Source organism: Camellia sinensis, chromosome 1 (assembly GCF_055761805.1).
Source record: "Camellia sinensis isolate YWXY chromosome 1, ASM5576180v1, whole genome shotgun sequence".
In the NCBI taxonomy this organism is placed as follows: Eukaryota; Viridiplantae; Streptophyta; class Magnoliopsida; order Ericales; family Theaceae; genus Camellia; species Camellia sinensis.
The window spans coordinates 153,966,999-154,111,177 of NC_138961.1; positions in this window are offsets into that span (position 1 = coordinate 153,966,999).

The window sequence follows — 144,179 nt, forward strand, 5'->3', positions numbered from 1 at the left end:
AATAAATGAAATAAAATAAAAAATAAGCAAAGTTGTCCTAATAATAAGGGCACTCTTTATACTTATATTATGACGACACCAATTTTATTTTGTTTTGTGGGTGATAGTTGCCAGGAAAGTTACGTTTTGCTGATGAAAATTGTGACACTAATTACTTTGTTTGGTTCTGGTTTTTAGAAAATTCTATCTTTTCATTTTTCGTATTTTAATTTTCAATGAATTTTTAAAAATATTTTAAGCATTTTTTTTAAAATTTTTGGACACACATAACATAAATACACTTAAAAAAATATAATATTTGTGAAAAAAAATCTTTAAAAAATAAACTAAATACAAAAAAATACAAAAAAAATATATGAAAATTCAGTACATTTTTCATATTTTTTGTGTATTTATTAATTTTTTAAAATATTTTTTTCACAAATATTTTACTATTTAAATACATCTAAGTAAGATGCATCTAAAAAAGTAAAAAAATTGCTTAAAAATTTAAAAATATTCACTAAAAACAAAAAAAATACGAAAAACAAAAAGCTCAATTTTAAAAAAATTGAATTCAGAAAATTAAAACCAAAATACTGAATGTTTTTGTTATTAACAATTGTGTTCAAATAGACATTGGGGTTTGGTTTAATGGTCTATTAGTCACACTTTTAAGTGTAGTGAGAGGGAGGTCAGGGTTCGAACTTATCAAACAATGCTGAATCTTTTCAGTTTGTAATCTAATTATACTAACATATTAACACTATCTTTGTAAATAATAATAATAATAATAATAAATAATGATTGTGTTCAAATGTATTTTCCTCATAATCGTGTATAATAATCTTCTTTTCGTTTTCATCCAACCTCATCTTTATCATTTTAAATATTTTTGTAAATATTTTTCTGTTATCATCCTTCACCTCTGAAAACTGTACTCAAATTGGAGTTTATAATAGATGGGTTATTTTAGAATACACAATTCTTTTTAGATTAGTGGGAGGAGAATACAACCAAAAGTCTTACCATCCAAGAGGTCGCATGTTCAAATCACATGAAAGCCAAGCATACTAAATCTTGACGTCACTAAAAGTTTGTCTAGTCGTTAACTTCAGGGTCCCAAGATTAGTTGAGATATGTGAAAGTTGACCCGGACATCCAACTATCAAAAAATAAACAAATAAAATAAAATAAATCACTTTAAATTATAATTAAAAAAAAATAATTGTTCACAACCAAACTTCACTTAGAGCATAACCACAATAGGTTAACATTTAGTCATAACTAAGTGTTATAACCAAACACTACTTAAGGCTCATAACAAAAAAGTCATAACCAAATCATAACTAACACCATAAAAAGAGTGATGTGTATTATAAAAAAATAAAAATAATAAAAAAAGGGCATGTGTTATAGAATTTATTGTTTAGAAAACAACAGAAGAGACGAAAAAAGAAAAAAATAAAAAATAAATTACGATATAGAATATAACGGTGTGTATAAACGCAATGGTATTGAGAAATTCTCAATTTTGATTATGACAAAAAATGTATTTAGTTATATTTCAAATTCAATTATGATACTTTGTGGTATGAATATCACAAAATATCATAACTTACCTATAATATACATTTTTCTGAATGGTGTGTATTGTTGCATTACCCATGACAATAATAAGAAAGAAATAAACAATTAAATAATGACTAAGGAGTGAATAATCAATCTTTAACTATGGAAAAATTTATTACCTTACCTCTTAGTTGAGAATGTATGGAAATGGACAACTGAATTAGCTCAGTTACGTACAGTAATTATAAGATGCTATGAAAAACTTTGTCCCACCCTAAGAATAAAATTTTCTGTTGGAAAGCAACTTTAGATAGAATTTTAACAAGGGAATGGATTTTTTATTTTTATTTTTTTTATACAAAAGTACGAGACTTAATACATTGCACATCTGATAATAAGTCATTTAATAAAGTATATCGGAATACAAAACAAATCCTAGGTTACTAATGAATTGGAGAATCATTTCCTTTGATTCAATATTATTATGCGTTTTTTGTGGTGTTTCAAAGGAATCATCCACTCACTTATTATTATTATTATTATTTTTATCCAAAAAAGAAAGAAATATGTGAGTTTTCTGCACCCAGAGTCTTCTTGGAAGGTTTGGTGTCATTTGATGGAATGGTGGGAACTCTGTTGGGTATGCCCAAGTAATTTATTCACCTTGTTAAATAAGTGGTTGTTAATACAAATCATAATAACATTAGATTTACTAAATTTTCTTAAAAAAAATCAAGAAAATAATGTAATTTGAAAAAATAAACAAATAAACAAATTCTAAAGGCATAAACATTATTTTGAAGTTTAAATTGAAGTGATGTTATTTGTGCTTGGCAGCGATCCAATAATTGTAGGTTATTGCTAATCCAATTTGCTATTAATTTATTTTTTAATACAACCATTTAAACATTAATTATTATTATTTTTTTTAATTCAGCAATGGTCTCAACCATTTAAAGAAAGAAGAAGGTACCACCACGTCCATACATGTCTGTGGACTAAATAATCTCACATATACAAAATGAAATAAAGACTTTCAGAATTAGTTATCCAAATCAAAAATAATCAAATGCGACATTATTTTATTTCAAAATTTTTTAATTCTAATCTCTTTTATTAGTTTAGTATTAAATTCAAAGAAATGTGGAACAAAAATGAGAAAAATATTACATTTTTGCCCCATAAAAGTGTTGAAGTCAATTTTTGTTAGCAAATTTAACATTAGACTAGCATAATGGTCTGTTAGTAATGGGCGTCCATGTGGCATGACCATTAAAATTTGATTTTGAATCCTTATCCAAATAGGTTTTGATTTTGAAATCAAACCTATTTAGGATAACCACTCTTGAAACAGACGTTATCAGTTTGAACTGATATAGATAGATATAATATATATTAGATATTATCTGTATCTTAACTGATATGAATAGATATTATAATATATTAAATATTTGTTATATGGTTATGGGTAATCCAAGAGAAACAACGTTGAGTCTGTTTCAACCCATATTCTGACTCTCTCCCAAGAAACAACGATCAAAGTCATTTTGCACTGTGGTTTGTGTGGGTGATATTCACCATTGTAATATCACCCCACTGCTGGGATTGATTGATCTGATTCTGGAAGCACGTGATTTATCCACGAGGTTCTATCATCAAAAGGTATGATATGATTATTTTATCCGCTGCATAATTGTTTGTTTTTATTTACATTGGTATCAGAGCCATTGATGGATATTTTCGTGCTTTCTTTTATCATATGTATATTTATAAAAGATAGTGAGATCCAAAATATTTCATTTTTATGATCATTAATGTCATTTTTTAGAGCATAAATGATTTTATTTTGGAAAAAGGAGTCCGGCAGTACAAAAATCGGAACTGTCAGTACCCTGGAAGGCGGCGCGTGGCATTCACGCGCCACCACGCCGGAGCCACGCGCGCCCACGCGCGCCCACGCGCCTACACGCGCCGGATGCCATGCTGACTCGCCTGCACGCGCTATCACGCGCGCGTCGGCGGTGCTGTCCACGCACGCGCGCCGTCCGCGCCCGCACGCGCGCCGCGTGCTGGAGCCGCGTGCCGAGCAGAGGCTGAGCCGCGCGCCGAGCCGAGGCTGAGCCGCGCGCCGAGCCGAGGCTGAGCCGCGCGCCGAGCCGATCCTTGAGCCGACTTGCGCTGAGCGGCGCCGAGCCGAGCCGAGCCGTTTTTCCGCGCTGGCTTGGCTCTAAGGCTCTGTTTGTTTGTTTTTTAATTCTGAATTGCGTTAATTGGCCATAATTTATTCGTTATAGCTTTGTTTTAAGCATGGTTGGTACCCTTAGACTCAGAATTAATTTTTCTATATTATGTAAAATTTTGAAAATTTTACGAAAATATGTACTATTTTTCCTGTGTTAATAATGCATTTTTTTTTTTGCTTTAAAATGCATCTGGTGTTGCATGATTAATTTTCTGGGGTTGAAATTTTTATTGTGGACTTCTGAAATGTTTTAATATCTACTGGTAATATTGTCTCATTTTATCAGTTTCTGGATTTTTTATTTCTAATTTTATGTGTATTTATTAGTCATTTAAAATTCCAGAATATTTCAGAAAAATTTCAGAATATTTCAGAACAATGTACATTTTAATTATGGCATAATCTGAATATTGTTTCTGTTTTACTAGTTTCTGGTTTTTTTATTTCTAATTTTATGTGTGTTTAATTAGTTATTTAAAATTCCAGAAAATACCAGAAAATTCCAGAAAATTTCAGGATGATGTACTTTCTGTTATGGCATAATCTGAATATTGAATACAGCATATTTTTTTTGGGTTTGTAATATGTTGTAATTAGAAGAGCATGATTATTTATTTATTTATTAGAATTCCATTATTAAATACATATAGCATGAGTTATTTGTAGATTTACATTAAAATGCTATTATATGGAATTTATCATGCTTTGTATATGCCATAGTCAGTGGGAGGTTATTCGGTTGAGAGAAATCTTTGTAGATTAACTCCCGAAAACCAATATTTTGCGCATAAATTAAACTAAATTTTGGATAATTGTCACTTGTGGCGCAAGAGATGATTACGAGCATAGCGGATTTTCGATCTTGCGACTTGTGTAATATTGTCACTATTTAATTTAGATTTTTGCGGCAAAATTATATTATGCTAATCAAATTAATCCCAATGCGAATTTCTCTCTAAATTGATTTAGCTTATGGAAGTTAATTTGGTTGACCTAAACTTAGTAGAGATGTTCAAATGTGAACAAACTAATCCCATTCTTTAGATGAGAAAAAGTCTTGGAGACTTTAGGTCAAACCTTAATTGAGCAAAAGTAAGGAAACATGACTCAAAGTCGCCGTGTTTTTGTTGCCTTGTTTGGCACAATAAAAACTAATGTGTGCGCTATAGTTAGCGGCACGCTACATAGTTTTGGTTGGCGAGTTTTGGAGTTATGAAGTTAGTAAGCCCTCAATAGATCTGTATATGATCTTGACTAATGAGCTGCGCGGATTGACTTTGTAATTTGACTTGTAAATAATGTTACATCATTGGATGAAGTAACATTCAAGAGTCACGTCATCCGAGAAATGCGAGCTTAAATAAATTAGTCATTAAGTGTAAGACGAGTAGCCAGTACGAGCAGTGTTTTGCTCTCTACCCAATTATTGGGAGTGGATTGAGCGAAATTTCATGCACTATAATAGTGTGCGTTGAAATATCACGTGAAGTTAAAAGATTAGCGCTTAGAAGCTGCAAAATCTATTAACACTGAGTGAAAAGATTAGCGCTTAGTGGCTGCAAAATCTATTAGCATTGCCAACTTGTCTAAGTGTGGACACTTACTGTTTCCACACTTCAGTGTGAAACATAGATGAGGTGCTTCTTTGTGTGATTCCTTTACTAGGCTAACGTTTTGAATAACATTTACCACTAAGCGCAAACGTTGCAGCATAGTAATGAAAAGGTTAAGGCTGACAAGGTTGTTATGACTCTAAGAATTTAACGCATCGCTTGTAAGAGCATTGTGTTGAATTAGACTCTTTAGCCTAATTCGCGCTTAAGTTACTTCAGGAGCTATCATAGTTGATAGCTTATTCTCTCCTTCTTGTGGATAGTAGAATTAATTGCAAGTAACTATGAAGCGAGAAATAGAGATGGCAACAGGAGTATCGTCATCTTTCAACTAGATGTATTAAAGTGTATGGAGAGCAAAATTGGCAACAGGAGTATCGTCATCTTTCAACTAGATGTATTAAAGTGTATGGAGAATAAAATTGACTTGAAGGTGCAGGGGATTAGCACTTACTAGTTAAATTTGCGACTTAGGCGCAGTTGATATCTCCATGGCATCCTTTTTATGATCTAGTGAATATGACTTAGTCGTGAGTCATTACCTTGTTGGGCCTAAACCTTTAAAACTTGTCTTCGAGAACTCACACATTAAGATGATTGGAATTAGTTTATGACATTGGTCATGAACCAGTGGCTTATTATACTTAATCACATTAATGAGATGATGACACGATGGTTTGAGTAGGCCTTCTCGGGCCCACTCGCTTATGACATCCTGCTCTCATGTGAATGTGTAACTTTGTTCGCAATGGGTGCGCACAAGTAAGTAGGAAAGCCGCAGAAGGTCATTTGTTTTGGCGCATTTAGTCCACTATGATATTTTGTGACTAGATATGTGTGAGGGTATGATAGCTAAGCCTCAATCTCGACACATTTATAGATTACGATACGCATCTGAGTCAAGACTATTTGATCTCCCATAAGTCAAAAAAATTTTGAGATGATTTTTGACATTGCACATATAAGGTCGAGATCAATTAGATAAGAGTTTTTTTTGTGCTTTTAGTTTTGACCAAGGTGGCGAGTATCTATTTGAGTTATTTTTTCAGAAAAACTCTGTGAAGAGAGATGGATGCTTAGAACATTGATTATTCCTAGTACTCAACAACACACTGGTGTAGTAGAGATAAGGAATTAAATATTGTTAATGTTAGGTAGATAATGGCGCAAAATGTTTCCCAATTGGGAATTGCACTAGTTTGTTGCCTATATCCCTAACTAAGTGCCCTCCATATCAGATTTTACACTCCATTTTTGAGTAATGGGTTAGCAGAGAGCCATCTATGGGCGATCTGTAACCATTAAGCAGCTTATCTTTATTCTACTTCTCATAAGATTGCGAAGTTAAGACCTAGGGTTCTATAGCGCATTATTGTATGCTGTCTTGTAAACACAAAGGGTCGTGTGGCGCATTATTGTATGCGGTCATGCAAACCCTCCGGGTCATGTGCATATAGGTAAGCAGCTTTGTGGTAGTGTAACTAAGTCACATAAAGTTTTATTAGTAAAGGTGACGTGAATAGAGTTTTTGGAACTCTATAAGATGGAGAATTCCAAGCATAGCGCTCTATGTAGCCTAGTTGAGAATGGAAAGAAATTTCCAATATCCTAGGGACAGTGGGAGCGATGTGTCTACTAATGGATTACTCCATTAGAGCAGAATACTCTACATTCTTAGTTGCGTGGTAGCAAATGTGAAAATTTTCCACGTCATCACTGGGTGATTGAGAGGGAAACATTCATGATTGCTCCGCAAGATGATAAAGAGCCTAGGATAATGCCTAAGGCTCTAGTCCCCTATTTTTTGAAAGTGGATCAATGTTGCGCAGTTTAAGACAAAGTCTTTGAGGATTAACCAATTTTTATAATTTGGTTGACTTTCCATTATGACGCAAAACTGTTATAAAGTTATGCGTAATTTGGATAGTCATTTTTGAGGCATAAGGCTCGCTAGATACCGAATGGTCGCACCATTGAGGAAAGTGTTGACCATGAGAAGACTTCCTCTTGGGGAGTGAGGTTATTTTGACTTAGGCTATGATTGACATAAGTTCGGAACATTGATTTGTGGACATTGTGACCCGTTTTTTCATTAGAGAATTGGATAAGTAGATCCGTAAGGATTTACCTTCTGCTTTTATGGTGAAAAGTTAGGAGCGCAAAAAGGTTGCTGGTTCCAATAATTCTTTTACAGCCTAAAGCAGTTATCCAAACAGTGGTTCTTAGATTTCGTCAAGCCATGATAGGGCAACGATGATCGATGAAGACCACTGAGGCATGATCAATGGTCCAAAAGAAGTTTTTCCTTACTTAGTCATTATGAGCCAGGAATTTATAAGGTAGTCGCCATCTAGGGTGGGCAGTCCTCTATTTTAGATATGATGGACATGGGTGATGTAATTTATATGCTCGGATGTACGATCCTTAGGGATTGTTTTAGGAAAATTCTCGGTTTGTCTTCGATGACTTACATAGAGAATATCCTAGAATGATTCTAGATGCAAAATTGCAAATCCATTGACTTACCTATCGGTAAAAGCCAGAGCCTTAGCTATTGAGTGAATCCTCGGATTGTCTTTGGGAGGACCTATATTCCTTGATTTTCTTTGTAATGGGAGCCTAAAGTACGCTATGTGGGCGTATTCGGCATGATAAGTGTTATCTTTGGTAAATGGTCAACTGAGTTGTTTAGACATTGACCTTGCTCATTAGACTGTGGATAAAATGCTTTATTAGAAGCATTTTAATTTGCTTCTTGTAAAATTCAATGCGCTAGTTGGGCGCATCTGCGCTAGTTGGGCGCATTAAGAATAAACGCAAATTGGTCACCAAAAAAAAAACATCTTTAGAGAGGTTATTGCGCAAGAGGTAGTGATCTTAAATCATTTCATGTGAGGCGCACATGGTGGATTCTGTTGTATATACTTATCGCAAGAGGTGCTGATAAGGCTTATGTTTGGAATCCATAATTGCGCAAGCTGTGGTCAATTTTTTTTTTAAAAAATCGATCACTTATTTTGAGATGATGGGATGTTGACACTATTATGGTTTGTGTCATAATGATTAGCAAATGATGATGTCAGCAGGCAAGATTGGCTCACTCACACGAGCAATCGCCCTTGGCGCTTGGGAGCGAGCAAGGATGAGACTGGTGGTTTATGTTTATTCGGAGCCAAGAGAGGCTTAAATCATCCACTATGTATGTCGCCTTGGTTATAACCAAGATGAGGTCGTGTTAAGGACCAAACATGGATGTTAGTACCCACTTTCCATGTTGTGCCTGTTATGATTAGCCAGATGCGAGATCTCATTTGGCGCCTAGAAGGCGAGCAAATAGAGAATTCGGGTTAGACGCTAGAAAGCGACTAGACTAATATCTGTACGGTGTATCGAGTATGACGTCACTCTTTATGGAAGAGTTACTCCACCGTAGCATGTATTCATACTATATGTGCTTGGCGACCGAGTAATGAGGTGAGAGAATGGATCCCTGCTTCCTCACCGTGTGAGTCTTACGTGTCATTATTGATATGACTTTCATTTATGTACCCTTTTGTGACTTTTGACTATGTCATAAGGTAAGGGGTTGATGTTCTGCTACTTTGGTATGTTGCCTGCGGTCATGCATGATTCGGCCTTAAGGGACATCACTGGGAAAGCGGTCAATTCTAAACTAAATGGCATGAGTGCAAAGGGAAGATCATCTAGTATTACACCACTGTTGTATATTCACTGCCGGCAACTCATATCGCTCTGTATGAGAGACGAATTGAGTGTGAATATATTGCAAGAATTGAGAGGGTCAAACATGCTCTTTTTGAGGGATTAGAGATGTTTTTGGACCGGTGTAATTAGATGGGTCTGGGGTATATGAGACACTATTTCTTTTCTTTTTGGGTTGATGTCTCTATGCTGGCTCATTTTGAGTTTCTAGTATAGAGCTCCCACATGCAGGTGTTCTCAGCAGTCGCACGGTGCAGTGGCTAGTATGAGATTGTTCGTTTTTGGGGAGATTGAGATAGAGAAGTGGCAGTGTCATGCCAACTCATGTGCGAGTGGGAGATGTTAGTAATGGGCGTTCATGTGGCATGACCATTAAAATTTGATTTTGAATCCTTATCCAAATAGGTTTTGATTTTGAAATCAAACCTATTTAGGATAACCACTCTTGAAACAGACGTTATCAGTTTGAACTGATATAGATAGATATAATATATATTAGATATTATCTGTATCTTAACTGATATGGATAGATATTATAATATATTAAATATTTGTTATATGGTTATGGGTAATCCAAGAGAAACAACGTTGAGTCTGTTTCAACCCATATTCTGACTCTCTCCTAAGAAACAACGATCAAAGTCATTTTGCACTGTGGTTTGTGTGGGTGATATTCACCATTGTAATATCACCCCACTGCTGGGATTGATTGATCTGATTCTGGAAGCACGTGATTTATCCACGAGGTTCTATCATCAAAAGGTATGATATGATTATTTTATCCGCTGCATAATTGTTTGTTTTTATTTACATGGTCAAATTTTAATTTGTTTGAAAATATAAGGGATTAATTGTTATGATTCGAAAAAAATAAAAAAGGATCAAACTGAAATTCAGTGTAAAAATATTGGGAAACAAAGTCCAATTTATCTTCTCCTTTATTTGATACATTAACGGCGAGAGCAGTCAAATATGTGAGCTCTAGTGCAATTTAACCTTTCTCGAATGTTCACTTTAATTGTTTTGATTTTAGGCCAAACTAACATCACAAGTCTGTATCTATGCTACCTAACGGTTTTCCTCATGACATTTGCAACACCTTGTGCCCTCTAAGAAGACAAACGAAATTATTTAATTAGTATAATTAATTAACGGCACAAAACATCCAAGCATTTTTGCTTTGTTTTGTTTTGTTTTATTATTTTTATTTTATTTTTTAACTAGGAAATCATAATGTGTTTTAAACACAATAATCAGGTTAAAAATGATGGAAAAAACAATGAGAAAATTATTTAAAAAATTAAATTAAATTGATAATTACATTCATATGATTTCATCATATATGTTTTTCAAAACATGAACGACAAGTATAATTTAAAAATAATAATAATAAATTTTTAAGACAAATCATGTGATTATTATTATCGGATTATTTTGATTTATTTATAAATGGCCTACAAAACGAACATCTCACATCAGAGTAGGATCTAAGATAGGTCTCTATGTTCAGAATAACACTTTTCAATCAAAATGGTAAGTTAATTATTTGATTTTGACATAATTAAACTGTGTTCTCAAAACTATGTTCTCTTGAAATATATATTTCATAATAGTTTGACTAAGACATACAATTGGAAAAATGAGGGTAGTTAAGTAAAATTACGGACAATTATGTCATTTGACAGTAACACGAAGGCAACATTTATAAGTATTAGGTACTTGTAAGATAAATCATTTAAGAATGATAAAATAATTTCACCCCTTCCATTAACATTGATAAAGTTGTCATTATTATAAGAGACTAATGTAATTTTATTAAAATTATGGAACTTGCCACAATTTTTCATTATTGGATCAATATAAGTTACCCTAACCCTAATTCAAAAGAGATGGGTGGTGTTTCAATAACTTTTGTGGCTTTGTAGGGAGAAAAAACCTTTCTAAATCCTTGGATTAAAATATGTAAACAAAAGTCTAAACCTTAATTTATTATTTCCTTTCTTTTATTTTATTGTTTTCAAATCGTAGATTACCATTAAAAAAAGAGCATAAATATCATAAAAGCGTAAGCAATTTGGTAGTCAATCACCTGTATTATCCATCCTTTTAAGATGTAGAGAGAGGTTTGAATCCCTAGGCTTTGTCGTGTTCCGTCGGCGGATGCCCTTCGTTTCTTAAGCTTTTTTTTTTTTTCAACAATATGATTTTATAGTTAAAAAAGTTAAAAAATTAAAATAATTAAAAAATATAATAAATTATATAAAAATAAATTATATATATCAGTTATTCATATTTTGTGATACAACTAAAAATGGTAAATTATCAATAAGTTTTAATAATTGAATTTAATTTGCATAAAGTCTTTTTGAAAATAAGTCATACTAATATTATCGTCAAAAATAATTTTGTGTGACAATTTTTTTTTACATATATCACTAAAAATTGACAATTAGTGATTTTTTTATTGTCATGTTTTTTTAAATTGTCACTAAAACTTACAAATAGTGATATTTTTCTGTAACAAAAATTTCAAATTGTAATTGAAATTTAAAAATTAGTGACTTTTTGTGACAATTTTTTTAAACTGTCGCTAAAACTTATAATTAGTGACATTTTTGTGACAACATTTTTCAAACTGTCGCTGAAAATCAACATGTAGACAAGATGAGTATTACTGAGAAGAGAATGTTAATGGGATGTGTGAGAAGACTAGAAAAGATAGAGTTAGAAATGAATCTATTTGTGAATGAGTAGGAGTAGCACTGATAGAAAGTAAGCTGGAGAGAATAAATTGAAATGGTTTGGTCATATAAAACGGAAACCAACAGAAGTAGTAGTGATGATATGCTATATAGTGACAGTAGATAGAAATGTTAGGGAAAGGAACAGACATAAATTAACATTGACTAAATAAATATATAAATCTTCTTATTTTGATTAACCAGATGACCTATAATAACATCGAATGAAAAAGAATAATTCATGTAATCAATCCCATTAGATTAAAGGTTTGATTTAGTTTAATATTCAACTGAGTTTAACTATACATATATGCAAGTCTATCCAACTCAAGTAATAATCACATCAAGGCAATAAAGGAGCCCATAAAAATGCAAAAAAAAAAATAAACCACGGAAGAAAGATACCTAATAATTATGAAATAATCAATTTTCACATTTAACAAGATTAACCTTTGGTCTCTCAATTGAAAGGTATACAGGTTTTGAAAGAAAAAAAAAAAAAAAAAAAAAAAAAAAAAGCTATACAGGTGACCGGTTGGGTTGAGTTAATTTTAGTTATTTTATTTTATTTTTTATTTTTTTATATGTCACATCAATTTATAATAAAAAATTAAAATTTTGTGTAGGATTTTCCTGTTTACAATAATTGTAGTTATAATAAGTCATGTTAATCCACCAAGAAATAAGTCATGTCAACATAACTCATAGTGGGAAACAGAGAGGCTACAAAAGTTGAAACTTCTTTCTAAATTCTAAGTCCCAAGGTTGTTTGTTGAGTGGGTCTCATTCTTGTTTACAAGAGTTGTATGTTTATTGGGATTTTTATTTTACTTTGAGAATTCTTTATATTGATTATAGGGACAAGTTCAGAAAAATAATAACAATATAAAATAATTAAAAAGTAATAAAAATATAAGACTTATTTACATAATCAAATACAAAAATTGTTTGTATTTTTATCATTTTGTAATTATTTTGTGATGCTACTATTTCTCCGCAATTGTTCCTTGATTATATGTTGTATTTGACTTTAATCATTATAATTATATAATCCATTAAGTTTTATTATTATAATAATAAAAAATAAAAAAAAATAGAGAGATTGTCTGCCGAGAAAGACTTGACCAAAGGCTGCTGAAAACAAATTTCTCTCTGTTTGACCCTTGGGCCATCAGTAAGGACCAAAGGACAGGCTGCAAATCAAAATACATCTTTTCTCATATGAAATTTTTTGTGGAAAACATGTGATGTTTATGTAAAGGAAAAAAAATTGAGACTTAAAAAGTCTTTTTAATTACTTGTTAATAATATGATAAATTATGTATTAATTTTAATTTATCACATATTCAATTGTATAAGACTAACTCCCTTACAATATCATTATAAATTATAAATTATGAATTTTTAGTATTTCACTGGTCTAAATGAACCAAATGACCATCACTCTAAATATGAGTGTCATAAATTGAGTTGAAGTACTTGGCTTAGCTGTTTGGAGTTCAAGTTTCCAATGTTCTTTTAGATGAAAATCAATATAAAAAATCATCTTAATAATACAATTCATAGTCAAACTAGCCATTCACATAATTAATCTATAACTCATTAGGGTTTGATTATTTAAAACTCATTTTTTAAAGAAGAAAAAAATTTCTGAATAATACAACATATACTAAAGAAGCAATTTTTTTTTTGAAAGAGTGGAAGATCTTACCAAAGGCAAGACTTGACCTCAATAACTTTCTAATGAATTGTAAGAGTTTTAACTAAAAACATCTTAATAATACAAGATATAATAAAGAAGCAATTTTTATATTGAAAGAGTGGAAGATCTTGCCTAGGGCGAGACTTGACCTCAATAACCTTCTAATGAATTGTAAGAGTTTTAACCAAAAACATCTTAATAACACAAGATATAATAAAGAAGCAATTTTTATGTTGAAAGAGTGGAAGATCTTGCCTACGGCAAGACTTGACCTCAATAACCTTCTAATGAATTGTAGGAATTTTAACTGATTTAGTGTCAATGGGTACTAATTTATTTCTCATTTATCAAACAAGAAAAGTATCACTTTCACAAAGCAAATTAGTCTTACTTATCGAAAAAAACATGAGTACAATTGTCATTATGCTGACATGGTATTACAATCCAATGAAATACTATCATATGTGCTTGGTTTATGCACATGTGGTTTAACAAACCACCACATCCATGTCATGTAACTAACCACCACATCTATACAGTGGTGATGACTATGCACACATGCTAGCTTTTTATTGCTTTGTGATACCATATTAACATGTTGACGTGGTATTACCACTGCAATGAGGTGTTACTCCTAACTAACGGTTCGTTTAGGTTGGTTGATTTGGCAAGAAAAGAAATAAATGCATTTATTTTGTTTCATATCTCATGTTTTGATTAGTAATAAAGATAATAGAAATGGAGTGTTATGGGAACAAATTGAAAAAAGGAAAAAAGAACAAAAAACAAAAAAACTCATTTTTGTTATAAGTTTCATTTTGAATTTCTTTAAAAGTGGAGAGATTGAGAATGAATATACCAAATTACTATTTTTTATAATACAAAAACTTAATAAAAACATTGACACTCATAAAAAGTTATTTTGGTAATATGACATGAAAAAATTTATTTTCTTTTATTTTATAAATTTAACCAAATAATGTATGATATCTTCTTTCTTCTTCTTCTTCTTCTTCTTCTTCTTCTTCTTCTTTTCAAATAATGAGAGAAAATGCAATATTTTTTTTAACACCTTATATAATCATTTATTTTGTTCTCTCCTAAATTCCCAAAGAGAGTGTAGATGCTAGTTAAGTATCTTACAATACTTAAAGCCTTGACTCATTCAAATTTATGCACACACTTAAGTTGCATCATCAATTCGTTGGGCATACAAATTTTGAAGAGAGGTTACCATTCATTTTGTAAAAAGTGTTTTCTTGTTTGTTAAAACACAATACCAAAATGATAAGTCTCATTGTTTAAATCAATAAAATTAAAATTAAAACACGACATGTAAACCTACCAAAATTGGATTACATTACTAAGTAATGTTCTTAGAATTGACATGAAAAAAAAAAAAAAAGCACACATCACCATCACATGATACTAGTAGTTGACCTGTGCTAAGTATGAGATAAAATAATTTAGTACTTAAAATGTATAAACAGTTTAATACAATATGCTTGTTGATTTTATAAAACTTATCAAGAAAAAAAAAATATTATTATCAATTAACATCTACTTTTTCTACACAATCACTCAAAAACTTCTTAATTTGTGTTTGTATTTGGAATTTGTACAGAAAAAAATTGCACAAATCTATTTAAATTATCTTTTATACAAATAAATTTTTTTATGATAATTGCTTTCATACAAATTCAAAATTCAAAGTGATTTTTCTACTGAATCCATATCAATGAGTGTAATATGTGAAAAATCTAGAAATCCCCTAGATGTTGATTTGTGATTATGTATCAATTTTAAGCAGAATATAACAATCCCAATCAAATAATCAAGACAAAGAAATACAACAATTTTACGTGAAAAAAATCACAATTGGACACCTCCAACTGTGATAAAAAAACCACGGGCAACAGCCACAAAACAATCCACTAAGAAGATTTAAAGGAATTACACAGGTATACTCTCAATTACCTAGCGAATCCACGCCTAATTGAACCAACCTCTATGTGCCTCTTCCAACCCGTCTTCACCTCGGAATTGTCTTTACGATGAGCCACCCCGGAATCCACCAAAGCTTCAGGCTCGAATTCTTCAGAATCTACCGAAGAACAACTCTCTCTTTTGTATAGCAAACAAAACATTTGATGTACTCTCTTTAAACCATGAGTTGAATACTCAATAAAACATCAAAGAAAAACTCACAAAGTATCCCCAGATATAAACTCTAGAACCCAAAAAGAAGATATGGAGTAGTAATCCTAAAATCTGACCCAACACGCGAATTTATAGAATCTGTCCCGCGATCTCCGCTCGAGCGCCAAACAGCCCGCTCGAGCGGCTTCAGCAAAATATGCGCATGATATAACAGAGGTCCGCTCGAGCGCTAAAGAACCCGCTCGAGCACGAAATCACACTTTCTAGTATTTTTACAGACGGCCAAAACTTCTAGAACCAGGGATTCTCCGCTGGAGCGTGGTAATGTCCGCTCGAGCGGACAGGCAACAGTGCCATTACATATAAAAGATTAAAAAAATATCAAGTTCGTACACATAAAGAATCAATTTTGCACATTAATTCAAATTCTCATAGTTTTCTCTACTTTTTCCATCTAGTCCTCCTTCTTCTTCTTCTTCTTCTTCTTCTTCATAATACTTTTTACATAACCCTCGACTTCAACCTCTTGTGATGATAATACAACAGTGCCATTGCTCTTCTTTTTGTTCGAAATCTTTGAAAAAGAAAACACTATGAAAATGGAGAAATGATTGAATGATCTTTAAAAAGTGGTTCAATATTAACACAAAATAAACATATAAAACACACAATTGAAAAATGACAGAGAACAAAACGAAAAAAATCAACTTTTAATTTATCTATGAATTAATTAATGAAAACAAAAGTAAAAGACAATAAAACCTTTAGAATTTTAGGCCAAGTTTGGCATCCTCCAAAAAATCCAAAAAGTGAAAAAGTCACTATCCTATTTAAGTCACATCATCTTATTTAAGTCACATCATCTCTCTAACACATCACTTCAAACCCAACCCATATTTCATAAAAAGTCAAAAAATACACTTATTTAGTCTTTCCAAACTTGGCCTTAGTGACATAACAAGTCTTTATAAGTAAATTGTAGATGAACAAGTTTTGAACTTGGGTTTGTTTAGAAAGATATAAAGAAATATTCATGTTGTTGTAAAAGAGGGCATGCACAAGGGTTGTGAGTTTTTTTCCCCATCCTTTTTAGTTTCATTTTAGTGAGAATACTACATTTATTTTTGTTTGAAAATAGAGAATAATACCCTCTATTTCCCCTATCTTCGACTTCAACTTCTTCTAATGATAACTATAACACTGTTACTGCTCTTCTTTTTGTTCAAAATCTTTGAGGAAAAAAAAACATTATGAAAATGGAGAAGTGATTGAATGATCTTTAAAAAGTGATTCAATATTAATACAAAATAAAAATATAAAACACACAATTGAAAAATGTCATAGTAGAAAGAAAAAAAAAAATCAACTTTTAATTTATCTATGAATTAATTAATGAAAACAAAAGTAAAAGATAATAAAACATTTAGAATTTTAGTGACATATCATACCTCTATAAATGAACAGCTTTTGAGCTTGTGTTTGTTTAGAAAGATATAGATGGCGCAAGGCTATAGATAGTTTGGGTTGTTCACTTGGGGCCCAATCCATGGCAAAAGTCCAGTATGAGATTGCGTTGTTGGGCCACGAGTCCACGACTTGTGTTTGGATGAACCATTTTTTAACCAATAATAATCAAAGCTCAACCAGAAAGAATGATGCTGTAATCTGCCTTTCCCCTTTATTAACCCCAAACCACAGAGCTTATACCTAATACCCAGGGCAGGCCCTGAGTTTTTGGGGACGAAGTAATTTTCGGAGGCTTTTAAGATATTTGTAAAACAGAAAAAAAAAAAATCTTGTTTGGTTTAAAATTATCAAAAATAATTTTGAGCTTACGATTCGTATGTTTTTATATTTTTTGTATTTGGTAATTTTTTTTAAAAAAAAAGTCACATATATTATATTTTTTAAGTGTATCTAGATTAAATATATCTACAAAATAAATTTTTTTATTAAAAAAATTTATTAAAAAAACACACAATTGGGCGATGAAGAGAGAGTTAAAAAAAGAATATACCACACAGAATTGAACTAACGATTAATACATATACATGTGTTTTATATTTTATTTTTTAATTGGGCTAACAACTAACAATTAACAACTAACACTTACAAATATTTTTTAATTGGGCCTTTTATCAAGTAAACCAAACAGAATGTTTGAGACTCTTTAAACTGGCCTAAATGAATAAAACAGAATTGGGTTTATTTTGAGTTTTTAATATAGTACATGATTAATGAATTAGGCAGCTTTTTTTTGGTACCCTAGGCATAGGCCTTATTAGTCTTAGCTCAGGACCGACCGTGCTAATACCCTTATCATATATATATATATATATATATTAGTGGGTGTGTGCCCACTCGATGAATTTGCTATTAAATTTGTAAAATATAATGTATAATTTTGATTTAAAAATATATATATTGTATACTATTCAAGTGGTAAAAATGTTGCCCCCCTTCTGTAACTCCGGTTCTTAATAATATAAATCCTCCTTTTTATTGGGAAAAAAAATAGGAGTGTGACGCGCGTTTTGATTTATTCAAAGACTCTGTTAACAATAAGAAAGTTGGCTCTCAAATTCCTAAATCCTCACTAATATTTGAATTCGACTTTACTGGTGAGCTAAAATTGTTGAAAATGGCCACCCAACCATCTTCACATCATTTTGTCTCTGACATTTTGTTGTTGACGACCAGAACACTTTTTTTTTGCTGAAAACATTCACATCGACCTCGCCAATCACTCCATGTGGTTAAAAATGGGTGCCATACATAAGTCGATTTGAATCATTGTTTTGTATAATATTGAAATTTTAGTTATCAAATTTGCATTGGCTTATAAATACCGAATATGAAATATCGTATTATGAATGGTCATATGGCTTTAATTTTGAAAATCTCCAATTTTGGTTGCGAAAACATCAAACACCGTAGGTAGAATTTTGGTGGAGTGAACGTGTAGCTATGTGAAATACACAACATGTGTGTCTTGGTAAAATATTTTAGAGTGTTGATCTTCACATTGTATTAAGTATGATATCTGGCTTTTAATTATATTTTTTTTGTACAAATTCTCATTGTGTGTTAATCATGGTTTTTTAAATATTCACATTGTACATTATGATTTCATCACATGTTCACATCATGGAATCTGTGGACATTTTTCTCGTTATGGTCATGTGAATATCGTCATTGTTTTATTTATGTTTTTTTGAATGTTCATATTATGAAACTTGTTGACATTTTCCTCGTCATGGTATTTTGAACATTCATATTATGAGTTACTATTGTAAACATTCATATTATGAATATTGATGGTATTTTGAATGTGGACTATGTTAGCAATCACAACAGTAATTGAGAGAATGTAGACTTTTAATATCGAATTCGAATTTGAACAAATAAAAAGTTGAATGTGCGAAATCATCTCACATTGATAACTATAAGTTTAGTGTGAATGTTCACTCTGTCAAATTTATTTATTTTTTTATTTTACATAATTACATATTTAAATGAGATGTTGTTTGATAGATCTCGTTAAATATGTTTCAAAAATATTAGTTTTATTAAAAAAATATGTACAACAAAAATTATGAATTTTTACAGTTTACTATACCAAAAGTAAAAAATAATTCAAATTAGAGCATATCATAAGCACATATGAGGTTACTAAGATTTAAAAAATATTTATATGGATAAAATTATTTATAAAAGACCTCAAATATAATCATTGGGATTTGGTAAATCAACTCCAAATAATAAGATTTTTTGAAATATAAAAATATCTTATGTATTAATTAAGATATAAGCACATGAAAGAGGATATTTCATCAAATTTCTCTACTATTTATACCATATTTAGCATGACCAATGCAAGGCTGCCATGTGGCATCGACTTTTGGTAAGGAGAGGATAGATAAGATTTAATTCATAGAATATTCATATTATATGTCTTCTATATATTTGTTGGATTTATTAAAATAATTTCTCTCAAATATATATATATATTTAATATTTTTACAAATAATATTAATATAAAATATATATTTTAAATTATAAAAATATTTTTAAATAATTGCATTTTATTTATTTTTAAATTATAAAAACATTTATAAAATATTTGCGACATTATAATTCAATTTCGATTTAATTTGATGGTTGAACGGGTAATCCACCATTTCATTGCTTTTCCAATTCCACTGACCTAATTTTTATAATATTGCTCCGAAGTCCGAGCCGTTACCAGTAGATAAAGAGAAGGTCTAGTCGACGGCTAGTCCGTACGTGTAATTGCCAGACTGATGAAATGAGAAATTATTAAGATTGGTGGCAGATCGGATTTGTGTAGTTTGTGGTTCGATTTTAATTTGTTCATATTTATGTAGTTTTGAGAAAAAATTAATTTGTAATAGTTTGTAGTGTAGTTTATGATTTGTGTGGATATGATTCGCTAATGTGCGGGCGATTTGCGGTTTGGATTTTTTTTTTTCCTATTTTGTAAATATTTATTTTAGGTTATTTTCTCCTAATTTTCTAAAACTGAATAGGATCAAGGAACAAATTATACCATTTTCCCCAAAAATTTATTTTTCTCATAATTTTTCACTCTATTTATAAACAAAAGATGAGAAATTTCTCTTCATTTCTCACCAAACCACCACATCAAAACAGACTATACTAAAGTTTAATTTGAAGTCACTAAAAAATGTATTTAAACTTCTACATTACAAACCGATTTTAAATGAGCATACAAACATGAATCGAACTTGAATACCTTGTCTACTTCAAATCAACAAACAAAACTAAAAAATGCAAAAACAAAGGAAGCGGAAACACAGAGAGAGAGAGAGACAGAGAAAAATACCTGTAAGAACGGAGAGCGAGGATGAGAAAAGGTGGGATGATTTGGAAAGCCAAGGCCTTTTTTAGAAACTTCCATGCGATGGGTACATTGTTGTCCCAGAGACTACTCTACATAGTTAACACAACCATAAATGCATCATTTGCATAGAAAGAGAGAATTTAATAAGAGAAGAAGAGAGAGAAGGGGTGTTAATGGAGAGAGAGAGAGAGAGAGAGAAAGACAGACAGAGAGAGAGAGTAGCCAACAACCAACTACTGGCTCATACTTTTTTTAGAAAACTAGTTGTTACCAATTTGACGTGAACTTGCAAGTCAAAATGAGTGGATCTTGCGAAGGTCGAGAGTTGGCAGGGAGTTGAAATGATGTGAAACTTGATGTGAAGGTTGAGAGTTGAGATGGATCCTGTGTAGGTCGAGAGTTGCCAGAGACTTGGAAGATGAAACTCGCTGGTTCTGATCGCTATCGCCAGAGCAGATTTCTCAGATTAGGATTAGGGTTTGGTTTGTTTGGTAAAAACAAAAATATCTAGGATAGATCATAGATGAATGGTCTAGAGATATATATATATATATATATTTTAAGGGCGAGCGGGTTGTGGCGGGTGTGGTTTGAACTCGTAACTTGCCTGCAACCCGAAAACTTGCTATATTTCAAACCGCACCCTATTCTATTATATTTGCAAAACTGCCGATACGTGTGTGGGTCGAATCAGGTAAGGCAGATTATGCGGGTCGAATAACCCTATACCCAACCCTAGAAATTACCATTTAGTGTCAACTTCTAAAAATCATTACACATTGGTTAAAAAATGTATAATTTTAATTAGTAATATTTAAAATGTATATCACTTATTGATAATTATATTTTCTGATCCCCTTTGATATATTGTTTTCCCAAAAGAAAAAGGCTTGCCACATGTCTAACTCCATACACCCATTTGGTAAGATCACTTCTTTAATGTAATACTTTTCATCTTATAACATCTCCTATTAAATAAATAAATAAATAAATGTTTGGGAGCTCTTTTTTTGGAGACCCTCACAATTTCCTTTGGATTTCAATGATTGATATATGTGTGGGACGCACTCATGCATGTGTAGGGCTAAATAGATCCAAAATGACTAAATAGATTATAAGAAAAAAAATATGGGACTATATGGATCACAAATTAAAAAATATGAGACTTATTGGTTAATCTCCAAAAAAATAAGAAATAAAAAAAATAATAAAAATAAAAATTAGCAATTACCAAACAATTTGGCTATAAATAAGTGATACGAAATAGGTACCAACAATAAATTTTTATTTGTGAATGTGCCTTTACAGGATTTGGCCTGGCTTGGCTCATGGTGGGCCTCGCGGGCTCCCACCAAAATTTGGTTTGGGCCGGGCTGGCTCACGGGTTAGAAAATTAGGCCCAAGCCCAAGCCCAGGAGTATTCGAGCCTTGGGCAGGCCGGTGGGGCGAGCTATTGCCGGGCCTGGCCTTGGGTTTAGGCAGGCTTGAGCAATTTTTTTTTTTCGTACCAAAATTTTATTATTTTCTACTAAAAAAGACATTAGGCCTCGGGCGGGCCGGACAGGCAAGGGCTTGAGTGGACTTTAAGCGGGCCGATGGGCCAAGCCACGGGCCGGGCTAGCCTTAAAAATGATGGCCCAAGCCTAAGCCTAGGGTTTTGTACTGGGCTCGGGCCCGAGCTAGAGGCCATTTTTACACTCCTACCAATCCTTAAGAGTGATCACTTTGTTTGTCGAGTTGCACCATTTAATATATATTATATATTTTTATAATAAATGTCACATATTTTTTTTATAGAATAATAATAATTTATAATTAAAAAATGAAATTATATATTTTTGTGATAATATTATATATTTAGTGATTAAAAATATTTACATAAAAAATACATAACAATAAGTTTATAATATGACCCTTGCAAAAGAATACTATATCCCTATATATATATATACACTTTTAGTTCTAGATGTGGATGTATTATTATTGGAGAATTACAATTGAGGGCATAGGATAAAAAAATAAAATAAATAAATAAAATAATAATAATAATAATAATAATAATAATAATAATAATAATAATAATAATAATAATAATAATAATAATTTAGCAAAATATAGGAGTGCAATTGACAAATGGGCAACTGCAACTTTGAACTACACTCCTCTATATTTGTATAATTTTTAATTTATTTTCTTGGGATCTATTCCACTTAAATATAATTCCATCGACTATTATATTCCTCTAGCAAATCATTTATGTGTGGAGGTGAATATGGAATACTCTTTCAATCCAAGTAAGTCCTAGGGAAATCACTTCGGTTGCGACCTGAAATAAGAATAAAACTCCGGAAGGTGGTGTCAGAATTATCACTTCGACGGTCTAGTTAGTTTCAGTAGAATGTTTGATCTTTTTCTAATTTCTTGTGGTTTAAGGTTCTTTTTTCATACCTTCTTTTTGGCCTTTCTACCCATTTTATATTGTCGATTCTTCTTCATCTTTTCTCTACGTAGCTTAACCTTTTATCATTACTTTGTCAAGACCCATCTCCTTATAATATCTTCATTGAAAGATTTTATAACAAAAGACAATCCAGATTCATCTAACCTAGAGGAGCCGGCTTATCCGATACACTTGGCTCAATCTTATAGCTCAGATATCATCAATACGGCACTCTTCATACTTACCATGTGTACTCGGCAATGGTCCAACATCAGATTGGCGTGGGCTTTATTTGGCCCACAATTGCTCTCTGAGCATAGGGCCAACTCTTATGCCGAGTGGTCTTTGTGCTTGGTTCCTGTTGGCCTGACTTTGCACATATGTATTGCACTAGTCATAAATCATGCTTAAAAATGCGAACGCGTAGTGGACACGCTGTCTCACCTAACACAATGGATAGGACCCAATGGGGTATACGTAAAGCTTCCTGCCCCTTCTTTGTCTTCTGGCTCTATTTATCGCGATTTAAAAAATGCGCCGCATTTGCCTTGTCACCTCTGAAAAGACTTTATTTTCCCACCCTTTCAGTTTCTATCTATTACAACTACGACAACCCTCATTTGCTTAGACACTCATTGATTTTAATCTTGTAAGTCTTCTGAACCCTCATTTTCGTCTCTTTTGTACTTTTTCTAGTGAATTTTTTACTTTGCTCCACCACTGGTCCATCTTTTTTGCCTTTGGTGTCCTCCCATCCTTCAGCACCTCTATGGAAAATTATCTGAAAACTTTGCTTTCTGAGAGTAAAGTCGCCGCTTTTCGCCACCATTATTTCGTTCCTGATGACGTTCAAATAGAGCTCGTTGTAGACTCAGTGGTAGATATAGGGAGGACAGACACTAATACCATAGTGTTTCCATTGCTAGCTATTGCTGAAGGTAGAGTACGATTACCCCTGCATCCATTTCTTCGCAATATTCTTCGTTATTAGGGGTTGATTCCCTCACAACCAAATGTTAATTTTTACCGAATAATCATGGGTATCATAGCACTCAACCGCTTGCTGCGAATCAAGTTGGGTATCCCCGCCATTCAGCATTGCTATGCCTTTCCAAAATCATCCGGTCGGCAAGGACATTTTTTCCTTAGGGCCAAGGATATGGATCACCAACTGGTGACCGTGCTTGCCAGGTGAGCGAAAATTGGGAATTCGACGTAAAGGAGGACCGTTTTGACCTAATTCCAAGGCAAAAAGGAGAATCAGGTGGTCGAGTAGCTCAACAGTTGTTTTTAATTTTATTCGGATCTCAATGTATTAACAATTTGTGTCCTTGCAAGTAACGATCTATAAAGCCGATTGCCTCAGCAGACGAAGCTGTCTTGGCCCAAATGAAGACTGCTCTTGAATACACTGGTCTGGCGAATCTTGAAGGGCAAGGCCGTGTTGTACATATTCTCCTCAGATACAACCCATTTTATTCTACGTTTGTCGTTACTGATCATATTCCCATACTCGAAAGAGAACAGCAGGTGACGGCTTTAGTTTTTGAAAGTTTCGTCAATTTAAGGGACGTGGACACCATTGAAGTAGCAGATAATGAGAGTAGTGAAGCAACCACTGAAGCAGTTGATCAAGGTGCCGAGCAAGTGCAGTAGGGCATTGATTCGATTGCTAAGAGTGTTGAAAAAGAAGAATTCAATCCGGTACATTTAGATTTACAACCATCTCCTGCTTGAGCCTATTCAGTAGGCGCTCAAGAAGAGACTGATATATTTTTCGATCTGGGTGACTTAGCTGGGTCCAAGGCCGAAGTGATAGCAGGTGAATCCCTCTCGCTCGCCCAATTTGCTAAGAAAAGAATTATTAAAAAGATGGTAGCAAGGAGGAAGGCGGGAGCCACTAGATGCAATCAAGAGACTCCCTTGTCGGTGGCAACCTAGCCCGAAGAAATTATTATTCCTCCTGCTCTTATGGAGTTGGCACAACCAACTCCTGAGCCACTGATCAAAGAAACGGTGGCTGAGCAAAGGGGTAAGAAGCGCCACGCTGAGTCCACTTAGTCGATCGAGCGGCCGATTGAGAAAAGATCAAGGGTTTTCCCTACTTCGGATCTGGCGGTGCCATTTACAATACAACCCAAGATCAAAGGATCTCTCCTCGTTACGGGCTCATCAGAGGTGAAGGAGTGGGACAACCCTGATCTGTAACTAGCTAATATTCTGTGATTAGGAATGCCTAATAAGTAATTAAGATGAAATCATGTGTTAATTATGCATTTCATGTCTTATTTGTGATTATATCTATTTGACGTAGGAATATCTGCTTGAATTTTTGTTTCGATATGCGAATTGAAGGCCTTATCGGTATTTGAATAGGAAACTGCCTAGGTTTACGTACTATTTGGGATTTTTAAAATTTTTTGGTAAGTTTAATTAGAATTCGATTTGGAATCAAATATTTAGAATAAACTAATTAGACATAAGTAAGCTTGATTAACCTTAATTCAATATTAATTAAGTTAACTTAATCCAAGTTGTAAATATGTGCTATAAATTCTAGAACTCATTTTTCTTCATCATTTTGAGCCTCAAACTGTAGGAGAGGAAGATAGAGTGTTAGAAGAGTGAATTCAAGCTTAAAGGAGATAGAATGCTAGGTAATTGAGAGAATTATACAAGAAACTACAAGAATTCTAGAGAATTAAAAACTCTAGGTAAGTATTGAACTCTCACTCTATGAGATTAAGCTACTTTGCATGAGGATTTAGAAATTTAATACATGAATCAAGCTTAGAATGTAGAATGGAGATCAATCCATGAATGCATGTATATTTTATGGCATTTGAGGTTGTTTTCCAAAGAATTCTTGCAGGCTTGTCATGATCCTAACTTTGTTATAAAAATCCATCACGTGTTATACCATTTCATCCTAATTGTTCATAATTTAAAGAGTTTGAGCTCAAAACAATGCATTCATTTGTTATACATTAAGTTAGAGGTTTGGGTTTGAAGAATTCACTTGTTTTTGGGCTTTGATCTTGTGAATTGAACTCCATTTCATATTTTTCTACGAATTTCCAAGTGTTTTCTAAAGTTTTGGCCCAAAAGAATGGGTTTTGATGTGTTAAACTTGTGTTTGGAACCCTAAATGCAAATCGGGAAATTCCAAAATTCGTAGGGTTAACTCTTGCGATGGTTCCTTCGCTCGAGCATACTTTTCATGCTCTCAGTACTTTTGCAGAGTTTGACAGTTAGCTCGAGCGACCAAAAGACCGCTCGAGCGACCACCCTTTGTTTTGAACCTTGGCTCGAGCAACCAAAAGTTGGCTCAAGCATAAAATAAGAGCGTCCAGTACTTTTGTAGGCCAAGGTGTCTGCTCGAGCGACCAAAACTTCGCTCGAGCGTACTTTGTATGCTCTCAGTACTTTTGCAGAGTCTGACTGTTGGCTCAAGTGACCGAAAGACCACTCGAGCGACCACCTTTTGTTTTGAACCTTGGCTCGAGTGACCAAAAGTTGGCTCGAGCATAAAATGAGAGCATCCAATATTTTTGCAGACCAAGGTGTCCTCTCGAGCAACCAAAGCTTCGCTTGAGCGAACTGCCATGTTTTCTGAAATTTCGCAAAGTGTTTCAAAGTGCATTTTTACATCCTTATTGCATCTAAGGCATTCTTAGGCCATGATTTAGGCAACAATAATAAGCATAAGGGTTATAAACACACCTAGAAAGAAATGAAATAAGACAAGTGTTTATAGAGCATGTGTTTTAATTTGTATCTGTGATGTGCTTGTGTAGGTCACGCACTAATATTCGTCTGATCTGTCTAATTCGTCTATTCTACTCCGAGAGGTATCTGTGAGTAACAACCTTGTAAAGATATGTTTAATTATAAGTATTGTCTGGCGAATATGATAAATTTTATTTTTTAAAATGATATTTTTTGTATAGATGAATGATTGTCCAATCTTTGAAATGTACCGTGGCATCTTTAGCATCATGTGAATATGTTATCCATTATTTGTTACCTAGTACTAGGGATCTCTATGGGTTCGATTCATGGAACTATTTACGAAACCTGTATGGTTATCTGTTATGATTATACTGTACATAATCATCTGTCTGATATGAATATGGGTCATAATGACCATCTGCTCTGGATATAGGTCATTATGATCAATTTGATCTATTAGCGCTAATGGATGTACCACGTATTACTGTGTGCAAATCCGAATAAGTATACGAATCTACTTCTGATCTGAATTCTGATTTCTAAATCTGTTACGGACATCATTCATAAAACCTTTACTCTGTTGTTATTCACTAGGCTTTAGCTCATTATTTATATTATGTATGTAGGTGACCACGCGCATGACCAGGCTTGAGACTTCCAGTCTAGATCAATTCTGTCAACCAACCACTATGCCTCACGAGGAGATTCCAGATAAATGGTTGTGGTCAAGTTTTTGTGAACCAGTCTTGAGCCTTTATTTTCTTTTGTTTTGGTTTGAACAACTTTTGTGTGGTATGTAATAATGCTCAGTCCCTTTTGTTTATTTGTACTGGTGATGACATAATTATGACATCATAATATATGTAAATATAAAGTTAAAATTTATGTCCCATATAAGTCTGCACAACTCTATAGATATTATATTTTGATATTTGTTTTTACTAGCCCCTTATTTTGCTAATTTGTTCATAGGCTTTCGGTAATCTTAGGATTACTGGCCGATTACAATGCTAAACCTATAGGGGTGAGTTTGGGTCGTGACAAAGAGCTTGCCATTGGGCTAAGTGTGGCTCCAGCCATTACGCTGCCTTTGGACAAGGCAGCGTTCAGCACCGAGCTAGATGTCATGTCAATTGCTATGGCCACGCAATCGGTTATTCTAGTGAGCTTGATTTCGATAAACTTACAAGTCGGTAGACCCTCATTGTGTTCTTAACATAAACACTCTTTTGCAGGCAGCTGAGCGGATTGCAGAAATTGGTCGTTGCCACTATGACACTATTGAGCTAATCAACCAGCTTAAATGAAACGTAGTGGTTGAGCAACGTAAGGCAAAGTCGGCATATGCCGAATTAGTCGTGGTAACACAGAGGGCTGAAATTGAAGAAAAAAGAGTCGATAAAGAGTGTCTCTGCGGGCCAACACCAAAAGAAGAAAAGACGAAACACATTGACCTTCTTCGCCGTGTTGCCGAGGAAAGGGCAAAATTTTCAAATGACACTTTGAAAAAAGCAAAGGTAAACCTAGAAAAGTTTAGGGCCAAGCTTCTAAAGGCGAAGATGGTGGCAGAAGATGCACAATTGCCAGTGGCCAAGGCATTTGTAGATACGAAGTTGTCGGCTATGGAGAAGTATGCCGACAAGGCCTTGAAATTTGAGAATCAGGGCTTCAATAATGGTTGGCTCAAGGCATTGGTCGCTGCTTAAGTGACTTTGGACATGCTGATTCTGTTCAAGTAGGAAGACGTAAAGTCGGTAGAGTCAGACCTAGAGGAGTAGGTCTGTTGCTGAATAGTTTAAATGAGGTTTCAATTGTAATAATTTTTTTTTTTTAATTTCGTTTTGTTTTGTTTTTTGTTTTGTTTGTTTGTTGTTGTTGTGTGTGTTTTTTTTTTTTTTTTTTTTTTTTTTTTTTTTTTTGTGTAAGAATTGATGTATTAGGGACGTTTTCATATGTAAAGTGACCAATGCATATATCAAGTTAGTTTAGAAATGAAAACATTCTATTATGCATCAAAATTGCTTTTTGTGCTATTATAATTCAATTGTTACTAAATTGATTTCGCTTAATCGGCATAAATGTTTTGTTCATTTTGTTGTGTACATGTAATCAGTCGGCTAAACCATGTAATGTGCATTTGAGCTTTGTCCACTGAATATGTGCGCCCTTGTCGCATAGCCAATCAGATGTACAACCAAGAGGTGAGGTATATCCTGTGCCGACTAGATTTATATATTTGTCCTTGCCCTGGTTGGGAATGAAGGTAGATGAGATCGGCACAAAAGTGTCTTGTTGAATTACAAGCAGGGTAGTGTATGTGCTGAATAGATTCATATATTTGCCCTTGCCCCAGTTGGGGATGAAGGCATATGAGATCCGTACAAAGTATCCTGCCGAATTACAAGCGGGGCAGTGTATGTGCTGAATAGATTCATATTCCCGCCGATGGAGTGGTAAACGATCGATAGTGTGTGCTCTGTCTATTGAAGGGACAGCAGACACATGGAATCGTAGAAGTGGCATGAGGCGTAGTATTTCTATGGGTAATTTAAAGCTGTTTTGTTGGAATCATATATGCTTATAATTAGTATACTTGCTGCATAAGATTTACCATTCCAAAGTGATGGTTTGTGTTCTCTGCAGGAAAAGTCCACTTAGTGTGCTCGTTGCAAGAAGAGGCACCTCAGGTTTCATCACTGGTGAGGCGCAAAATGTAGTAGGAAGACTCACTTCCAGTGAAACTAAGCAGAGCTCGTATGTTAGGTAGAGTGTTTTTTAACAGCAGAGGGGAAGGAAGTCCTAGGGAAATCACTCCAGTTGCAAAATATGATTAAAATATATATATATATATATATATGGGAGTGTAGCTGACAAATGGGCAACTGCACCTTTGAATTGCACTCCAACGGTCGAGTTAGTTTCAGTAGAGGGGTTGGTATTTTTCTAATTTCTTATGGTCTAAGGTTCTTTTTTCATACCTTCTTTTTGGCCTTCCTTCCCTTTTTATATTGTTAATTCTTCTTGATCTTTTTTTCTACGTAGCTTAGCCTTTCATCATTACTTTGTCAGGGCCCATCTCCCTATAATATTTTTATTGAAAGATTTTATCAGAAAGTACAATCCTAATTTGTATAACCTGGAGGAGTCGACTTATTTGATATACTCGGCTCGATCTTATAGCTCAGATATCATCAATATGACACTCTTCATACTTGTTGTGTGTACTCGGCAATGGTCCAGTGTCTGATGGGCTTGAGCTTTATTCGGCCCATCTTAGATGGACTTGGGCTTTATTCGGCCCACAATTACTTGGCTCCCACAATTTATTATACTAGTCACATGATATTGCATTAGAATAAGAACATCCCCAACTCGTTTATTATATTAGTCATATGATATTGCACTCATTTATTATATTAGTCGCATGATGTAGACACCCTATTTTTGACTACCCTTAGGACTTGGGCGCCACCGATTGATCACCCAATGATGAATGTACATGCTTGTCCAAATGCTCGAATTCCTCATCTAGAAACCTCAGTTTTGAGCATCAAAAACCTACAAGTCTTGTGCCTTGTTTTTGGACCAAAACAACAGTTTTTCAAGCCAGACCATCCTAGTGACCTGCTGCCCACTTGTGTAAAATCTCAGATCTTTTGGCAGCTATGCTAGTTATCTATACAGATGCATGCACTGCACTAGCCGTGTCTGCATGGATATTTCTGAGATGGTTTGATATATTTCTATATATAGGGGACTCTCTCTCAAAAATTAAGGTCAGAAAAATTTGAGGAGCAAAAGTTTTGGAAAATATTTCTCTCTACATCTCTCTCTCTCTCTCTCTCTCTCTCTCTCTCTTATAACTTCAATACCCTTTGCCTAGGCACTCCAAATCAAACCTTGAGGGTTCTTGGCTGAGGTGTTTAAGCTTGCATTTTAAGCTCTTCAGGGTGTGAAACTAGTGGTTTGTGATTCAAAGGGTCATTCCTCTTCAAGAGGTATAACTCCAAATTTCTTTCCCTTATTCATTTAATTTCATTTATTGCTGTTTTTGTACTGTTTTTTATCTGTATTGGTGGGCTAAAACTTGTGGTTTGAGGCCATTAAGGATACAGGAGTGGACCACCCCTCTTTGACCCTTGCTTTCTGAGCCTTTGCCCTTGTGTTTCCCATATTGTCATCAACTTTTTTTGAGCTTTTTTCCACTAATTTTTAGAGGTTTTCAGAGGCTAAAAAAGTGGTTTTGAAGTCTCAAAAATGGAGGGGTTAGCCACCCTTCCTTATGCTTATTTACTAGCTTAATTTCTCCACTGTTGTAGCTAACTTTTTCATGCCTTTCCATATGAATTTTAGTGTTATTTTTGACTATTTTGGGACTGTTTTAGGCTGTTAGCTTCATTTGGGCTTTGTTTAGCATGCTTGTAGTGTAATAGTCCTCATAGGTTTGATGTTTTAGGCATTAGACACCAACCTATTTGAGTTGATAGCATTTATTTCAAGCTTTCCATACTTGTGTTCATCTCTAATCATCTCTATACTTCTCTCATTTATTGGCTTTTTCCTTTTCCTTGAGAGTCATTTGAAACCAATTGTTTGTTTAAGCTTGAGATCGAGATTGTTGCGCCTAATGGTTTAATCTCTTCGGAGCTTCATTACCAACGTCATGACATCTCTCTCATGAATGGAAATGTATTTAAAAGGGGTAATCAATGGAGTAAAACGGAGCAAGATAATAAAATGGTTTGGGTTCAATCAAACGTTAATTGAACCCGTTGAGTCTTGAAGCATTTCATACTAACTAGTGATGAAAATGGTTTAAGTTTCAACGTCAACCACTTCCCTTGATCAATGTCATGATAGGGAGGAGGTTCGTGAGTCTTTAAATTGTGTATTTATTGAAATTGTGTCCCTTGGTTCATAAGTCATCACATAATGAATTTGTGTCGATTGATGGCTTGTGAATCGAACCTACCACTCCTTTGAGCTGTTTGATGATAAGGAGGGGTATGGTGGACAAACATCCCCTGAGGATGCTCTGTTTGTGCTTTGTTTGTTGTTTGTTGCAACAGGAGAAACCTAACATTAGTGGCTGGCAGGCCACCTTTACTGGGCGGCAGGCCACTTTTAGTGGGCGGCCACCACTTCTTGCCTGCCGGCCACTTTTGTTTTTCAGCCAAGAAGTTTCCTTTTCCTGTAGAACCGAGCAGAGGCAGAGGTAAAAAAAAAAAAATAGTGCAATTACTTGACTGCAAAATAGAAGCATTTTGGCAGCCAAACGGAGGCATTTTCGGGTGTTGATCCGTGTTCATGCATGAGTCATCCCTAGCATTTTAGCACGAGACCCGTTACATTTGTTTTTAGTGGCATGTTGTTCTTAAAGTAGTGAACTTGTAATTAATTACTTAGTTAATTAGTTCCGTGATGGTTTAATTAGTTAATTTGTATTAATTAGTTAGAGTAACTAGTGATTTAATTTCGTGTTGTAATTATTTAATAGTTAGTTGAGTTCGGTGTTGTAATAATTAGGTAAGTAGCTTACCTAATTCATTTATTCGGACACTCCTACGCGAGGGCAAACAATGTAAAAATGTATATGTCTTCCAACCTCACGTCTTGTTCCTTTTTATTTACCCACTTATGATGGATAGTGTAGAACATCATATTTTGCTTAGCATTTCTCATGATTTGCATGCATTAGGCTCGGCGCATCATTCTAACAAAGCATTGTATTTATTACTTCTTTGAAAACATGCTTAAATCGCATGTTATCAAATTGATTCACATGCCATATTAGTAGCCGAGTCTATTAATTGCATCTTGTTTGTGTTGCACTAGTCATTTGCATAGTTAGGGGCATGCATGTTTTCTAACTCTTTTGTTTTTTTCGGCTAGCCATGGAGTACTAGGTGAGAATTTCTTGCTTTAGCATATCGCATGCGTGCGATTGTTGCTATGTCAAGCAGGATTACCGAGAGGCTAAGTGCTTAACTGATATATTTGTTCGAATGCCTGTGGATGAAGGCTAATTGCTTGAATTGGAATAAATTGAGTAATATACATATGAGATCACTTTTTCAAGTGCTACATATTCAAAACAATTTTCAAACAAACATAAAATCAAAGTGTTCCAATTTTTGCAAATTAGTCTATACTTGTGTGCGTCACATAGTAATGCTAGCATAATAACTGGAACGAGAGCATATAATGTAAATAAGAATCACATCATGATTAGTAGAGGCCGATCTTTGATCGGGCGAGTGGGGTGCTCAATTCATGACCTTCCCCTCTCGTACCGAAGTTCTCGAGTAGAGACACTTTGGTGATGACGGACACGAGGCCTTTGGCACGAGTCTTGGGTTTCCTAAATTTCTCAAAAATATTTAGGTGGTGACTCTATAATCTGGCAAAGCAGTCCATTTTTGGCATTTTTTTTATTCAAAATCGATTTTCCAAAAGATTTACCAGATTTGGACTCCTTTGTGTTTATCTATTTCACATTGCACTTGTGAGATTAGATTTAGAACCATGGGAGTCTGAACTGTAGGGCTATCATATCCGAAAGGAGCACGAAAAGTAAGCTATAGTTTCTGGTGACTCTGTTTGGGAATTTACAGAACTTGACTCGAACTTCATGATGTGAAATCTTATTTACACATATATGTTCTTTGCATTGTATTTGTATTGGTGCACTTAAGTCACTGTGTTTTCCATCTGTTATCTTGGATGGTTTGCCAGAGGCTTACCCGAAAGCTTGCCAAAAGGCTGACTGGTCATGGGCTTTGTCATGTTGGGAACACAACCCTTGGATCTGGACTACCGCTGTACTATTTAATCCTTCTTTCACTTCTCGATGTTAGGTGTGAGAGGTATATTAGGTAGTCTTGCCAAGGCACCCTTTTTGACCATTTGGCCTAGTTGCATATAGAAAAGCCATAGTGTGTGTTCCAAATTAGGACAGGATGCTCACCTGAATGCAGGATTGCTTGAAACTGCTTAATTGAAAATAGTGAATCCTAGTTCATGACAAAAACTAGGACAGGGTAACCCTATCCCCATCACAGGGGTGTTTTGGCTCTCTCTTAACTAGTATGTGCTTTATAGTGAAACTGTACGGGAATGTACATATCAGTGGTACAGTTGGTATTTGTTTTGAACAGAATTCAGTGTGGAGTATAGTCCTATAGCTTTGATCATGTCTAGCTTTGATCATGTCTGTGTTGATAACATCTTAGCTGTGGTGCTGTGTGGTTTTCTGATTGCTGCACTTTTGCTTTATTTCGTTTGCTAGATAGTTTAAAACCATAGTTTGAGAAAGTTCGGATGTCCCCCAGGTACTCTGGACCCAAGTCGGAAGAATTTGCAAGGCCGGGGATCTTGTTCGGGGACAACCCACGTTTACCTCACTACCACCAATTAAAGGGCGAAGGAGGATTAGACAGAATTCACTAGTCCAGTTCCTACATTAGTCACCCCTCAGCTCACCCGTGTCTAGTCTGGTTCAGGAACAGTCATCTACTTCCAGTCCAGCACAAGACTAGTTTGCTATTCCAATGGCACAATATCCCCCAGCCAGTATGGAGGAACTAATACATCATTTGCAACAGACAGTCAAGACACTACAGCATGACGCAGTCCATCAAGCCAAGGTTACGGCCCGTCAGGCTGAGGTTATAACTAGGCTACAACAACAATAATCGCAGCCAGCAGTGGCTTCTGCATCACATGTACCCATCGCAGCTATCCTTGTGCCTAGTGCCACTGCTAATACTACCAATGTTTAAGAAAACCAGGGCAATCCAACAGAGCCAATCCCAATACAAGCTTCCAAAGCACTAGTTTATCAAACTGAGGCACCGTTCGAATTCGAAGTCGATCCAACTGTGCTCAAAGTCAACAAATTGGAGAAGCTGTTCAGGAGAGCACAAGGGGTTAACTCCATCCCGGATATAGATGATGGATACACTGATTTTGCAGTTACATTGCCGGATCGGTTTAAGATGCCACACATTGATTGTTTTGACGGCTCCGGGGACCCAATAGTTTACTTGCGATTGTTTTATGATATCTTGTGGCTGATGGGCTTGACTAGTCCACAGAAGCTATCTCTCTTTGGTCGCACCATATCAGGTATAGTGGCCATTTGGTATGCTATGCTGGAAGATTCCGTCAAATACAATTGGGAAGAGATGGCTGAAGCCTTCATTGCTCAGTTTTCTTACAACACACAGATTGAGGTCACAACTCATGATCTCGAGGCAACACGACAAGAGCCGAAGGAAGGTTTCTCTGAGTTTGTGACAAGATGGAGGGCCAAAGCCTCGATGATGACCACTCGACCTTCAGAAAAGGATCAGATCAGAATAGTTTTCCGGAATCTACATGGCAAGTTGCTACAGAAGATGATTGTTCTACCTCTATTTACATTTATAGAGCTTCATGAAATGGGGGTTTAAATTGAGGATTCCATGAAACTGGGACTTATTGCTGAGGACAAGGAGCCAGCCAACATCCAATGCTGCCAGTGGTAGCACAGCTGTGAGGCCTTCGGACGTAAATGTTGTCACTACAACAAAAACCACCGATTCCTTTGCCAACATAGACCTAGAAACACCATCCAACCCTATCTGAACTCAGAGTAGGACTTTTAACTAGCTGTACATGACCCTATCTAAAGCCATGTAGGTGCTAGTCAAGAAAGGGCACCTAAAATCCTTGGAACCTCACCCATCGCCTCATCCTCTTCCACTCAAGCATAACCCCGCAAAATACTGTGCGTTTCACCAGCAGCACGGTCATGATACCGACCAGTGCTTTCGATTGCGTCATGAGATTTAGGATCTCATTGACAACAAGGTGATCGCTTCACCTCAGAAACCAAATGTAACCACAAATCCACTCCCAGCCCACAATCAAGTCCCCCACCTCAAAATCTTAACCTGATCCATACACTGGCCATCTCTTATGATCCAAGCATATACATTACCCCCTCTTACCTTCCAAAATTGGCGCTGTTCATTCCTGAGGGCACAGACCTGTGCATGATGGACACGTCTGACCTACAACCTGAGCTTTCTAGATCAGTGGTGACAACACCCATCGTAGAAGAGGTTCTGACTGCAGAAGAAGGTACTAGTTTGTTGCTGGAGTGTCTTGGGGACTTAGCTGAGAGGGTGTATGACCTGAGTTGCTATATTGTACCAACTAGTTAGTTGTGGACACCCCATTTTTGACCACACGTAAGGCTGGAGCGCTTTGCCTGATACACTCGATGATGAAAGTGGTGTTATGCGTGGTTCGAGATCTCAACGAAGGGGTCATGTTTAAGCTCCGAAACAATACCAAACCTCCCATATTCCCACTGATTTTACCCAAGAAATCCATTTTTACACATTGTGCCACCCTGTGCTGAGTCTGAAGAAGAAAAACAGGGGAACATATTGAGTGTCGGCCATGGCTATTGAAGGCCGGCTGTGCCGTAGTAGTGAGAAACACTGTTCTGGTTGGGAGCCTGCCAGCTGTCCATTTTTGAAGATATTTATGACCCCTCTTGCTCAAATTCTATTAAAATGACCATATATCTCTGTTTTGAGGGTTAAAGAATTTCTAAAAAGCCTCTACACCTTCTTTAGAGCTCCTTCTTCTTCTTATTCTTGTGCAAGCAACACTTTGAGCAAACCTATCACCTTGACTCTATATCCATACACTATATACACCTTCACACCTTAGCCTAGGAACCGTGGTTGAGCCTTGAACACCATAATTCAAGCTTGAGGGTGTGTTGGGACTTAGTTTGATTCATAAGCAAAAGCTCACTTCTTTGAGAGGTATAAGCTTGTCATCCTCTCTTTTACTTCTTGTTCTTTCATTTACTATTTGGTTCTTGTAGTTTTATGTTGTTTTGATTCTCTTCCAAGTGTTTAAGTTTGGGATTGGAGAGCTACCAAAAGGGTAGAGAGAGTTTACACTCTTTCTACACCTTTACCTATAGCTCAAACCCTTACTTTTACACTCTTTTTCTTTGCTTCCTAAACTGATTTTCAGAGTTAAAAAAGGGCCAAAAAACATGCATTGAAGTCTCAAAAGTGGAGGGGTTAGCCACCCCTCTTTGTTCTTGTTTACTAGCTTTGTTTTCTCTCTTTGTTGGTTAGATTTTTAGGCTCTTTTCATGCACATTGAGCCACTATTTTTCATCTTTTGAGGGCTATTTTAGGGCTATTCTAAGTTGCTTAAATAGTTCATGCCTTGATTAGCTTGATTGTTGTTTCATAAGTTTGCATAGATAGCTTGTTGCATATTGTTATAAGCTTTTCCTTGTCTAATTTCCATGTTTGAGAACCTCATTTTAATAATCAACTTGCCATTCATCTATTTCATTTGAGAACTATTTCAACCGGTTGACGGTTATTCAAAACATGAATCAGCGATTTATGCTTAATGGCTTAATCTTTACGGAGGTTCATTGCCAACAGTGTAGTCTCTTTTTCATGTTGAGAATCACCTCCCGTTTGACATATTTCTCACTTAGTGGACGTAATCTCTATTGGGTGTAACAATCATCTTGGACTTAATGGATTAAAGGATGGTAAAGACTAATAAATTGGCTTAAAATAAACCAAATCATATAAAGAAGATGAGTGATATTGCTTGGGGTTCGGCCGAACGTTATGCTGAGTCCGTTATGTCAAGGGTTGTCTTACATAAATTCATGATGTTTTGATAAATCTTGAAGCGTCTCTACCTCCCTCTTTGAGTTCACTCTATGATAGGAGGGAGGGGTGGTTATCGTTCCTTTCATTTATTGATTTTTGTCCAAATTGTACCCGAAATCATCAAGCAATCAACTTGCTCATTGATGGTTTTGGAAATGATTCCAACCTTCTCTTAAGGCTTTCCCATGACAGAGAAGTATGAGAGGAACAAACAGAGTCCAGAACACTCTGTCTGCATTGTTTTCACTTCAGAGCACAAAACGGAATTTTACATGAAATTAAGGCACAACCGGCCTTCTTTAAGCCCGGCCGGGCTTCATTGAGGGCCGACTAATCATCAATGTTTGGTCAGCAGTGTACTTTGCAGAAAACGGAGAGCAGTGGCTTAAGGTGAAATGGAGCAAGCCTAAGCAAACTAAGCTGTTCTTGGACACTATGCATGCAACCCTTACGCATCCTTGCTTACATCATTATTAGCGTTGTAATTAATTTATTATTATTGTTATAATTAGTCTTGTTAATTATTAGTATTGTAATTATCATTATTGTTTATTTGTAATTGTTATTAGCTAATTAACTTAGATAGTTAGTTTACTTCTCATGATTATCCTTGTTGTAATAGAGTCATTAGATAGTTAATTCTTTGCTCATTTATTCATTTGGTTTTGTAATAATTAGTTTAATTCAGACTTTTGGACTTGGATTCGCACCCTCTTGCACAAGGGTAATTACGTAATAAGTTGCATATCTTCCAACCCCACGTCTTTCTCCCTTTTACTTACTTGCTTAAGATGGTTAGTATAGGACATCATTTTTTAAATTAGCATTCTTATGCTTTGCATCCATTGTCTTGCATGCATCAAAGGTTCGGCTCATCATACTAACCCTTTATCAATGTTAAAATTCATTACTTGAATATGTGCTTTATCGCATGTCTTGAATGAAATCATATGATATACTTATAGCCGTGCCTATAAAATACATAATGCATGCATTGCAGTAGTCATATTACATTAATTAGGAACATGCATGTTTTTTTTTCTAATAAATTTGCTTTGTTTTGGTTTGGAGTACTAGGTGAGTAATTTTATGTTTTAGCATCTTGTGTTGAATGTTTATATACCATGTCAAAGTATACTTCCATGCGGCTAATTGCTTAAATGATATAACTATTTGAATGCCTGTGGATAAAGGCTAGTTGCTTAATTGGGATAATTTGATTAATGTCCATTTTAAAGACACTTCTACAAGTGGCAAATTCACAAAATTATTTCAAATAAAACATGAAATCAAGTGTTCCAATTTTTGCAAATTAGTCTATATTTGTGTGTGTGTTACATAGTAAAAATAGCTAATAATCAGAACAAGAGCATATAATGTAATAAAAATTACATCATGATTAGTAGAGGTCGATCTTTGATCGGGCGAGTGGGATGCTCAATTCATAACCTTCCCCTCTCGTACCAAAGTTTTCGAGCCGAGACACTTTAGTGATGATGGACTAATGGACTTTGGCATGAGTCTTGGGTTTCCTAAATTTCCCAAAAAATATTTAGGTTGCGACTCTAAAATCTAGCAAAGCAGTCCATTTTTAGCAATTGATTCAAACATCGATTTTCCAAATGAATTGCCAGATTTGGACTCTTTTGTGTTTTCACTATTTCACATTGCACTTGTGAAATCAGATTCAGAACCACGGGACTATTCGTCTTCCAAAAGGAGCATGAAAAGTCAAGCTACAGTTTCTAGCGACTCTGCTGGGGAATTAGAGAACTTGACTTGAAACTCATGATGTGAAATTTTATCTACACTTATATGTTCTTTGCATTGCATTTGCATGGTTACTTTAAGTCACTGTGTTTTCCATCTGATATTCCTAGACGGTTTGCCGGAGGCTTTCCCAAAAGGCTTGCCAAAAGGCTGACCGGTCATGGGCTTTGCTATGTTGGAAACACAATCCTTGGATCTGGATTACTGTTGTACCACTTGATCCACCTTTCACTTCTCGGTGTTAGGTGTGAGAGGTATATTAGGTAATCTTGCTGAGGTACCCTTTCGACCATTTGACCTAGTTGCATATATTGAAGCTATAGTGACTATTCCAACTTAGGACAGGATGCCACCCATTTACAAGATGTTGTGAAACTCGTTGTTTGAAATAGTGCAGCCTAGATCATGCCAAAAATGTAGGACAAGGTAACCCTACCCCCCCTCATAGGGGTGTTTTGGTTCTTTGTACTTGATATGTGCTTTTATAGTGAGAATGTACATAATGGTTCATATCAGTATGAGTTTGAGAACAGAGTTCAGTGGGGATTACAGTTCAGCTATGTGTTATGACTATTGAGAATCAAGGCCGAAGTGCTATCCGATTTTGATTGTGTTTTCCTTTCTTTCTTTTTACTAGGTAGTTTACCATCATAACTTCAGAAAGACCTGATATTCCCCAAGTTGTGTGGACTCATTTTGGCAAGCTTTGTAAAGCTCAAGACCTTGTTGGTTGTCAGCCCGTGTTAGTCTCGCTTCCGCCAGTCACTCAACGAAGAAGGAACAGACAGTCAGTAGCACCAGTACAAAACACTCTACAAACACCTATCCGTTCTCACTCAATTGATTCAATAGCATCTAGTTCACCCAGACCAGCAATGGCACATAATACAACATAGAACACGGAGGAATTTGCTGCCATGTTGATGACTTTCTAAAGAACCATGGACACTGTAAACCAGAGGATGAAATTATTGTCGATCTACGGTGTACATTTAGGGCATCGACATCAATCGTGCATCCGATTCCGGCTGCGTAGCCAAACCCAGATCTATCCCCACCAGCAGAAAATCTGCCAGTCCCGAATCCTCAGGACATGTTTCCCTCAGCTCCAGCTTATCGGCCTCCGGTTCAACCTTTTGTAGGAATTTTTCCTTTTGATATCAATGAAATTGATCCTACCTTAGTCAAGATTGCTAGATTGGAGAAAGCATTGAAGAAATCTCAAGGTTTTAACTCCATTCCAGATATCGAAGACGGGTACACTGAGGCTTCGGTCATATAACCGAAGAAATTTATGATGCCCCACATCGACAGATTCGATGGGAGTGGGGATCCGATTGTGCATGTTCAATTGTTTTCAGACGTATTGGGGTCCATGGGTTTGTCTTGGTCATAGAAGCTCTCTTGGTTTAGGAGAACCTTATCTGATGTGGCGGCCATTTGGTACTCTAAATTGGAGGACTCAACAAAGCGAAATTAAGAGGACTTATCTGACGTGTTTGTCAATTAGTATTCATATAACTCCCAGATATAGGTAACCATTAGTGAGCTAGATGCGACTAGATAGAACCTCAAAGAATCATTCATTGATTTTGTCATGAGGTGGAGAGCCAAGGCAACCCAAATGACAAATAGGCCTGCCAAAAGAGAACAAGTCCGACTAGAGGTCCAAAACCTTGAGCCAAACATGTTGCAGGGAATGATAGTGGCACCATTGTCCACATTTGTTTCCTTACATGAGCTGGGGGTCTAGATTGAGAGTGCATTAAAAAAGGGTATCATCCATAGAATAAGTGAACTCGCAAGAAGGCCATTCTCTCGGAATACCAATGCTAGTAGTAGCACTATTTCATGGCCTGCGGATGTCAGTACTGTTGTTTCAACGACGAAGATGGCTGATCCTTTTGCTATTGCCACAACCTCATAACCTTCACAAAATACCGGTCCACCACGGAATCGAAGAGTTTTTACTCCCCTCCATATGAGCCTAACCCATGCCCTCAAGCTATTAATGCAAAAGAGGCATCTTAAGCCTCTCGATCCTCGTCCACTTCTAGACCCATTGCCACCCAAGCAAGACTGTACCCAGCATTGTATCTTCCACCAACAACATGGCCATCCCACGGACAAGTGCTACCGTTTACGTCATGAGATCCAGGATCTCATTGACAACAAAGTCATTGCTCCACCCGCTAAACCAAACGTGACAAACAACCCACTTCCTACACATAACCAAGTCCCCCTGCCCAGAAACATTAAACCACATCCATACACTACCGCACACCTTCAATCCTAGCACATACATTACATCATCCCACCTACCAAAACCAGAGGTGGTCATTCCAGAAGGCACAAACATGTGCATGATGGATTTAACATCACAAACCCAATCCAGGCCCATGGCAGTAAAAATAGAGAAAGAGAAGAATGCACTGAAGACAATGCTTAGGTCTGCCTGCTCATCCTCCTCTTTTGGTAGCTGGTGTCCGAAAATGATCTCGAATCCCGGATACCTTGTTTTTGTTTCCCAATCATATCAAGACTCAGGGAATCCACAAAAGGGGAAGTCTTCCCCTTGGTAGAAAAAAGGTCCGTTCAAGGTTCCCTTTATTGGTTTATGGACTAACTTGTACTGTCTCCCAGTCCTTTTTGCTTTCAGCCTTTCTCTCAACTTCTGCCATTTCCTTTGCCAATCTACAGCGGTAGGTTTGTATCCTAGCCCAAAAGCGTAGCGATTATGACCCATCTTCCTAGCAATAGTACCTCTCTATTTGCCACTTTAGCCTAGTCCCGACACGGGCATATACCCCTGTTTGTTCGTTATATATACGGATTGTGCACTCACATAATCTCCATCGCCCTCTGCCATGATGGTTTGGACCAATCGGGCTTTTGCCAAAGAAAATCTAGAAAGGAACATGTCTGTTTCCCTATGTATGATTTCCAATAATGGTGCAGTGGTTCCTTGGGGAGGATGGATAGCAGAGTTACCGTACACAGTAGTAATCCCATATTTGAAGGGGTACTTTACTAACTGATGGACTGTCGATGATACAACCTTCATCTGATGTAGCTAGGGCCTTCCCAATAGTAGGTTAAATGTGGCCGGAACATCCATGACATGGAATTCCACCTTATGTTTGGACGGGTTGATTAGGATATGTGGATGTCATGGAATTCCATAACATTTAACCTAAGGTGGATGTCATCTTGAACATTCCCATAACATCCTAGGTCATATTGTCATAAGCCCGGATAGCTTGTGTCGTGGATGTAAAGTCAATCGGCCTCAAACCGATGGCATCGGCAGTTCTCACTGGACACACATTGATCGTTGATTTGGTATCTACTAACACCATCATAATTCACTTTTTTTGACTTTCTAGGGTTACATACAAGGGACGGCTGTGGTTGGCACCCTCGGGAGGCAATTCTTTATCTGTGAAGGATATTACTGGCATAACGTCTCCAGAGGTGACCAACAACACGAATTGGTCAGCGGTGGTGTCAATGTGCAGTTTGGCTCGGTGCATTGCTTCGAGCAGGGCTTGTCTATGCTTCCGAGATGCCATTATTAGTCCCTAGATGGATATGTCGGCTCGAATCTTCTTGAGCTATTTTAAGGCCATGTTTTCCTCACCATCCTTTTCGTTTTCTCTCTCAGCCTCCTTTCCAAAGGTCTCTAGTTGGTCTACCGCTGCGAGTTTAAAGTACCGACTGCACCGGGTCATATGATTGATCTCATCAGTATACCAAGTGTCATTCGGGGTATCAGCTTTCCAACCTTCATCAATGTATGCATGACTTAGGTCACTGTCTTCCCACCACTCTCTCAAAGTCAGGACCAAACTACCATTGGGTACTATCCGAAGCATATTAACATCATGCGCCCCATCATCATAACATTCTTCTCTCACCACAACTAGGGTTTTAACATCCTGGCACTTTCTGAGTTTCCTTAACATTCTCTTCCGATCATTGGGTTCCCATTCAATTTTCTTGGCATTTTGAACATCGCCGGTTGTGAACTCAGCCTTTTCTTTCTCCTTTCTCGCTTTTCTGTTCTAGAGCTATCTTCGCTTGGATCTCCTCTATCATTTCCCTTTCAAATTGTTCTAGTGCCTGTTCTTTCTCAGTCAAAGGTTCAGTTTTAGCTTTGCCACTAAAAGTAGTTTCCTCTTCTGTCCCAGTCTCTCATGTCTGTTCCTCTACATCAGACTCTTCATCACTCAACCATCCTCACTCAACCATCCATTGGCTTTTTCTGGTTGGCTCGGGTCTCACAATCCTATCTGCACACAACTTGTATCTTCTTCCTTAAAGAAGTAAAGATCCTCCAGATTCTCTTCCAATTCTGCCAGATCCTCTTCTAGGTTTGCTATGTCATTCAAGCCTTGCTTGGGCCACTCATTTTGATTCTATGCCATTTGGTCTTCCCCTATAGCATTAATGCTGAGAAAGTCCGGTAGTATGACCATTGGCTTCGGCTGATTGATGGCCACACTGTATAAACTGGGATCGTACATCTCTGTGAGCGAGACCCCTGTAGACGCGCCCCGAGGGCTTTATGCTGTGCTGCAGTTCGGACTCAAATGTCATGGTTCTTAATCTGTTCTCACAATGTGCAGTATGAGATTGATAAATCACCAGAGTCCAAATCTGGCAAATCGTTTTGGAAAACTGATTTTTGTAAAGAAGTGCCAAACATGGACTGCTTTGCCAGATACAGAGTTGCCACCTAAATATTTTATTTTGGAGAATTTAGGAAACCTTGACTCGTGCCTAAGGCCACGTGTCCGTCATCACGAAAGTTGTCTCGGCTCAGAAACTTGGGTACGAGAGGAGAAGGTCATGCAATGAGAACCCCCGCTCGCCAGATCAAAGATCGGCCTTTACTAACATGATATCTTGTTTTTGAAAACACATGCGTTCTTATTCCGGTTATTAGCCTAGAATTACTATGTGATGCGCACAACACACAAGTATAGACTAGATCGCCTAAGTTGGAACAAATCATCTCATGTTTGTTTGTTTGAAAATGGTTTGAAGGTGTTACTCGCAAGTAGGCTAAGATGTGAATTTTGCCACCCTCGAGTGGGCTTAGAAAACATGATTTTGCCACAATCAAGTGGGCTTAAAACTCGCCTTTTAATGAATTATTCCAATTCAAGTAATCTAACCATCACCCACAGGCATTCAGGCAGTTATATCATATAAGCAGTTAGCCTCATGGCAAGCATGCTGTCATGTTAACACTCACACTCATGCAAGATGCTAAAGCATAAAAGCTTACCTAGTACTCCGACCCAAAACAATAGCTAGTTAGTAATCAATGCATGATCCTAGCTATGTTAAGATGCCTAATGCAACACATGCAAAATGCAACTGGAAATAGGCTTGGCTATCTAAGATGGCATGTGAAATGCAACACTTGATACACGTATTTAACTTGAAATTGAAATACAATGCAGTTAGTATGATGCGCCGAGCTCGGTGCATGCAATACAGATGAATGGATGCAAACATGCGAGCATAAGTATGCTAATCAAAATATGACCTAGAACTAACCATCGTAAGCGGATAAGTAAAAGGGAGAAAGACGTGGGGTTGGAAGACATTCACACACTCACGCACACTTATTACAAAATTTGCCCTCTCGACGGAGGTTCCGAATAAATAATGCAAATCAACTGATTAATTAACTACCCTAGCTAATTAATTATTACATAATTCTTAACTAATTAAATAAATTAATTAAGCTATGAAGAATAGGAAAGCAGCCTCGGGAAGAGGGACGAATGCATGCTCGGTCGGCTTCGCTCAGAAATCCATTGCCATGCCTCATGTTGCCTCTGTTTGCACTGTTCTGTACCTTTGAGAACTGTGAAAATATCTGTGATGATCCTGAACCACTTCATGGATATTCTGAGAAGCCATCGGCCAAAGTATGAGGCCATCGGCCAAGGGAAAATGGTCATCCACCAGTTGTGAGTCCATCGGCCATAAATTTTTAGCCGATTGGCACTGAGGATAGCCGATCGGCCATCTCTTCCTGCAGGATACTCCTTTTGCTGCAGCAGAGGACAAACATAGGCATGACAATACATTTGCAAGACAATGTCTGCACCAACACCCTCCTTATCATGTCATGAGCTCAAGGGAGTGTAGTGCTCGACCCTCGGGCCATCAATCACGCATGTCGTTGCATGATGGCCAAAGGAGCCAAGTGTGCGATTCAATATGGAATGAATGCACAAAAACACATGAATGCCTAGAACTCTATCATGTTGGATCAAGAGTGTCGGCGACCGAGGATTGAGGCACGTTTCGTCACTTCAAGTAGGAACGTCCCTCGGTCCTCGTGTTTGGTTCGACACCCCAAACCAAACACAATGCAATGCAAGTATGCCAAGTACAATGCAACACGGGGACATTTATACAATGCAACAAGACTAATGGCATGCAAACAAACTCAATGCAATATGAGTATGCAAGCAAACATGCAAACAACCTAAGCATGCAACAAGTATGCATTAATGTCATGCAATGTAACTAATATGCAATAGACATGCGCCTTAAACATGCAAACATGTAATATGCTAAGCATGCACAATGCAGTGCAATCTAAGCATGCAAACATACAATGCAATAAGCACGCAACAACATGCAAACCACATACCCAATGGACTTATACCAAAGATGGACAGACCTCAGCCATGCCCAAAATCAGTGGCCATAAGTGCTAAAATGATGGTAAGAAGAGCATGAAAATGCAAGACAATCATGCATACCAATTGGCCCAAGCATTAAGGCATAAAGAGGACAACTCTTAAGCACACTTAAAGAGTAGCAAACATGGATATATGACAGCACCATAAGCTCTGTAATGATGTTAGGAATAATGCCAAATCACACATATAACACAAACAAAACATGCAAGAAGGCTCAAAGCTTGAAGCTAGCCAAGAGACTCAAACCATGACTATGTAAAGCAATCCCCAAAGGGCCAAGGGGAACCAAAACAGTCCCAAGGCTGGTCAAGATGAGACCAAAACCAATCTTAAACCTAGCCAGCACAAGCTAGAATACAACTCCAAAAGGCATGAGGCAAACAAGGCTACAATGGGGTGTTACACTACATCTAACAATACCAAACATGACATGATTTAAACAATGGAAAACAGAGTTATGGCATATCAAAATAAGTCCAAAAGCCGCTTAGATGGCATCCCACAGACCTAAGCATGGAGAGATACACAATGGTCCATTCATGAGGCATAAAACACCAACTCTTCAAAGCTTTGAAAGGATGGAAAATGCAAGTATATGAGCATGAAACATGGACTGAAATAACGTATTAGATGATGCCAAATCATGAAAAAAGGGTCCAAGTAGTGCATGCTAATGACTTGGACATTCAAAGCTAGTAAGCGAGGATGCATGGTAGCTTTACAAAACAATGCATATATGATCAAAACAACACCAAACAGAGCTTTAGCATGCTGAAATATGACCTAAAGTTCCTTTGAGTTGAGCCAAAATATGCAAGTATGATAGTCCAAATGTTAGATGCATGTTAAGGCAATAAAGGGGATTACAAGGCAAGTATATGGTGCATGCAAGAAGCCATTAAACCAACCTAGCACAGAGGTATATCATGACCAAATGACACCAAATACTTACTGAAATGAAGCCAAAACATGCTAAGTAAATAGGCTACCATTATGAGCCAATAACACAAGCATATGAGACACAAGAAGAGAGGGGTGTCCCTCTCATATACAAGACTCTAAAACTACCTTTCCACCACTGAAAATCCTCTGGATTTCAGTGGTAGAAAGGTCATGCAAAGGAAAGAACAAAGGCCAAAAGAGGTGGCTCAAAACAAGGCCAAAGAAGGGGTAAACAACCCCCAACCAAAAAGTGACCTTAAACAATCATCTTAAGCACACAAAAACAGAACTTTTTTCAGTTTATAGTTAAGCTTAAAACAATATGCAAATAGGTCTAAAGGCTTAAGCCAAAATGGGAAAACAAAAGGTAGTTTGCTCACCCTTGAAGAACACCTTCAAGAACACAACTCCAACAACTTCCTTAGATCAAAACTAGCCCAAGAACTCTGAAACCAACTTCCTAATGCCTCAGCAACCAAATGATGGTGTTCTACTAGGTGCTATAGTGCAAAAGTATGGACAAAATACACTTTTAAGGCACCAACACTCACACAAATATATAGAGAGAGGGATATATGAACTCTATATCTAATTTTTAGAACCTCTGGAAAGGGCGGGGAGGCTCCCTTCTTGTAGAAATCCAATTCTCAAGCTTGTTGAACAAGCTTGAGTCTTGGGGAAAATCCCTCCATATGGAGGATCAGAATTATGCATACCAACTGTCACAGCTGGCACAAAATATCTGCAAAAAGCAGATAGAAAGGGCTCGGCAAAAAAATATGGCCCATCGACCAACATAAGTGCCGATTGACCAAAAAAGGTGCCGATCGGCCAAAACTTTTGGCCGATGGCAAGAAAACAAGGCCGATGGCTTCAAGCCTTGGCCGATGGGTTCAGGGGATGGCAAACAAGCCACCCTCTTCTTTTAGAAGCAAAACCACATGTCCTTGGTCCACAATCAAGCACAGAACAGACAAGTTGAGAGATCCTAAGGCAAGGCACGCAGCCGAGACCTTCGGGAACTCAAAACGAACACGAACGTGGATGATCATCGAGTGTTCAAACGATGACGTCCAAGTCTTGAGGACGGTCAAAAATGGGGTGTCTACAGTTGCCCCTCTTTGACAAAACTCGAAAGTCATAAGATGACGGAAGTGAATGTCAAAGCCCGGAGATGACCCATTTTTGACAAGGCCGAAGACTCAGACAAGCATACAAGATAACAAAGAGAAGCGCCCGCAGGCAGGGGTAAGATGCAAATGACATGCAAGATGCCGATTATAACTTATGATCATGCAAAGGGCGCTGTAATGATGCATAACATGCAACAGTTTTAGGCAAGCAGATAAAAACCAAACTACATTATATGCAGAAAAGATGTAAGAGAGTTATTCAATATTCACTACGTCTAACACGGAGAATGTACAATACCTGTCCAATTCATCTGGTTGTGCCAGCATTAAATGAACCGTACATACAATATCGTGCCTGCAAAAGAAAGAAACTTAACAGGTACAATATCATTTGAAACATGCATAGCAATGTAAATGAAAAGTGCGTGACAACGCGAGTGGATGGGAGCATGACAATGCAACCTAAGTGTGACGCATAACAATGCGAAAGGGATGCAAGACAATGCAACCTAAGTGTGACGCATAACAATGCAGAAGGAATGCAAGACAATGCAACCTAAGGGTGACGCATAACAATGCGGAATGGATGCAAGACAATGCAACCTAAGTGTGACGCATAACAATGCGGAAGGGATGCAAGACAATGCAACCTAAGGGTGACACATAACAATGCGGAAGGGATGCAAGACAATGCAACCTAAGCGTGACGCATAACAATGCGGAAGGGATGCAAGACAATGCAACCTAAGTGTGACGGATAACAATGCGGAAGGGATGCAAAACAATGCAAGTGAAGTGTTCATGACAATGTAATGCACTAACAAGTGCAGGTAAGGTGTGCAAGATTGCGCGATGCAATGCACAAAACAGTGCGATGCGCAAGATAGCGTGAATGAAATGCAATGCACAAAACAGTACGATGAGGTGCGCAAAATAGCGCGAATGAAATGCAAAATGCAATGCACTAACAGGTGGATATAATGTGCGCAAAATAGCGTGATGCGCAAAATAACGCGAATGAAATGCAATGCACTAACAGGTGCATATGATGTGCGCAAGATAGTACGAGTGCAATGCAATGCACTAACAGGTGCATATGATGTGCGCAAGATAGCGCGATGCACAAAATAGTGCAAATGAAATGAAATGCAATGCACTAACAGGTGCATATGATGTGCGCAAAATAGCGTGATGCGCAAAATAGTGCAAATGAAATGCAATGCACTAACAGGTGCATACGATGTGCGCAAGATAGTGCGATGTGCAAAATAGCGCGAATGCAATGCAATGCACTAAAAGGTGCATATGACATGCGCAAAATAGCGTGAATGAAATGCAATGCACTGACAGGTGCGATGCAATGATAGTATAGTAGATACAAAAAAAGGGTGACATACTCCAACCATGCTGGAATCTTGAGAGGAGGAAAAACAAACAATCAGGCGCGTATACAACGCAACCTGAGTCAAAATCCAAACATGCTGAAATCGTGTGAGGAAAGGGACACTCAAACCACGCTGAAATCGTGAGAGGAGGTCCAAAACAACCCGCCTAAGCGCGCATACAATGCAACCTGAGATAAATTCAAAACACGCTGAAATCGTGTGAGGAATGGGACACTCAAACCACGTTGAAATTGTGAGAGGAGGTCCAAAAACAACCTGCCCAGGTGTGTTCAAAACACAATCTGAGATAAATTCCAAACACGTTGAAATCGTGTAAGGAAAGCGACACTCAAACCACGTTGAAATCGTAAGAGGAGGTCCAAAACAACCTGCCCAGGTGTGCTCAAAACACAACCTGAGATAAATTCCAAACACGTTGAAATCATGTGAGGAAAGAGAGGAGGGAGAAACATAGGGACACATCCCCCCTGTTTCGGAATGGTACAAGCATTAGAACGTATTCCCAAATGCTCTAAACCAAAAAATGAGAAACATAGGGACATATCCCAGTGTTTCGAAAAAAAAGGAGAAACATAGGGACATATCCCCGTGTTTTCTGAAGGAAAGAGAAACATAGGGATGTATCCCCGTGTTTCCCGAAGGAAAAGAAACATAGGGACATATCCCCGTGTTTCCCGAAGGAAGAGAAACATAGGGACATATCCCCGTGTTTCCCAAAGGAAAGAGAAACGTAGGGACGTATCCTCGTGTCTCCCGAAGGAAGAGAAACATACGGACATATCCCCGTGTTTCCCGAAGGAAAGAGAAACGTAGGGATGTATCTCCGTGTCTCCCGAAGGAAATAAAAACATAGGGACATATCCCCGTGTCTCCCAAAGGAAAAGGAAACATAGGGACAGATCCTTGTGTTTCCTGAAAAAAAGAAAGAGTGTGCAAAACAATGCACAGCTCTCAGCGTATCACACGCAAGAGAGGAAAGGGGCAATTTCTTAGCGTACCATATGCAAGAGAAGAAAGGTAAAACCTCTTAGCGTATCACACGCGAGAGAGGAAAGGAAGCATCTCTCAGCGTATCACACGCAAGAGAGAAAAGGGTAAATTTCTCAGCGTACCATATGCAAGAGAAGAAAGGTAAAACCTCTCAGCGTATCACACATGAGAGAGGAAAGGGAAAACCTCTCAGCGTATCACACACGAAAGAGGAAGGAAGCATCTCTCAGCGTATCACACGCAAGAGAGGAAAGGGTAAACCTCTCAGCGTATCACACGCGAGAGAAGAAAGGTATCCAAACGCGTGCCAAACGCGAGAGGAGGAAGGTATCAGTCAAACTGAACCGGAATTTCTCTGAATGAACAGTACATACAATACCGTACATAAATGAGAAAGAAATTAGATAGGTATAATACAACACAATGCATGATGTTTAAGGAATGCAATAAACAAACAAAGCGGCGCTTCTGCAAGCACCTCATGGGGTGAGTGGCAACAAACCGTTCTTTTCTGACAGGGGTCTCCACTTGTGTTCTTCGAACTCTCACCTTCAACTTGAAGTACAAAGGTGCTGAAATGCTGACAATGAGGAATACCTGCTGGGGAAACCATGGATGCCGCTTTTCTTCTTGATCATATTCATAACTTTCCCTATTCTTCAACGGGGTGGCAGGCTAGGTTGGTTCAGTATCCAGAATCGAGGGTGACACATAACAATGTGGAAGGGATGCAAGACAATGCAACCTAAGTGTGACGCATAAATGCGGAAGGGATACAAGACAATGCAACCTAAGTGTGACTGTAGACACGCCCGCGTGGGGCCCTCGCTACTACAGTTCGGACTCGATTTTGTGTCACGGTTCTTAATCTTGAACCAAAGAGTCCAAATCTGGCAAATCGTTTTGAGAAATAGATTTTTTTGAAAAGAAGTGCCAAACATGGGCTGCTTTTCCAAATACAGAGTCGCCACCTAAATATTTTAAAATGAGGAAATTTAGGAAACCCTGACTCGGTGCCGAAGGCCACATGTCCGTCATCACCGGAGTTGTCTCGGCTCGGGAGCTAGGGTACGATTGGGGAAGGTCAGCTATGAGCACCCCCTCTCGCCCAGTTCGAAGACCAGCCTCTACTAATCATGATATCCGTTTTTGAAAACTTTATGTATTCTTATTCCGGTTATTAGCCTAGAATTACTATGTTATGCGCATAGCAAACAAGTATAGACTAGATTGCCTAATTTGGAAACAAGCATTGCATATCCGTTTGTTTTGAAAAATGTTTTGGAATTTGCTACTCGTAAGTAGGCTAAAACACAGATTTTAATGAGTCTTTCCAACTCAAACAGCCTAACCTTCACCCACAGGCATTCAAACAATTTATCATATAAGCATTTAGCCGCATGGCAAGCATACTATCATGGCAACACTCACATGCATGCGGGATGCTAAAACATAAATACTTACATCGTACTCCGTGCCAAAACAATAAACTAGTTAGCAAACATGCGTGTCCTAGTTCATGTCAAGTTGACTAATGCCACACATGCAAGATGTAATTAGAGTAGGCTCGGCTAACCTAAATATGGCGTGTGAAATGCAACCAATTGATTCACGTATTCAATTTGGAATTGAAGTACAAATGCAGTTAGCATGATGTACCGAGCCTAATGCATGCAGTACAAATGCATGAATGCACGCATGCATTGCATAAGGTATGCTAACTTCAAAAATGCCCTAATCTACCATCATAAGCAGGTAAATAAAAGGGAAGAAAGAAGTGGGGATTGGAAGACACACACACACTCACCCACACTTATTACAGATTTGCCCTCATTCGGAGGACACAAATAAATATTACAGTCCAAATAATAAGCAAATAAAAATTATTACAGAATTTCTAATTTACTTAATGGGAAGAATGCAAAAAGAAAGGAAAGGGATGGCCGCAGCCTCTGCCTCGGGATGCGCGAATGATGCATGCTCGAAACCCGGCTCGCCTGAAAAACCCGTACCACATCACTGCCACCTCTGTTTATACTGCCCTGCTTCTCTGAAAATTTCCAAAGCCTTAGGACAGGTTCCTTGCATGCTGCAGAGTACCACCGGCTAAGGGGAATCCCCACCGGCAGTCCAGGATTTCCATCGGCTGTCCTTGGATTTATCGGCTGTTCAAAGATTGCCGGTCGGCACTTAATTCTTCCGGTCGGCAGAAGCTTCCTGCAGAAGACAGTTTTGACAGCAACAGAGAACATACAGTATACGGTATGGGATTTTCAGGCACATGTGAGCATGATCATGCTTCCCTTCATTCTTTGAACTCAGGGAAGCATGGCCCTCGATCCTCGAGCCATCAATGGTGCATGATAGCTCAAGGGATCAAATTTGCCACTTGATGTAAAGATGCATGCAATCACACAAATGAAGACCAAAGCCTTATCATGTCGGAATCAAAAGCCCCGGTGACCGAGAATCAAGGGACATTACATCACTTGAAGTATGAATGTTCCTTGGCCCTCACACTTGGTTTGACACCCCAAACCAAGTAATGCAATGCATGTTATGCAAACATGGTTCAAAATGCAACAATGACATGGAAATGCAAGGCATGACGAATGTTATGCAACTCGTATGGCAAGTATGCAATGCTAGGTATGCAAGACATAAACATAATGCAAACATGGACCGTTCGAGCAATGGGATCAACACATTACAAGGCTTAATGAAGCAATCAAGCAATGGACATGAGACAAGGATGCAAGAAGGCTTTGAACCATAAAGGGGCAGACCTTGATCCACCCCAAAACAGTGGCCAAAAAGTGTCCAAAAGGTGGACCAATGCTCATGCCAACAAGCAAACCAAAGGCCCTAAGGCTAAGGCACAAAAAGGGCCACTTCACTTCCAACAACAAGACCAATCATAGCATGATTTAGACAAGTAAGAAACAGAATTTTTACAGGAAAAAAAAGTCTCCAAATCCTCCTAATATGGCAGCTAAGGTGGCTCCAAAGGGGTGTATGCACCAAGGCTCATGTGTAGGCATAGAAAGGCGCACCTTTAAGGCATGAAAGAGGTCATGTATGCACACATACAAACATGATTCTTGGACTGAAATGTGGTCCTAAATGATGCCAAATCATGAGGATGGTCAAAACTATGCATGCTAGAGGTCAACACACTCAAAGCTTGCAAGCCAAAATGCATAGCAACCATAACAAACATGTCAAACATGACCAAATTGATAACCAACAGACTTTAAGCATGGAAAAACAATGCTAAAAACTTCTTAGTGCCGAACCAAAATCATGCTCAAATGATGTGTTACAACATGGCACTCTTTAAGCCAAATGATGGGATTTCAAAGCAAGTATGTTATTCATGTAAAAGGCCAATAAACCCAACATAGGGCAGAGGTATAACATGGTCCAAAACACCCAAAAAACCTCTGAAAAGCAGTCATAAACAACTGAGCATACGTGCTACCATATTAAGCCAAAAATGAGGACAAAAGAGAGACCAAGGGAGATGGGTGTCCCTCCCCTATGCAAGACTTCAAAATCCCTTCTTCACCACTGAAAATCCACTGGATTTCAGTGGTGAGAAGGCCAAGACACAAGAGTGACCAAAGCTTAACAAAGATGGTACAAAAAGGGGCCAAACAAGGCCTAATAAGGTGAGTTTGCACTCAAACCACAAAACAACCTTAATGAAAGTTCTAAAGCATGAAAATGTAAGCCTTTTTTATGTTATACACAAAAGCTAAATCAGCAAGCAAGATAGGTAAAAAACTATTGCAAGTTTGGGGAATCTAAAGTAAAGTGCTCACCCTTGAAGATCCCTTGAAGAACAAATGGTCCAGCCCTCTTCTTTTGATCAAAATCAGTCCCAAAACACAAGAATCAACCCCCCAAGTCCCTCAAACTCGGAGCAAGGTGTAATAGTGTGTGTAATGGTGCAAAAGTAAGGTAAAATCACACTTTTGGGCCAAGTAACACACACAAAGGAGGAGAGAGAGGGAGATATAGAGATAGGATGTATCTATATATAGAACCTCTGGTTTTTGCTTCCAAGTCTCTAACCTAGAGCCAAGAGGAGAGCCCTCCTCTTATAGAACTCCCTCTTGCAAAGCTTATACAACAAGCTTGGTTAGAGGGAGATCCCTCCATACACGTGTATGGAGGGAGGCAGAGTTGGTGCCAGCTATCACGACTGGCACAAAATATCTACATAAAGTAGATGAACAGTGGTCGGCTGCCCAAAAATGTCATTTTGACAAAATTTAGTGCCGACCGGCAGCAAAATGTGCCGACCGGCACCAAAATGTGTCGACCGGCATAAAAGATTGCCGATGGAAGCAAAAACCAGCCGGTGGCATCTAGCCACTGCCGGTGGTGTGTGGGGATGTCTCACAAGGCATTCCCTCCGCTTCCAAGGCAAAACACAAGTGTTTGGTGTGAAACCAGACACTAAACAGTCAAGTTCGGAGATCCTGAGGCAAGGCGCGCAGCCGAGACCTCCGGGAACTCCAAACGAACACAAACATGGATAATCACCGATTGTTCAAACGGTGACGTCCAAGTCTTGAGGATGGTCAAAAATGGGTTGTCTACAGTTGCCCCTCTTTGACAGAACTCGAAAGTCATAATAATGACGGGAGTGAATGTCAAAGCCCAGAGACGACCCAGTTTTGACAAGGCCGAAGACTCAGACAAACATGCAAGACAAACAAGGTATGCGCCCGAAGGCAGGGGCAAAAATGCAAGACAATGCACGAAGCCGAGCATAACTTAAGATCACGCAAAGAAAGCTGTAACGAAGCACATATGCGACAATTTTAAGCTAACAAACACCAAACTACACTACAATGCGGAAAGGATGTAAGAGAATTACGTAATTCTCGATACGTCTCACTCGGAGGATACAATACCTGTCCGGCTCGTCTGGTTGCACCAGCCTCAAATGAACCGTACATACAATATCGTGCCTGCAAAGAAAACAAACTTAACAGGTACAATATTGTTAACAAGATGCATAGTAGTGTACTCGAAATGCGTGACAACGCAAAGCAAGTGGGGAGCATAACAATGCTGTGAAGGTACAGATGTGTAAGTGGAACATGCGGTCTATGCCAGAAATGAAATTGATTATGAGCATGCGGTCTACGCAGGCAGTGAAATTGACAAGTATGCGGTCTACGCAGGCAAAACATGCGGTCTACGCAGGTAATGAATTTAACAATTATGCGGTCTACGCAAGCAATACATGCGGTCTACGCAGGTAATGAAATTGAACAATAATGCGGTCTACGCAATCAAAACATGCGGTCTACGCAGGTAATGAAATTAAACAATAATGCGGTCTACGCAATCAAAACATGCGGTCTACGCAGGTAATGAAATTAATATGCGGTCTACGCAATCAAAACATGCGGTCTACGCAGGTAATGAAATTAATATGCGGTCTACGCAATCAAAACATGCGGTCTACGCAGGTAATGAAATTAATATGCGGTCTACGCAATCAAAACATGCGGTCTACGCAGGTAATGAAATTAACATGCGGTCTACGCAGGTAATGAAATTAACATGCTTGAACATATGTGAGTGAGGACATATCATTCATAATGCATAGATGTAAAACACTGTAACTCAGCGCAATCGAAGCGATTTATGGGAATCCTCAAGACATGAAAAGGATACGGGAAGGAACATTCTTCGTACGTATCGAGCATCATTGGCAGAGGTCGTGGCCTGAGGTCAACTCGAAGGTCCACGTTTCAAAAGTGCGCTTCCCTGCATGGTCTCAAGTAACGAAGGTGCGAAACCATGTCGTCGACCCGAATCAAAGGCATGGAGGGCGCGTTGTCCGCAAAGGGAGTTTTGCTAGTATCTATTCCGACACTCGGCTACCCTGTCATTCTATGTTTTACTTTCCTTTTTACTAGTAGTTTAAGCACATTGCACTCCGTCGGGCAGGTTTTATTCTTTCTCAAAATTTACACACTTTTGGGAATCACGTGACGGGAATGAAACAACCATTTTGTTCAAAAGATGTTGCATTTGTAAACTTTCTATGCGTCGCATCGCAGGGTCTCACACCACAATATGAACGAAATTGAATTTATTTTCAACACTGAAAATTCGCATCGTAATAATCAGGTAGTCAACCGACTTACAACTCGATAAGCAAAACAAAGACATGATACAACCAAACAAGTGTGAGTACAGCTCGATAAACAAATCGAGAGCTCAGAGGGAGTGAAATACAACTCGATAAGCAAATGCACAATAACTTGGCAAGCAGACAGGTGTGACCCCGCAAGAATCGATCACCGGGGGGGAAATCGGAGGTGGTGGAGTTCCCCATTGCCTAGCAAAACAGCTCAGGAAACCAGGAGGAAGCCCACCGGCCAGGGTTAAATACCACCGGCTGCAAGGAATGGCCACCGGCCATAAAATTTCTCTGTCGGCAAAATATTATGGTCGGTCGGCAAAACGTTTGGCCGGCCGGCACTCAATGAGGGGATCACCAGAATGTTGACACTTGTCCTCCACTCAACCTTATCTCCTACAAAAGATCCCAGCTTCGTAGTTTTTCTCACTTTCACACTGATTTGCTCCAAATGGAAGAGTTTCTCGCTCAAAATCTCACAGCTTGGATTGCTAGCTTGGATGGCTCGGAAAAGTTGAATTTCTGGGGTTTCGGCATAAATGCACTATTCACTTTGGGTCGTACCCCGTTGCACCTCCCGTTTCTTCAAGCTACGACAAGGTTTTGGAATCTGGTGACACATGTCTTTAGCTTCGCCAGGCAAGAGATATGTCCTACCTTTGAAGATTTCTGAGCCTTAATGGAGTCCGAGCGCGACGAGGAGCTCCTGCCCCAACTTAATTTTGGCCATGCCCAATCCTTAGGGCGAATGTGTGGACTCAGCATGCATGACGCTCGGTCTCTGATTTGTGACGGGATGCTGGACATTCCGAGTTTGACCGATCGGTTTTCTGATGCTGGTGATCGCAATAACCATCACTGGCAAGGCTTCCGGCGACACGCCCTCTGTTTGTGCATGCTATCCCATTTTCTATTTGTCTCAGGCTCTGGAGGGGCTAGTGTCCGGCTGATTGAGGTTGCCCAAGGTTTGAAGGAGGGCAAGAGCTGCATTGCGATGACTCTGGCCGAGACGTTAATGGGCTTAGACGCCTTATACCGTCATAAGATGACCAGATTAGCAGGGAGTCCACTACTATTACAGGTAATATTTTCCCACCCAATCTTGCATTTATGTATTGCTCACATCACTCGGCCCTCAAGCTCGGTCTTTTCTCACAAAACCCTATTCTCACTTTTCTCTCCTCGTACATCTCTCTATTATTTATTCTCTCATTTTTCATCCCTCCCCCAGGTATGGTTGATGGACAAACTACAGGTTGTGGACTCTTGCCCAGCATATTCAGCTCGCGGCTACTTCTTCCGGCACCGTCTAGTCAATGCCTTGGATGAGGGATGGTGGTTCGCTTGGATGTGCTACTTGTCCTCAGACCGTATTGCTTGGCGGTGCCCTTGGCTGAACCTTCCGGCAATGAGTTACAATATGCCCCGGCAGACTGGGATTCAATTGGTTGGTCTCACTCACTGTGTATTCTACTTCCCATTTCGGATTCGACGCCAATTTGGCCATGATCAGACCTGCCCACCAGAGGGGATAGAGTATCCTGCTGCATTCCCAGCCCGAGGCGCACAGCTTGCTTGGCAGGCCACCGCGTGGAGGATGAGAGAACTCCTGGCCCCCGCTCTTACTTTCAGTTGCACTTTGTCTGACGAGTGCGTGGATTGGCTCAACGAAGAAGCTCAGATTGGGCCCAGCTTGGCATCAGAGGATTCGACCAGCTCTGGGAGGGGGTGCAGGAACACCTGACTTGACTATGCCCCAGATTTTTTGCTTTATTAGTACTTTCAAGTTTTCTTTATGAATGTAATAAAAAGCAACTTCAATTGTATGCAAGAGCAGGAGAACTCTGTTTTGAAATCAATGAAATTGAAGGTTGTGGTACTGAAAATTTTCCGCTTTTGGTCCAAAAATGGTCAAAGTTGTAAAAAGATTATTTGAACGAAATCGGCTTTATTAAAACTTCTCAAAAACATTTTTGATGTGGATCAGAACTGGACACGCCTGAGATCTGTCACTGAGATGCACAATCCCAGATCCCTGCAACTGAAAGTTGCCCCTAGTTTGAAGAGCACCGCAGCACTGCACAGCAACGGAAAGCTGCCCCTAGTCTGAAAAGCACTGCGTTGGAGATTCCAATGGATGCTGATAGACAAAGATGACTGAGATGATCAAATGGACAAAGTTGATCGGGGAAGTGTTATGGCTGAACTTCAGGATGAAGCTGCCTACGTATCCCAAAGATGGGAATCAAGCCTTACGTAGTTCAGGTTTAGGTTCACTCGAGTATTTTCACTCTCCTTTTGCGCTCTAACTTTTGCCAAGGCCGCCCTTTGCGGGTTTTCAGCCTTGCGAGCTCAGTTTTTATATTTTCTAATTTTTTGTGCTCTAACTTTTGTCTAGGTCGCCCTTTCGGGTTTTCGGCCTAGCGAGCCTCTCAAGGGTAATATTTCTTCAACTTGTCCATGTTGATCGGTTGGGAGAATTCCAAGCCATCTAAGTCCATCAGAACCACAGCTCCACCTAACCAGATAGCTTTGATGATGTAGGGGCCGATCCAATTGGGTCTGAACTTGCCCCTTGGGTCGTGGATGGGAATTCGGTTGTCCTTGAGCACCAAATCCCCTTCTTTTAGATTTCTGGACTTAACCATCTTGTTGAAAGCCTGGGCAATTCTCCGCTGATAACTTTGGACGTGATACAGTGCTTTCAGCCTTCTCTCGTCAAAGAGCATGAGTTCCTCGAACCTGCTCTGCTGCCAATCTGCCTCTGCTATCTTACACTCAGCCAATACCCGTAAAGACAGAACTTCAATTTCGATAGGGAGAACGGCCTCCATTCCATAAACTAACGAATACGGAGTCGCTCCGGTAAAAGTTCTAATTGAAGTCCTGTAGCCCCACAGAGCAAACGGCAACTTATCTGGCCAATCCCGGTAGGTTTCCACCATCTTCCGCAGTATGGGCTTGATGTTCTTGTTGGTGGCCTCAACTGCTCCATTGGTTTGCAGCCGGTATGTAGATGACTTGTGAAAAGCCACGTTATACTTCCCCAACAAGTCGACCACTTCTTTCTTAAAGTGGGATCCATTATCTGAAATAATCTCGTTTGGCACCCCGTAGCGACAGATGATGTTGTTTCTGATGAACTTTGTGACGTGCGACGCCTTCAACATCGCGTATGATTGGGCCTCGACCCACTTTGTGAAATAATCTATCACTGCCAGGATATACTCATGTCCATTCGACCCCTTCGGGGCAACAGCTCCGATCACATCAATTCCCCAAACGGAAAATGGCCATGGGGACGTCATGTTGTACAGCTTGGACGGTGGGATGTTCATACGGTTTGCATGGATCTGGCATTTGTGGCATCGCCGAACAAAGCCGATACAATCGTCCTCCATGGTTGAGCAGTAGTAACCCTGTCTGAGGATCTTTCTGGCCAGCATTACTCCATTCATGTGCGCACCGCACTCCCCTCCATGGATGGCCTCCATCAGGCGCTTCGACTCTTCAGCTTCTACACAGAGCTTATGCATTCCCAGATGACCCCTTTTGTACAGCTTACCCCCGCAGATGATGAACTAAACAACCATTCTTCTGATTGCCCTCTTATCCTTGGCATTTGCCCCTAGTGGATACGTCTCCTTTTCCAAGAAGTTCCAAATGTCGTAATACCAGGGGTTGCCGTCTTGAGCCTCATCTATGGCGGAAATTGATTCGTATGTTGGCGCAAACTTTTGATCAATAATGACCGGACGCATCCGGACTCCGGACGGGATGTCTATCATGGAAGATAGAGTTGCTAGTGAATCTGCGAACCTGTTGTTTTCTCTTACTAGGTGGGTGAAATTTAGCTTCTCAAATCGAGGAATTAACAAATCCAAGGTTTGATGGTAAATTATCATCCTTTCCTCTTTAACTTTCCAGTCTCCTCTTGCTTGAGATACAACAAGGTTCGAGTCCCCAATGACGTCTAACCGTCTTGCCCCTAGTTCTAGGGCTGCTTCTAGGCCAGCAATACATGCCTCATACTCTGCTTCATTGTTCGAGACTTTGAACCGGAGCTTGAATGCTAAAGGGATACGGGAATCGTCAGGCGCTATCAGCAACACCCCTATCCCATACCCATACTGGTTTGACGCTCCGTCAAAGTACATCATCCAAGTTTCATCTTCGATGTGCAGAATGGCTTCATCTGGGAATAGGTACTCAACCGCTTGATCCCCCTCAACCGGGTGATCGTCAAGGAACTCCGCTACTGCTCTTCCTTTCACTGACTTGCGTGTTACATACTTCAAATCAAATTCAGAAAGCAATAGCAGCCAACGAGCTAGCCTACCCGTAAGTGCTGGTTTCTCGAAAAGATATTTGATGGGATCCAAACGTGAAACCAACATTACAGAGTGAGCTAACAGGTAGTGCCGCAGCTTCCTGGTAGCCCATACCAAGGCCAAACAAGCCTTCTCCAGTGGTGTATAGCGGGTCTCGTAATCCAGCATCTTCTTGCTCAGATAGTAGATGGCCCTTTCCACTTTGTCCTCTGACTCTTGTGCGAGCATGCAGCCCATGGTAGTCTCAGTTACCGAAAGATACAATATCAACGGTCTCCCCGGCTCTAGTGGTGACAACACGGGCGGGTTCTGTAGATACTCTTTGATCTGTTCAAAAGCTGCTTGACATCGGCCGTCCCATTGGAACTTCTTTCCTTTCTTCAGGAGACCAAAAAATGGTTCACAAGTCAAGGTTAATTTAGAGATAAACCGTCTTATGAATTGCACTTTACCCAGAAAGCCTCGCACCTCCTTTTCAGTCCTTGGTGGTGGCATTTCTAAGATGGCCTTGATTTTGGAAGGGTCGACCTCGATGCCCCTTTGTGTAATTAGAAACCCTAGCATTTTTGCCGCCGTAACACCAAAAGTACACTTCTGGGGATTCAACCGCAGCCGAAACTCTCTGATCCTTTGAAAGAATTTTTGTAAGGCGGTGTAGTGGCCTTCTCTTTCTTTGGACTTGACAATCATGTCGTCCACATACACCTCGACCTCTTTATGGATCATATCATGCAATATTGTAGTTGCTGCCCGTTGATAAGTAGCTCCAACGTTTTTCAACCCAAATGGCATCACTCTATAACAATATGTACCCCACGGGGTAGTGAATGCAGTCTTCTCCCGGTCTTCGGGTGCCATTACTATCTAATTATAGCCTGAAAAGCCATCCATAAATGAAAGCAAGGCGTGTCCTGCCGTGAAATCTCCCAATTCATCAATGTGCGGCAAGGGAAAGTCGTCCTTCGGACTGGCCCTATTCAAATCTCTGAAGTCTACACAGACCCGAATTCTGCCATCCTTCTTCGGCACCGGAACAATGTTGGCCAACCAAGTCGGGTATTCGGATACCAGCAGGAAGCCCGCATCGATTTGCTTGGTGACCTCTTCCTTGATCTTAATGGCCCAATCAGGGCGGATCCTTCTGAGCTTTTGCTTGACAGGTCGGGCCTCGGGATCAAGAGGGATCCGGTGCTGTACAATCTCAGGATCGATTCCAAGCATGTCTTCGTAGGACCACGCGAAAACATCTTTGAAATCTTTTAATAAAGCGACTAAGCGCTCGCATTCCTCAGAAGACAACGTGGACCCGATCTGGACCAGCCGCGGGTCCTTCTCAGTACCGACATTCACAGTAGTGATTTCATCCATTAAGGGTTTAACAAATCTTTCCTGCTCTTGATCAATTAACCGTTGCAAAACCGGAGGAATTTCTTCCTCGTCGTTTTCATCAAAATTTTGAAAATCTTGATTTAAGCAATAAATCAAAGGCACAGAAAAATACTCAGAAACCACATCCACGTCGTTCTCATTAAACACTTCCAAGCCATCTGATTCTTCTGTTACAACAGACTCAAAAGAGAAAGAAAATGACGACCTAGATAGGACTGTGGCATCTGGGTTATCACCCCCAGGAATACCGGACTCAGACTTAGTCGAGCTGGAATCTGATTCCGACCCACAGGACTCGGTGGAATCAGATTCCGGCTCACTACCTGATCCGGTGCTGCTAGACAAGAATCCTTCTTCATATTGCCAGACGAGAGAGGGTGCGATGGATGCATCCAAAATAGTTGTTGGTAGGCTCGCAACCGTTTCGTTCCTGATCACACATACCGAGGAGCTATGCCCCAAGCACTTCTGTTCGATCGGAGGATCTGAAAGCAGACATGCCATCGCTACCCCTATTTCATTTTCAGCGTCCTCAGACTGCACTTCCTTACTTTGCTCAGCCTCAACCGATAGATTTGCCTCCCCTTTGACGTCGTCATTCTCAGGTAGCTACAGGTCAAAGAAGATCTCGAAACCTGGCACATGTTTCTTCTCCGCGTTCAGCCATGGCTCTGGGAAGCCACAAAATGGAAAGTCCTCCCCCTCCCGGACGAAGCGTCCGTTTAGGGTACCCCGAATGGGCCTATGCATCAACTCGAAAGGCTTCCCAGCCTTCTTTGCTCTGGCTCTTCCGGCCATTTCCTTTCCTTTCCTTATCCAGTCCTCTTTGGTGGGTAGATAACCCAACCCAAAGGTATGAGGGTTGTGCGGCACTTCGACCGATGTTGCGACGCCTTTCCGGCCGCTCTTGCCCAATCCCATCCCGGGGATATGTTGGAGCTTGTTCATGAGATAGACTGCCTGAGCACTGACATATACCCCTTCACTAGCAACCATAATGTCCTGAACAACCCGAGCCTCAGCCAAGGTAAAACCCGATATGAACACATCTTCCATACCGTGTTCAATTTCTAGAACAGGCGTGGATACTTCTGGCGGTGGATGAATCGATGAGTTTCCGAAGACGATGGCTACTCCCTTCCCATAGGGGTATTTCACCACTTGATGTAGGGTGGAGGAGACTGCCTTTGCCTGATGCAGCCACGACCGCCCTAGAAGCAGGTTGAAAGTTGCAGGAACCTCCAAGACATGGAAATCTATCCCATGCTGTCCCGACCCAACCTTTGTTTGAATCTCAACCGTTCCCATTACTTCTCGGCTTGTGTTGTCATACGCCCGAATCACTTGGGCCGTTGGCACAAAATCCGCGACTTTCAAACCGATCGCATAAGCTGTCCTTGCCGGGCAGACGTTGATGACGGACCCCGTGTCAACAAGCACCACGGGTATCCATTTATCCCTGCACTCCACAGAGATGTAGAGTGGCTTGTTATGGTTCGCACCCTCGGGTGGCAGTTCTTTGTCAGAAAAACTCAATGTCGGGGAACTTCCTCCCGAAAAGACTAAGCCCACCAGCTGTTCGGGCGTGGTGTCTATAGAAAGCTTGGCTTTGTCCATGGCTGTAAGGACAGCTTGTCTATGTACTCGAGAAGCCATAAGCAGTCCCCAGATGGAGATGTCTGCTTGTATCTTTTTCAATTGTCTCAATACGGCCTCATCCTTGAGTTACTTTTCCTTTTGCTTCTCTGCTTCCTTATCTTTTCCAGACGCCTCCGGTTGATCTACGTGTGGAGGCTTGAAGTACCGTCCACTCCTAGTCATGTGATTGATTTCGTCGATATACCAGGTATCATCTGGTTGGTTACCTTCCCAATCCTCGTCCGTGTGGGCAAGACATAGATCGTCGTCTTCCCATCACATGCCATCTGCAGCTGACAGGCACCTGTCTGGTTCTGGCATAACTGTCCCGATACTTGTAGTACTTTTTATCCCTATGCTCGCAGCATTCTCCATTTCCGTACTTGTGGCAGTCTCAACCCCCACGTGGGCTTTTTCCTTTCTGATCCTCTCAGAATCTTTAAATCTTTCCTGTTCTGACTGTGTCAATGCAGTAGATTGTTCAATGATTCCTGTACACAAAATGCTCCACTCCCGAGCGAAACTCTCGACACCGGCGCTCTCCGGCGATGTATTCTGTTCTTCGACCTTCCCGGCCGTCATTGACATTCCTGCTCCTGCCGGGCCTTGTTCTGACTGAAACTCTCCTACCACATCTGGCTGAATGTCCAACCATCCCGTGGCCTCTGTCGATTCTTCAAAATCGAACCAGTTGACGGCTGAGTCTTCTGGATCTTGGTTATCGTAAAACTGGAACTTGGCAAGATCCTCTTCCACAGTTGTCAAATCATCCGTTCCCTGTCCTGGACTGTTCCCTTGGATTGCACACAGCTCTCCTCCGGCTGGAAATTCGACATCTGGTCTATTCTGGCCCACTGGTGAAATGTAGTCACCCGGACTGTAAGCACTCCCAACATCACTCCCAGATTCCGCAGACTCTAGCTTGACAACCCCCTTTTCCTTCGGAGTCTTCTCCCTCCTGCTCTCGATGGTCACCACCACTGGCTTGGGTTGGGTTATGGAGACGTCCATCATGCACAAATCGGTGCAATCAGGAAGGGAAACCTCCGGCTTAGGCAGGTAGGAGGATGTGATATAGATACTAGGATCGTAGGATGCGACCCCAGTGTGGATGAAATTGATTCTTTTGGGTGGTGGAGCTTGGTTATGTGTGGGGAGAGGATTTGTAGTAACATTGGGTTTCTCAGGAGGTAAAATCACCCCATTATCAATGAGATTTTGGATCTCATGACGCAATCGAAAACACAGGTCGGTATCGTGACCGTGCTGCTGATGGAACGCACAATACTTGGCTGGATTGTGGGCAGCGGGAAGTCTTTCCGGTAAGGGCCGCGGCTCTAGAGGCTTCAGATGCCCTTTTCTGATCAAAACCCCCAAAGCTTTGGACAGGGGCATATAAAGTGGAGCGAAGGTTCTGGTATTTTTTGGAGGGTATTTGGCTGTTTGTGGGTTGCTTCCGGACGCACCGGAGAATGGTGTGGCTGCCATAGTTCTCGGGGAAGGGTTGGTGGTGACCATACTCACTTCGGAAGTCCTGGTGGTCGTAGCGCCACTCGGGCCTGCATTAGTATTACGATTGAAAGTTCTGCGGGGTTGCTCCCGGTCATTATCAATCAATCCTTGTCTTAAGGCATCCTCGATCTGCACCCCCATTTCATGCAGATCAGCAAAGGTGGGGAAGGGGATTACAATCATCTTTTGCATTAGCTTCGGCTAAAGATTGCGCACAATCATCCAAATCTGGTCTTTGTCCGTGGGTCTTAAGGTCATCATCGAAGCGTTAGCCCGCCATCTGGTTACGAATTTTGAGAAGCTCTCCTTGGTTTCTTGCCTCGTTGTCTCGAGATCCTGGGTCGTGATCTCGATTTGTGTGTTATACGAGTACTGCAGGATGAAGGCCTCAGCCATCTCGTCCCAACTTCTCTTGACATCATCCTCCAATTTGGCATACCATGCGGTCGCTACACCCGACAGGGTCCGGCCAAATAAAGACAGCTTCTGCAATCTAGTGAGGCCCATTGGCCTTAGGATGTCTGAAAATAGTCGCAGGTGTACCATGGGATCCTCAGATCCGTCAAAACGATCAATTTGTGGCATCTTAAACCGATCTGGCAGCGTCACGGCTGCGTCAATGTATCCGTCTCCAATGTCTGGAATGGACATCACACCTTGAGATTTCTTGAACAGCTTTTCAAGATTGTGCATTTTTAATGCCACGGGGTCTACCTTGGACTCAAAGGGAGAATCCGATAGATTGATAGGAGTGGGTGCCTTGGATTGTTGAGGCAGAATCGGGGGTGGAGCCGGCCCCGTTGGGATGTCTGTATCTTTTTGGACATTCCGGGCGTTTGGCGTCTCTTCGGGTATCGGAACCCTTAGTGGATGAGGGACTTGCTGTGAAGCTGACGCGCCAGTTTGCTGCTGCAGTCTCACAATTAACTCTGCTTGCTCACTCATAACTGTGGCTTGTTGTTTGGCGAATTCTGCCTGTCGGACAGCATCCTGCTGCATCATTTTCATGTTTTCTTGGAGTTGGCGCACCATCTCTTCTAGACTAGCCATGCTGCTCTGTTCTGACTGAATTGTTGATATATGTTCCCTTTCTGTGGGTGAAACAGGATCCTGATCCCTATTGTACACAGGTGAGGTAGACAAAGCCCTCTGCACTGACTGTTGAACCGATGCCCTCTGCCTAGTTGCCTTCCGTTTAGTAACCGGGGGTAGAGAGTGGTACACTGGTTGTCCTGCTATCAGATCCTCAGATCGATGGAGCCGACGACCTCTGATCCAGAGTGCTTGGGGAATATCTACCGGGTTGGAAGCAATGATGCTAAACTACCTAGCAAGAAGATAAATAAAGCAGTAAATAAACTAACAACCGGACAGCATAACGGTATAAAATACACACATACAATACACAGTTGGGTATCCATAATACATAGTCGGTAAACTGGACACGCTGTTCCTTGATACTGATCACTGTTCCCCAAATCTCTGTTCCCAAAACTGAACCTGATACCCGCGGATAACTGATTCTCATAAACTGATGCTGATACCCTCAGGCCTAATACTCAATCTTACAAACTGATATGCACGTTCCTGTAGAGCAACACTCTAAAAGCACATAGCAAGTAAAAAGAGCCAAAACACCCCTATGTTGGGGTAGGGTTTCCCTGTCCTATTTTGTCAGGAGCTAGGGTTTCACTATGCACGCAGTGGTTCTCAAATAACCTAACATCGGGTAAGCAGCCTGTCCTAATTTGGAATGGTCACTACGGATCCGAATATGCACTAGGTCGAATGGTCAAAAAGGGTGCCCCGGTAAACCGGGGTTTGTGTTCCCATGCTGTCAGAGCCCATAACTGGTCAGCCTTATGGTCATGCCTTGACAAGACAAGCCTCCGGCAAACCGTTCAGGAATGGCAGATGGCAAACACTGTGTTCCTAGGCGCACCAATGCAAATGCAATGCAAAGAGACACATAGATGAAGTCAAAATGGGATATCACGAGTTCGAGTCAAGCTCTCTAATTTCCCCAGCAGAGTCGCCAGAAACTGTAGAAGCGCCCGCGTGGGGCCCTCGCTACTACAGTTCGGACTCGATTTTGTGTCACGGTTCTTAATCTTGAACCAAAGAGTCCAAATCTGGCAAATCGTTTTGTGAAACAGATTTTTTTGAAAAGAAGTGCCAAACATAGGCTGCTTTGCCAGATACAGAGTCGCCACCTAAATATTTTAAAATGGGAAAATTTAGGAAACCCTGACTCGGTGCCGAAGGCCACATGTCCGTCATCACCGGAGTTGTCTCGGCTCGGGAGCTAGGGTACGATTGGGGAAGGTCAGCTATGAGCACCCCCTCTCGCCCAATCCGAAGACCGGCCTCTACTAATCATGATATCCGTTTTTGAAAACTTTATGTATTCTTATTTCGGTTATTAGCCTAGAATTACTTTGTTATGCGCATAGCAAACAAGTATAGACTAGATTGCCTAATTTGGAAACAAGCATTGCATATCCGTTTGTTTTGAAAAACGTTTTGGAATTTGCTACTCGTAAGTAGGCTAAAACACGAATTTTAATGAGTCTTTCCAACTCAAACAGCCTAACCTTCACCCACAGGTATTCAAACAATTTATCATATAAGCATTTAGCCACATGGCAAGCATACTGTCATGGCAACACTCACATGCATGCGGGATGCTAAAACATAAATACTTACATCGTACTCCGTGCCAAAATAATAAACTAGTTAGCAAACATGCGTGTCCTAGTTCATGTCAAGTTGACTAATGCCACACATGCAAGATGCAATTAGAGTAGGCTCGGCTAACCTAAATATGGCTTGTGAAATGCAACCAATTGATTCACGTATTCAATTTGGAATTGAAGTACAAATGCAGTTAGCATGATGTACCGAGCCTAATGCATGCAGTACAAATGCATGAATGCACGCATGCATTGCATAAGGTATGCTAACTTCAAAAATGCCCTAATCTACCATCATAAGCAGGTAAATAAAAGGGAAGAAAGAAGTGGGGATTGGAAGACACACACACACTCACCCACACTTATTACAGATTTGCCCTCGTTCGGAGGACACAAATAAATATTACAGTCCAAATAATAAGCAAATAAAAATTATTACAGAATTTCTAATTTACTTAATGGGAAGAATGCAAAAAGAAAGGAAAGGGATGGCCGCAGCCTCTGCCTCGGGATGCGCGAATGATGCATGCTCGAAACCCGGCTCGCCTGAAAAACCCGTACCACATCACTGCCACCTCTGTTTATACTGCCCTGCTTCTCTGAAAATTTCCAAAGCCTTAGGACAGGTTCCTTGCATGCTGCAGAGTACCACCGGCTAGGGGGAATCCCCACCGGCAGTCCAGGATTTCCATCGGCTGTCCTTGGATTTATCGGCTGTTCAAAGATTGCCGGTCGGCACTTAATTCTGCCGGTCGGCAGAAGCTTCCTGCAGAAGACAGTTTTGACAGCAACAGAGAACATACAGTATACGGTATGGGATTTTCAGGCACATGTGAGCATGATCATGCTTCCCCTCATGCTTTGAACTCAGGGAAGCATGGCCCTCGATCCTCGAGCCATCAATGGTGCATGATAGCTCAAGGGATCAAATTTGCCACTTGATGTAAAGATGCATGCAATCACACAAATGAAGACCAAAGCCTTATCATGTCGAAATCAAAAGCCCCGGTGACCGAGAATCAAGGGACATTACATCACTTGAAGTATAAATGTTCCTTGGCCCTCACACTTGGTTTGACACCCCAAACTAAGTAATGCAATGCATGTTATGCAAACATGGTTCAAAATGCAACAATGACATGGAAATGCAAGGCATGCCGAATGTTATGCAACTCGTATGGCAAGTATGCAATGCTAGGTATGCAAGACATAAACATAATGCAAAACATGGACCGTTCGAGCAATGGGATCAACACATTACAAGGCTTAATGAAGCAATCAAGCAATGGACATGAGACAAGCATGCAAGAAGGCTTTGAACCATAAAGGGGCAGACCTTGATCCACCCCAAAACAGTGGCCAAAAAGTGTCCAAAAGGTGGACCAATGCTCATGCCAACAAGCAAACCAAAGGCCCTAAGGCTAAGGCACAAAAAGGGCCACTTCACTTCCAACAACAAGACCAATCATAGCATGATTTAGACAAGTAAGAAACAGAATTTTTACAGGCAAAAAAAGTCTCCAAATCCTCATAATATGGCAGCTAAGGTGGCTCCAAAGGGGGGTATGCACCAAGGCTCATGTGTAGGCATAAAAAGGCGCACCTTTAAGGCATGAAAGAGGTCATGTATGCACACATACAAACATGATTCTTGGACTGAAATGTGGTCCTAAATGATGCCAAATCATGAGGATGGTCAAAACTATGCATGCTAGAGGTCAACATACTCAAAGCTTGCAAGCCAAAATGCATAGCAACCATAACAAACATGTCAAACATGACCAAATTGATAACCAACAGACTTTAAGCATAGAAAAACAATGCTAAAAACTTCTTAGTGCCGAACCAAAATCATGCTCAAATGATGTGTTACAACATGGCACTCTTTAAGCCAAATGATGGGATTTCAAAGCAAGTATGTTATTCATGTAAAAGGCCAATAAACCTAACATAGGACAGAGGTATAACATGATCCAAAACACCCAAAAAACCTCTGAAAAGCAGTCATAAACAACTGAGCATACGTGCTACCATATTAAGCCAAAAATGAGGACAAAAGAGGGACCAAAGGAGAGGGGTGTCCCTCCCCTATGCAAGACTTCAAAATCCCTTCTTCACCACTGAAAATCCACTGGATTTCAGTGGTGAGAAGGCCAAGACACAAGAGTGACCAAAGCTTAACAAAGATGGTACAAAAAGGGGCCAAACTAGGCTTAATAAGGTGAGTTTGCACTCAAACCACAAAACAACCTTAATGAAAGTTCTAAAGCATGAAAATGTAAGCCTTTTTTATGTTATACACAAAAGCTAAATCATCAAGCAAGATAGGTAAAAAACTATTGCAAGTTTGGGGAATCTAAAGTAAAGTGCTCACCCTTGAAGATCCCTTGAAGAACAAATGGTCCAGCCCTCTTCTTTTGATCAAAATTAGTCCCAAAACACAAGAATCAACCCCCCAAGTCCCTCAAATTCGGAGCAAGGTGTAATAGTGTGTGTAATGGTGCAAAAGTAAGGTAAAATCACACTTTTGGGCCAAGTAACACACACAAAGGAGGAGAGAGAGGGAGATATAGAGATAGGATGTATCTATATGTAGAACCTCTGGTTTTTGCTTCCAAGTCTCTAACCTAGAGCCAAGAGGAGAGCCCTCCTCTTATAGAACTCCCTCTTGCAAAGCTTATACAACAGGCTTGGTTAGAGGGAGATCCCTCCATACACGTGTATGGAGGGAGGCAGAGTTGGTGCCAGCTATCACAGCTGGCACAAAATATCTACATAAAGTAGATGAACAGTGGTCGGCTGCCCAAAAATGTCATTTTGACAAAATTTAGTGCCGACCGGCAGCAAAATGTGCCGACCGGCATAAAAGATTGCCGATGGAAGCAAAAACCAGCCGGTGGCATCTAGCCACTGCCGGTGGTGTGTGGGGATGTCTCACAAGGTATTCCCTCCCCTTCCAAGGCAAAACACAAGTGTTTGGTGTGAAACCAGACACTACACAGTCAAGTTCGGAGATCCTGAGGCAAGGCGCGCAGTCGAGACCTCCGGGAACTCCAAACAAACACAATCATGGATAATCATCGAGTGTTCAAACGGTGACGTCCAAGTCTTGAGGACGGTCAAAAATGGGGTGTCTACAGTGACGCATAACAATGTGGAACGGATGCAAGACAATGCAACCTAAGTGTGACGGAAAACAATGCGGAAGGGATGCAAAACAATGCAAGTGAAGTGTTCTTGACATTGTAATGCACTAACAAGTGCAGGTAAGGTGCGCAAGATTGCGCGATGCAATGCACAAAATAGTGCGATCCACAAGATAGCGTGAATGAAATGCAATGCACAAAACAGTATGATGAGGTGCACAAAATAGCGCGAATGAAATGCAATGCACTGAAAGGTGCATATGAGGTGCGCAAAATAGCGCGAATGAAATGCAAAATGCAATGCACTAGCAGGTGCATATGATCTGCGCAAAATAGCGCGAATGAAATGCAATGCACTAACAGGTGCATATGATGTACGCAAGATAGCGCGATGCGCAAGATAGTGCGAATGCAATGCAATGCACTAACAGATGCATATGATGTGCGCAAGATAGCGCGATGCACAAAATAGCACGAATGAAATGCAATGCACTCATAGGTGCATATGATGTGCGCAAAATAACGCAAATATCATGCAATGCACTAACAGGTGCATATGATGTGCGCAAGGTAGCGCGATGTGCAAAATAGCGCGAATGCAATGCAATGCACTAACAGGTGCATATGATGTGCGCAAAATAGCGCGAATGAAATGCAATGCACTGACAGGTGCGATGCAATGATAGTATAGTAGATACAAAAAAAGGGTGACATACTCCAACCATGCTGGAATCTTGAGAGGAGGAGAAACAAACAATCAGACGCGTGTACAACGCAACCTGAGTCAAAATCCAAACACGCTGAAATCGTGTAAGGAAAGGGACACTCAAACCACGCTGAAATCGTGAGAGGAGGCCCAAAACAACCCGCCCAAGCGCGCATACAATGCAACCTGAGATAAATTCAAAACACGCTGAAATCGTGTGAGGAATGGGACACTCAAACCACGTCGAAATCGTGAGAGGAGGTCCAAAAACAACCTGCCCAGGTGTGTTCAAAACATAACCTGAGATAAATTCCAAACACGTTGAAATTGTGTAAGGAAAGGGACACTCAAACCACGCTGAAATCGAAAGAGGAGGTCCAAAACAACCCGCCCAGGTGGGCTCAAAACACAACCTGAGATAAATTCCAAACACGTTGAAATCGTGTGAGGAAAGAGAGGAGGGAGAAACATAGGGACATATCCCCGCTGTTTCGGAATGGTACAAGCATTGGAACGTATTCCCAAATGCTCTAAACCAGAAAATGAGAAAATAGGGACATATCCTAGTGTTTCGAAAAAAAAGGAGAAACATAGGGACATATCCCCGTGTTTTCTGAAGGAAAGAGAAACATAGGGATGTATCCCTGTGTTTCCCGAAGGAAAAGAAACATAGGGACATATTCCCGTGTTTCCCGAAGGAAGAGAAACATAGGGACAAATCCTCGTGTTTCCCAAAGGAAAGAGAAACGTAGGGACGTATCCCCGTGTCTCCCGAAGGAAGAGAAACATAGGGACATATCCCCGTGTTTCCCGAAGTAAAGAGAAACGTAGGGACGTATCCCCGTGTCTCCCGAAGGAAATAGAAACATAGAGACATATCCCCGTGTCTCCCAAGGAAAAGGAAACATAGGGACAGATCCTCGTGTTTCCCGAAAAAAAGAAAGAGTGTGTAAAACAATGCACAGCTCTCAGCGTATCACACGCAAGAGAGGAAAGGGGCAATTTCTTAGCGTACCATACGCAAGAGAAGAAAGGTAAAACCTCTCAGCATATCACACGCGAGAGAGGAAAAGGAAAAGCTCTCAGCGTATCACACGCGAGAGAGGAAAGGAAGCATCTCTCAGCGTATCACACGCAAGAGAGAAAAGGGTAAATTTCTCAGCATACCATATGCAAGAGAAGAAAGGTAAAACCTCTCGGCGTATCACACATGAGAGAGGAAAGGGAAAACCTCACAGCCTATCACACACGAGAGAGGAAATGAAGCATCTCTCAGCGTATCACACGCAAAAGAGGCAAGGGTAAACCTCTCAGCGTATCACACGCGAGAGAGGAAAGGTAACCAAACGCGTGCCAAACGCGAGAGGAGGAAGGTATCAGTCAAACTGAACCGGAAATTCTCTAAATGAACAGTACATACAATACCATGCATAAATGAGAAAGAAATTAGATAGGTATAATACAACACAATGCATGATGTTTAAGGAATGCAATAAACAAACAAAGCGGCGCTTCTGCAAGCACCTCACGGGGTGAGTGGCAACAAACCGCTCTTCTCTGACGGGGGTCTCCACTTGTGTTCTTCGAACTCTCACCTTCAACTTGCAGTACAAAGGTGCTGAAATGCTGACAATGAGGAATATCTGCTGGGAAAACCATGGATGCCGCTTTTCTTCTTGATCATATTCATAACTTTCCCTATTCTTTAATGGGGTGGCAGGCTAGGTTTGTTCAGTATTCAGAATCGAGGGTGACACATAACAATGCGGAAGGGATGCAAGACAATGCAACCTAAGTGTGACGCATAAATGCGGAAGGGATACAGGACAATGCAACCTAACTGTGACGCATAACAATGTGGAACGGATGCAAGACAATGCAACCTAAGTGTGACGAATAACAATGCGGAAGGGATGCAAAACAATGCAAGTGAACTGCTCTTGACAATGTAATGCACTAACAAGTGCAGGTAAGGTGCGCAAGATTGCGCGATGCAATGCACAAAATTGTGCGATCCACAAGATAGCGTGAATGAAATGCAATGCACAAAACAGTATGATGAGGTGCGCAAAATAGCGCGAATGAAATGCAATGCACTGAAAGGCGCATAAGAGGTGCGCAAAATAGCGCGAATGAAATGCAAAATGCAATGCACTAGCAGGTGCATATGATCTGAGCAAAATAGCGCGAATGAAATGCAATGCACTAACAGGTGCATATGATGTACGCAAGATTGCGCGATGCGCAAGATAGTGCGAATGCAATGCAATGCACTAACAGGTGCATATGATGTGCGCAAGATAGCGTGATGCACGAAATAACACAAATGAAATACAATGCACTCATAGGTGCATATGATGTGCGCAAAATAGCGCAAATATCATGCAATGCACTAACAGGTGCATATGATGTGCGCAAGGTAGCGCGATGTGCAAAATAGTGCGAATGCAATGCAATGCACTAACAGGTGCATATGATGTGCGCAAAATAGCGCGAATGAAATGTAATGCACCGACAGGTGCGATGCAATGATAGTATAGTAGATACAAAAAAAGGGTGACATACTCCAACCACGCTGGAATCTTGAGAGGAGGAGAAACAAACAATCAGGCGCGTATACAACGCAACCTGAGTCAAAATCCAATCACGCTGAAATCGTGTGAGGAAAGGGACACTCAAACCACGCTGAAATCGTGAGAGGAGGTCCAAAACAACCCGCCCCAGCGCGCATACAATGCAACCTGAGATAAATTCAAAACACGCTGAAATCGTGTGAGGAATGGGACACTCAAACCACGTTGAAATCGTAAGAGGAGGTCCAAAAACAACCTGCCCAGGTGTGTTCAAAACACAACCTGAGATAAATTCCAAACACGTTGAAATCGTGTAAGGAAAGGGACACTCAAACCACGCTAAAATCGTAAGAGGAGGTCCAAAACAACTCGCCCAGGTGTGCTTAAAACACAACCTGAGATAAATTCCAAACACGTTGAAATCGTGTGAGGAAAGAGAGGAGGGAGAAACATAGGGACATATCCCCGCTGTTTCGGAATGGTACAAGCATTGGAACGTATTCCCAAATGCTCTAAACCTGAAAATGAGAAACATAGGGACATATCCCAGTGTTTCGAAAAAAAAGGAGAAACATAGGGACATATCCCCGTGTTTTCTGAAGGAAAGAGAAACATAGGGATGTATCCCCGTGTTTCCCGGAGGAAAAGAAACATAGGGACATATCCCCACGTTTCTCAAAGGAAGAGAAACATAGGGACATATCCCAGTGTTTCCCAAAGGAAAGAGAAATGTAGGGACGTATCCCCGTGTCTCCCGAAGGAAGAGAAACATAGGGACATATCCTCGTGTTTCCCGAAGGAAAGAGAAACGTAGGGACGTATCCCCGTGTCTACCGAAGGAAATAGAAACATAGGGACATATCCCCGTGTCTCCCAAAGGAAAAGGAAACATAGGGACAGATCCTCGTGTTTCCCAAAAAAAAGAAAGAGTGTGCAAAACAATGCACAGCTCTCAGCGTATCACACGCAAGAGAGGAAAGGGGTAATTTCTTAGCGTACCATACGCAAGAGAAGAAAGGTATAACCTCTCAGCGTATCACACGCGAGAGAGGAAAAGGAAAACCTCTCAGCGTATCACACGCGAGAGAGGAAATGAAGCATCTCTCGGCGTATCACACGCAAAAGAGAAAAGGGTAAATTTCTCAGCGTACCATATGCAAGAGAAGAAAGGTAAAACCTCTCAGCGTATCACACATGAGAGAGGAAAGGGAAAACCTCTCAGCCTATCACACACGAGAGAGGAAAGGAAGCATCTCTCAGCGTATCACACGCAAAAGAGGCAAGGGTAAACCTCTCAGCGTATCACACGCGAGAGAGGAAAGGTAACCAAACGCGTGCCAAACGCGAGAGGAGGAAGGTATCAGTCAAACTGAACCGGAAATTCTCTAAATGAACAGTACATACAATACCATGCATAAATGAGAAAGAAATTAGATAGGTATAATACAACACAATGCATGATGTTTAAGGAATGCAATAAACAAACAAAGCGGCGCTTCTGCAAGCACCTCACGGGGTGAGTGGCAACAAACCGCTCTTCTCTGACGGGGGTCTCCACTTGTGTTCTTCGAACTCTCACCTTCAACTTGCAGTACAAAGGTGCTGAAATGCTGACAATGAGGAATATCTGCTGGGAAAACCATGGATGCCGCTTTTCTTCTTGATCATATTCATAACTTTCCCTATTCTTTAATGGGGTGGCAGGCTAGGTTTGTTCAGTATTCAGAATCGAGGGTGACACATAACAATGCGGAAGGGATGCAAGACAATGCAACCTAAGTGTGACGCATAAATGCGGAAGGGATACAGGACAATGCAACCTAACTGTGACGCATAACAATGTGGAACGGATGCAAGACAATGCAACCTAAGTGTGACGAATAACAATGCGGAAGGGATGCAAAACAATGCAAGTGAACTGCTCTTGACAATGTAATGCACTAACAAGTGCAGGTAAGGTGCGCAAGATTGCGCGATGCAATGCACAAAATTGTGCGATCCACAAGATAGCGTGAATGAAATGCAATGCACAAAACAGTATGATGAGGTGCGCAAAATAGCGCGAATGAAATGCAATGCACTGAAAGGCGCATAAGAGGTGCGCAAAATAGCGCGAATGAAATGCAAAATGCAATGCACTAGCAGGTGCATATGATCTGAGCAAAATAGCGCGAATGAAATGCAATGCACTAACAGGTGCATATGATGTACGCAAGATTGCGCGATGCGCAAGATAGTGCGAATGCAATGCAATGCACTAACAGGTGCATATGATGTGCGCAAGATAGCGTGATGCACGAAATAACACAAATGAAATACAATGCACTCATAGGTGCATATGATGTGCGCAAAATAGCGCAAATATCATGCAATGCACTAACAGGTGCATATGATGTGCGCAAGGTAGCGCGATGTGCAAAATAGTGCGAATGCAATGCAATGCACTAACAGGTGCATATGATGTGCGCAAAATAGCGCGAATGAAATGTAATGCACCGACAGGTGCGATGCAATGATAGTATAGTAGATACAAAAAAAGGGTGACATACTAAAACCACGCTGGAATCTTGAGAGGAGGAGAAACAAACAATCAGGCGCGTATACAACGCAACCTGAGTCAAAATCCAATCACGCTGAAATCGTGTGAGGAAAGGGACACTCAAACCACGCTGAAATCGTGAGAGGAGGTCCAAAACAACCCGCCCCAGCGCGCATACAATGCAACCTGAGATAAATTCAAAACACGCTGAAATCGTGTGAGGAATGGGACACTCAAACCACGTTGAAATCGTAAGAGGAGGTCCAAAAACAACCTGGCCAGGTGTGTTCAAAACACAACCTGAGATAAATTCCAAACACGTTGAAATCGTGTAAGGAAAGGGACACTCAAACCACGCTAAAATCGTAAGAGGAGGTCCAAAACAACTCGCCCAGGTGTGCTTAAAACACAACCTGAGATAAATTCCAAACACGTTGAAATCGTGTGAGGAAAGAGAGGAGGGAGAAACATAGGGACATATCCCCGCTGTTTCGGAATGGTACAAGCATTGGAACGTATTCCCAAATGCTCTAAACCTGAAAATGAGAAACATAGGGACATATCCCAGTGTTTCGAAAAAAAAGGAGAAACATAGGGACATATCCCCGTGTTTTCTGAAGGAAAGAGAAACATAGGGATGTATCCCCGTGTTTCCCGGAGGAAAAGAAACATAGGGACATATCCCCACGTTTCTCAAAGGAAGAGAAACATAGGGACATATCCCAGTGTTTCCCAAAGGAAAGAGAAATGTAGGGACGTATCCCCGTGTCTCCCGAAGGAAGAGAAACATAGGGACATATCCTCGTGTTTCCCGAAGGAAAGAGAAACGTAGGGACGTATCCCCGTGTCTACCGAAGGAAATAGAAACATAGGGACATATCCCCGTGTCTCCCAAAGGAAAAGGAAACATAGGGACAGATCCTCGTGTTTCCCAAAAAAAAGAAAGAGTGTGCAAAACAATGCACAGCTCTCAGCGTATCACACGCAAGAGAGGAAAGGGGTAATTTCTTAGCGTACCATACGCAAGAGAAGAAAGGTATAACCTCTCAGCGTATCACACGCGAGAGAGGAAAAGGAAAACCTCTCAGCGTATCACACGCGAGAGAGGAAATGAAGCATCTCTCGGCGTATCACACGCAAAAGAGAAAAGGGTAAATTTCTCAGCGTACCATATGCAAGAGAAGAAAGGTAAAACCTCTCAGCGTATCACACATGAGAGAGGAAAGGGAAAACCTCTCAGCCTATCACACACGAGAGAGGAAAGGAAGCATCTCTCAGCGTATCACACGCAAAAGAGGAAAGGGTAAACCTCTCTGCGTATCACACGCGAGAGAGGAAAGGTATCCAAACGCGTGCCAAACCCAAGAGGAGGAAGGTATCAGTCAAACTGAACCGGAAATTCTCTGAATGAACAGTACATACAATACCGTGCATAAATGAGAAAGAAATTAGATAGGTATAATACAACACAATGCATGATGTTTAAGGAATGCAATAAACAAACAAAGCGGCGCTTCTGCAAGCACCTCACGGGGTGAGTGGCAACAAACCGCTCTTCTCTGACGGGGGTCTCCACTTGTGTTCTTCGAACTCTCACCTTCAACTTGCAGTACAAAGGTGCTAAAATGCTGACAATGAGGAATATCTGCTGGGGAAACCATGGATGCCGCTTTTCTTCTTGATCATATTCATAACTTTCCCTATTCTTCAACGGGGTGGCAGGCTAGGTTGGTTCAGTATTCAGAATCGAGGGTGACACATAACAATGCGGAAGGGATGCAAGACAATGCAACCTAAGTGTGACGCATAAATGCGGAAGGGATACAGGACAATGCAACCTAAGTGTAACGCATAACAATGTGGAACGGATGCAAGACAATGCAACCTAAGTGTGACGGATAACAAAGCGGAAGGGATGCAAAAGAATGCAAGTGAAGTGTTCTTGACAATGTAATGCACTAACAAGTGCAGGTAAGGTGCGAAAGATTGCGCGATGCAATGCACAAAATAGTGCGATCCACAAGATAGCGTGAATGAAATGCAATGCACAAAACAGTATGATGAGGTGTGCAAAATAGCGCGAATGAAATGCAATGCACTGAAAGGTGCATATGAGGTGCGCAAAATAGCGCGAATGAAATGCAAAATGCAATGCACTAGCAGGTGCATATGATCTGCGCAAAATAGCGCGAATGAAATGCAATGCACTAACAGGTGCATATGATGTACGCAAGATAGCGCGATGCGCAAGATAGTGCGAATGCAATGCAATGCACTAACAGGTGCATATGATGTGCGCAAGATAGTGCGATGCACAAAATAGCACGAATGAAATGCAATGCACTCATAGGTGCATATGATGTGCGCAAAATAGCGCAAATATCATGCAATGCACTAACAGGTGCATATGATGTGCGCAAGGTAGCGCGATGTGCAAAATAGCGCGAATGCAATGCAATGCACTAATAGGTGCATATGATGTGCGCAAAATAGCGCGAATGAAATGCAATGCACTGACCGGTGTGATGCAATGATAGTATAGTAGATACAAAAAAAGGGTGACATACTCCAACCATGCTGGAATCTTGAGAGCAGGAGAAACAAACAATCAGGCGCGTATACAACGCAACCTGAGTCAAAATCCAAACACGCTGAAATCGTGTGAGGAAAGGGACACTCAAACCACGCTGAAATCGTGAGAGGAGGTCCAAAACAACCCGCCCAAGCGCGCATACAATGCAACCTGAGATAAATTCAAAACATGCTGAAATCGTGTGAGGAATGGGACACTCAAACCACGTTGAAATCGTGAGTGGAGGTCCAAAAACAACCTGACCAGGTGTGTTCAAAGCACAACCTGAGATAAATTCCAAACACGTTGAAATCGTGTAAGGAAAGGGACACTCAAACCACGCTGAAATCGTAAGAGGAGGTCCAAAACAACCCGCCCAGGTCTGGTCAAAACACAACCTGAGATAAATTCCAGACACGTTGAAATCGTGTGAGGAAAGAGAGGAGGGAGAAACATAGGGACATATCCCCGCTGTTTCGGAATGGTACAAGCATTGGAACGTATTCCCAAATGCTCTAAACCAGAAAATGAGAAACATAGGGACATATCCCAGTGTTTCGAAAAAAAAGGAGAAACATAGGGACATATCCCCGTGTTTTCTGAAGGAAAGAGAAACATAAGGATGTATCCCCGTGATTCCCGAAGGAAAAGAAACATAGGGACATATCCCCGTGTTTCCCGAAGGAAGAGAAACATAGGGACATATCCCCGTGTTTCCCAATGGAAAGAGAAACGTAGGGACGTATCCCCGTGTCTCCCGAAGGAAGAGAAACATAGGGACATATCCCCGTGTTTCCCGAAGGAAAGAGAAACGTAGGGACGTATCCTCGTGTCTCCCGAAGGAAATAGAAACATAGGGACATATCCCCGTGTCTCCCAAAGGAAAAGGAAACATAGGGACAGATCCTCGTGTTTCTCGAAAAAAAGAAAGAGTGTGCAAAACAATGCACAGCTCTTAGCGTATCACACACAAGAGAGGAAAGGGGCCATTTCTTAGCGTACCATACGCAAGAGAAGAAAGGTAAAACCTCTCAGCGTATCACACGCAAGAGAGGAAAAGGAAAACCTCTCAGCGTATCACACGCGAGAGAGGAAAGGAAGCATCTCTCAGCGTATCACACGCAAGAGAGAAAAGGGTAAATTTCTCAGCGTACCATATGCAAGAGAAGAATGGTAAAACCTCTCAGCGTATCACACATGAGAGAGGAAAGGGAAAACCTCTCAGCCTATCACACACGAGAGAGGAAAGGAAGCATCTCTCAGTGTATCACACGCAAGAGAGGAAAGGGTAAACCTCTCAGCGTATCACACGCGAGAGAGGAAAGGTATCCAAACGCGTGCCAAACGCGAGAGGAGGAAGGTATCAGTCAAACTGAACCGGAATTTCTCTGAATGAACAGTACATACAATTCCGTGCATAAATGAGAAAGAAATTAGATAGGTATAATACAACACAATGCATGATGTTTAAGGAATGCAATAAACAAACAAAGCGGTGCTTCTTCAAGCACGTCACGGGGTGAGTGGCAACAAACCGCTCTTCTCTGATGGGGGTCTCCACTTGTGTTCTTCGAACTCTCACCTTCAACTTGCAGTACAAAGGTGCTGAAATGCTGACAATGAGGAATATCTGCTGGGGAAACCATGGATGCCGCTTTTCTTCTTGATCATATTAATAACTTTCCCTATTCTTCAACGGGGTGGCAGGCTAGGTTGGTTCAGTATTCAGAATCAAGGGTGACACATAACAATGCGGAAGGGATGCAAGACAATGCAACCTAAGTGTGACGCATAAATGCGGAAGGGATACAGGACAATGCAACCTAAGTGTGACGCATAACAATGTGGAACGGATGAAAGACAATGCAACCTAAGTGTGACGGATAACAATGCGGAAGGGATGCAAAACAATGCAAGTGAAGTGTTCTTGACAATGTAATGTACTAACAAGTGCAGGTAAGGTGCGCAAGATTGCGCGATGCAATGCACAAAATAGTGCGATCCACAAGATAGCGTGAATGAAATGCAATGCACAAAACAGTATGATGAGGTGTGCAAAATAGCGCGAATGAAATGCAATGCACTGAAAGGTGCATATGAGGTGCGCAAAATAGCGCGAATGAAATGCAAAATGCAATGCACTAGCAGGTGCATATGATCTGCGCAAAATAGCGCGAATGAAATGCAATGCACTAACAGGTGCATATGATGTACGCAAGATAGCGCGATGCGCAAGATAGCACGAATGCAATGCAATGCACTAACAAGTGCATATGATGTGCGCAAGATAGTGCGATGCACAAAATAGCACGAATGAAATGCAATGCACTCATAGGTGCATATGATGTGCGCAAAATAGCGCAAATATCATGCAATGCACTAACAGGTGCATATGATGTGCGCAAGGTAGCGCGATGTGCAAAATAGCACGAATGCAATGCAATGCACTAATAGGTGCATATGATGTGCGCAAAATAGCGCGAATGAAATGCAATGCACTAACAGGTGTGATGCAATGATAGTATAGTAGATACAAAAAAAGGGTGACATACTCCAACCATGCTGGAATCTTGAGAGCAGGAGAAACAAACAATCAGGCGCGTATACAACGCAACCTGAGTCAAAATCCAAACACGCTGAAATCGTGTGAGGAAAGGGACACTCAAACCACGCTGAAATCGTGAGAGGAGGTCCAAAACAACCCGCCCAAGCGCGCATACAATGCAACCTGAGATAAATTCAAAACACGCTGAAATCGTGTGAGGAATGGGACACTCAAACCACGTTGAAATCGTGAGAGGAGGTCCAAAAACAACCTGACCAGGTGTGTTCAAAACACAACCTGAGATAAATTCCAAACACGTTGAAATCGTGTAAGGAAAGGGACACTCAAACCACGCTGAAATCGTAAGAGGAGGTCCGAAACAACCCCCCCAGGTGTGGTCAAAACACAACCTGAGATAAATTCCAGACACGTTGAAATCGTGTGAGGAAAGAGAGGAGGGAGAAATATAGGGACGTATCCCCGCTGTTTCGGAACGGTACAAGCATTGGAACGTATTCCCAAATGCTCTAAACCAGAAAATGAGAAACATAGGGACATATCCCAGTGTTTCGAAAAAAAAGGAGAAACATAGGGACATATCCCCGTGTTTTCTGAAGGAAAGAGAAACATAGGGACGTATCCCCGTGTTTCCCGAAGGAAAAGAAACATAGGGAAATATCCCCGTGTTTCCCGAAGGAAGAGAAACATAGGGACATATCCCCGTGTTTCCCAAATGAAAGAGAAACGTAGGGACGTATCCCCGTGTCTCCCGAAGGAAGAGAAACATAGGGACATATCCCCGTGTTTCCCGAAGGAAAGAGAAACGTAGGGACGTATCCCTGTGTCTCCCGAAGGAAATAGAAACATAGGGACATATCCCCGTGTCTCCCAAAGGAAAAGGAAACATAGGGACAGATCCTCGTGTTTCCCGAAAAAAAGAAAGAGTGTGCAAAACAATGCACAGCTCTCAGCGCATCACACGCTAGAGAGGAAAGGGGCAATTTCTTAGTGTACCATACGCAAGAGAAGAAAGGTAAAACCTCTCAGCGTATCACACGCGAGAGAGGAAAAGGAAAACCTCTCAGCGTATCACACGCGAGAGAGGAAAGGAAGCATCTCTCAGCGTATCACACGCAAGAGAGAAAATGGTAAATTTCTCAGCGTACCATATGCAAGAGAAGAAAGGTAAAACCTCTCAGCGTATCACACATGAGAGAGGAAAGGGAAAACCTCTCAGCCTATCACACACGAGAGAGGAAAGGAAGCATCTCTCAGCGTATCACACGCAAGAGAGGAAAGGGTAAACCTCTCAGCGTATCACACGCGAGAGAGGAAAGGTATCCAAACGCGTTCCAAACGCGAGAGGAGGAAGGTATCTGTCAAACTGAACCGGAATTTCTCTGAATGAACAGTACATACATTACCGTGCATAAATGAGAAAGAAATTAGATAGGTATAATACAACACAATGCATGATGTTTAAGGAATGCAATAAACAAACAAAGCGGCGCTTCTGCAAGCACCTCACGGGGTGAGTGGCAACAAACCGCTCTTCTCTGACGGGGGTCTCCACTTGTGTTCTTCGAACTCTCACCTTCAACTTGCAGTACAAAGGTGCTGAAATGCTGACAATGAGGAATATCTGCTGGGGAAACCATGGATGCCGCTTTTCTTCTTGATCATATTCATAACTTTCCCTATTCTTCAACGGGGTGGCAGGCTAGGTTGGTTCAGTATTCAGAATCGAGGGTGACACATAACAATGCGGAAGGGATGCAAGACAATGTGACCTAAGTGTGACGCATAAATGCGGAAGGGATACAGGACAATGCAACCTAAGTGTGACGCATAACAATGTGGAATGGATGCAAGACAATGCAACCTAAGTGTGATGGATAACAATGCGGAAGGGATGCAAAACAATGCAAGTGAAGTGTTCTTGACAATGTAATGCACTAACAAGTGCAGGTAAGGTGCGCAAGATTGCGCGATGCAATGCACAAAATTGTGCGATCCACAAGATAGCGTGAATGAAATGCAATGCACAAAACAGTATGATGAGGTGCGCAAAATAGCGCGAATGAAATGCAATGCACTGAAAGGTGCATATGAGGTTCGCAAAATAGCGCGAATGAAATGCAAAATGCAATGCACTAGCAGGTGCATATGATCTGCGCAAAATAGCGTGAATGAAATGCAATGCACTAACGGGTGTGTAGACACCCCATTTTTGACCGACCTTAAGACTCAGACGTCACCGATTGAGCGCTTGGTGATGTTGCATAATGTGCTCGTTCAGAAGTTTCAGAGTCGCGGCCGTAAGCCCTGCCTCCGGACTTCCGAACCCTTTTCTGTGCCTTGTCTCGGTTTGCGAACCAGACTCGGTTTTCTCTGTTTCTTTTCCTGAAGGGAGGGAGAGGTCTCGTAGACCATCTCTCAATGTCCGTAGGCTACATTTGGTGGCCGTAGGCCATTTTGCCCATTTCGGAGTCCGGTTCCCGGTTTTCGGAGCCGTCAGGCCGTGTGCCTCAGTTCGGGACCGCTTAACCATCTCCTATTGCTCTGATTTTTGGCATACATCTTATTTCATCCATTTTGAGGGACACTGGGGGCTGAGAAACCCACTTCAAGGTCGAATACCATTTTCGGTGCTTAACAGCCCATTTCCGGGGCCCCGAACTGCGTGTTTTGGCTCCGGAACATTCGTTTTGTAACGGTTTTCACTCATTTTTGGCAGGTACCTCTGTTTTATCACAGGGAAGGTCACTGAAGGGTGGGAGGCCAGCAATTGTTGCAGCAACCAGTTATTTCTCTTCCGGAGCCTCCCGGCGCCCGTTTTTCGCACTTCCGGGCTAATGTTGAATACCTTAGAGCTAGTGTTGCCAACCTTCAACCACATATCTGTGATGTACACATCTGGGAGGCCACTAAAAGTTGGTGGCCGGCCATTAAGGTCACCTGACCCTTTTGACCCCTTTCTTCCGGGCTAATGTTGAACCCCTTGGACCTTTTTTCTTGAACTTTGAACCACATATCTGTGATGTACACACCTGAGAGGCCCCTAAAAGTTCATGGCCGGCCAGTAAGTCAACTTGACCCTTTTGACCCCCTCTTTCCGAGCCATTGTTGAACCCCTTGGGCCCACTTTCTTGGAATTTCAATTACATGGTTGTGTTGTACACACATTGGGCTACCTCCCCAATATCTGGCCGGCCAGAAAAGCTCCTTGACCCTTTTGACCCCTAGCCGGCCGGCTAGGGGGTGTGGCCGGCCGGCCACCTCCAGCAAAAGTGAGAGGCCGGCCGTGTTCTTCTCACTGTACCCTTTACAGCTGTGGGGCAATATCCCCCAGATATTTTCTGTATCCGGGGGATATTTTGGGAGAGAGTTATGCTCTCCAATTCACCCCCCTTTTACACCCCTTTCTTGACCTTATAACCAGCTGAGGGTCTTCTTCTTGAGGGTTAGAAAAATTCCTCTCCAAGCACAAACCCTAAACTCCATTGTCATCCTTCTCAATTCTCTAAAAAACCCTAACTTCTTAACCTTCATTCCTTCTACACCACCAAGCTCTACCACCACCATCTCATTTCCAGCAGCAAGGGAGGATTCTTGAAGGCTAAAGAAGCTGCAAATCAACCCAAGAAGCAACAAAAGCTTGGATCTTCAAGGGTAAGTTACACTTTGATCCTTTTGACCCTTTTCCTTGATCTATTTCTAAGCCTCATTTCTTTTTGGTTTCAAGCTTCGGCCCTAACTGAAAAGGGCCATAGTTTGAGCTCATCTTCACTTCTCATTAAGGGCTCAACCCTGTTTGAGCCCTCCATAATACACTTGCTTCATTGATCATCTTGTATGTCATAGTTTTGCATGCTATTTTTGACCCATGAGAAATTTATTTTCGAGCATGTTGTAAACTGATATGAGGCATATTTTGAGCCCCTCTTCAACATTGGAGAAGGGCTCAACATTGTTTGGTGTTTCCATATTTCACTTGTAGTTATATCCCCTATTTGGCCCCATTTTTGCATAAATTAGTAGCCCTCTTTGCTTCTGTTTTTGGACCTTGGTCCGAACTGAAAGTGGTCTTATTTTGGCCTATACTTCATGTTTCATTCACACTTTTTTTCTGTTTGGTGATTATTTTATATACTTCATGTTATAGCACCTTTTGAGCCTTGTTTTGCATCACATTTTTAGCATGTTTGTATACTGATTTGAGGTCTGCCATATACTGTAAATGTTCATATTTTTGGTTCATCTTCAGTGTTATAGAAGGAAATTTTTCAGTTTGAGTTTTGCTTATACCACTTGCTTCATTACCCCTCTTTTGGCCCCTATTCTTGCATGCTATTTTTGCCATACCTATACTTGCTGTTTGGCCATGTTCATAACTATGAAAGTGCATATTTTGGGACTTTCTAGCTTCTGTCTTTGCATTGCATATCCATATTGTGCATGTTTGGCATGGCTATAGGCCATTTCGGGTGCCTAATGTTGCATTTCGGGACAATTTCATGCATTTGGTATCATTTCGCTACATTTCGGGACTGTTTTTCCCCATATTTTGTTGCTGAAATTCTGTTAGTATGCTTGCACATCATTTTTGCCATGTTGCATGTCATTTCAGCACCGCCTCGGTTTGCGTGCCCGTGTGCACGCATTTCGAGGCACTCCATTTTTATCCGACGGCATCCGATGTGAGTGTGGCTGAGGCTCACTCATGTTGGTATAAGCCCATTTGTCATTTCCATGTCTTTTCAGCACCGCCTCGGTTTGCGTGCCCGTGTGCACGCATTTCGAGGCACTCCATTTTTATCCGACGGCATCCGATGTGAGTGTGGCTGAAACTCACTCATGTTGGTATAAGCCCATTTGTCATTTCCATGTCATTTCAGCACCGCCTCGGTTTGCGTGCCCGTGTGCACGCATTTCGAGGCACTCCATTTTTATCCGACGGCATCCGATGTGAGTGTGGCTGAGGCTCACTCATGTTGGTATAAGCCCATTTGTCATTTCCATGTCATTTCAGCACCGCCTCAGTTTGCGTGCCCGTGTGCATGCATTTCGAGGCACTCCATTTTTATCCGACGGCATCCGATGTGAGTGTGGCTGAGGCTCACTCATGTTGGTATAAGCCCATTTGTCATTTCCATGTCATTTCAGCACCGCCTCGGTTTGCGTGCCCGTGTGCACGCATTTCGAGGCACTCCATTTTTATCCGACGGCATCCGATGTGAGTGTGGCTGAGGCTCACTCATGTTGGTATAAGCCCATTTGTCATTTCCATGTCATTTCAGCACCGCCTCGGTTTGCGTGCCCGTGTGCACGCATTTCGAGGCACTCCATTTTTATCCGACGACATCCGATGTGAGTGTGGCTGAGGCTCACTCATGTTGGTATAAGCCCATTTGCCATTTCATATCATTTATCATCGCCTCGATTTGCGTGCCCGTGTGCACGCACTTCGAGGCATCTCATTTTCATTGCATTTATCATCGCCTCGATTTGCGTGCCGTGTGCACGCACTTCGAGGCATCTCATTTTCATTGCATTTATCATCGCCTCGATTTGCGCGCCCGTGTGCACGCACTTCGAGGCATCTCATTTTCATTGCATTTATCATCGCCTCGATTTGCGTGCCCGTGTGCACGCACTTCGAGGCATCTCATTTTCATTGCATTTATCATCGCCTTGGTTTGCGTGCCCGTGTGCACGTACTTCAAGGCATCTCATTTTCATTGTATCTGTCACCGCCTCGGTTTGCGTACCCGTGTGCACGCACTTCGAGGCATCTCATTTTTAGCATTCCGTCATTTTCTCGGTTTGCGTGCCCGTGTGCACGCATTTCGAGGCATCTCATTTCCATAGCATTCTGTATGTTAGGATTATATCTTAGTTACATATTGCATCATGTTCGGAATAGGAGTTAGCCCGGGCACGGGAAACGAGGTACATTTCGTACTCCGAGTGACGGAATGTGTCTCAATTCCCCAGTCACCGACACTCCGGATTATCCAAGATGGAGTTAGGTTTTAGTTGTAGTTTCATGTGCATTCATCCTATATTGAGTTGTGCATTTCGATTCCTCGGCCATCACGCCTCGGTATGCGCGATTGGTGGCACGAGGATCGAGACATGCATATATCTGTGCAAATACATTGCTATGCCCCTTTTCTGCTCTCTGTTGCAGCAAAACGAGGAATCAGCAATTTTTCGGGATTCGGCACGCATTTCAAGGATAATTGCTAAACAGAGGCTAATTGGGGCATTCCGGTGGATTTCCGCGCAAGACAACCCGGACATGCATCATCCATCAGAAGCAAGGCAGTCCCTGGCTTGCACGCCAGTTTTATTTGCTTTCTTAGTTAATTCATTAATTAATTAGAAATCTGTAATATTCTTTTATTCGGGACTGTAATATTTGGACTGTATATTTATTCGGACCCTCCGAGTGAGGGCATAACTGTAATAAGTGTGCGTGAGTGTGATGTATGCCTTCCAACCTCACGTCTTTCTCCCTTTTATTTATCCGCTTTTGATGGTTAGATTAGGGCATGTTTAAATTAGCATACAGTATGACAGCATGTTTGCATCATTCATCTGTATTGCATGCACCGGGCTCGGCGCATCATACTAACTGCATTGTACTTTCAATTTCAAAGTTGAATATATGGTAATTGTAGCATTTCATGCACCATCTTAGAATAGCCGAGCCCGCTATAAGTTGCATTTTGCATGTGTTGCATTAGGCATTTCTGTATACTTAGGATCATGCATGATTTCTAATATAGTTTCTGTTTTGGCTTGGAGTACCCGGTAAGTTTTATGCTTTAGCATCCTTGCATGCATGTGAGTGCTGCCATGAATAGCATGCTTACCATGAGGCTATGTGCTTATTTGATATAACTGCCTGAATGCCTGTGGGTGAAGGCTGAGTTACTTAAATTGGAATAAATCATCAAATGTTTTAAAGCCTACCTGCGGGTAGCAAACCATTTTCAAAAACAAGCATGAAATGTTTTGTTCCAATTCAGGCGATCCAGTCTATACTTGTATGCTGTGAGCATCACATAGTAACCTAGGCTAATAAACCGGAATAAGAATTCGCAATGTTTTCAAAAATTGATATCATGGTTAGTAGAGGCCGGTTTATGACCGGGCGAGCGGGGGTGCTCACGAAGTGACCTTCCCCAATCGTACCCAAGTTCCCGAGCCGAGGCAACTTTGGTGATGACGGACACGTGGCCTTTTGGCACCGAGTCAGGGTTTCCTAAATTTCCCAAAGTAAAATATTTAGGTGGCGACTCTGTATCTGGCAAAGCAGTCCATGTTTGGCACTTCTTTCAAAAAATCAGTTTTCCTAAAATGATTTGCCGGATTTGGACTCTTTGGTTCAGACTTAGAACCGTGACTGCGAAAGTCGAGTCCGAGCTGTAACGAGGTCCCCCCGCGGGCTTGTTACAGTTTCTGGCGACTCCGCTGGGGATTTAGAGAACTTGACTCGAACTCATGATATCTGTTTTTGACTACACTTGTGTGTTTCTTTGCATTGCATTTGCATTGGTGCGCCTAGGACACCGTGTTTGCCATCTGCTATTCCTGAACGGTTTGCCGGAGGCTTGTCTTGTCAAGGCATGACCATAAGGCTGACCGGTTGTGGGCTCTGCCAGTATGGGAACACAAACCCCGGTTTTACCGTGGCACCCTCTTTGACCATTCGACCTAGTACATATTCGGATCCATAGTGACTATTCCAAATTAGGACAGGTTGCTTACCCGTTTATAGGTTGTTTGAAACCGCTGTGTGCATAGTGAAACCCTAGCTCCTGACAAAATAGGACAGGGAAACCTTACCCCAACATAGGGGTGTTTTGGCTCTCGCTTATCTGTTATGTGCTTTAGAGTGCGTCTCTACAGGAACGCATGTATCAGTATATGAGTGTGGGCATCAGGCCTGCGGGTTTCAGTTCAAGTATTGGCAGTATCAGGCCTGCGGGCATCAGTTCAGTATGGACAGCATCAAGCCTGCGGGCATCAGTTCAGTACATGAGTATGGGTATCAAGCCTGCGGGCATCAGCCAGTATTTGAGGATTATTTATCTGCGGATATCAGATTCTGTTTTAGGGAACAGTGATACAGGGATGATAATCAGTGTTTGAGGACAGTGTATATTTCAGCTTATTGACTATGTGTTGTTATGCCCGACTGTGTGTCTTGCATATTACGTTAAGCTGTTATGCTGCCCGTTTATCTGTTTATTTATTTCCTTTTCGCTTTATTTATCTTTTGCTAGGATCAGTTTTAGCACGATTGCTTCCGACCCAACAGGCATTCCCCAAGCACCTTGGACACGAGGTCGTCGACTCCACCGATCTGAGGATCTAATAGACGGACAGCCAGTGTTCTATTCTCTACCCCCTGTTATCAGAAGGAAGCCGAAAAGGCGCAGTGTGTCAGAACAGAGGTTGTCAGGGCAGTGGGTTACTCCATCAGAAGACTATAGGACTGAGGTCTCAATTACTGCTGTAGAAATAGACATACCAGTTAGACAGATGGAGCAACAGAATACATCGGGGATAGAGGCTCTAATGCGCCAGATGCAGGAGAGCATGAAACAGATGCACGATGATGCCGCCTGTCAAGCAGAATTCTCCAAACAGCAGGCCACAGTCATGGCCCAACAGGCTGAGTTGATTACCAGATTGCAACAACAGAACACAGCGTCTGCTTCACAACAAATCCCTCCTCCGGCGGGGGTCCCATTACCCGAGAAGGCTCCTGCTATTCAGGACGTTCCTCCGAACACCCAAAATACTGTACCGACTGTCCAAAATTTACAAGAGGACACGAGTCTTCCAACGGGGCCAGCACCGCCCCCGATTCCACTACAACTGTCCAAGGTTCATACATCCAATCACCCGGACTCTCCATCTGAGGTCGAGGTTGATCATACGGCTCTGAAATTGAACAAATCGGAGAAACTCTTTAAGAAATCCCAAGGGGCTAAGGCTATGCCGGATATCGGAGATGGATATACCGAGGAGGCTGTGACACTCCCCGATAGGTTCAAAATGCCACAAATAGACCGTTTTGACGGGACTGGTGACCCCATGGTCCATATCCGACTGTTTGCGGATGTCTTGCGGCCAATGGGCCTAACACGACAACAGAAGCTCTCACTATTCGGCCGAACCCTGTCGGGTGTGGCCTCCCATTGGTACGCAAGATTATCGGATGAAGTGAAGAAGAATTGGGACGAGATGGCTGAGGCCTTTGTCACACAATATTCATACAACACTCAGATCGAGATCACAACCCGCGATCTTGAAACGACGAGGCAAGAGCCCAAGGAATCTTTCTCGGACTTTGTGATCCGATGGAGGGCAAAGGCGTCGACGATGACTTTAAGGCCCACTGACAGAGATCAAATTCGGATGATTGTGCGCAATCTCCACCCGAAGTTAATGCAAAGAATGATTGTGGTCCCCTTCCCTACTTTCGCAGATTTACATGATATGGGGGTGCAAATAGAAGATGCTATGAGGCAAGGACTGTTTGACCAGGACAGAGAACAACCGAGGAGGACTTTCAATCGCAATAACAATGCAGGCCCGAGCGGCGCTGCAAATACAAGAGCCTCGGAAGTTAGTATGGTCACCACCACTCCCCCTCCCCCTCCAAGACCTATGACTGCCACACCATTCTCCGGCGCGTCCGGAAGCAACTCACAAAACAGCCGATTCCAACCCCGAGGCCAAAGAACCTTTACTCCACTATATATGCCTCTGACCAAAGTTCTAGGAATACTGATCAGAAAGAATCATTTAAAACCCCTAGAACCAAAGCCATTACCAAATCCACTTCCCCCCTCATATGACCCGTCAAAATACTGTGCATACCACCAACAACACGGTCATGACACCGACCGTTGTTACAGACTGCGTCATGAGATCCAAGATCTTATTGACAAACAGGTAATCGCACCTCCCGACCAACCTAATGTTACGACCAACCCTCTCCCATCACATAACCAAGCTCCTCCTCCCAAAAGAATTAACTTTATCCAGACTGGGGTCGCATCTTACGATCCTAGCATCTACATTACCCCCACCCACCTACCCAAGCCGGAGGTGCTCCTCCCTGATTGCACTGACTTCTTGTGCATGGTGGACACCTCCAAAACCCGACCAGAACCGATGGTGGTGACCGTCGAAGGCAGGGCAGGGCAGATTTTGGGAGAGACCGAGTCTGTTGAATCTGGGACTGGGCAGAGTTTTGCTGAGGGAGCCTATGATCCAAGCAAGTACATCCTATCAACGAGCCGAATCGGGCTAAGTGTAGAATTGCCAGAGACAGGAGAACTATGCATGATCCGGGGGGATGGATCTGGGCTATGGACAGATGAGCCGACAACCGTAGAAGAGGACTTTGCTAACTTGCAATTTCTCGATGATCAGGAGCTGGAGGATGCGTCCATTAACTGGAATGATTATGAGGGATCAGAGGAGGCCACGGGATGGCTCGAAGATCAACCGGATGCAGTGGGGGAAGCTCAACCAAAACAGAGCCCGGCAGGGGCAGAAATATCAGTTGTGGCCGGAACGGCCGAAAATCAAGTTGTACCGCCGGAGAGCGCCGGTGTTAAGAATTCTGCTCAGGACATGGGCATTACGGATGTGGGAACTATTGAACGAACGGCTGTACTGACGCAGTTGGAACAAGGAAAGTTTGAGGAAACCGAGAGAACCAGAAAGGCAAAAGGCCCTGAGGGGACCAAAAGTTCTGTGCGCACAAAGACAAGCAATGCTGCGAGCATATGGATAGAGAGCACTGAGAGTGCGAGTGGACCGGAGCCAGACAGGTGTCTGTTGGCTGCCAGTGGAATGTGGTGGGAAGATGACGATTTGTGTCTTGCCCACACCGATGAAGACTGGGGGAATAACCAGCCAGATGATACTTGGTATCTAGATGAAGTGGACCACATGACAAGAAGTGGGCGGTACTTCAAGCCCCCACAAATACACCAACCCGAGGCATCTGGGAAAGACAGAGAAGCGGAGAGACAGAAGGAGAAGCAGATCGAAGACGAGGCTGTGTTGAAACAATTAAAGAAAATACAAGCAGACATCTCCATTTGGGGACTGCTAATGGCATCACGAGTACACAGAGAAGCTGTCCTATCTGCCATGGACAAGTCCAAACTCTCCATAGACACCACGCCTGAACAGCTGGTCGGGCTGGTTTTTTCGGGAGGAGGCTCCCCGGCATTAACTTTTTCAGACAAGGAGCTACCGCCTGAGGGCACAAACCATAACAAACCGCTCTATATTTCTGTGGAATGTAGAGATAAGTGGATACCGGTGGTACTTGTTGATACCGGGTCTGCGATTAATGTTTGCCCGACCAGAACGACATATGCAATCGGGTTGAAGCCCGTAGATTTCGTCCCAACCACCCAAGTGATCAGAGCATACGATAATACCAGCAGAGAGGTGATGGGGACTGTTAAAATTCAAACCAAGGTTGGTCTAGGACAACATAGTATTGAATTTCATATCTTGGACGTTCCCGCAACCTTTAACCTACTTTTGGGGCGACCGTGGTTGCACCAGGTCAAAGCAGTCTCTTCCACTCTACATCAGATGCTAAAGTACCCCCACGGGAAAGGGGTAGCAATCGTTTTTGGAAATTCATCGATCCATCCGCCGCCGGAGGTGTCTACACCCGTCTTGGAGATCGAGCACGGCACAGAGGATGTGTTTTTGTCGGGGTTCACTTTGGCCGAGGCTCAAGTGGTGCAGAATGTCATGGCTGCGAATGAGGGCATGTATGTTAGTGCACAATCCATATACCTCATGAACAAGCTAAAGCATACCCCTGGGATGGGATTAGGGAGAAGCGGCCGGAAGGGCGTCTCAGTGTTGGCCGAAGTGCCACACAACCCCCACGCCTTTGGACTGGGTTATCTGCCCACCAAGGAGGATTGGGTAAGGAAAGGGAAAGAAATGGCCGGAAGGGCCAGAGCAAAGAAGGCCGGGAAGCCATTTGAGTTAATGCACAGGCCCATCTGGGGTACCCTAAACGGACGTTTCGTCCGGGAGGGGGAGGATTTTCCATTCTGCGGCTTCCCGGAGCCATGGCTAAACACGGAGGGGAGACGTGTGCCTGGTTTTGAAATTTTCTTCGACATACAATTATCTGGGGATGACGTTGCCGAAGCGCAAACAGACCCACCAACTGAGATTGAGCAATGTGAAGCAGTGGATCCTGAGAGTACAGAGCTGGAAATGGGGGTAGCACTGGCGAGTCTACTATCAGATCCTCCGATCGGCCAAGAGTGCTTGGGGGATAACTTTTCGGTTTCTGTGATTGGAGATGAAATAGCTGCGGGCTTTCCAGCGCCGATCTTGGATGCATCTATCGCACCTTCTCTCATCTGGCAGTATGAAGAAGGCTTTTTATCTAGCAGTTCCGGGTCAGGTAGTGAGCCGGAATCTGATTCTACCGAATCTTCTGCGTCGGAATCAGATTCCAGCTCGACTGAGTCTGAGTCCGGTATTCCTGGGGGTGATAACCCGGATACCACAGTCCTGTCTAGGTCGTCTTTTTCATTTTCTTTTGAGTCTGTTGTAACAGAGGAATCTGACGACTTGGAAGTATTTAATGAGAATGATGTGGATGTGGTTTCCGAGTATTTTTCTGTGCCTTTGATTTATTGCTTAAATCAGGATTTTCAAAATTTTGATGAAAACAGCGAGGAAGAAATTCCCCCAGTTTTGCAACGATTAATTGATCAAGAGCAGGAAAGATTTGTTAAACCCTTGATGGATGAAATTACTACTGTGAATGTTGGTACTGAGAAGGACCCGCGGCTGGTCCAGATCGGGTCCACGTTGTCTTCAGAGGAGCGCGAGCGCTTAGTCGCTTTATTAAAAGATTTCAAAGATGTTTTCGCGTGGTCCTATGAAGACATGCCTGGAATCGATCCTGAGATTGTACAGCACCGGATCCCTCTTGATCCAGAGGCCCGCCCTGTCAAACAGAAACTCAGGAGGATTCGCCCGGACTGGGCCCTCAAGATTAAGGAAGAGGTCACCAAGCAAATTGACGCAGGGTTCCTGCTGGTATCTGAATATCCAACTTGGTTGGCCAACATAGTTCCGGTGCCGAAGAAAGACGGCAGAATTCGGGTTTGTGTAGACTTCAGAGATTTGAACAAGGCCAGTCCGAAGGACGACTTCCCCTTGCCGCACATCGATGAATTGGTGGATTTCACGGCAGGACACGCCTTGCTTTCGTTTATGGATGGTTTCTCAGGCTATAATCAGATAGTGATGGCACCCGAAGACCGGGAGAAGACTGCGTTCACTACCCCGTGGGGTACATATTGTTATAGAGTGATGCCATTCGGGTTGAAAAATGCTGGAGCTACGTATCAACGGGCAGCAACTACAATATTGCATGATATGATCCATAAGGAGGTCGAAGTGTACGTGGACGACATGATTGTCAAGTCCAAAGATAGAGAGGGCCACTACACCGCCTTACAAAAATTCTTTCAGAGGATCAAAGAGTTTCGGTTGCGACTGAATCCCCAGAAATGCACGTTTGGTGTTACAGCGGGGAAGATGCTAGGGTTTCTGATCACACAAAGGGGCATCGAGGTCGACCCTTCCAAAATCAAGGCCATCTTAGAAATGCCACCACCAAGGACTGAAAAGGAGGTGCGAGGCTTTCTGGGTAAAGTGCAATTCATAAGACGGTTTATTTCTAAATTAACCTTGACTTGTGAACCACTTTTTGGTCTCCTGAAGAAAGGAAAGAAATTCCAATGGGACGGCCGATGTCAAGCAGCTTTTGAGTAGATCAAAGAGTACCTACAGAACCCACCCGTGTTGTCATCGCCAGAGCCGGGGAGACCGTTGATACTGTATCTTTCGGTAACTGAGACTACCATGGGCTGCATGCTCGCGCAGGAGTCAGAAGACAAAGTGGAAAGAGCCATATACTATCTGAGCAAAAAGATGCTGGATTACGAGACCCGCTATACACCGCTGGAGAAGGCTTGTCTGGCCTTGGTATGGGCAACCAGGAAGCTGCGACACTACCTGTTAGCCCACTCAGTAATGTTGGTTTCGCGTTTGGATCCCATTAAATATCTTTTCGAGAAACCAGCACTTACGGGTAGGCTAGCTCGTTGGTTGCTGTTGCTCTCCGAATTTGATTTGAAGTATGTAACGCGCAAGTCAGTAAAGGGTAGAGCGGTAGCGGAGTTCCTTGCCGACCACCCGGTTGAGGGAGATGAAGCGGTTGAGTATCTATTCCCAGATGAAGCAATTCTGCACGTCGAAGATGAAACCTGGACAATGTACTTTGACGGAGCGTCAAACCAGTATGGGTATGGGATAGGGGTATTGCTGATAGCGCCTGATGATTCCCGTATCCCTTTAGCATTCAAGCTCCAGTTCAAAGTTTCCAACAATGAAGCAGAGTATGAGGCATGTATCGCTGGCCTGGAAGCAGCCCTAGAACTAGGGGCAAGACGGTTGGACGTCATTGGGGACTCGAACCTCGTTGTGTCTCAAGCAAAAGGAGATTGGAAGGTCAAGGAGGAAAGGATGATAATCTACCACCAAACCTTGGATTTGTTAATTCCTCGGTTTGAGAAGCTAAATTTCACCCATCTCGTAAGAGAGAACAACAGGTTTGCAGATTCACTAGCAACTCTATCTTCTATGATAGACATCCCGTCCGGAGTCCGGATGCGTCCAGTTATTATTGATCAGAAGTTCGTGCCGGCATACGAGTCAATTTCCGCCATAGATGAGGTTCAAGACGGCAACCCCTGGTATTACGACATCTGGAACTTCTTGGAAAAGGAGACATATCCACTAGGGGCAAATGCCAAGGATAAGAGGGCTGTCAGAAGAATGGCTGCTCAGTTCGTTATCTGCGGAGGGAAGCTGTACAAAAGGGGTCATCTGGGAATGCATAAGCTCTGTGTAGAAGCTGAAGAGTCAAGACGCTTGATGGAAGCCATCCATGGGGGAGAGTGCGGTGCACACATGAATGGAGTGATGCTGGCCAGAAAGATCCTCAGACAGGGCTACTACTGGTCAACCATGGAGGAGGATTGCATTGATTTTGTTCGGCGATGCCACAAATGTCAAATTCATGCAAATCGCATGAACATCCCGCCGTCAAAACTGTACAACATGACTTCACCGTGGCCTTTTTCAGTCTGGGGAATTGATGTGATCGGAGCTGTTACCCCGAAGGGGTCAAACGGGCATGAGTTTATCCTAGTAGCGATAGATTATTTCACAAAGTGGGTCGAGGCCCAGTCATACGCGGTGTTGAAGGCATCGCATGTCGCGAAGTTCATCAGGAACAATATCATCTGTCGCTACGGGGTGCCAAACGAGGTAATTTCAGATAATGGTTCCCACTTCAAGAAAGAAGTAATAGACTTGTTGGAGAAATACAATGTGGCTTTCCATAAGTCATCTACATACAGGCCGCAGACCAACGGAGCAGTTGAGGCCGCCAACAAGAATATCAAGCGTATACTACAAAAGATGGTGGAAACCTATCGAGATTGGCCAGACAAGCTGCCATTTGCTCTGTGGGGCTACAGGACTTCAATCAGAACTTCTACTGGAGCAACTCCATATTTATTGGTCTATGGAATGGAGGCTGTTCTACCCATTGAGATTGAGGTCCCATCGTTACGAGTATTGGCTGAATGCCAGATAGCCGAAGCAGATTGGCAGCAAAGCAGATTCGAAGAACTCATGCTCTTTGATGAAAGAAGACTGAAAGCACTGTACCACGTCCAAGGCTATCAACGAAGAATCGCCCGGGCTTTCAACAAGAAAGTTAAGTCCAGGAATCTGAAAGAAGGAGATTTGGTGCTCAAAGATAACCGAGCTCCCATCCACGACCCAAGGGGCAAGTTCAGACCTAATTGGACTGGTCCTTACATCATCAAAGCTATCTGGTCAGGTGGGGCTTTGGTTCTGATGGATCTAGATGGCTTGGAGTTCTCACAACCGATCAATATGGACAAGTTGAAGAAATACTATCCTTGAGAGGCTCGCTAGGCCGAAAACCCGAAAGGGCGACCTAGGCGAAATTCAGAGCACAAAAAAATTAGAAAATATAAAAACTGAGCTCGCAAGGTTGAAAACCCGCAAAGGGCGGCCTTGGCAAAAGTTAGAGCGCAAAAGGAGAGTGAAAATACTCGAGCGAACCTTAGCCTGAACTACGTAAGACTTGATTCTCATCTTTGGGATACGTAGGCAGCTTCGTCTTGAAGTTCAGTCATAAACTTTCCCCCGATCAACTTTGTCCATTTCGATCATCTCAGTCATCTTTATCCATCAGCATTTACCGTGATCTCCGGTACAGTGCTGTTCAAACTAGGGGCAACTTTCCGTTGCCGCGACGGTGCAGAGTTACTCAGACTAGGGGCAACTTTCCGTTGCTTTGGAGTACCGCATTGTTCTTCAGACTAGGGGCAACTTTCCAGTTGCGGGGATCTGGGGTTGTGCATCTCAGTGACAGATTTTCGGCGTGTCCAATTCTGATCCACATCGAAAATAGTTTTGAAAAGTTTTAATAAAAGTTGACTTTGTTCAAATCAATCTTTTTACAACTAAGACCATTTTTGGACCAAAAGTGGAAAATTTTCAGTACCATAACTTTCAATTTCATTGATTTCAAAATAGAGTTCTCCTGCTCTTGCATTACAATCGAGGTTGCTTATTCTAGTACATTCATAAAGAAAACTTGAAAATGCTAAATAAGCAATAAATTTGGGGCATAGTTGAATCAAGTATCTCTGTGTCCCCTCCCGGAGCTGGACGGAGCATCTGATGCCAAGCTGGGCCCAACTTGTGCTTCCTCATTGAGCCAATCCACGCATTCATCGGACAAAGTGCAACTGAAAGTTGAAGCAGGGGCCAAAAGCTCTCTAGTCCTCCATGCCGTGGCATATCGGGCAAGTTGTGCACCCCGGACCGGGAAAGCGGCTGGATACTCAATCCCCTCCGGTGGGCAGGTCTGATTATGACCAAACTGACGCAGGAACCGGAATGGAAAATAGAATACGCAGTGGGTCAGACCAATCAGTTGGATCCCAATCAGCCGAGACATACTATAGCTCATGGCCGGGAGGTTGAGCCAAGGGCAACGCCAAGCAATGCCGTCTGCGGACAAATTACACATCCAATCGAACCACCACCTTTCGTCAAGAGCATTGACAAGGCGCTGCCGAAAGAAGTAACCTCGAGCTGAATAAGCTGGGCAAGAGTCCACAACCTGCAACTTGTCCATTAACCATACCTAGGGGAGGGATGGAAAATGAGAGAATAAAGAATAGAGAGATGTATGATGAGAGAAAAGTAAGACAAGGGTTTTGAGAGAAAAATCGAGCCTGAGGGTCGAGTGATGTGAGCAGATATATATGTAAGGACGGGTGGGAAACATTACCTGCAGCAGCAGTGGACTCCCAGCAAACCTAGTCGCCTCCCGGCGATAGACAGAATCTAAGCCCATCAGTGTCTCGGCCAAGGTCATGGCAATACAGCTCTTTCCTTCTCTCAAACCTTGGGCGACTTCAATCAGGCGAATGCTAGCCCCGCCGAAGCCCGAGGAAAGCAGAAAGTGAGATAACAAACATAAGCAGAGGGCGTGTTGCCGGAAACCCTGCCAATAATGGTTGCTGCGGTCACCAGCGTCGGAAAAACGATAAATCAAGCCGAGGATGTCCAGCTCTCCACTGCAGATCAGAGATCGAGCGTCATGCGCCGTGAGCCCACACATCCGCCCTAAAGCCTGGGCGTGACCAAAACGGAACTGAGGCAAGATCACTTCAGAGCACGCGGACTCCATCAAAACCTGAAAATCTTCGAAAGTGGGGCACATCTCTTGGCCGCCAAAGCTAAAAACATGCGTCACTGGATTCCAGAACCTTGCCGCGGCATGGAGAAAAGGAAGATGTAACGGAGTACGGCTCAGCGTGAATAGTGCATTCAAGCCGAAACCCCGGAAATTCAGTTTTTCCGAGCCATCTAGAGAAGAGATCCAAGATGTGATATTTTCTGCGAGAAACGCTTCCATCTTTGTCTAAAACTAAGATGAAATGAATGTTCCCGAAGTTGAGGCCTTTATAGAAGGAAAAACACTATTCACGGGGACACGTGTCAAAAATCTGGTGGTTGCAGGACTGAATGGCCGGCCAACTACTTTTTCTGGCTGGCCAGCTATTTACTTTCTGCAGAAATGGCTGGCCAGCCATTCACTTTTTGCAAAAATGGCCGGCCAGCTCCCAGGGATGGCTGGCAATGCTGCAGTGTGTCTCCTCGGCCCTGTTTTGCTCTTCGAAGGAGAACTCCAAGCATTTCCATGCAACAGGAGAGTCGAAGGCCTCCATTTCAGACGCGTTCCGATGCCCAGATCGTCAGAAGTACACTTTTTTGTTGTTGAGTTTTGCTTATCGAGTTGTTGTTGTGCTTATCGAGTTGTTCGTCGAGCGGACGTTGTTTTGTGTTTTTGAGTCATTGCTCTCTGTTTAAGCAATTTTTGTTTAAAGTCTTGTTTATTTGCGTTATTGCTTTTTTCTTATCGAGTTGTAAACTTGCTAAAGATTCTGTTATATCTTAGTAAGTTGAGTTGTTTAGTTTGTTGCGTCGGTTCACTACCTGACTTGGTGATTACACAATGCGCATTACCATTCAATTTCATTTTTGTGCAAAGTAAATGATGCGATACGATGCTAAAAGTTCAAAATACAAGCACCTTTCCAAAAGCTATTTCATTTCATCATGCTTTACAACAAATAAAGGTACAAGTTTTACAAAAATAAAACTGCCTAACAATGTGCAAAGTGCTACAAACTACTAAGTAAAAGAAAAATAAAGCAGGAAATAGCAACATCAAAATCCTCGGGAGCGGGAACGAGAAGCACGCCTCGTCCTCTTTTGCGGGACGACCTCCACACCATCATCCGAGTCGGAGCTGTCATCCTCAGGATCCTCCTCAGCCTCGCCTCTGTTCCCCGAGCCAAAACCGGAGCCTCCCTCCTCAACAGATGTCTCGAACTGACGGTCGGTAGCCTCCTCCTCCTCCTCCTCATCAGGCTCCGCCTCCATAACATGAGCCCTGCGTCTGCGGACAGGCCCTCCTCGAGCTCCTCGATAAGGCCTAGATGGCCCAACTCCTCGGGAAGGCCGAGATGACCCCGCCCCCTGAAAAGGCTCAGATGGCCCAGCTCCCCAATGAGGCCCAGGTGGCCTGGCCTGCGGCTGACCGGACCATGTAGGCATCTGGAAACAAGGAGTTCAAATCAAATACATCAGTCCAAACATGTACATCGGATACAGATATAAGCGAAGGCTACATGAAGTGGGTGCATGTAAATACAGTGTACAAGTGGGGTATGTGGCAGATGTGCTCTACACAAGTAGTCTATCGATGCAGTAGAAATCAGCATGTCATCAGAAGTATGATAAATGCCAGAAAACTGAAGGGTACCTGAATGCCCGCGACAGACAACTGTGCCTCCCTGCGTAGGACCATGCCCTCGAGCGTGGCCACCAGCCCAACCACTTCCTCCATGTACCCTCGCGATGGCTGCAAAAATGAGCTCATAATCATCAGTGAACAGAAGAGTGTCTAAACATCTGAATGATGAATGAAAAGTGGAGCATACCGGCGGTGAGTCCGGATCAATGGCGTATCGATCACTGGGCATCAGAGGCTCTAGTGGAATCGGAATCGGAGAGCTAGCCCCGTACTGCCACGCCATCAACTCAGTAGGCATATCTGGCCATCCGACATGAGGATGAATCGACGGAGCCGGAGGAGCTGGTCTACTCCCACCTCTAGATGTGCCAGCCCGGCTAGAAGAAGGGATGTCTGTAGCTCGAGCCCGAGCCTGGTCCGAGGATGACATACCGGCAGGTCTCATCATCGAAATACGAGCTTCTGTCAATGGAGGCATCAAATATATGTGACGATAGGTGGCGTAGTCCCCCTCCGCAACATATAGCAAAGCATCACTGCCCAGCATGGCGCCGACTACCTCTGAGTAAGAGAGCCCATCAGCAGTCCGCATACTAGCTGGAGGTACTGCGGGAACATCCTGAGAAAGATACCCCCGTACCTGGCGCAGAAAGCGCTCCCCCAGGAACCAGACCCTGCCAACCGGCCCTTCGAGCAGGACCCTGTACTGGGAGATGCCTAACGCTCCGGTATACTGAAGTCGGGGATCATCACCTAGAGGCACCCAAGGCTGCCATGTAATCTGCGGATGATAAATGCATAAACCAATCAGAAATCGAGAATATACAGAACAAATCAAAGATGAAAATGAAAAGAACTGAAAGTTCTGAAGTACCTCTGAGTGTCGCACAGTGTCGAAGTACTGTCGCAGGCGAACGAGGGTCTCTCGAGGCCTCGGCTGGTGCGGGCCCTCGAATATCAATGAATATGGGGTCACGGGAATCCCTACCACCTCCAGCTCTGGGGCTAACGATGGGAAGTATACATAAGCCCATAGCTGAGAAAAGCAGTGCAGAATGTAAGTACGAAATGCTGAGAGCAAAATGCAGACTGTAAAAGTGCGCTGTATGTGCAATGTACAAGTAATGAAGAGCAGAAATGTAAATCAAGGGGACAGAAAGTACCTCCCAAGCTCTCCAGTAGCCGCCAAGCAAATCGCCCCGCCCGCGGGAGGTCGCGCTCATGTAAAAATAAAGGGTAGCCAAGCCGGCGCCACCCCAATCATATCTCTGGACCTGTGATAGGTCGACTAGAGCGCTCAGCAGGTATAGCCCAATGGTGTTCCCTCTGTCGGCGAACAGGGTAGTCCCGAAGAGGAACATCAGGAAACCACGGGCGTACTGCTCCGTCTCCTCGGGAGTCTCGGGCACCATCTCTGCCCGCCGAAAATGGGAGGAGAACCAAGTATATCGGACTCTCCCAGAGACCCTGTCAACGGGTGGGCGAGCCCCCAGTAAATACATCCAGGCGGCCTCCCACTCGCCCATATCCTCATCGTAGGGGATGGCCCAACCTCCGACATCAAGGCCAGTCAATACAGCAAAGTCAAAAGGGGTCATGGTCATGTCCCCGGTAGCAGAGAAATGAAAGGAATTGGTGGTGTCCCACCATCTCTCTACCAGAGCTGCCATCAAGGTCCTCCTGGCAGGACAGCGTGACAACCCAACACAGAAGGGGCCAAACCCCGCCAAGTCTACTAAGTCTCTGACGCCCTCCGGGAGCTCAGCATACCAATCCCGCGCCATGGTGGAACCATATCCTCGCACACCGCGGGAACCACCCTGCATGCAGAATGAATATATGTGTCAATAATGAAATAAATGGGCTGTGTGCCAATGAGATGAAATGGGCTGTGTGCCGATGAAGTAAAATAAGCTACATGCAAATTCTATCTACCTGGGCTGCGTGTTCAGAGAATTTGAATTTTGGGCTGCGTGTTCAACTTTCAGTTAATTTGTGGGCTGCGTGTTCACTATCTACCTGGGCTGCGTGTTCAGAGAATTTGAATTTTGGGCTGTGTGTTCAACTTTCAGTTAATTTGTGGGCTGCGTGTTCACTATCTACCTGGGCTGCGTGTTCAGAGAATTTGAATTTTGGGCTGTGTGTTCAACTTTCAGTTAATTTGTGGGCTGCGTGTTCACTATCTACCTGGGCTGCGTGTTCAGAGAATTTGAATTTTGGGCTGTGTGTTCAACTTTCAGTTAATTTGTGGGCTGCGTGTTCACTATCTACCTGGGCTGCGTGTTCAGAGAATTTGAATTTTGGGCTGCGTGTTCAACTTTCAGTTAATTTGTGGGCTGCGTGTTCACTATCTACCTGGGCTGCGTGTTCGGAGAATTTGAATTTTGGGCTGTGTGTTTAACTTTCAGTTAATTTGTGGGCTGCGTGTTCACTATCTACCTGGGCTGCGTGTTCAGAGAATTTGAATTTTGGGCTGTGTGTTCAACTTTCAGTTAATTTGTGGGCTGCGTGTTCACTATCTACCTGGGCTGCGTGTTCAGAGAATTTGAATTTTGGGCTGTGTGTTCAACTTTCAGTTAATTTGTGGGCTGCGTGTTCACTATCTACCTGGGCTGCGTGTTCAGAGAATTTGAATTTTGGGCTGCGTGTTCAACTTTCAGTTAATTTGTGGGCTGCGTGTTCACTATCTACCTGGGCTGCGTGTTCAGAAAATTTTGAATTTTGGGCTGCGTGTTCAACCTTCAGTTTAATTGTGGGCTGCGTGTTCACTATCTACCTGGGCTGCGTGTTCAGAGAATTTGAATTTTGGGCTGTGTGTTCAACTTTCAGTTAATTTGTGGGCTGCGTGTTCACTATCTACTTGGGCTGCTTGTTCAGAGAATTTGAATTTTGGGCTGCGTGTTCAACTTTCAGTTAAATTGTGGGCTGTGTGTTCACCATCTATCTGGGCTGTGTGTTCAGAAAATTTGAAGTTTGGGCTGCGTGTTCAACTTCCATTTAAAGTGTGGGCTGTGTGTTCACTTTCGAATTCGGGCTGTGTGTTCGACAAATCAGTGTTTGAACCGTGTGTTTTAATGTGGGCTGTGTGTTCGCAATTAATTAATGAACCGAGTGTTCAGAAATTTGAATGTTGAAACTACATGTTCAAAGATGTAAGGTAAGTACTATGTCACAAGCTAAATGTTTAAGCATGGCAAGGGTGCGAAATGTAAAATACAGAAGATGAGGTAAATACCTCTCGGGCCTCGTGAGAGAGATGTTGCTCCGGCTCTCTGAGAAGCAGATCCGCGGGTGCTCTCTCGTCAAAACTGGTAAAATGACGGAAAACGGCACGAGGGAGGACGTGCGCTGCCGGACGGTACCTCTCGGGCATGAAAGGTCGGGTCCTCGGAGGTAGAGTCATGGGATCGAAGTCATCTCCGGCACCTGGAAAACCTCCGCCATGAGCAAAATTGCCCGCCATTTTCAAGAATCTGCAAAAGGGGAGCAAAAATGAGCAAAATGAGCAAAAATTGGAAAAAGTCAACAAAAGTCAACTCTTGGGAAATAAAAAGTCAACAAAAGTCAACTCCCGAGAAAATATTCTAAATATTAAGATGAACTTACCTCAAGTGGTGAAAATGCAAAAAGAAGCTCCGAAGCCGGAATTTAATCACTTCAAAGTGTTTAAAACTAAGTGTTTTTACGAAAACAATTTGCGCGAGGCGTTGGAAAACGCGCGTAAAACTCAAAACTGGAGAGAAAAGTGTTGAAAGAGGCAAGAAATGAAGTGAGGTTCGGCTGCCATTTATAGGCCTCAAGCCTTGGGTGAAAAGGCATGCAAAAAGGAGGGGAAAAGACCAAAATGCCCCTGGGAAAAGGGCATGGCCGGCCGGCCTCTAATTCTAGCTGGCCAGCCATCTGCTTTTTGCAGAAATGGCCGGCCAGCCATCTACTTTAATGGAAACCGGTTGGACACCCCCCCTTGGGAAGATAAGTGGCCGGCCATGCTCTCCACATGCTCACCTAGCTCTCTGCAAATTTTGAGGAAGATCGGAGTTCCTGGGACCTGAAAAAGTTCAAGAAAAGTACACTTCCAATCGCGAAATTGCTCCGTCGAGACTTCGGTTTCAAGTTCTGACATGTGTCTCATCATCATTCATCGAAATCAAAGTGTATTCTTTTTGAATGAGTCGTAACCTTTCAAAGAAGCAGATCGGAGGCCGTGATCGAGTTACCTTTGCCGAAACACGTTTTTCCATACTCGTTGTTTCACGGCAAATGAACACCCTGATCCATACTCATTTTGTACTATCATGCACATATCTTGCATTCTCATGGGCATACTCACATTGTCATGTACATTTCTTGATATTGGCATACCTCCGTGTTTGAGCATATGTTGTCACGCATGTTCCGTTCTTGCATTGTGATACATTCACTCACCGGCACTGCGTATGTCGAACTTTCGGAATCACATCAAATATATGTTGTTAGCATATTGTACTTGTTGCAATTTCTCTCTTTTGCAGGCACGATATTGTATGTACGGTTCAATTGAGGCTGGTGCGACCAGACGAATCGCGCAGGTATCGTATCTTCTCCGTGTGAGATATGGCGGAGATTGAATAATCCTCCGCATTCTTAACTGCATGAAATGTAGTTGTTGCTTTGCATTCTTGCTTAAAACTGTTGCATCTATTTGCGAATACTTGCTTCATTACAGCTTGCTGCATTTGCATAATCATTGGGTTACCTTCGGCTTCTTGCATATCATTTGCATTTTGCCCCCTGCCTGCGGGCATGCCTGCGAGCACATCTCTGTCTATCTTGTATGTTTGTCTGAGTCTTCGGCCTTGTCAAAAATAGGTCGTCTCTGGGCTTTGACATTCGCTCCCGTCACTTGTGACTTCCGAGTTCTGTCAAAGAGGGGCAACTGTAGACACCCCATTTTTGACCGACCTTAAGACTCAGACGTCACCGATTGAGTGCTTGGTGATGTTGCATAATGTGCTCGTTCAGAAGTTTCAGAGTCGCGGCCGTAAGCCCTGCCTCCGGACTTCCGAACCCTTTTCTGTGCCTTGTCTCGGTTTGCGAACCAGACTCGGTTTTCTCTGTTTCTTTTCCTGAAGGGAGGGAGAGGTCTCGTAGACCATCTCTCAATGTCCGTAGGCTACATTTGGTGGCCGTAGGCCATTTTGCCCATTTCGGAGTCCGGTTCCCGGTTTTCGGAGCCGTCAGGCCGTGTGCCTCAGTTCGGGACCGCTTAACCATCTCCTATTGCTCTGATTTTTGGCATACATCTTATTTCATCCATTTTGAGGGACACTGGGGGCTGAGAAACCCACTTCAAGGTCGAATACCATTTTCGGTGCTTAACAGCCCATTTCCGGGGCCCCGAACTGCGTGTTTTGGCTCCGGAACATTCGTTTTGCAACGGTTTTCGCTCATTTTTGGCAGGTACCTCTGTTTTATCACAGGGAAGGTCACTGAAGGGTAGGAGGCCAGCAATTGTTGCAGCAACCAGTTATTTCTCTTCCGGAGCCTCCCGGCGCCCGTTTTTCGCACTTCCGGGCTAATGTTGAATACCTTAGAGCTAGTGTTGCCAACCTTCAACCACATATCTGTGATGTACACATCTGGGAGGCCACTAAAAGTTGGTGGCCGGCCATTAAGGTCACCTGACCCTTTTGACCCCTTTCTTCCGGGCTAATGTTGAATCCCTTGGACCTTTTTTCTTGAACTTTGAACCACATATCTGTGATGTACACACCTGAGAGGCCCCTAAAAGTTCATGGCCGGCCAGTAAGTCAACTTGACCCTTTTGACCCCCTCTTTCCGAGCCATTGTTGAACCCCTTGGGCCCACTTTCTTGGAATTTCAATTACATGGTTGTGTTGTACACACATTGGGCTACCTCCCCAATATCTGGCCGGCCAGAAAAGCTCCTTGACCCTTTTGACCCCTAGCCGGCCGGCTAGGGGGTGTGGCCGGCCGGCCACCTCCAGCAAAAGTGAGAGGCCGGCCGTGTTCTTCTCACTGTACCCTTTACAGCTGTGGGGCAATATCCCCCAGATATTTTCTGTATCCGGGGGATATTTTGGGAGAGAGTTATGCTCTCCAATTCACCCCCCTTTTACACCCCTTTCTTGACCTTATAACCAGCTGAGGGTCTTCTTCTTGAGGGTTAGAAAAATTCCTCTCCAAGCACAAACCCTAAACTCCATTGTCATCCTTCTCAATTCTCTAAAAAACCCTAACTTCTTAACCTTCATTCCTTCTACACCGCCAAGCTCTACCACCACCATCTCATTTCCAGCAGCAAGGGAGGATTCTTGAAGGCTAAAGAAGCTGCAAATCAACCCAAGAAGCAACAAAAGCTTGGATCTTCAAGGGTAAGTTACACTTTGATCCTTTTGACCCTTTTCCTTGATCTATTTCTAAGCCTCATTTCTTTTTGGTTTCAAGCTTCGGCCCTAACTGAAAAGGGCCATATTTTGAGCTCATCTTCACTTCTCATTAAGGGCTCAACCCTGTTTGAGCCCTCCATAATACACTTGCTTCATTGATCATCTTGTATGTCATAGTTTTGCATGCTATTTTTGACCCATGAGAAATTTATTTTCGAGCATGTTGTAAACTGATATGAGGCATATTTTGAGCCCCTCTTCAACATTGGAGAAGGGCTCAACATTGTTTGGTGTTTCCATATGTCACTTGTAGTTATATCCCCTATTTGGCCCCATTTTTGCATAAATTAGTAGCCCTCTTTGCTTCTGTTTTTGGACCTTGGTCCGAACTGAAAGTGGTCTTATTTTGGCCTATACTTCATGTTTCATTCACACTTTTTTTCTGTTTGGTGATTATTTTATATACTTCATGTTATAGCACCTTTTGAGCCTTGTTTTGCATCACATTTTTAGCATGTTTGTATACTGATTTGAGGTCTGCCATATACTGTAAATGTTCATATTTTTGGTTCATCTTCAGTGTTATAGAAGGAAATTTTTCAGTTTGAGTTTTTCTTATACCACTTGCTTCATTACCCCTCTTTTGGCCCCTATTCTTGCATGCTATTTTTGCCATACCTATACTTGCTGTTTGGCCATGTTCATAACTATGAAAGTGCATATTTTGGGACTGTCTAGCTTCTTTCTTTGCATTGCATATCCATATTGTGCATGTTTGGCATGGCTATAGGCCATTTCGGGTGCCTAATGTTGCATTTCGAGACAATTTCATGCATTTGGTATCATTTCGCTACATTTCGGGACTGTTTTTCCCCATATTTTGTTGCTGAAATTCTGTTAGTATGCTTGCACATCATTTTTGCCATGTTGCATGTCATTTCAGCACCGCCTCGGTTTGCGTACCCGTGTGCACGCATTTCGAGGCACTCTATTTTTATCTGACGGCATCCGATGTGAGTGTGGCTGAGGCTCACTCATGTTGGTATAAGCCCATTTGTCATTTCCATGTCATTTCAGCACCGCCTCGGTTTGCGTGCCCGTGTGCACGCATTTCGAGGCACTCCATTTTTATCCGACGGCATCCGATGTGAGTGTGGCTGAGGCTCAGTCATGTTGGTATAAGCCCATTTGTCATTTCCATGTCATTTCAGCACCGCCTCGATTTGCGTGCCCGTGTGCACGCATTTCGAGGCACTCCATTTTTATCCGACGGCATCCGATGTGAGTGTGGCTGAGGCTCACTCATGTTGGTATAAGCCCATTTGTCATTTCCATGTCATTTCAGCACCGCCTCGGTTTGCGTGCCCGTGTGCACGCATTTCGAGGCACTCCATTTTTATCCGACGGCATCCGATGTGAGTGTGGCTGAGGCTCACTCATGTTGGTATAAGCCCATTTGCCATTTCATATCATTCATCATCGCCTCGATTTGCGTGCCCGTGTGCACGCACTTCGAGGCATCTCATTTTCATTGCATTTATCATCGCCTCGGTTTGCGTGCCCGTGTGCACGCACTTCGAGGCATCTCATTTTCATTGTATCTATCACCGCCTCGATTTGCGTGCCTGTGTGCACGCACTTCGAGGCATCTCATTTTTAGCATTCCGTCATTTTCTCGGTTTGCGTGCCCGTGTGCACGCATTTCGAGGCATCTCATTTCCATAGCATTCTGTATGTTAGGATTATATCTTAGTTGCATATTGCATCATGTTCGGAATAGGAGTTAGCCCGGGCACGGGAAACGAGGTACATTTCGTACTCCGAGTGACGGAATGTGTCTCAATTCCCCAGTCACCGACACTCCGGATTATCCATGATGGAGTTAGGTTTTAGTTGTAGTTTCATGTGCATTCATCCTATATTGAGTTGTGCATTTCGATTCCTCGGCCATCACGCCTCGGTATGCGCGATTGGTGGCACGAGGATCGAGACATGCATATATCTGTGCAAATACATTGCTATGCACCTTTTCTGCTCTCTGTTGCAGCAAAACGAGGAATCAGCAATTTTTCGGGATTCGGCACGCATTTCAAGGATAACTGCTAAACAGAGGCTAATTGGGGCATTCCGGTGGATTTTCGCGCAAGACAACCCGGACATGCATCATCTATCAGAAGCAAGGCAGTCCCTGGCTTGCACGCCAGTTTTATTTGCTTTCTTAGTTAATTCATTAATTAATTAGAAATCTGTAATATTCTTTTATTCGGGACTGTAATATTTGGACTGTATATTTATTCGGACCCTCCGAGTGAGGGCATAACTGTAATAAGTGTGCGTGAGTGTGATGTATGCCTTCCAACCTCACGTCTTTCTCCCTTTTATTTATCCGCTTTTGATGGTTAGATTAGGGCATGTTTAAATTAGCATACAGTATGACAGCATGTTTGCATCATTCATCTGTATTGCATGCACCGGGCTCGGCGCATCATACTAACTGCATTGTACTTTCAATTTCAAAGTTGAATATATGGTAATTGTAGCATTTCATGCACCATCTTAGAATAGCCGAGCCCGCTATAAGTTGCATTTTGCATGTGTTGCATTAGGCATTTCTGTATACTTAGGATCATGCATGATTTCTAATATAGTTTCTGTTTTGGCTTGGAGTACCCGGTAAGTTTTATGCTTTAGCATCCTTGCATGCATGTGAGTGCTGCCATGAATAGCATGCTTACCATGAGGCTATGTGCTTATTTGATATAACTGCCTGAATGCCTGTGGGTGAAGGCTGAGTTACTTAAATTGGAATAAATCATCAAATGTTTTAAAGCCTACCTGCGGGTAGCAAACCATTTTCAAAAACAAGCATGAAATGTTTTGTTCCAATTCAGGCGATCCAGTCTATACTTGTATGCTGTGAGCATCACATAGTAACCTAGGCTAATAAACCGGAATAAGAATTCGCAATGTTTTCAAAAATTGATATCATGGTTAGTAGAGGCCGGTCTATGACCGGGCGAGCGGGGGTGCTCACGAAGTGACCTTCCCCAATCGTACCCAAGTTCCCGAGCCGAGGCAACTTTGGTGATGACGGACACGTGGCCTTTTGGCACCGAGTCAGGGTTTCCTAAATTTCCCAAAGTAAAATATTTAGGTGGCGACTCTGTATCTGGCAAAGCAGTCCATGTTTGGCACTTCTTTCAAAAAATCAGTTTTCCTAAAATGATTTGCCGGATTTGGACTCTTTGGTTCAGACTTAGAACCGTGACTGCGAAAGTCGAGTCCGAGCTGTAACGAGGTCCCCCCGCGGGCTTGTTACAGTTTCTGGCGACTCCGCTGGGGATTTAGAGAACTTGACTCGAACTCATGATATCTGTTTTTGACTACACTTGTGTGTTTCTTTGCATTGCATTTGCATTGGTGCGCCTAGGACACCGTGTTTGCCATCTGCTATTCCTGAACGGTTTGCCGGAGGCTTGTCTTGTCAAGGCATGACCATAAGGCTGACCGGTTGTGGGCTCTGCCAGTATGGGAACACAAACCCCGGTTTTACCGTGGCACCCTCTTTGACCATTCGACCTAGTACATATTCGGATCCATAGTGACTATTCCAAATTAGGACAGGTTGCTTACCCGTTTATAGGTTGTTTGAAACCGCTGTGTGCATAGTGAAACCCTAGCTCCTGACAAAATAGGACAGGGAAACCTTACCCCAACATAGGGGTGTTTTGGCTCTCGCTTATCTGTTATGTGCTTTAGAGTGCGTCTCTACAGGAACGCATGTATCAGTATATGAGTGTGGGCATCAGGCCTGCGGGTTTCAGTTCAAGTATTGGCAGTATCAGGCCTGCGGGCATCAGTTCAGTATGGACAGCATCAAGCCTGCGGGCATCAGTTCAGTACATGAGTATGGGTATCAAGCCTGCGGGCATCAGCCAGTATTTGAGGATTATTTATCTGCGGATATCAGATTCTGTTTTAGGGAACAGTGATACAGGGATGATAATCAGTGTTTGAGGACAGTGTATATTTCAGCTTATTGACTATGTGTTGTTATGCCCGACTGTGTGTCTTGCATATTACGTTAAGCTGTTATGCTGCCCGTTTATCTGTTTATTTATTTCCTTTTCGCTTTATTTATCTTTTGCTAGGATCAGTTTTAGCACGATTGCTTCCGACCCAACAGGCATTCCCCAAGCACCTTGGACACGAGGTCGTCGACTCCACCGATCTGAGGATCTAATAGACGGACAGCCAGTGTTCTATTCTCTACCCCCTGTTATCAGAAGGAAGCCGAAAAGGCGCAGTGTGTCAGAACAGAGGTTGTCAGGGCAGTGGGTTACTCCATCAGAAGACTATAGGACTGAGGTCTCAATTACTGCTGTAGAAATAGACATACCAGTTAGACAGATGGAGCAACAGAATACATCGGGGATAGAGGCTCTAATGCGCCAGATGCAGGAGAGCATGAAACAGATGCACGATGATGCCGCCTGTCAAGCAGAATTCTCCAAACAGCAGGCCACAGTCATGGCCCAACAGGCTGAGTTGATTACCAGATTGCAACAACAGAACACAGCGTCTGCTTCACAACAAATCCCTCCTCCGGCGGGGGTCCCATTACCCGAGAAGGCTCCTGCTATTCAGGACGTTCCTCCGAACACCCAAAATACTGTACCGACTGTCCAAAATTTACAAGAGGACACGAGTCTTCCAACGGGGCCAGCACCGCCCCCGATTCCACTACAACTGTCCAAGGTTCATACATCCAATCACCCGGACTCTCCATCTGAGGTCGAGGTTGATCATACGGCTCTGAAATTGAACAAATCGGAGAAACTCTTTAAGAAATCCCAAGGGGCTAAGGCTATGCCGGATATCGGAGATGGATATACCGAGGAGGCTGTGACACTCCCCGATAGGTTCAAAATGCCACAAATAGACCGTTTTGACGGGACTGGTGACCCCATGGTCCATATCCGACTGTTTGCGGATGTCTTGCGGCCAATGGGCCTAACACGACAACAGAAGCTCTCACTATTCGGCCGAACCCTGTCGGGTGTGGCCTCCCATTGGTACGCAAGATTATCGGATGAAGTGAAGAAGAATTGGGACGAGATGGCTGAGGCCTTTGTCACACAATATTCATACAACACTCAGATCGAGATCACAACCCGCGATCTTGAAACGACGAGGCAAGAGCCCAAGGAATCTTTCTCGGACTTTGTGATCCGATGGAGGGCAAAGGCGTCGACGATGACTTTAAGGCCCACTGACAGAGATCAAATTCGGATGATTGTGCGCAATCTCCACCCGAAGTTAATGCAAAGAATGATTGTGGTCCCCTTCCCTACTTTCGCAGATTTACATGATATGGGGGTGCAAATAGAAGATGCTATGAGGCAAGGACTGTTTGACCAGGACAGAGAACAACCGAGGAGGACTTTCAATCGCAATAACAATGCAGGCCCGAGCGGCGCTGCAAATACAAGAGCCTCGGAAGTTAGTATGGTCACCACCACTCCCCCTCCCCCTCCAAGACCTATGACTGCCACACCATTCTCCGGCGCGTCCGGAAGCAACTCACAAAACAGCCGATTCCAACCCCGAGGCCAAAGAACCTTTACTCCACTATATATGCCTCTGACCAAAGTTCTAGGAATACTGATCAGAAAGAATCATTTAAAACCCCTAGAACCAAAGCCATTACCAAATCCACTTCCCCCCTCATATGACCCGTCAAAATACTGTGCATACCACCAACAACACGGTCATGACACCGACCGTTGTTACAGACTGCGTCATGAGATCCAAGATCTTATTGACAAACAGGTAATCGCACCTCCCGACCAACCTAATGTTACGACCAACCCTCTCCCATCACATAACCAAGCTCCTCCTCCCAAAAGAATTAACTTTATCCAGACTGGGGTCGCATCTTACGATCCTAGCATCTACATTACCCCCACCCACCTACCCAAGCCGGAGGTGCTCCTCCCTGATTGCACTGACTTCTTGTGCATGGTGGACACCTCCAAAACCCGACCAGAACCGATGGTGGTGACCGTCGAAGGCAGGGCAGGGCAGATTTTGGGAGAGACCGAGTCTGTTGAATCTGGGACTGGGCAGAGTTTTGCTGAGGGAGCCTATGATCCAAGCAAGTACATCCTATCAACGAGCCGAATCGGGCTAAGTGTAGAATTGCCAGAGACAGGAGAACTATGCATGATCCGGGGGGATGGATCTGGGCTATGGACAGATGAGCCGACAACCGTAGAAGAGGACTTTGCTAACTTGCAATTTCTCGATGATCAGGAGCTGGAGGATGCGTCCATTAACTGGAATGATTATGAGGGATCAGAGGAGGCCACGGGATGGCTCGAAGATCAACCGGATGCAGTGGGGGAAGCTCAACCAAAACAGAGCCCGGCAGGGGCAGAAATATCAGTTGTGGCCGGAACGGCCGAAAATCAAGTTGTACCGCCGGAGAGCGCCGGTGTTAAGAATTCTGCTCAGGACATGGGCATTACGGATGTGGGAACTATTGAACGAACGGCTGTACTGACGCAGTTGGAACAAGGAAAGTTTGAGGAAACCGAGAGAACCAGAAAGGCAAAAGGCCCTGAGGGGACCAAAAGTTCTGTGCGCACAAAGACAAGCAATGCTGCGAGCATATGGATAGAGAGCACTGAGAGTGCGAGTGGACCGGAGCCAGACAGGTGTCTGTTGGCTGCCAGTGGAATGTGGTGGGAAGATGACGATTTGTGTCTTGCCCACACCGATGAAGACTGGGGGAATAACCAGCCAGATGATACTTGGTATCTAGATGAAGTGGACCACATGACAAGAAGTGGGCGGTACTTCAAGCCCCCACAAATACACCAACCCGAGGCATCTGGGAAAGACAGAGAAGCGGAGAGACAGAAGGAGAAGCAGATCGAAGACGAGGCTGTGTTGAAACAATTAAAGAAAATACAAGCAGACATCTCCATTTGGGGACTGCTAATGGCATCACGAGTACACAGAGAAGCTGTCCTATCTGCCATGGACAAGTCCAAACTCTCCATAGACACCACGCCTGAACAGCTGGTCGGGCTGGTTTTTTCGGGAGGAGGCTCCCCGGCATTAACTTTTTCAGACAAGGAGCTACCGCCTGAGGGCACAAACCATAACAAACCGCTCTATATTTCTGTGGAATGTAGAGATAAGTGGATACCGGTGGTACTTGTTGATACCGGGTCTGCGATTAATGTTTGCCCGACCAGAACGACATATGCAATCGGGTTGAAGCCCGTAGATTTCGTCCCAACCACCCAAGTGATCAGAGCATACGATAATACCAGCAGAGAGGTGATGGGGACTGTTAAAATTCAAACCAAGGTTGGTCTAGGACAACATAGTATTGAATTTCATATCTTGGACGTTCCCGCAACCTTTAACCTACTTTTGGGGCGACCGTGGTTGCACCAGGTCAAAGCAGTCTCTTCCACTCTACATCAGATGCTAAAGTACCCCCACGGGAAAGGGGTAGCAATCGTTTTTGGAAATTCATCGATCCATCCGCCGCCGGAGGTGTCTACACCCGTCTTGGAGATCGAGCACGGCACAGAGGATGTGTTTTTGTCGGGGTTCACTTTGGCCGAGGCTCAAGTGGTGCAGAATGTCATGGCTGCGAATGAGGGCATGTATGTTAGTGCACAATCCATATACCTCATGAACAAGCTAAAGCATACCCCTGGGATGGGATTAGGGAGAAGCGGCCGGAAGGGCGTCTCAGTGTTGGCCGAAGTGCCACACAACCCCCACGCCTTTGGACTGGGTTATCTGCCCACCAAGGAGGATTGGGTAAGGAAAGGGAAAGAAATGGCCGGAAGGGCCAGAGCAAAGAAGGCCGGGAAGCCATTTGAGTTAATGCACAGGCCCATCTGGGGTACCCTAAACGGACGTTTCGTCCGGGAGGGGGAGGATTTTCCATTCTGCGGCTTCCCGGAGCCATGGCTAAACACGGAGGGGAGACGTGTGCCTGGTTTTGAAATTTTCTTCGACATACAATTATCTGGGGATGACGTTGCCGAAGCGCAAACAGACCCACCAACTGAGATTGAGCAATGTGAAGCAGTGGATCCTGAGAGTACAGAGCTGGAAATGGGGGTAGCACTGGCGAGTCTACTATCAGATCCTCCGATCGGCCAAGAGTGCTTGGGGGATAACTTTTCGGTTTCTGTGATTGGAGATGAAATAGCTGCGGGCTTTCCAGCGCCGATCTTGGATGCATCTATCGCACCTTCTCTCATCTGGCAGTATGAAGAAGGCTTTTTATCTAGCAGTTCCGGGTCAGGTAGTGAGCCGGAATCTGATTCTACCGAATCTTCTGCGTCGGAATCAGATTCCAGCTCGACTGAGTCTGAGTCCGGTATTCCTGGGGGTGATAACCCGGATACCACAGTCCTGTCTAGGTCGTCTTTTTCATTTTCTTTTGAGTCTGTTGTAACAGAGGAATCTGACGACTTGGAAGTATTTAATGAGAATGATGTGGATGTGGTTTCCGAGTATTTTTCTGTGCCTTTGATTTATTGCTTAAATCAGGATTTTCAAAATTTTGATGAAAACAGCGAGGAAGAAATTCCCCCAGTTTTGCAACGATTAATTGATCAAGAGCAGGAAAGATTTGTTAAACCCTTGATGGATGAAATTACTACTGTGAATGTTGGTACTGAGAAGGACCCGCGGCTGGTCCAGATCGGGTCCACGTTGTCTTCAGAGGAGCGCGAGCGCTTAGTCGCTTTATTAAAAGATTTCAAAGATGTTTTCGCGTGGTCCTATGAAGACATGCCTGGAATCGATCCTGAGATTGTACAGCACCGGATCCCTCTTGATCCAGAGGCCCGCCCTGTCAAACAGAAACTCAGGAGGATTCGCCCGGACTGGGCCCTCAAGATTAAGGAAGAGGTCACCAAGCAAATTGACGCAGGGTTCCTGCTGGTATCTGAATATCCAACTTGGTTGGCCAACATAGTTCCGGTGCCGAAGAAAGACGGCAGAATTCGGGTTTGTGTAGACTTCAGAGATTTGAACAAGGCCAGTCCGAAGGACGACTTCCCCTTGCCGCACATCGATGAATTGGTGGATTTCACGGCAGGACACGCCTTGCTTTCGTTTATGGATGGTTTCTCAGGCTATAATCAGATAGTGATGGCACCCGAAGACCGGGAGAAGACTGCGTTCACTACCCCGTGGGGTACATATTGTTATAGAGTGATGCCATTCGGGTTGAAAAATGCTGGAGCTACGTATCAACGGGCAGCAACTACAATATTGCATGATATGATCCATAAGGAGGTCGAAGTGTACGTGGACGACATGATTGTCAAGTCCAAAGATAGAGAGGGCCACTACACCGCCTTACAAAAATTCTTTCAGAGGATCAAAGAGTTTCGGTTGCGACTGAATCCCCAGAAATGCACGTTTGGTGTTACAGCGGGGAAGATGCTAGGGTTTCTGATCACACAAAGGGGCATCGAGGTCGACCCTTCCAAAATCAAGGCCATCTTAGAAATGCCACCACCAAGGACTGAAAAGGAGGTGCGAGGCTTTCTGGGTAAAGTGCAATTCATAAGACGGTTTATTTCTAAATTAACCTTGACTTGTGAACCACTTTTTGGTCTCCTGAAGAAAGGAAAGAAATTCCAATGGGACGGCCGATGTCAAGCAGCTTTTGAGTAGATCAAAGAGTACCTACAGAACCCACCCGTGTTGTCATCGCCAGAGCCGGGGAGACCGTTGATACTGTATCTTTCGGTAACTGAGACTACCATGGGCTGCATGCTCGCGCAGGAGTCAGAAGACAAAGTGGAAAGAGCCATATACTATCTGAGCAAAAAGATGCTGGATTACGAGACCCGCTATACACCGCTGGAGAAGGCTTGTCTGGCCTTGGTATGGGCAACCAGGAAGCTGCGACACTACCTGTTAGCCCACTCAGTAATGTTGGTTTCGCGTTTGGATCCCATTAAATATCTTTTCGAGAAACCAGCACTTACGGGTAGGCTAGCTCGTTGGTTGCTGTTGCTCTCCGAATTTGATTTGAAGTATGTAACGCGCAAGTCAGTAAAGGGTAGAGCGGTAGCGGAGTTCCTTGCCGACCACCCGGTTGAGGGAGATGAAGCGGTTGAGTATCTATTCCCAGATGAAGCAATTCTGCACGTCGAAGATGAAACCTGGACAATGTACTTTGACGGAGCGTCAAACCAGTATGGGTATGGGATAGGGGTATTGCTGATAGCGCCTGATGATTCCCGTATCCCTTTAGCATTCAAGCTCCAGTTCAAAGTTTCCAACAATGAAGCAGAGTATGAGGCATGTATCGCTGGCCTGGAAGCAGCCCTAGAACTAGGGGCAAGACGGTTGGACGTCATTGGGGACTCGAACCTCGTTGTGTCTCAAGCAAAAGGAGATTGGAAGGTCAAGGAGGAAAGGATGATAATCTACCACCAAACCTTGGATTTGTTAATTCCTCGGTTTGAGAAGCTAAATTTCACCCATCTCGTAAGAGAGAACAACAGGTTTGCAGATTCACTAGCAACTCTATCTTCTATGATAGACATCCCGTCCGGAGTCCGGATGCGTCCAGTTATTATTGATCAGAAGTTCGTGCCGGCATACGAGTCAATTTCCGCCATAGATGAGGTTCAAGACGGCAACCCCTGGTATTACGACATCTGGAACTTCTTGGAAAAGGAGACATATCCACTAGGGGCAAATGCCAAGGATAAGAGGGCTGTCAGAAGAATGGCTGCTCAGTTCGTTATCTGCGGAGGGAAGCTGTACAAAAGGGGTCATCTGGGAATGCATAAGCTCTGTGTAGAAGCTGAAGAGTCAAGACGCTTGATGGAAGCCATCCATGGGGGAGAGTGCGGTGCACACATGAATGGAGTGATGCTGGCCAGAAAGATCCTCAGACAGGGCTACTACTGGTCAACCATGGAGGAGGATTGCATTGATTTTGTTCGGCGATGCCACAAATGTCAAATTCATGCAAATCGCATGAACATCCCGCCGTCAAAACTGTACAACATGACTTCACCGTGGCCTTTTTCAGTCTGGGGAATTGATGTGATCGGAGCTGTTACCCCGAAGGGGTCAAACGGGCATGAGTTTATCCTAGTAGCGATAGATTATTTCACAAAGTGGGTCGAGGCCCAGTCATACGCGGTGTTGAAGGCATCGCATGTCGCGAAGTTCATCAGGAACAATATCATCTGTCGCTACGGGGTGCCAAACGAGGTAATTTCAGATAATGGTTCCCACTTCAAGAAAGAAGTAATAGACTTGTTGGAGAAATACAATGTGGCTTTCCATAAGTCATCTACATACAGGCCGCAGACCAACGGAGCAGTTGAGGCCGCCAACAAGAATATCAAGCGTATACTACAAAAGATGGTGGAAACCTATCGAGATTGGCCAGACAAGCTGCCATTTGCTCTGTGGGGCTACAGGACTTCAATCAGAACTTCTACTGGAGCAACTCCATATTTATTGGTCTATGGAATGGAGGCTGTTCTACCCATTGAGATTGAGGTCCCATCGTTACGAGTATTGGCTGAATGCCAGATAGCCGAAGCAGATTGGCAGCAAAGCAGATTCGAAGAACTCATGCTCTTTGATGAAAGAAGACTGAAAGCACTGTACCACGTCCAAGGCTATCAACGAAGAATCGCCCGGGCTTTCAACAAGAAAGTTAAGTCCAGGAATCTGAAAGAAGGAGATTTGGTGCTCAAAGATAACCGAGCTCCCATCCACGACCCAAGGGGCAAGTTCAGACCTAATTGGACTGGTCCTTACATCATCAAAGCTATCTGGTCAGGTGGGGCTTTGGTTCTGATGGATCTAGATGGCTTGGAGTTCTCACAACCGATCAATATGGACAAGTTGAAGAAATACTATCCTTGAGAGGCTCGCTAGGCCGAAAACCCGAAAGGGCGACCTAGGCGAAATTCAGAGCACAAAAAAATTAGAAAATATAAAAACTGAGCTCGCAAGGTTGAAAACCCGCAAAGGGCGGCCTTGGCAAAAGTTAGAGCGCAAAAGGAGAGTGAAAATACTCGAGCGAACCTTAGCCTGAACTACGTAAGACTTGATTCTCATCTTTGGGATACGTAGGCAGCTTCGTCTTGAAGTTCAGTCATAAACTTTCCCCCGATCAACTTTGTCCATTTCGATCATCTCAGTCATCTTTATCCATCAGCATTTACCGTGATCTCCGGTACAGTGCTGTTCAAACTAGGGGCAACTTTCCGTTGCCGCGACGGTGCAGAGTTACTCAGACTAGGGGCAACTTTCCGTTGCTTTGGAGTACCGCATTGTTCTTCAGACTAGGGGCAACTTTCCAGTTGCGGGGATCTGGGGTTGTGCATCTCAGTGACAGATTTTCGGCGTGTCCAATTCTGATCCACATCGAAAATAGTTTTGAAAAGTTTTAATAAAAGTTGACTTTGTTCAAATCAATCTTTTTACAACTAAGACCATTTTTGGACCAAAAGTGGAAAATTTTCAGTACCATAACTTTCAATTTCATTGATTTCAAAATAGAGTTCTCCTGCTCTTGCATTACAATCGAGGTTGCTTATTCTAGTACATTCATAAAGAAAACTTGAAAATGCTAAATAAGCAATAAATTTGGGGCATAGTTGAATCAAGTATCTCTGTGTCCCCTCCCGGAGCTGGACGGAGCATCTGATGCCAAGCTGGGCCCAACTTGTGCTTCCTCATTGAGCCAATCCACGCATTCATCGGACAAAGTGCAACTGAAAGTTGAAGCAGGGGCCAAAAGCTCTCTAGTCCTCCATGCCGTGGCATATCGGGCAAGTTGTGCACCCCGGACCGGGAAAGCGGCTGGATACTCAATCCCCTCCGGTGGGCAGGTCTGATTATGACCAAACTGACGCAGGAACCGGAATGGAAAATAGAATACGCAGTGGGTCAGACCAATCAGTTGGATCCCAATCAGCCGAGACATACTATAGCTCATGGCCGGGAGGTTGAGCCAAGGGCAACGCCAAGCAATGCCGTCTGCGGACAAATTACACATCCAATCGAACCACCACCTTTCGTCAAGAGCATTGACAAGGCGCTGCCGAAAGAAGTAACCTCGAGCTGAATAAGCTGGGCAAGAGTCCACAACCTGCAACTTGTCCATTAACCATACCTAGGGGAGGGATGGAAAATGAGAGAATAAAGAATAGAGAGATGTATGATGAGAGAAAAGTAAGACAAGGGTTTTGAGAGAAAAATCGAGCCTGAGGGTCGAGTGATGTGAGCAGATATATATGTAAGGACGGGTGGGAAACATTACCTGCAGCAGCAGTGGACTCCCAGCAAACCTAGTCGCCTCCCGGCGATAGACAGAATCTAAGCCCATCAGTGTCTCGGCCAAGGTCATGGCAATACAGCTCTTTCCTTCTCTCAAACCTTGGGCGACTTCAATCAGGCGAATGCTAGCCCCGCCGAAGCCCGAGGAAAGCAGAAAGTGAGATAACAAACATAAGCAGAGGGCGTGTTGCCGGAAACCCTGCCAATAATGGTTGCTGCGGTCACCAGCGTCGGAAAAACGATAAATCAAGCCGAGGATGTCCAGCTCTCCACTGCAGATCAGAGATCGAGCGTCATGCGCCGTGAGCCCACACATCCGCCCTAAAGCCTGGGCGTGACCAAAACGGAACTGAGGCAAGATCACTTCAGAGCACGCGGACTCCATCAAAACCTGAAAATCTTCGAAAGTGGGGCACATCTCTTGGCCGCCAAAGCTAAAAACATGCGTCACTGGATTCCAGAACCTTGCCGCGGCATGGAGAAAAGGAAGATGTAACGGAGTACGGCTCAGCGTGAATAGTGCATTCAAGCCGAAACCCCGGAAATTCAGTTTTTCCGAGCCATCTAGAGAAGAGATCCAAGATGTGATATTTTCTGCGAGAAACGCTTCCATCTTTGTCTAAAACTAAGATGAAATGAATGTTCCCGAAGTTGAGGCCTTTATAGAAGGAAAAACACTATTCACGGGGACACGTGTCAAAAATCTGGTGGTTGCAGGACTGAATGGCCGGCCAACTACTTTTTCTGGCTGGCCAGCTATTTACTTTCTGCAGAAATGGCTGGCCAGCCATTCACTTTTTGCAAAAATGGCCGGCCAGCTCCCAGGGATGGCTGGCAATGCTGCAGTGTGTCTCCTCGGCCCTGTTTTGCTCTTCGAAGGAGAACTCCAAGCATTTCCATGCAACAGGAGAGTCGAAGGCCTCCATTTCAGACGCGTTCCGATGCCCAGATCGTCAGAAGTACACTTTTTTGTTGTTGAGTTTTGCTTATCGAGTTGTTGTTGTGCTTATCGAGTTGTTCGTCGAGCGGACGTTGTTTTGTGTTTTTGAGTCATTGCTCTCTGTTTAAGCAATTTTTGTTTAAAGTCTTGTTTATTTGCGTTATTGCTTTTTTCTTATCGAGTTGTAAACTTGCTAAAGATTCTGTTATATCTTAGTAAGTTGAGTTGTTTAGTTTGTTGCGTCGGTTCACTACCTGACTTGGTGATTACACAATGCGCATTACCATTCAATTTCATTTTTGTGCAAAGTAAATGATGCGATACGATGCTAAAAGTTCAAAATACAAGCACCTTTCCAAAAGCTATTTCATTTCATCATGCTTTACAACAAATAAAGGTACAAGTTTTACAAAAATAAAACTGCCTAACAATGTGCAAAGTGCTACAAACTACTAAGTAAAAGAAAAATAAAGCAGGAAATAGCAACATCAAAATCCTCGGGAGCGGGAACGAGAAGCACGCCTCGTCCTCTTTTGCGGGACGACCTCCACACCATCATCCGAGTCGGAGCTGTCATCCTCAGGATCCTCCTCAGCCTCGCCTCTGTTCCCCGAGCCAAAACCGGAGCCTCCCTCCTCAACAGATGTCTCGAACTGACGGTCGGTAGCCTCCTCCTCCTCCTCCTCATCAGGCTCCGCCTCCATAACATGAGCCCTGCGTCTGCGGACAGGCCCTCCTCGAGCTCCTCGATAAGGCCTAGATGGCCCAACTCCTCGGGAAGGCCGAGATGACCCCGCCCCCTGAAAAGGCTCAGATGGCCCAGCTCCCCAATGAGGCCCAGGTGGCCTGGCCTGCGGCTGACCGGACCATGTAGGCATCTGGAAACAAGGAGTTCAAATCAAATACATCAGTCCAAACATGTACATCGGATACAGATATAAGCGAAGGCTACATGAAGTGGGTGCATGTAAATACAGTGTACAAGTGGGGTATGTGGCAGATGTGCTCTACACAAGTAGTCTATCGATGCAGTAGAAATCAGCATGTCATCAGAAGTATGATAAATGCCAGAAAACTGAAGGGTACCTGAATGCCCGCGACAGACAACTGTGCCTCCCTGCGTAGGACCATGCCCTCGAGCGTGGCCACCAGCCCAACCACTTCCTCCATGTACCCTCGCGATGGCTGCAAAAATGAGCTCATAATCATCAGTGAACAGAAGAGTGTCTAAACATCTGAATGATGAATGAAAAGTGGAGCATACCGGCGGTGAGTCCGGATCAATGGCGTATCGATCACTGGGCATCAGAGGCTCTAGTGGAATCGGAATCGGAGAGCTAGCCCCGTACTGCCACGCCATCAACTCAGTAGGCATATCTGGCCATCCGACATGAGGATGAATCGACGGAGCCGGAGGAGCTGGTCTACTCCCACCTCTAGATGTGCCAGCCCGGCTAGAAGAAGGGATGTCTGTAGCTCGAGCCCGAGCCTGGTCCGAGGATGACATACCGGCAGGTCTCATCATCGAAATACGAGCTTCTGTCAATGGAGGCATCAAATATATGTGACGATAGGTGGCGTAGTCCCCCTCCGCAACATATAGCAAAGCATCACTGCCCAGCATGGCGCCGACTACCTCTGAGTAAGAGAGCCCATCAGCAGTCCGCATACTAGCTGGAGGTACTGCGGGAACATCCTGAGAAAGATACCCCCGTACCTGGCGCAGAAAGCGCTCCCCCAGGAACCAGACCCTGCCAACCGGCCCTTCGAGCAGGACCCTGTACTGGGAGATGCCTAACGCTCCGGTATACTGAAGTCGGGGATCATCACCTAGAGGCACCCAAGGCTGCCATGTAATCTGCGGATGATAAATGCATAAACCAATCAGAAATCGAGAATATACAGAACAAATCAAAGATGAAAATGAAAAGAACTGAAAGTTCTGAAGTACCTCTGAGTGTCGCACAGTGTCGAAGTACTGTCGCAGGCGAACGAGGGTCTCTCGAGGCCTCGGCTGGTGCGGGCCCTCGAATATCAATGAATATGGGGTCACGGGAATCCCTACCACCTCCAGCTCTGGGGCTAACGATGGGAAGTATACATAAGCCCATAGCTGAGAAAAGCAGTGCAGAATGTAAGTACGAAATGCTGAGAGCAAAATGCAGACTGTAAAAGTGCGCTGTATGTGCAATGTACAAGTAATGAAGAGCAGAAATGTAAATCAAGGGGACAGAAAGTACCTCCCAAGCTCTCCAGTAGCCGCCAAGCAAATCGCCCCGCCCGCGGGAGGTCGCGCTCATGTAAAAATAAAGGGTAGCCAAGCCGGCGCCACCCCAATCATATCTCTGGACCTGTGATAGGTCGACTAGAGCGCTCAGCAGGTATAGCCCAATGGTGTTCCCTCTGTCGGCGAACAGGGTAGTCCCGAAGAGGAACATCAGGAAACCACGGGCGTACTGCTCCGTCTCCTCGGGAGTCTCGGGCACCATCTCTGCCCGCCGAAAATGGGAGGAGAACCAAGTATATCGGACTCTCCCAGAGACCCTGTCAACGGGTGGGCGAGCCCCCAGTAAATACATCCAGGCGGCCTCCCACTCGCCCATATCCTCATCGTAGGGGATGGCCCAACCTCCGACATCAAGGCCAGTCAATACAGCAAAGTCAAAAGGGGTCATGGTCATGTCCCCGGTAGCAGAGAAATGAAAGGAATTGGTGGTGTCCCACCATCTCTCTACCAGAGCTGCCATCAAGGTCCTCCTGGCAGGACAGCGTGACAACCCAACACAGAAGGGGCCAAACCCCGCCAAGTCTACTAAGTCTCTGACGCCCTCCGGGAGCTCAGCATACCAATCCCGCGCCATGGTGGAACCATATCCTCGCACACCGCGGGAACCACCCTGCATGCAGAATGAATATATGTGTCAATAATGAAATAAATGGGCTGTGTGCCAATGAGATGAAATGGGCTGTGTGCCGATGAAGTAAAATAAGCTACATGCAAATTCTATCTACCTGGGCTGCGTGTTCAGAGAATTTGAATTTTGGGCTGCGTGTTCAACTTTCAGTTAATTTGTGGGCTGCGTGTTCACTATCTACCTGGGCTGCGTGTTCAGAGAATTTGAATTTTGGGCTGTGTGTTCAACTTTCAGTTAATTTGTGGGCTGCGTGTTCACTATCTACCTGGGCTGCGTGTTCAGAGAATTTGAATTTTGGGCTGTGTGTTCAACTTTCAGTTAATTTGTGGGCTGCGTGTTCACTATCTACCTGGGCTGCGTGTTCAGAGAATTTGAATTTTGGGCTGTGTGTTCAACTTTCAGTTAATTTGTGGGCTGCGTGTTCACTATCTACCTGGGCTGCGTGTTCAGAGAATTTGAATTTTGGGCTGCGTGTTCAACTTTCAGTTAATTTGTGGGCTGCGTGTTCACTATCTACCTGGGCTGCGTGTTCGGAGAATTTGAATTTTGGGCTGTGTGTTTAACTTTCAGTTAATTTGTGGGCTGCGTGTTCACTATCTACCTGGGCTGCGTGTTCAGAGAATTTGAATTTTGGGCTGTGTGTTCAACTTTCAGTTAATTTGTGGGCTGCGTGTTCACTATCTACCTGGGCTGCGTGTTCAGAGAATTTGAATTTTGGGCTGTGTGTTCAACTTTCAGTTAATTTGTGGGCTGCGTGTTCACTATCTACCTGGGCTGCGTGTTCAGAGAATTTGAATTTTGGGCTGCGTGTTCAACTTTCAGTTAATTTGTGGGCTGCGTGTTCACTATCTACCTGGGCTGCGTGTTCAGAAAATTTTGAATTTTGGGCTGCGTGTTCAACCTTCAGTTTAATTGTGGGCTGCGTGTTCACTATCTACCTGGGCTGCGTGTTCAGAGAATTTGAATTTTGGGCTGTGTGTTCAACTTTCAGTTAATTTGTGGGCTGCGTGTTCACTATCTACTTGGGCTGCTTGTTCAGAGAATTTGAATTTTGGGCTGCGTGTTCAACTTTCAGTTAAATTGTGGGCTGTGTGTTCACCATCTATCTGGGCTGTGTGTTCAGAAAATTTGAAGTTTGGGCTGCGTGTTCAACTTCCATTTAAAGTGTGGGCTGTGTGTTCACTTTCGAATTCGGGCTGTGTGTTCGACAAATCAGTGTTTGAACCGTGTGTTTTAATGTGGGCTGTGTGTTCGCAATTAATTAATGAACCGAGTGTTCAGAAATTTGAATGTTGAAACTACATGTTCAAAGATGTAAGGTAAGTACTATGTCACAAGCTAAATGTTTAAGCATGGCAAGGGTGCGAAATGTAAAATACAGAAGATGAGGTAAATACCTCTCGGGCCTCGTGAGAGAGATGTTGCTCCGGCTCTCTGAGAAGCAGATCCGCGGGTGCTCTCTCGTCAAAACTGGTAAAATGACGGAAAACGGCACGAGGGAGGACGTGCGCTGCCGGACGGTACCTCTCGGGCATGAAAGGTCGGGTCCTCGGAGGTAGAGTCATGGGATCGAAGTCATCTCCGGCACCTGGAAAACCTCCGCCATGAGCAAAATTGCCCGCCATTTTCAAGAATCTGCAAAAGGGGAGCAAAAATGAGCAAAATGAGCAAAAATTGGAAAAAGTCAACAAAAGTCAACTCTTGGGAAATAAAAAGTCAACAAAAGTCAACTCCCGAGAAAATATTCTAAATATTAAGATGAACTTACCTCAAGTGGTGAAAATGCAAAAAGAAGCTCCGAAGCCGGAATTTAATCACTTCAAAGTGTTTAAAACTAAGTGTTTTTACGAAAACAATTTGCGCGAGGCGTTGGAAAACGCGCGTAAAACTCAAAACTGGAGAGAAAAGTGTTGAAAGAGGCAAGAAATGAAGTGAGGTTCGGCTGCCATTTATAGGCCTCAAGCCTTGGGTGAAAAGGCATGCAAAAAGGAGGGGAAAAGACCAAAATGCCCCTGGGAAAAGGGCATGGCCGGCCGGCCTCTAATTCTAGCTGGCCAGCCATCTGCTTTTTGCAGAAATGGCCGGCCAGCCATCTACTTTAATGGAAACCGGTTGGACACCCCCCCTTGGGAAGATAAGTGGCCGGCCATGCTCTCCACATGCTCACCTAGCTCTCTGCAAATTTTGAGGAAGATCGGAGTTCCTGGGACCTGAAAAAGTTCAAGAAAAGTACACTTCCAATCGCGAAATTGCTCCGTCGAGACTTCGGTTTCAAGTTCTGACATGTGTCTCATCATCATTCATCGAAATCAAAGTGTATTCTTTTTGAATGAGTCGTAACCTTTCAAAGAAGCAGATCGGAGGCCGTGATCGAGTTACCTTTGCCGAAACACGTTTTTCCATACTCGTTGTTTCACGGCAAATGAACACCCTGATCCATACTCATTTTGTACTATCATGCACATATCTTGCATTCTCATGGGCATACTCACATTGTCATGTACATTTCTTGATATTGGCATACCTCCGTGTTTGAGCATATGTTGTCACGCATGTTCCGTTCTTGCATTGTGATACATTCACTCACCGGCACTGCGTATGTCGAACTTTCGGAATCACATCAAATATATGTTGTTAGCATATTGTACTTGTTGCAATTTCTCTCTTTTGCAGGCACGATATTGTATGTACGGTTCAATTGAGGCTGGTGCGACCAGACGAATCGCGCAGGTATCGTATCTTCTCCGTGTGAGATATGGCGGAGATTGAATAATCCTCCGCATTCTTAACTGCATGAAATGTAGTTGTTGCTTTGCATTCTTGCTTAAAACTGTTGCATCTATTTGCGAATACTTGCTTCATTACAGCTTGCTGCATTTGCATAATCATTGGGTTACCTTCGGCTTCTTGCATATCATTTGCATTTTGCCCCCTGCCTGCGGGCATGCCTGCGAGCACATCTCTGTCTATCTTGTATGTTTGTCTGAGTCTTCGGCCTTGTCAAAAATAGGTCGTCTCTGGGCTTTGACATTCACTCCCGTCACTTGTGACTTCCGAGTTCTGTCAAAGAGGGGCAACTGTAGACACCCCATTTTTGACCGACCTTAAGACTCAGACGTCACCGATTGAGTGCTTGGTGATGTTGCATAATGTGCTCGTTCAGAAGTTTCAGAGTCGCGGCCGTAAGCCCTGCCTCCGGACTTCCGAACCCTTTTCTGTGCCTTGTCTCGGTTTGCGAACCAGACTCGGTTTTCTCTGTTTCTTTTCCTGAAGGGAGGGAGAGGTCTCGTAGACCATCTCTCAATGTCCGTAGGCTACATTTGGTGGCCGTAGGCCATTTTGCCCATTTCGGAGTCCGGTTCCCGGTTTTCGGAGCCGTCAGGCCGTGTGCCTCAGTTCGGGACCGCTTAACCATCTCCTATTGCTCTGATTTTTGGCATACATCTTATTTCATCCATTTTGAGGGACACTGGGGGCTGAGAAACCCACTTCAAGGTCGAATACCATTTTCGGTGCTTAACAGCCCATTTCCGGGGCCCCGAACTGCGTGTTTTGGCTCCGGAACATTCGTTTTGCAACGGTTTTCGCTCATTTTTGGCAGGTACCTCTGTTTTATCACAGGGAAGGTCACTGAAGGGTAGGAGGCCAGCAATTGTTGCAGCAACCAGTTATTTCTCTTCCGGAGCCTCCCGGCGCCCGTTTTTCGCACTTCCGGGCTAATGTTGAATACCTTAGAGCTAGTGTTGCCAACCTTCAACCACATATCTGTGATGTACACATCTGGGAGGCCACTAAAAGTTGGTGGCCGGCCATTAAGGTCACCTGACCCTTTTGACCCCTTTCTTCCGGGCTAATGTTGAATCCCTTGGACCTTTTTTCTTGAACTTTGAACCACATATCTGTGATGTACACACCTGAGAGGCCCCTAAAAGTTCATGGCCGGCCAGTAAGTCAACTTGACCCTTTTGACCCCCTCTTTCCGAGCCATTGTTGAACCCCTTGGGCCCACTTTCTTGGAATTTCAATTACATGGTTGTGTTGTACACACATTGGGCTACCTCCCCAATATCTGGCCGGCCAGAAAAGCTCCTTGACCCTTTTGACCCCTAGCCGGCCGGCTAGGGGGTGTGGCCGGCCGGCCACCTCCAGCAAAAGTGAGAGGCCGGCCGTGTTCTTCTCACTGTACCCTTTACAGCTGTGGGGCAATATCCCCCAGATATTTTCTGTATCCGGGGGATATTTTGGGAGAGAGTTATGCTCTCCAATTCACCCCCCTTTTACACCCCTTTCTTGACCTTATAACCAGCTGAGGGTCTTCTTCTTGAGGGTTAGAAAAATTCCTCTCCAAGCACAAACCCTAAACTCCATTGTCATCCTTCTCAATTCTCTAAAAAACCCTAACTTCTTAACCTTCATTCCTTCTACACCGCCAAGCTCTACCACCACCATCTCATTTCCAGCAGCAAGGGAGGATTCTTGAAGGCTAAAGAAGCTGCAAATCAACCCAAGAAGCAACAAAAGCTTGGATCTTCAAGGGTAAGTTACACTTTGATCCTTTTGACCCTTTTCCTTGATCTATTTCTAAGCCTCATTTCTTTTTGGTTTCAAGCTTCGGCCCTAACTGAAAAGGGCCATATTTTGAGCTCATCTTCACTTCTCATTAAGGGCTCAACCCTGTTTGAGCCCTCCATAATACACTTGCTTCATTGATCATCTTGTATGTCATAGTTTTGCATGCTATTTTTGACCCATGAGAAATTTATTTTCGAGCATGTTGTAAACTGATATGAGGCATATTTTGAGCCCCTCTTCAACATTGGAGAAGGGCTCAACATTGTTTGGTGTTTCCATATGTCACTTGTAGTTATATCCCCTATTTGGCCCCATTTTTGCATAAATTAGTAGCCCTCTTTGCTTCTGTTTTTGGACCTTGGTCCGAACTGAAAGTGGTCTTATTTTGGCCTATACTTCATGTTTCATTCACACTTTTTTTCTGTTTGGTGATTATTTTATATACTTCATGTTATAGCACCTTTTGAGCCTTGTTTTGCATCACATTTTTAGCATGTTTGTATACTGATTTGAGGTCTGCCATATACTGTAAATGTTCATATTTTTGGTTCATCTTCAGTGTTATAGAAGGAAATTTTTCAGTTTGAGTTTTTCTTATACCACTTGCTTCATTACCCCTCTTTTGGCCCCTATTCTTGCATGCTATTTTTGCCATACCTATACTTGCTGTTTGGCCATGTTCATAACTATGAAAGTGCATATTTTGGGACTGTCTAGCTTCTTTCTTTGCATTGCATATCCATATTGTGCATGTTTGGCATGGCTATAGGCCATTTCGGGTGCCTAATGTTGCATTTCGAGACAATTTCATGCATTTGGTATCATTTCGCTACATTTCGGGACTGTTTTTCCCCATATTTTGTTGCTGAAATTCTGTTAGTATGCTTGCACATCATTTTTGCCATGTTGCATGTCATTTCAGCACCGCCTCGGTTTGCGTACCCGTGTGCACGCATTTCGAGGCACTCTATTTTTATCTGACGGCATCCGATGTGAGTGTGGCTGAGGCTCACTCATGTTGGTATAAGCCCATTTGTCATTTCCATGTCATTTCAGCACCGCCTCGGTTTGCGTGCCCGTGTGCACGCATTTCGAGGCACTCCATTTTTATCCGACGGCATCCGATGTGAGTGTGGCTGAGGCTCAGTCATGTTGGTATAAGCCCATTTGTCATTTCCATGTCATTTCAGCACCGCCTCGATTTGCGTGCCCGTGTGCACGCATTTCGAGGCACTCCATTTTTATCCGACGGCATCCGATGTGAGTGTGGCTGAGGCTCACTCATGTTGGTATAAGCCCATTTGTCATTTCCATGTCATTTCAGCACCGCCTCGGTTTGCGTGCCCGTGTGCACGCATTTCGAGGCACTCCATTTTTATCCGACGGCATCCGATGTGAGTGTGGCTGAGGCTCACTCATGTTGGTATAAGCCCATTTGCCATTTCATATCATTCATCATCGCCTCGATTTGCGTGCCCGTGTGCACGCACTTCGAGGCATCTCATTTTCATTGCATTTATCATCGCCTCGGTTTGCGTGCCCGTGTGCACGCACTTCGAGGCATCTCATTTTCATTGTATCTATCACCGCCTCGATTTGCGTGCCTGTGTGCACGCACTTCGAGGCATCTCATTTTTAGCATTCCGTCATTTTCTCGGTTTGCGTGCCCGTGTGCACGCATTTCGAGGCATCTCATTTCCATAGCATTCTGTATGTTAGGATTATATCTTAGTTGCATATTGCATCATGTTCGGAATAGGAGTTAGCCCGGGCACGGGAAACGAGGTACATTTCGTACTCCGAGTGACGGAATGTGTCTCAATTCCCCAGTCACCGACACTCCGGATTATCCATGATGGAGTTAGGTTTTAGTTGTAGTTTCATGTGCATTCATCCTATATTGAGTTGTGCATTTCGATTCCTCGGCCATCACGCCTCGGTATGCGCGATTGGTGGCACGAGGATCGAGACATGCATATATCTGTGCAAATACATTGCTATGCACCTTTTCTGCTCTCTGTTGCAGCAAAACGAGGAATCAGCAATTTTTCGGGATTCGGCACGCATTTCAAGGATAACTGCTAAACAGAGGCTAATTGGGGCATTCCGGTGGATTTTCGCGCAAGACAACCCGGACATGCATCATCTATCAGAAGCAAGGCAGTCCCTGGCTTGCACGCCAGTTTTATTTGCTTTCTTAGTTAATTCATTAATTAATTAGAAATCTGTAATATTCTTTTATTCGGGACTGTAATATTTGGACTGTATATTTATTCGGACCCTCCGAGTGAGGGCATAACTGTAATAAGTGTGCGTGAGTGTGATGTATGCCTTCCAACCTCACGTCTTTCTCCCTTTTATTTATCCGCTTTTGATGGTTAGATTAGGGCATGTTTAAATTAGCATACAGTATGACAGCATGTTTGCATCATTCATCTGTATTGCATGCACCGGGCTCGGCGCATCATACTAACTGCATTGTACTTTCAATTTCAAAGTTGAATATATGGTAATTGTAGCATTTCATGCACCATCTTAGAATAGCCGAGCCCGCTATAAGTTGCATTTTGCATGTGTTGCATTAGGCATTTCTGTATACTTAGGATCATGCATGATTTCTAATATAGTTTCTGTTTTGGCTTGGAGTACCCGGTAAGTTTTATGCTTTAGCATCCTTGCATGCATGTGAGTGCTGCCATGAATAGCATGCTTACCATGAGGCTATGTGCTTATTTGATATAACTGCCTGAATGCCTGTGGGTGAAGGCTGAGTTACTTAAATTGGAATAAATCATCAAATGTTTTAAAGCCTACCTGCGGGTAGCAAACCATTTTCAAAAACAAGCATGAAATGTTTTGTTCCAATTCAGGCGATCCAGTCTATACTTGTATGCTGTGAGCATCACATAGTAACCTAGGCTAATAAACCGGAATAAGAATTCGCAATGTTTTCAAAAATTGATATCATGGTTAGTAGAGGCCGGTCTATGACCGGGCGAGCGGGGGTGCTCACGAAGTGACCTTCCCCAATCGTACCCAAGTTCCCGAGCCGAGGCAACTTTGGTGATGACGGACACGTGGCCTTTTGGCACCGAGTCAGGGTTTCCTAAATTTCCCAAAGTAAAATATTTAGGTGGCGACTCTGTATCTGGCAAAGCAGTCCATGTTTGGCACTTCTTTCAAAAAATCAGTTTTCCTAAAATGATTTGCCGGATTTGGACTCTTTGGTTCAGACTTAGAACCGTGACTGCGAAAGTCGAGTCCGAGCTGTAACGAGGTCCCCCCGCGGGCTTGTTACAGGGTGCATATGATGTACGCAAAATAGCGCGATGCGCAAGATAGTGCGATGCGATGCAATGCACTAACAGGTGCATATTATGTGCGCAAGATAGCGCGATGCACAAAATAGCATGAATGAAATGCAATGCACTCATAGGTGCATATGATGTGCGCAAAATAGAGCAAATATCATGCAATGCACTAACAGGTGCGTATGATGTGCGCAAGGTAGTGCGAATGCAATGCAATGCACTAACAGGTGCATATTATGTGCGCAAAATAGCGCGAATGAAATGCAATGCACTGACAGGTGCGATGCAATGATAGTATAGTAGATACAAAAAAAGGGTGACATACTCCAACCTTGCTGGAATCTTGAGAGGAGGGGAAACAAACAATCAGGCGCATATACAATGCAACCTGAGTCAAAATCCAAACACGCTGAAATCGTGTGAGGAAAGGGACACTCAAACCACGCTGAAATCGTGAGAGGAGGTCCAAAACAACCCGCCCAAGCGCGCATACAATGCAACCTGAGATAAATTCAAAACACGCTGAAATCGTGTGAGGAATGTGACACTCAAACCACGTTGAAATCGTAAGAGGAGGTCCAAAAACAACCTGCCCAGGTGTGTTCAAAACACAACCTGAGATAAATTCCAAACACGTTGAAATCGTGTAAGGAAAGGGACACTCAAAGCACGCTGAAATCGTAAGAGGAGGTCAAAAACAACTCGCCCAGGTGTGCTTAAAACACAACCTGAGATAAATTCCAAACACGTTGAAATCGTGTGAGGAAAGAGAGGAGGGAGAAACATAGGGACATATCCCCGCTGTTTCGGAATGGTACAAGCATTGGAACGTATTCCCAAATGCTCTAAACTAGAAAATGAGAAACATAGGGACATATCCCAATGTTTCGAAAAAAAAAGAGAAACATAGGGACATATCCCCGTGTTTTCTGAAGGAAAGAGAAACATAGGGTTGTATCGCCGTGTTTCCCGAAGGAAAAGAAACATAGGGACATATCCCCGTGTTTCCCGAAGGAAGAGAAACATAGGGACATATCCCCGTGTTTCCCAAAGGAAAGAGAAACGTAGGGACGTATCCCCGTGTCTCCCGAAGGAAGTGAAACATAGGGACATATCCCCGTGTTTCCCGAAGGAAAGAGAAACGTAGGGACGTATCCCCGTGTCTCCCGAAGGAAATAGAAACATAGGGACATATCCCCGTGTCTCCCAAAGGAAAAGGAAACATAGGGACAGATCCTCGTGCTTCCCGAAAAAAAGAAAGAGTGTGCAAAACAATGCACAGGTCTCAGCGTATCACACGCAAGAGAGGAAAGGGGCCATTTCCTAGCGTACCATACGCAAGAGAAGAAAGGTAAAACCTCTCAGCGTATCACACGCGAGAGAGCAAAAGGAAAACCTCTCAGCGTATCACACGCGAGAGAGGAAAGGAAGCATCTCTCGGCGTATCACACGCAAGAGAAAAAAGGGTAAATTTCTCAGCGAACCATATGCAAGAGAAGAAAGGTAAAACCTCTCAGCGTATCACACATGAGAGAGGAAAGGGAAAACCTCTCAGCCTATCACACACGAGAGAGGAAAGGAAGCATCTCTCAGGGTATCACACGCAAGAGAGGAAAGGGTAAACCTCTCAGCGTATCACACGCGAGAGAGGAAAGGTATCCAAACGCGTGCCAAACGCGAGAGGAGGAAGGTATCAGTCAAACTGAATCGGAATTTTTCTGAATGAACAGTACATACAATACCGTGCATAAATGAGAAAGAAATTAGATAGGTATAACACAACACAATGCATGATGTTTAAGGAATGCAATAAACAAACAAAGCGGCGCTTCTGCAAGCACCTCACGGGGTGAGTGGCAACAAACCGCTCTTCTCTGACGGGGGTCTCCACTTGTGTTCTTCGAACTCTCACCTTCAACTTGCAGTACAAAGGTGCTGAAATGATGACAATGAGGAATATCTGCTGGGGAAACCATGGATGCCGCTTTTCTTCTTGATCATATTCATAACTTTCTCTATTCTTCAACGGGGTGGCAGGCTAGGTTGGTTCAGTATTCAGAATCGAGGGTGACACATAACAATGCGGAAGGGACTCAAGACAATGCAACCTAAGTGTGACGCATAAATGCGGAACGGATACAGGACAATGCAACCTAAGTGTGACGCATAACAATGTGGAACGGATGCAAGACAATGCAACCTAAGTGTGACGGATAACAATGCGGAAGGGATGCAAAACAATGCAAGTGAAGTGTTCTTGACAATGTAATGCACTAACAAGTGTAGGTAAGGTGCGCAGGATTGTGGGATGCAATGCACAAAATTGTGCGATCTACAAGATAGCGTGAATGAAATGCAATGCACAAAACAGTATGATGAGGTGCGCAAAATAGCGCGAATGAAATGCAATGCACTGAAAGGTGCATATGAGGTGCGCAAAATAGCGCGAATGAAATGCAATGCACTAACAGGTGCATATGATGTACGCAAGATAGCGCGATGCGCAAGATAGTGCGAATGCAATGCAATGCACTAACAGGTGTATATGATGTGCGCAAGATAGCGTGATGCTCAAAATAGCACGAATGAAATGCAATGCACTCATAGGTGCATATGATGTGAGCAGAATAGCGCAAATATCATGCAATGCACTAACAGGTGCATATGATGTGCGCAAGGTAGTGCGATGTGCAAAATATCGCGAATGCAATGCAGTGCACTAACAGGTGCATATGATGTGCGCAAAATAGCGCGAATGAAATGCAATGCACTGATAGGTGCGATGCAATGATAGTATAGTAGATACAAAAAAAGGGTGACATACTCCAACCATGCTGGAATCTTGAGAGGAGGAGAAACAAACAATCAGGCGCGTATACAACGCAACCTGAGTCAAAATCCAAACACGCTGAAATCGTGAGAGGAGGTCCAAAACAACCCGCCCAAGCGCGCATACAATGCAACCTGAGATAAATTCAAAACACGCTGAAATCGTGTGAGGAATGGGACACTCAAACCACGTTGAAATCGTGAGAGGAGGTCCAAAAACAACCTGCCCAGGTGTGTTCAAAACACAACCTGAGATAAATTCCAAACACGCTGAAATCGTGTAAGGAAAGGGACACTCAAACCACGCTGAAATCGTAAGAGGAGGTCCAAAACAACCCGCCCAGGTGTGCTCGAAACACAACTTGAGATAAATTCCAAACACGTTGAAATCGTGTGAGGAAAGAGAGGAGGGAGAAACATAGGGACATATCCCAATGTTTCGAAAAAAAAGGAGAAACATAGGGACATATCCCCGTGTTTTCTGAAGGAAAGAGAAACATAGGGATGTATCCTCGTGTTTCCCAAAGGAAAAGAAACATAGGGACATATCCCCGTGTTTCCCGAAGGAAGAGAAACATAGGGACATATCCCCGTGTTTCCCAAAGGAAAGAGAAACGTAGGGACGTATCCTCGTGTCTCCCGAAGGAAGAGAAACATAGGGACATATCCCCGTGTTTCCCGAAGGAAAGAGAAACGTAGGAACGTATCCCCGTGTCTCCCGAAGGAAATAGAAACATAGGGACATATCCCCGTGTCTCCCAAAAGAAAAGGAAGCATAAGGACAGATCCTCGTGTTTCCCGAAAAAAAGAAAGAGTGTGCAAAACAATGCACAGCTCTCAGCGTATCACACGCAAGAGAGGAAAGGGGCAATTTCTTAGCGTACCATACGCAAGAGAAGAAAGGTAAAACCTCTCAGCGTATCACACGCAAGAGAGGAAAAGGAAAACCTCTCAGCGTATCACACGCAAGAGAGGAAAGGAAGCATCTCTCAGCGTATCACACGCAAGAGAGAAAAGGGTAAATTTCTCAGCGTACCATATGCAGGAGAAGAAAGGTAAAACCTCTCAGGGTATCACACACGAGAGAGGAAAGGGAAAACCTCTCAGCGTATCACACGCGAGAGAGGAAAGGAAGCATCTCTCAGCGTATCACACGCAAAAGAGGAAAGGGTAAACCTCTCAGTGTATCACATGCGAGAGAGGAAAGGTATCCAAACGCGTGCCAAATGCGAGAGGAGGAAGGTATTAGTCAAACTGAACCGGAATTTCTTTGAATGAATAGTACATACAATACCGTGCATAAATGAGAAAGAAATTAGATAGGTATAATACAACACAATGCGTGATGTTTAAGGAATGCAATAAACAAAACAAGCGGCGCTTCCGCAAGCACCTCACGGGGTGAGTGGCAACAAATCGCTCTTCTTTGATGGGGGTCTCCCCTTGTGTTTTTCGAACTCTCACCTTCAACTTGCAGTACAAAGGTGCTAAAATGCTGACAAAGAGGAATATCTGCTGGGGAAACCATGGATGTTGCTTTTCTTCCTGATCATATTCATAACTTTTCCTATTCTTCCACGGGGTGGCAAGCTAGGTTGGTTCAGTATCCAGAATCGAGGCGCGTACCTGCTACCTTAACCTATGGGGCTTCCATATAGATTTCAAGCCGGGGATACACCCTTGGGTATTTAAACTAGACTTTAGTCTCGGAAATTCCAAAGCTTTGTGTTCTAGGCAACAACCATTCGAACTCTAGTTTCCACCAATGCAATTGATCTCCTAGGAACTCATTGCAAACATAGCCAAGATGCCTCTGGCAGGGATTGGTACTTAGGGAGAGCACTCCTAATCATGATTCTGATACTGAGACAGTCAACACAGTAGTTGATTCACTTTGAACACACAGTTCGTACATCACACTGCTCATTCTGAACACACAGCCCATAACACAGTACTCTGTTTTTCTGAACACACAGCCCATTCTGAACACTGTTCATTCTGAACACACAGCCCATAACACAGTACTCTGTTTCTCTGAACACATTGCCCATAACACAGTACCCTGTTTCTTTGAACACACAGGATGGAAAGACGGAACTTGTAGGAGTCGAAACAAACTCATATGCTCCGAATTTTCCCTCTTTTGTTTTGCAATGCAACCTGGAACCTATAGCTTCAGATAGGTCCTGATTCTACTGCTCTGAGATGACCTGGGTTGAACCCTACGATTTTATGAAAGAACGAATTCTGTTTTGCACAAATGTAGAGAATGGCACAGCACTCTGAGCACAAAACGATTTATTTTTGAAATTGTAATGAGAAAAGGGTTCTCAACCGGGTATTGAGCCTACAACTGGCCACAGTCAAAATGACTCAACAAAGACAAACAAAAGGTAAACAACCTAAACACATCGAGTAACACACGAAACGACTCAAAACAAGAATCGAGATAAACAAAACAACAAACACGACACTCAGACGTATTCCAAAGACGAGGGACCTCTCAGATCACGAGGAGCCAATTTCTTCGGGTATTGGTTCCCACCCTTTCTCATTTGTGATTCTCATATCACTCGGCCCTCAGGCTCTGTTTTTCTGAAAAAGCCCTTTTCCTCACTTTTTCTCTCAACGCACATCTCTCTATTCTTTAATCTCTCATTTTTATCCCTCCACTGGGCGGTTAATGGATAAACAAGAAGTTGCGGGCTCTTGCCCCTAGCATTCTGCTAGATTCTTTTTTTCTTTTGCGCATAGCTAGTGAGTTCCTCTCACAGAGGAGTCGCGCTACAACTGGGTATGTAGCCAATCTGCAGCTAACATCGGTTGGTGATGTTATGCTAGGGAGTTTAGACATGATCAAATGTGTCCGGACGAGGGATTGGAATATCTTGATCAAATCCGGTTTGTGCTTCGCACTTGGCTTGATGCCTCGTTGCTTGGAGGATTGTAGACTTCCCCAAATGTGCCGAGAAAATCCCGTTTTGTTCATTGGGCTTACTACAGTTCGGACTCAATGTCACGGTCCTATATCGAATCTCGCAGAGTGTAATGCAAGACCGATGAATCATCAAAGAGTCGAAATCCAGCAAATCGTTTTGAAAAACTGATTTTTAGAAAGAAGTGTCAAACATAGACTGCTTTGCTAGATACAGAGTCGCCACCTAAATATTTTATTTTGGGGGCATTTAGAAAACCTGGCTCATGCCTAAGGCCATGTGTCCGTCATCACCAAAGTTGCCTCAGCTCGAGAACTTGGGTACGATTGGGGAAGGTCACTTCGTGAGCAGCCCCGCTCGCCCGATCAAAGATCGGCCTCTACTAACCATGATATCGAGTTTTGAAAACATTATGTGCTCTTATTCTGGTTATTAGCCTAGAATTACTATGTGATGCACACAACATACAAGTATAGACTGGATCGTTTAAGTTGGAACAAAGCATCGCATATCCGTTTGTTTTGAAAATGGATTGAAGTTTGCTACTCGCAAGTAGGCTAAAACACGGGTTTCGACGAATTGTTCCAACTCAAGCAATCCACCCTTCACCCACAAGCATTCAGGCAGGTATATCACATAAACACATAGCCTCATGGTAAGCATGCTGTCATGGAAGTCACTCACACACATGCAAGGATGCTAAAGCATAAACACTTACCGAGTACTCCGAGCCAAAGAAAGAAACTAATTAGAAATCATGCATGAATCCTAACTATACTAAGAATGCCTAATGCAACACATGCAGAAATGCAACTACGATAGGCTTGGCTATTCTAAGATGGCATATGAGATGCAACAATCGATACATGTATTCAACTTGGAATTGAAATACAATGCAGTTAGCATGATGCGCCGAGCCTGGTGCATGCAAAACAGATGAATGGATGCAAACATACGAGCATAAGGATGCTAATTTAAACGTACCCTAAAACTAACCATCATAAGCTGGTAAATAAAAGGGAGAAAGACGTGGGGTTAGAAGACATACATCAGACACATACACACACTTATTACAACATTCCCCTCCTCGGAGGGTTCGAATAAATAATACACAACCGAATGAATAACGAATTACAACTAATTATTACACAATCCTAATTAATTAACAAATTAACTAAAATAAATAAGCAAGCATGCAAAACATATAAAATGTACTGCCTCAGCTCGGTCTTGAATGATAAGGAATGCATGCATGCTCGAGTCGCCTTGCCGAAAAATCCATCGCAATGCCCTGATTTGCCTCTGTTTGCAACTGGTCCCAGAACATTGTACAAAACTCCAAAAGGCTGAAACTCCACCATGCTATAGGGATACTACCAACCAGTTTTTGCTGCTGGTTTCCAGTTTGCTGCAACAGAGAGCAAGAAACAGGCATGGCAAAGTATTTTCAACATATGTATGCACGACCACTCTCCCCGTCATTGCGTAAGCTCTAGGAAGTGTAGCCCTTGATCCTCGTGCCACCAATCACATATCTCGATGCATGATGGTCGAGGAGTTGAATTGCATGACTCAATGTGAAATGGATGCACAAATGACCACAATAAGGCCTAAACTCCATCATGGGTAATCAAGAGTGTCGACGACTGGGAATCGAAGCACGTTTCATCACTTTGAGTATGAAACGTCCCTCATTTCTTGTGTTTGGACTAAACCCCACTCCAAACACTATGCAATAACTAGAATGGCATGGCATACAAACACAATGCAACAACTAGCATGCAATGCTAAACGAAATGCAACTATGACATGCAAACATGCAAGGAATGACATGTAAAGGTGCAACTAGCATACGCAATGCTATGAACTACGAATGGCATACACAACGCACATATGATGATAGACATACAGAAAGGCATAATCAAGGCATACACAATGCGACGATCAAGCATGCGACAATATGGACATGGCATACACAATGCAAGATGGACTTAAACTAAAATGAATGGGCCTCAGCCACACCCAAATCAGTGGCCAAACATGATGAAATTAGGCAACAAAAAACACATGCAAATATGCATAAATGCAAGGGACCAAACCTAAGGTACCAAATGCAACTCTACCAAAGCTTGGCAAGGGATGAAATATGGCATACAATCACACATTTTCCAGCTCTGAAATGACATGCAAGATGGTCCCGAATCATGTAAACACCTCACACAATGCATGCTTGATGGCCCGGATACCGAAATTAGTGAAGTACATTACACTAGAGGTACAAAAAGCAATGCTCAAATGACCCAACCAGGCCCAAACAGTTCCTATGCAGGTCCAAGACAGTGGGAAAATGGTATAAAATGATGGCTTGAAATGCATAGAAATGAAGCTCATGCAATGGTCCATAAAATGAGGTTTTCATGCACAACTCTCAAACATGTTTAAAGAATGGAAAACATGGGAATATGGCACAAGTATAGGCTCTGAAATGACATGTTCAATGGCCCCAAAACATGAAAACACCTCAGTATAAGCATGCAATAGGCTTCAAAACTCAAGGCTAGGCAAGGGTATTACACTACAACCATGCATAGCAAGCATCATTCAACCATGAGGAATAAAAACAGAGCTAAGGCAGTCCAAAATGTGCACAAAATCAGTTTAAGGCATGGCCAAAAAGTGCTAGAATCAAAGACCAAAATAGTATGCAATACAAGCTAGTGAAGAGGGTTTACACTACAAGTATATGAAGCATTCAAGCGGTGAGTAAACAAAAAAAATTCAGAGGTATGACATGCCAAATAAAGCCCAAAAACTCATTGAAACATGGTCAATGCATGCAAGAATGATACGCTCCTTTGATAGGCTATGAAGAGGGTTATTCTACACATGCAAGATGGACACCCAATATGGAAAAACAAGCTCTGGACAGAGCCTATGCAGGTCCTAAAACTCACCAAAAATAGCTTGAAACATGGCTTGGAAACATGCAAATAAGGGCTCCTTTGTTAGGCTAAATATGTTCGGAAACAAAACAAGGGGAGAGAGGGTCACCCCTCTTTCATTTTGGCACTCAAAATAGCATGCTAGCCACTGAAAATCCACTGGATTTTAGTGGCTAGAAGGCCAAACAAAGGTCAATGCAAAGGCCCTAATGCATGGCTCAAAATAAGGCAAAATGAAGCATGCAAGGGGGTAGATGACCCCCAACAGGAAAATGATCTTAAACAAACATGTAAAGGACCTCAAAATAAGACTTTTTTCAGTTTATACCGAAGCTCAAAAATGTTTTTAGGTATGGCTAAAAGATGGAGCAAAATAAAGCTCAAAAGAGGGAATAGGGTGTTACCCTTGTAGCTCAGCAACTCCAGCAGCTCATGGACCAAAAATACAGCTCCTTAGGACCTCTCAAGACCCTCCAAGAAGCTTAGGTTGGTGTTGGAGGTGTTAGGCTAAGAGGTAGTGTGCAAAGGGGCAAGAACTTAGCAATTTTTGAGCTTGAATGTAGAGATATAAAGAGAGAGGTATTGTATGCCTTAGACCAAAATTCTGAACCTTTACCAATGAGGGAGAGGGTCTCTCTTATAGCCAAAGGGATCCAAAGCTTCTCAATGAAGCTAAAAAACAAGCTTGAAGATCCTCCATACACGTATGGAGGATCCATTGTATGCCTTCCAGCTGGCACAGCTGGCAACAACTTACAGAGACAGAACTAAGAGAGGCAGGCCGACCAGTTCAGGTGGTTAGCCGACCACTCCCCCTGGTCGGCCGACCAGTTCCAAAGGTTCAAGTGAGTGAATGGTGGTCGGCCATCCTAATTGGTAGTCTCCCAATTGAATGCAAGCTAGTGGGGTGGTGGGAGACCAACAATTGTGGCCCAAAAGTGAGGGAGACCAGTTACCTGTCAAGGAAACTGGCCGGTGGGGAAAAGGTGGTCTCCAAGGAGAAAAGGTGGTCTCCCACCCTTGTACCACCTTCCAAACAATGAAAACAAGGTCCATGCCAAAAATGAACCAAGACGGATGCAAAACGAGGATTCGGGGGCCAAAACGCGCAGCTGGGTGCCCCGAAAACTGACTGTTAAGCATCGAAAGTGGCGTGCGACCACAAAGGTGGTCTCCAGAGCGACAGTGTCCCACTAGAGAGAGGAAACAAGGTGTGTGCCAAAAAACGGAGCAAACGGAGAAAGTTAAGCGGTTCCGAACCGAGGCGCACGACCGACGGCTCCGAAAATCGAAAACTGGTCTCGAAACAGGAAAAGTGGCCTATGACCACGAAAAATAGCCTATGGCCACTGAGAGATGGTCTACGAGACCTCTCCCTCCCTTTGGGAAGAGAAAACAGAACCTGGTTCGCAAACCGAGGCAAAACACAAACGAGTCCCAAAGTCTGGAGGCAAGGCTCTCAGCTGAGACTCCGTAACCTCAGAACGAGCACAACATGCGCAATCACCGAGCGCTCAATCGATGACGTCTGAGTCTTAAGGTCGGTCAAAAGTGGGGTGTCTACAGTTGCCCCTCTTTGACAGAACTCGACTGTCATAAGTTATGGGAGTGAATGTCAAAGCCCAGAGACGACCCATTTTTGACAAGACCGAAGACTTAGACAAACAGGCGAGATAAACAAGAGATGTGCCCGCAGGCATGCCCGCAGGCCGTGGCAAAATGCAACGACATGCACAAAGCCGAACGTAACTCATGATCATGCAAAGCAGCAAACTGTAATGAAGCAAATATTCACGATAAATGCAACAGTTTTAAGCAAGAATGCAAAGCAAAACTACATTTCATGCAGTAAGGATGTAAGAGAATTACAATTCTCGCTACGTATCACACGGAGAAGATACAATACCTATCTGATTCGTCTGGTCGTACCAGCTTCAAATGAACCATACATACAATATCGTGCCTGCAAAAGAGAGAAACCAAACAGGCACAACATAGTTAGCAACATATGTTCAACACAATATCGAATGCGGATAGACATGGTGCCGATGGAAAAGTGCATCGCAATGCAAGAGAAACGCGCGTTACAACGCAAGTTAAGTATGGGGGCATGACAATGCTAGTGAAACATGCACAACAATGCAGGCGATGTGCATAATAATG